This window comes from Diadema antillarum, unplaced genomic scaffold (genome assembly GCF_040938485.1).
Source record: "Diadema antillarum isolate AM-2024a unplaced genomic scaffold, OU_Dant_1.0 seq00000326_RagTag, whole genome shotgun sequence".
NCBI classification, from domain to species: domain Eukaryota; kingdom Metazoa; phylum Echinodermata; class Echinoidea; order Diadematoida; family Diadematidae; genus Diadema; species Diadema antillarum.
The window spans coordinates 605,525-749,703 of record NW_027271344.1 but is presented as its reverse complement, the minus strand read 5'-3'; the positions used below and the strand labels follow the sequence as shown (position 1 = coordinate 749,703).

The window sequence follows — 144,179 nt, the reverse complement described above, 5'->3', positions numbered from 1 at the left end:
AGACATGTAGTAACATTGTATGAAAATTGTTTATTTCAGTGAATGTAGAATTATGTAGTTACTATAAAAAAGGAAAATATTGCAGTAGTCATTATGTACACTTCCAAAACCTCTGGCAGTCACATTGCTCATGGGTAACCTACCGTATATGTCACAAGCTATGCTTCTTTCGGTTTTCCTCCCTAATTATTCACTGTATCAATTTTGCCCGTTTAAGAAGACCTAATATGTATTGTTTATATGTTTTCATTAATGTTTTTTTTTTTGTAATGTTCTTTCATTGTTTGTTTGTGATTATTATGGAAAAATAAATCAAATAAAATCAAGTTAAATCAGAAAAACTTTATTCAGGCCTTACTTCTTTCTGTTGTTTGATTGCTGCTCTGTTCCAGTAATGTCATGTGTAGTTGATTGTTTGTATCAAAGTGCCATGAGTATTGAAGGTTGGACCTGTGCACTATACAAGCAGCCATGATTATTACTATAGAAATGATAATCATGATAATAATAATAATAATAATAATAATAATAATAATAATAATAATAATAATAATAAAATTATTATTGTTATTACTATTACTATTATTATTATTACTATTATTATTATTACTATTACTATCATTATCATAATTATTCTTCTTCTTATTATTATTATTATTATCATTATTATCATTATTCTCTACATTCATTAATTCCACATAGATATTATCGATTAAATTCCCTTTAATAAGATCTATGAATTCAATATTCACTGGTAAAATCCGTTTGTTGATTCATTATGCCCATTTTTTTTTCCTTTTGAATAAAAAGAAGAGGAAAGAGAAGGAAAGTTGTGTAATGGAAATCACCTATATCACTTTCGGTCTGTTGCCGCTATCAAAACTTTGACTATTACTGCTTCCTTCATCAAATTTTGACCTCACAGTAGCCAATGTCACTCTCTTCAAAATTTATGAAGTCTTCTTCCTGTTGCATGGCAGTACAGCAGTAAGCCTTTAATGATCTATTCACAAGCTTTTCTCGGGAGGTACATACTGTAGAAACACATGGCTCTCCTCAGAAACAGCCACGTATGCAATGCTGATAAAATGCTCAACCCAAGTCAACACTGATACTTGAGAATTCAAGTTCAATCAAGCCTTGCACATGATGTATGATGCTGTTTCTGTTGGCTGGTCTCAAACTGATAATCAGTGAGAATGAAAACACATGGTGGTCAGAGGGGGAAGCCTAACACATAGGACTGGGTCAATGGTGGTAATATACATGGGGTTATCATATCATTAAACACGTCGCCTGAGGGACAGGTGCCTATTGTCTAGGTTAATCATTTGCTATCTAAGATGCACTTTCTTATTTTCAATACATAGCACCAAGAAGTAATATTAATACTAGTTTTGTATATTTCATAGTATATTTCAGTGGTATTTATAGTAATATTAATGACATCCATCATGTGATTATTATCATCATTATTATCATTATCATTATTATTATCATTATCATTATTATCATTATTATTATTATCATCATCATCATCAGTATTATCATTATTATTATCATTATTATTATTATCATTATTATTATCATTATTATTATCATTATTATTATCATTATTATTATCATTATTATTATTATTATTATTATTATTATTATTATTATTATTATTATTATTATTATTATCATCATCATCTTTTTTTGGGGGGTGTGTGTGTGTGTGTGTGTGTGTGTGTGTGTGTCTTTGATGGGCAATTTCGTAAGACTCAGTTTATCCTTCCCCTGCCCTCTATCTACCTTTTGAAAAAAAAAAAGACAAAACCTGACCATTTTTTGAAGCATTTCAGTTTTAGTCAGTGACATCAATATTTGCGGCTATGCAAGAAATTGTCTTCAATAAGCAACAAACCAAATCAAAACATTGGATAGTCATTGCAAAGGTGCACTACTGGTATATCAATCACTTGAAAAATATGCACAAAGAATATCTGCATACCTGCATTCCTGCCCTGGGTTTGTGTACTGGTATGTGTGTGTGTATAGGGTGGGTGGATACAGAGTTTATGTATGTGTGGCATGAACACTGAACTCTCGTAGCATTATAAAACTGATATAGATTAAATGTAAGAAATTTTAATGCAGAAGGCATGCTAGATAGCATATGGCATCTAGGCGACTTCAGACTTTCAAATTCCAATTGGATGAATTTATGAATTAGCATATTGAAACACACAGTAGCGGATATCAATCAAATTCTGCACATGTTTCATAATATCCACGTATCAGCAACTATGTAGAAAAGACCTACCATGCACAAAGAACATGAGCAGCTGTTATCTATCTCTGGATAGGATGAATTATAGATGGCCTATTGACATGAGACATGATACTTTCAGCACATTAAAATGGTAGTTACGTGACATGCAGGCAAGAAATGCAGAGTTCTTCCATAATACACTCAAAAACATCAATTTTGAGCAATATTCCCAGCAAAATAGGTGATGCAAAAGTGCATGCAACATTCTCTAAAGTCACGAAATCATCTGCTTTAAAACATACCTTAGATACATAGTTATTGTTTTTGTCTTCTGACAACTTAAGCAATCTTTATCTACAGTACCAAAGAAAATACACAGGATGCCAATTTGACTCTCATGTAAATGCAGAATACTTTGTGGTGTGGACATTTTTGTGAAATTTCTGTTCTACTGAACTAGTGTGAATGTTAAACACGTCAATGTATGACAGAGATATTATTACTGTTATTAACAAGGGGAGTTTGCTGAAGTTTATCAAGAGCAAAATTTAATCACATGAAAGTTTCCACTTTTACAATATCCGGTCTCCTGCTCTGCAAGTCCTTGAATAGCCGGTAGCATGGAATGATGGTATGTTTATAGTTAAGATATTGTACAAACTGAAAATTCTTTGTTTCCGTTTTGCATGAGAGGTTGATTCTATTAGACTACATTTTTACTTCTATTTTTCATTCTTAAAACTTTCATTTTGCATTCAGCTTTGAGTGCAGCACACATACAAATGTAAGCATCAGACAAGGCTACAAAGGCTTCACTTTGCTTCCCTCTGTTATCATCCTGTTTTCTTGTATGTTATCAAATGTCTTCACGTCACAATTTTATAGATCTTGCTTAAAAATGATTATTTCTGACCTGATTTTCTTAACTATGATTGCTCAATGTATTTCAACTGCTCTAATGTGTTCCTACATATTTGTTTTTATGTGACACATGATTTTACCAAAAACTTGCAAAATAACTGATTTTTTTTTTACTTAAACCAAGGCGCACACGAAGAGCATGCTTCTAGCTGGGCCCTAAATGCGACTACCACTCCTGTTTTCAAACAAGACTGGATAAATAAATAAACACGTCTCAGGAATGAGAAGAGAAAGAAAAGAAGGGAAAACCCTTTTGATTTGAATAGACACAGGTGTACATACAGGCAAAGGGTGATGAATCATGCATAGTGAATATTTGCCCTCACCTGTTGTGGGTCAGGGCAAGGGGTAAAGTATGCATTGCATGATCCTGGCATTCTGGATAGAATGAATGCGTGAGGAAAAAGAGCAGGAAGCAACAGGCATACTATTTGTCAAACTACAGGTTTTTTGAAGTTATATAAAGGACATGAGATGACAACATGTTGGATTTGGGACATTAGCAAACTACTATACAAATGATGCACAGGATAGAGTGCGTTAGTGGAGGCGTATAGCGTACTTGAGGGTATTTACAATTGTGAAACATGCACGAGGCAAAGCCGAGTGCATGTTGCACTACATTGTAAATACCCGAGAGTGAGCTATGCCTCCACTAACGCCACGAAATAATCCTGTGCATCATTTGATTTATAAAATGGGTCGAAAATTCGAAAACTAACAGCATTTTTCAGCGTTTTTCACGTACCTTTGTGGGTCAAGACGTCCGAAGATGTTCGTCCCAAACATTTACGCACGTCGCACTCGGAAATCCCGCACATACAGTATAAGTATGATGGGGGGTTGGGTTTCCGGACACTTAAGTTCCCGCATGAAAACTTACTTATTTTACATAGAATATGCACCCTTTACCTTAAAGACTTGATATAGACTCCTCATATAGGCCTACTAGACAACATACTCTGAAAACGGCGTGAGAATTAACCTGCTAAATCGTTGGATTTGCCCTTCAAAGTGACTCCATGTACGCGTCCGGTCCCACAACGCTTGGTCTACTGTACTGTATGTATTAAGAGTATACGTACGCCACACTACGTTATGCACAAGGGAAGAAAGGCCGGCCGGCCGGCAGCGCAGCCCGAACTAGAAGTTGTTTACAGGATTGACAGCGCGTATGCATACAATTCAAAGCAGCCGCCGGGCCGCGTGCACAGACGATCGGCAATAGGATTTAACACGCAGTGCAATGGGACTAGAATAACCAAAGCACACGTGACTCATTTCAGCGCTTCCTATTGGCTACATTCTTGAACCCATTTTATAACAGGCAATATTACTTCTTGCAACTGGAAAGTGAAGGGGATAGGGAGAGATAAAAAATCTTGGCATGCCAAAACTTTCACTGTCGAGTAATAATGCACCAGTATTTCTTAATACTAGTAGATGCTGTTACAGTCTTCACATCCAAATTTATTCAAATGGTATGGACCTCACACACGGGTCTAATTGTTTGAAATGACAAGTGTCATGTTGATTTTGTTTGAAATGACATCACTTGCGTACAAGGTCATGCCTCCACCTTAATAGATAATTGGGTATACCATTACTACAAATGCTATCACACTGTGACTTTTATCATAACACAGTTATCCAGTCACCATTCAAGGTGTAAAGAGGTAAGACAGAAGTACACGGCGTGTAGCACTTTCTCCATTACTGTATGCAGGTTCTCACCTACTGATAAAAAGCCTGATATTTTGTGAGGCACACTAAAAGCCTCATAATCAGGATCTATGGAAGTCATGATTCATTAACTCAAATCATAGGAGCTGGCTCAAGACAACAGTTCACTAGTCTGGTGGATAGAGTGACTGCCTATACTAATCATGAGATCGTTTGATAAAATCCAACTCGAGTATGTACATGCCCATGATATTTGTTATCATAGCTACAACTGCTAAAACACTAAATAATTGTTGCTTATCTAGGTTGATGAAGGGCAATTTGTTAATCAACAGCCTGCTGTTCATTATGCCAGCAAATTGGGCACATATCGGACTCTTGATATAGTGATAGGGATCGTATGCACATTGAAAATCAATCATTCTATTTCACACAGCAGCCCATGACTGCTTTGTGCAAAACACCTACCACAAGCAAATGCTCTTCTCTGATCAGAAACAGCAACATTCAGCAGTTTGTTGTTGCTTTTTTTTTCTTTCAAGAAACAAGAACAGTGAAAAGCATACCCAAGATCGAACGTTCCCTCCTTTAATTCCCCTACACTAAAAAAGACACCCCAAAACAAACACATACCATCAACAAACACTATCTGGCAATTGGGGGCATCACTCCTGATACTGCAGTTTATCAAACCAGTTGCAATGTGCATGGAAATTCAAATATCACATTACAAGTTTTGATGTCACAATATTTTGCACTTGAGAATGGGCCTGTGATGTATTCTCTCCTTCCAGATAACAACATTCCATACCCTGTTTTGAAACCATATTTGCTAGTCAGATACTGGAAGAGGTATTACAAATGACATAGGACTGTGCCAAACAAGGATCATTGAGGGATTCAACCTAAAATTCACAGAAGTTCTTCAAAGATAACATGCCACTGGTGTCTGACAACTGGAGTCACTGATGGAAAAAAAAAGAAGAAGAAAAGATTGAGAGAATGAAGCTATCAAAACATTGACATAACAATGCAGTCTGGCATGCCACCATGTATCAGGCTGTTTACCCAAATGATATGGGCAACAGATGTTGGCTTTAGGCTTGGAATGAGTTTCTCTTGCATAGGATCAATTTCCAATTGCCATCCTCTGGGTTTGGGTTTATGTTTGGGTTTGATTTTTTGTTTTTGTTTTTGTTTTCGGGAGGGGGGGATGGGTGTATACGTGTGTGTCCTCTAACATTCTATAAGAAAAAAGCAAATGCACATTGATGATGATGTGATGATGTTGCAATATTCACTGATATATTTTAATGCAGCCATTAACTGTTTACCCTTTACTCTTGTTTGACTAAATTTCTCAAATAACAATTAGGAATTTTTGCAGGAATATGCTATCATAAATGTTGAATTTTAAAAGAAAAAAAAAAATAACAAAACAGATTCTCTGAAGGACTTGCCATACACATCATACTCTGGCTAAGCCCTCTTCGACTGAATTTGATTATAATTTCTTCAGGTGTCAACCACATTTTAGTATTTGAGACTTCTGACCTTGTCTTCTGACCTTGTCTTCTGACTTTCACCATCCATTCACAATGATATACCACTGACTACTGTAATAGTGGAAATTTTCGCGGTGTTGAAAGTTTCGCGCATTTCGCGCAACCAGAAACTAGCGCAAAAATAAAGCACGCAAATATTTTTGCTTGCCATACATTCCTGCGCGTGATGTCTTGATTCCGCAGAATTAAAAACACACGAAACTCTTCTGACCCGGCCAAGCGCGAAAAATTAGTCGCACGAAAATATCCATTTTTACAGTATTCTTTCACAATGATATAGGCCTACCACTGACTTGCCCTGTTAACCAAAGATCTGTGACCAGTTTAATGACACTTCTTCAAATGGGTTTAAGTGTTTAGCAAATAACTGTAAAAATGCAACCACCTGTGTCCATAATCCTACCTAATGAAAATTATGTGAGCTTATTAAAAGTCCTCCCAACAATGCACAAATCAGGCCTGATTTTCAGACAGCACTTTTCTAATGATTGTCAGGAAAGTTAAATTTTGGCCAGTATCCTCACCCCATAAATTTTTATTTCAGGCTTAAAATCTCAATACCCATTTGAGAATCTGTCATAACGATTTTCATTTTCATAACTGATCGTCCTTCAGATTATAGTCCTCAGACTGAGTCAAGAAGGCCAGAAAGATTTTCCTCTGTATAAAATTTACCTGCATGCTGTACAAACACAGAATATGCTAGGTCATTCACACACACATTATGAGATGCTTATAAATTCCATGAATGTCGTATATCCTGTCAGCTATGATCTGGCTAGTTTCAAATCAAAACAAGCAAAAAACAAACACAAAACCAAAATCAGAACCGAAAGCAGAAAACACCAGACAAGATTTCTAGATTGATTTTTGCATGTTTGTGCAATAAAGATGATAGCATCACCACAGGGATGCTTGTTTGCTGCGGATAATCACCCCTTGTAGCAAGTAGTGCCACCAAACAAACTCGCAACAAATTTGAAAACATGGCCTTTGTAACTCTCAGGATGGCTGGAATGTCGTGGATATGGGCTTTGATGTAGGTTGTGCGGAAGAGCATTTTACATTATTATATATACGAACAAGTGTCGTTTGTTACTGTGGGATGATGCTTGTTTATGGCAGGTCTGACGTTAACATGCTAACTGTTGCTTGCGATGTAGGTTGGGTCAGCCAAGGTCTGGCTTATAAGCTCCTGTTATTATGGCAGGGATTTTCCCCAAGCATGCACCATCTGTGTCTTTATTAAAGGGAAATTTACTTAAAACATATATGTGAATTCACATGAATGCAGAAAAGGTAGGCCCACAACACAACTTTCAAAACAGATTATTCAACCTTTCTCAAACTTCATGAATGTAATCTCTTAATATTTCTGAATTCACAATTACACAAGCCTCTGCATTAGTCATGTGACTGCGTTATGACCACTCATCGACTAGAATTTATTCAGATCATTTTATACATAATTCATACAGTCTATAGTTTGTACTGGTCTCGTGGCATTGGTTTTTACGGAAGGTAACGTAAAAGTGTGGTATGTTTCTGCAGTTTGAAGTTAACCTTTAGCTGAGAGGCTTGTTGTCTGGGGAAATACAAGTATTCAAATTACACTGTCATTTTTTCCTTTCAATTGTACAACTATGAGGAAGCACATGGCAAATGTAAACCTTTAATAACTATTTACCAACAGGAAAATGTCCGTGTATAACAATTCTCACCTTGAAAAAATGAAGGTGTAAGGAAAAAAATTGGACGTAGAAAATGAGGTCTGTCATTAATCATACATAGGAAATGAAACCATTCGCCAAACATTCTCGAAATATAACACAAGGTACAATACAGTGCCAGACATTATACCCACAAAATGATCCACAGAAAACACCAATCTTTCTGATGGGCCTTAAATTTGATCCAAAAGTCACTATGATCTGTACAATCCCGAACATAAATGACTGCAATACAAACATCAGGTTATTTGATGAAATGGTCATTATCAGATTTGCAGCTCTTTTGCACACACATCCTGTTTCACTGCTATCTAAACATATGGACATGTAATTTCATCAGGTTTTGAAGAGGTAACACTCGTAGATCTGCCGTGACGGCTGTCACTGAATACAGTAATGTCAGACACACAGGGCTCTCACTAATATCTTCTGAAATATACTACTCCTGATCATTCAATTTTCAAGACACCAGGATTTCTTTTATCATCATGCTTGATCATGTGCTTCGTGTGTAATCTTTACTGGTCCAGTTACGACTTACTATTTTAGCTGACCTTAAAGGGACTGTACAGTACTGGTTGAGGTAGGGATTCATGTTTTGAACATTCCTAAGTGAGATAATGAAAAGCCTCTTATGAAATATGAAAGAGCATGTAATTTTAAGAAGGATTCAACGTTTATTTGATGAAAATTGGTTTTCAAATGGCTGAGATATCCAAAAAAGTGCTAATAATAAAAGGCGACATGCCACAACTTTATTAGGATCTCTTTGTTCCACGTTGTTTTTGGATATCTCAGCCATTTCAAAACCGATTTTCATCGAATAAACTTTTGATACCCCTTAGAACTGCATTCCCCCTTGCATCTCATAGAGTGGTTTCTGAATATCTCGCAAAATGTTAAAAGCTAAATCTACACCTCGACCAGAACTGTACACACCCTTTAATGGGAGAAAGTAGTGCAGGATTTTCAGTCAGATACCAGAGAACAAAAAAACAAAAACAAAAACAAACAAAAACAAAAGAAGATGAAAAAAAGAGAACATTTGACGGGGTCTTGATAGGATCTATCCAAATCTTGGTTGACTGGACATGGATTGACCAAAATGTGAAGTGTTCATCTTGTCATTTCTGCAACCAAAGGGCAGCACAACACTTATGGCACACCCAATTTTTGTGCTGAGATGTTACCGAGCAACAGGTTGTTGGGTCCGTATATTATGAGGTGTGACAAGCCATCTCTTTGCAACATGCATTAACATCTTCACTGAACCACATCCACAGTACCCCCTAATAATGATCCACTAGCTCAGGAGTGAGCAGGGGAGGAGGGGAAGGGAAAGGGAGGATCAACCTTCGTCATTGGGGGGAAACCACTACCACCACAGGGGGCACGGGAACCTTGACACCAACCCACTCTGACATGTAAATCCTACCTCTACTCACTAGTAAACCGCCCTCTAATCTTGACAGAAGAGAAGACGTCTCTCCCCCTCTCTCTCCCTTCATCTCTCCCTCTCTCTCCCCACTGAAAACCCTGCTTCGTTGAAGGTTTCATTAGTCACAGATAGTCTACGGGTAAGAAGCGTCTTGGAGTCTTTGGTCCAGGAATGGGTCTACCCAGAGCTAACCTGCGGAGAATGGGAAATGATCACACTGAACAGCTATGAGCGGCTTTTCTTGCTTTTTTCTGTAATTGATGCCTGAGTTTTGTGCCTAGTAGTGCTGTGAAAGCTAGTATCCCCTTATCCAACATCCTTTCCTTGATGCTGATCCACTCTAGGTGTCCATTCACACACAAGAATCAACCATTTTTGGATCACGATGCAAAAATCAATTTAATTTGTCTTCATTCACATGTGGCCAAGCAAAAACTCGTTCAGCTGCAAGCAAGGCGTTTTAAATCTGCCAACTGTGCATGTATAAACAATGACTGGAGCATGACCCGAGGCATGGCCCCCTCCCCCAAGATCATGTGTGATGAGCTACATTATTAGAATAAAAACAATCTATGTTTTTTAAACATGCCATTCATGCTCACTGCGCATAGGAAATAATTTCGAGGGTTTCCTTAGGAAAAAATTAAGGCGAAATGCTTTTGCATCAAGATGTGGATCACGGTAGTTTTTTTATTTTTGTGTGTCCACACACAGGAATTGTCAAGTTTTGTATTGTTTAGGAAAAAACTGATTTTCAAAAAAAAAAAACATTTTGGGTGCGTGCAAATGGGTGTTTTTTAACAGCTCGCACATACGTACAAATGCAGTGCACTGAAGGTTGATTAGTGCACCATCAAATGCCGTCATCTCTCACAGTAAATGTGACTGAACTTCAAATCGTACGCACCGATTTGCTGATTTTCCAAAATATTCACTGACAAATCACATGATAATGGTTAAAACTATGTTAGTTTTAAGTGAGATTTGGCACTGAAAATGCATAAAAATATGCACAAAATTGTAAGCCAGCACACATTCACATGATAGAGAGATCCAAATAAGTTATAGCTGGATAACTGAGGTCAAACTGTACTACTAGTACTGGAACAACAGGCCACTGACAAGCAAACTCCAAGATGATTCAGTGGTTCAGATCACTGCTGTAGAATCCCTCTCAGAAAAGGAAGGTAAAAAGAGGTGATGATATCGAACATGACAATAATCTACTGAAATCATATTCTTTTTATTTATTTATTTTTTATTTATTTATTTATTTTTTTTTTTGGGGGGGGGGGGTAAATGACCCCTTTTACTAATCAGTAAAACTGGTGGTAGATAGAACCTTAACTTAATTGTATCAATATTGAATATTTGTCGTACTAATCACATTAGTTGTTCTGCTCTGTAACATTTCTATCAACTTCTTTCATCTTGCATAGTGGGAGATATCAACAATGACTTTGAAGTGAACTACATTCCACCCTTTGTAGCATGATAATCGCATTACACACAGCCACATATAGTGGCATGTTTGATAAGGAAAATATTCTAGAAGTGATCATTCATACTGTGATTTACATAGAGAAGGGGTCCTCGTTAACCTTTAGTGGTATCTTTAAATAGCTGAACAACTCTTCTGCTCTGCACAACGGCACAAAACATTCGGGAGTTAGGAAAGGGGGGGGGGGGGGGAGGAGAAAATATGAGGCAGCGATCCCAGCCAAAGATATGCCATAGTCTGGAGTAGGGATCATAAAAATTTGCGCCATAACGTCTTAGCGAGGACGAAAGTTGTAGTTGTAGTAGTAGTAGTAGTAGTAGTAGTAGTAGTCGTAGTAGTCCTGTGTGTTTTGGGAATGGGGTGTTAGAGAGAGCTCGTAAGGGATTGTTAGCATCCCTGCTTGGGCTCTAACTGGGTACTTCCTGTGGGAAGCCCCTCCAGGCTTGTGACTCAACCAGCCAGGGGCCCCCAGGCAGGGGTGGGGCACTTGCCACGGAAGCCTAGACGACAGACTCTCTCTCTCTCTAATGTACACAGCAAAACTCAAACCACACTGAACCACCCCTCCCTTTCACATCGCAATCACTTCTTTGAAAAGTTTGAAGAAAATCCCTCCCCCCCCCCCCCCCAGACGTCAGGATGCAGAGTAGCTTTCACTTGGCAATCCAAAACCACAAGCAGAATATTCACCATCAATCATTTTTCACTTAACATAGAATGACATCTTGCAGTTGTACATCGCACAGATCTGTACCACTAATTTGACACATTTACAAACAGTGTAGAAGTTTGTGGTTGTCTTCTGACCTCTTATCAAAATACATCGACCAGTTTAGAGAACATGCAACCTTGGAACTTGCTTCATGAGTTAATGTCATTTCAAATATGCTTTTTGTACTTAACCCCTTGAAGACGAGTCCTGAGTATACTCGGGCAGGTGTCTATGGGAAATGTGTGTTGTAGCAAAATCAGCCCCTTCTCAACGAAAACAAAATTAACTTTGCAGAGTTTGCCAAAGTCCAACAAAATCAAACACATAACATGCTCTGCTAATGACTGAGAAGCTTTGATGTCAAATTACATATGAAGATAAACTTTAGTGGATTTCATAGAGAGGGGAGCAGGTTAATGGATATGATAATCCCCCATATGCTAGCACCATATAATCTGGGGCAGAATATGGTTGGTACAGCCTACACACATGCAGCACCCCACAATGCCTCCATTCTCGTGCATGTCAAAGATGACTGGTCTATAACCGGCAAAAGGAATTTTCTGACCGAGCAGAGTAGCAGCACTGAACATTTCACACAACTTTTAAAAACAAATAACAATCACTATATTTCTCCTTTCAAAGTGAAAGTCAAATGCAGAAGAGAGTGTTCACTTGCTTTCTCATTGTTTTCTAATGACATTAACAATATCAGGTGAAGTTTTATCATTACTGTTTGTCAAGTCACCTATGCTTTAAGCCAATGTATGGATAGTTTCTAGAAAGTTCTACAACACACAGGAAACCATCACAACTGTAGACAATAATGCTGCTTTAAACTGAGAGTAGAACTTTGATGTCCAAGGACATAGGCCTATAATCATCTATAGACAGAAGAGAGGTAGACATATTGAGATTGAAAATCTCTCTGTATCCAGAAAACCTGTTAAATGCCAGATACAGGGCACTCCATGTCCAAAGTGCTGATAGTACATCCTGCTGTGCTATTACCAGCTACAGTTTGAAAATCACTCTAAAAGGAACAAATGAGCAATGAATATTAGGGGTTTCAAGGGATGAACACTATACTAAGGCTTTCTGTGGCTCAGCAGGTAGAGCATCAGTCTAGCAATCCACAGTTCTCGGTTCAAATCCTGTTGGATTTCATTCATTTCATTCATTAAAAGAAAGAAATGATGAAACTTTTGATCTTTTTGTATAAAATCCTTGAATGCAAGACCTTCCACCAAGATATAATAGCTGACTTCATTCAGTTCTAACACAAGAAGTTAAAAAGCAAACTCATATATAATTTCACATCAAAGTTGTGCTGGCTGATAGAAGCAGTTTTGTTGTTGTTGCTGCTGTTTTATTTATTTTTTCTATAAAAAGGAACAAGGGAGGAGATATTCTTAACATACATGTACATTGTAAAAAATGCATTCATATACGGTATCTTTTTCTTTTTCATAAATGTGTCAGAAAGGCATTGGAATGAGGTTAGACTGAAAAACAGCAGACACTCTGCAAAGTTAGAAAATACTTGATTTGAAAGTAACTCTCATCGTGAAAGCAAAAACTATCTTTTTTATGGACAGTGAGTCAAAACTATCAAAACAGAGACCAAGTTGAGCACTCCAACAGAAACTCCGTGTTACTTGTTTGTTCAGGGACTAGGTTAATGCCACGGAGCACCGGAAAAAAGTGGCTCCCTCTCCAGAAGATTCATATCTAAACTCCGCTCCAACTCCAATTCTGTCTGTCGGGGGACCCGGGGAAGGACTGGTCTGGGTGCCACCTGTGTTCACTGAAAGCAAGCCAAGTTGTGCTGTGGCTAGCTGGCATTAGTCCCACCACCCCACTACCCCACCCCTGTCTCACATCACGGCCTCTCGCGCAATCCTGTTGGATCAAGTTGAATGAACTCGCACAACTCTAAAAATACAATATCATTCTGTGAACTAATCAGACACTTCTATCTCGTGAATCACGCAGGGTTTTTCAATCTTGATCCATTCATGGTCAGAATAGAGAAAAAGAAAGCCCTTATGATTTCATGTGGTGTGCAATAACTTTGATCTGACATACTTCTGCTGAAGAAGAATTTAATACATTTTTGAATGTACAAAAGGGCATGCATTCAATGGGTAAGGTATTGATTTAAAGAGTTGGAAGTAATGCTACAGTTGCAAATCTGCAGTATGACTTACATATGCACAGCTGAGGTACTGACTGAGTCCATACTAAAGTTGGTGATAATGATGGAAATAATTGCACTTCAAGACATAATTCAAATTACATTTTAATGAGCATTAAATAGCGAAGAAAAAATATGTATATTCTTATATCTTTAAAGAAAGTAAATCTCAGGACTGAGATAAATGCTTCCTTGTAGAAATTTTACTATTTTCTCATGTACCTTCCGGGAGAGTTTGCATATGAGAAGGCATGCTTGACACTCAAATGTCGTAACTGCGTCTGATGTAAACATCAAAAAGGGACAGTTGACAATTATGGTTTCACAATCTTGTATAAGCTGTTATTTCCACATACAGATATCTTTGCGAATAAGGAGGCCACTGACATTTTCGCGAGATGTTGTTTTTTCGTGAATTGATACTGAGGCTAATGTAAACGCGCGATTTTCCTGGCGCATATATGGCGACGTTTTCACGTGTCGTTAAATTTGCGGTCCAACGGCAATTCACGAAATCCGCGAAAATGACCCTCGCAGAAAATAACAGCTTATACAGTAATGGGTGAAGGGAGCTCATGGTGGAAAGATGAGACTGATAAGTAGGCGATGGTCTGTGAAACAAAGTGCAGGTAGAGATGAGGGAATTGATACAGTAAAGGATCAGGTGGCAAAAGAATGAAGTGTAATACCACATCATGTTCAAGTTGTCTTTAATGTGCGAAATGAAACAAACAGAACAGTTTAGGTTTTATCAAAATTAGACATAACAACATGAAATTTATGGATTAAAAAAAGTTCACATGCTTTCATAAAATGGTGATATTAGCTGCAACTACATATCCCAATTAGATCAAATAAAGATGTCATAACTTCACAATTCTCCTACTGACCTATCCCAAACCTTCACTGATTTCTTTACATACATGAAATCAAAAAGACAACTCTGTCTTTGAAAATGTGTGTGTGTGTGTGTGTGTGTTGCTATGACCTGAGCAATGATGACACTCATAGGGAAAGAAAAATAAAAGAAATGAAGTAGGTTATAGTTGCCAATCATCCACCATAAGCATGGCTGTTGTGATATATATGTGTGCAAAGTAGTGGAAGAGATTTGGGCTGATGATTTTTTTTTTTTTTCACCTTTTCTACTTTGCATTTGTGGTTGTGTCACCAATATAACCCATTCAGCATTGTGAGGTCTCAATTAGAATCTGGTTCACTGCAATTAATAGGATTCCAGGCAAGCCATGTTTGATTCTTGGTTACAAGGTTCCATGCTCTTCAAACATGTGAAGCTGCTACAAGGTAACTGAGAGGTACCTTTAATTAGTTGGTAAAAACAGGGTAAACTTTGAGGTACATCTGCATTTAGGCATTGTTTGCATGGTCTGGTTAAAGTTACACTAAGCATTTTTCTTCACCTGTGTCAACTGGTTTGACAGAAAGCAGGTACTGATGTGCAGATGTCATACACAATGATGTGTCTACCAGACATACAGAATTTCAAGTTCAATCATAACTAAAACACTCCCTTATTTCATATGCAGCAACCATTTCGTGTTTTTTTTTTTAAATTCAAGGAAGCAACATTCTAGCCTAAGAATCCTATGCTTCAGTAAACTGTTGATTGACATATATTGCAGAGTACTATATTTCATTTTTCCAAGGGATAGCATGTGGTAACAAATGCAGAAGATGTCACAGCTGATAACTATCTAAAATTGTCTCTTCATCCGACCATGAACAAATAATTTATTTCTTTGTTTTTCTTGAAAGTGTTACTGCAGGTAAATGACAAGGCTGCCAATATGCTGTTGTCATAGATTTGATTTTCAAGCATTTAACAGACACAATATACTAACATACAACTTAGTTAGGTTAGTTATAGGTCTCCACATCTTAGTTTCTTTGTTTTTCCACTTTTTATGTATATCAGTCTATCAATCACATAATTTGATGTATTACATGTGGGGGGAATGCACCTTACAAGCACTGCTTTTTAGCATTCCTCCCCATTTCCAGCATTTCCGTATACTTACAATATTTTGTAAAATTATCCTTTATTACGTATTATGACGAAATTTATGTATTCAATTTCTGTAAAATATTTATATGTTTCTGTTGGAAACGGAAGAATGAATGAACGAACGAACGAACGAACGAACGAACGAACGAACGAACGAACGAACGAACGAACGAACGAACGAATGAACTTAGGAAATTTCTCCAGCAGGAAAGATCAAGTAAAAGGAAAACATAGCAGCTGAAAAGAAAGAAAAAAATGCCATCTCATATTCAGTGTGTGGGTGGTGGTACAAATCAACAACTTGCCTACAACCTACAGATTGCAAGTTGTTTGATAATCCTATGAAGCTTGTTAAGCATTTACAGTATTCTCTGAAATGATTACGTGTCAACCAAGGTTGTCTCTCTATACTTTCGCACAAAGAATGCATGAGACCTTTGCACTGGTAGAAGCTGGTCATCACCTCTAATTAGATCTTTCTTAAGTCCTTATCTCATTGTCTTTTCCTTTCCTTGATATGAGAAGATCACTCAAATTGCACCCAAAGGTCTGGATGAGTTGTTTTTCTTCCTCACTCTGTGTTTGCTAAGGTGGTTAGCGTAGGTGCATTTCGTCATTCATTTAGGGGTAATTACCAGAGCTTGGTGCCAAAACTGATTACGTCACCTACTATGTTTCCTCTGTAGTTCTCACAGCATGACTCTTTCCTGCCTGTCGCTCTCTCCCTTAGCCCCTCTCCCTCCCCTCCCCTCCCCTCCCCTTCCCTTCCCAAACTCTCCACTCCATCCTTCACAAACAAAACTGGAGCGGGCCATCAACAGCCATTGCACTTTTTCTCCACCACCTCAATTCGTGAGTCATCTTCCCTTTAAAATGCCGAGCGCTGGGATAAAATGCTGCACCTCTTGTTCCTCACCGACTTCCTGATTCATTGTGATGCCCCCACCTTAGCAGGGAAACAAATGTGGCATATTTTGTCTGCGGGAGCAGCTGCTACGCTTTTGTTGCCACAACGTTGGCAAATGTTCTCCAGTTATCAGCAGTGATGGTGGAATGCTCGCTCTCTCTATTTCAATCTTCTCTTGCCCTATTTGTTTATCTAATATAATTTTCGGGGGGCAAATCCCGATTTGCGCATGAATTCTCACCACACCTGTCTGGAACAAGTGCCTGCTCACCGTTGATATATGACCCGAAGTTGAAGATGCACGCTGGCAGTCAGTGTCTTGTCATCACGGGGGATGAGCAATTGTTTGCGACGGGTAACAGGTACTTCCTCCGCACCCAAACTCTGCTCCTCAACCAAGTCAAGCAGATCATGGAGGGCTTTTTAAACTTATTTTTAGTCATGTCTTCATGAAGGCCTGGAGAGGAAGACCAATTACACACACTTTTTCCTCTTGATTTCAACATGAACTCTGGGTTAAGGAGGGTTAGGTCTCCCCTTGTTTGCACCTTGTCTGAAGTAGAAACAGAATTGGCAAATGAACCTCTACTCAAAGATCTTCCAGTCAAAATCAATACAAGTCAATGTTACTACATGTCCCTTTGACCTTTAGGACAAATTGTGTCACAGTCTTTTTATCTTCTTTGACAAACAAGCAACACTTTCAGCTGCTTCCAACCTTCCGTCAAGTCTTACCACTGATCTGAGGAGTATTACACAAGTCCTGATGAAGGCGCTATCACAACACTTTCTCACTTCATTTTGCTCTCTTCTTTGACTAAGGAACAAACTTCACTTGACCATTTTATTCAACTACCAGTGAACACAAACATCTAATCCACAATTCTCCAAGATCATCATGCATGATAAAAGGACCATGAAAGAATCTTCTTTGCTGTTTTATGAATGGAGAGATGATGATTGCATGAGACGTTCACCGTCAGGAGAGCAGACCCATCAGTCTAGGCTACTATGAGGCAGCATATGGGTAGATTGGAGCTGCATATCTTTACCTGAAAAAAAAAAAAACATGCATGGCTTCCAAGTGCTTGGATTACAGAGGAGAAAAATTTCAATAAACATAACATTCAGAATTTATCGGAACTTGAATCACAGAAAAGTCAAAGTTTAATCACACAACATTGATGGTTTCCACATACTTGTTGACAAAAAAAAAGTTTAATTTCAATTCTCATGCAGCGAACTTTAGTTTTAATGTTCACTCAAGGAGTGATTTATGATACATGTCACCAGAGTTGAGACTTGAATCAAGTATTCATTAAAAAAAAAAAAAAAACAGCCATAGCTCTATAATCAAATTCTGAGCAAATACAGGAATACTTCCTCATCTCGCTTTTTCTTTGCTGTGAATGAACTTAACTTGCAAATCAAACTACAACAGGTTATCCTGTGGAATTACCAATTTTGAAAGACTTAAAAAGATTGTTTAGACCAGCACACAAGCAAACATCATCAATTTCTTGGACCACAAAGAAACAACAAATTACATCCCGAATAATGGATCTAATTGATCAAATGAGAGCAGGCAAGACTATCTACTGATCAGATGTTATCAATGGCTTTTAACTCGATTGTGATTTTGAACCTGCATTATGTCACTAGGACTGTTGCTCGATGACAAAATCATCTACATCATTGAGAACAATGTGTTGACGACACTGCACCGCCCTCGAAACGAACAACTTTTGTTACAAACAGCATTTTCGTTGACATGGCGGCAGTACCACGGTGCACCTCCGGGGTCAGTGTCATGGAGAACAATGAACACTACACATGCTCCACTTTACTAATCGACAATTTCATCTCCTCAAGGCTACGGGAGAATACGTCATCTATTAGGGTCACCTTTAACGACTGGCACGCAGACAGCAGGAAAGAAGAAACAAAAAAAAAAAAAATTGAAGAGAGTCGGAGAGGGTGAAATGGGGCACAGGTGTTTGATTTATGACAGATGCCTTTTTTGATATGACACCGCAGAGAGGGAGAAGGTAATGAGACTAAAGACAATCACCTAACCCTCGCAACCTTTCAGCAAAGGTGACGTGGAGTTCAGCGGGAGAAAAGTTTACTCTACTGATATTGTGTCTTTACACAGAGAAGCAGCCAAAAAAAAAATCTCCATAGATACTAGAACTCCATGAAGTTCCAGGTCAAACATGCATTCAAAGTCTCTGCATATCGAGATATGAATATGCAACTCAGCTCTGCACAGATCCACTTGAAATAAAGCTCTATCATTTTCAGCCTTGTCAAAGTACTTTTGCGATTTGTCTAAAAAATCACTTATGTGATTTTTTTTTGGTCTTTCCTTCAGATGCTGAAATAAAGTATAACATTTAACTGCATTTCCGTTTTCATTATGTGATTGAACTTCTCGAGTAAATGAGGCATCTAAACCTACTTTTTTTCTCTCTTTTGGGAGGCCTACAAAATGCAGAATAAGAAATAGCAATCAGCATAAGAGATAAATCTATATGCAGTGAGTACATAGATCATCCACTAAGGCAAGTATTCATTTTATGATGTAAAATCCCATTTGTGCTGGCAACAGCAAATTGTTAAATATTTGAACTCTAATGTTTTTGACTCATTGAAATGCCTGATGATGAGCCTACTCCAATTACATGTTTGTTGTAATCATGCTTTGTCTGGGTGAAATCCACCATGCACATATCTAGTGTCACTAATGGTAGGCAGATGAAGATAAACCCTGGGCAAAATTTGAGCCCTAAATAGATGGCAACCGTAAAATGTTCATGTGAACTATAAATACAGCTTGACACCAGTTTACCAGCTTCACATCATCAACGTACTGCAACATCGTCTTGACTGTCATTCATTAGCTAAGTTGTCACTCAAGAATTCCATCTTTGTCTCTGATTGCTGCTTAACAAAATCACAGCGAAAGAAATTCATACATTATCCACAATTGTATATGATACATGCCTGTTTTTATTGTACCTGGAGGACTTTGTGTTCTCTGCAAATTTGACTTTTCTTACCCTGCCTTTCACACAATGTATGGCAGAGCCATTTTGTATGTAAAAGATGTATCTATCTGCATTTGATATTTCAACCAAAACAAACAAAATAATCACTACATCCTCTGGCACTAGATCGAGACTACACTGTCACAGTTGTGTACAACATGACATATTCTTTGAAATTCTTCCACTATCACTACGTGAGCAGGTTAACTCAGCTCTTCATAAGTGAAGATAGATCCTACCCTGTACAACCCTGTCAGTGCTGTCCTTCACTAGTCAGCTAAGGTTATGACAACATGTTAGTGTGAAGGAGAAAATTTCTTGCCACACATTATGTCCTTAAGTACTTTGAAGACAAAGATTGCTTTAGAAACATTGTTTTTTAAACACACATAATTATAAAGACAGCAGCACATAAAAGTATCTCCTATATTCTGTTTTAAATGCTCAGTGCAGTGATGCTAAAATCTGTGTCTTTTCAAAAACTTGGGGATAAAAAAAGGAAGTTTGACCATAGAAACATGCTGCAAATGTTCAAACACAGCATAAGACCATCTGCATCTGATTATATCATACATCCATCTGATGTTGCGTGCGTCATGGTGCTCGTTACAGTTTGGGGTATGATGATAGCAGGCAAGCAGCCAACGTAGACAGACTGAAATATGCAGAGTTTCTGGGAAGACTCTCCCCCGTGGATGAATCACTTGGTGGCCACTGTGAACAGGTGGCCTGTGGAGACTTGACGGGAGTCCCAAACTACAATGCGTCAAGGTTGACAGTTCAAACAGAAATATACCAATCACACATAAGACTGACGAAACTCAGTAAGCAAGCCGTATCAGACTTTGACTTTCTTGCAGGTGAGAAATACTCATGAAAAAGTGACACTAGAAGGCCTGTTGGACTTCCTACACATTCTTTTAATACCAATGAGACCAATATTCTTTCATCCTAACATTGGATGACTACTTGATCGCAGTTTTGAGAAATGTGATGACACCAGAATATATATGGAGATAAAAAACTCTAGGAATCTGTGAAACTTAGAAAAAGGAAGAATGAGGGAACGATGGTTCTGATATTTGTGTCATCCACAGGTTTCCAAACAAGATAATTTGAGTGTACTTTTAGATGCATATAAAGTGTGACCTCGAAACGCTAGCGCACTTCAAACATGAGGGCCCCCAAAAGCCACCGCTGCAACTAGCTTGTCTCACAGGTAGATTGATTGTACTGCTGTCACATTGTCAGTGTCAACAGACACATGAAAGCAAGTGAAAAAGATATGATACCACATCTCTCTGCAGAAAGGGTTCAGGGAAAGTTCATAATACATTACAACTGCAAATAAAGAGGAGGTGGGGGTTAGGGGGGAGAAAAAGCGTGGGGGTACGGGGGTGGAGGAGTGGAAAAGCACAAGAAACGCTTTGTTGTAACTATTCATCAATCCATGCTTTATGTAGTAATGACTGAAAGAAAAAAAAAATGCACATGGTGTGTAATTTTCCATGATATAAAATAGCATTCATAATAAAGTGCTTTCACCTGGCTAACATTTCTTCAAAATGTTTGAGAAAGCCTTGGAAGTAGTGGTTCTAGACTCTAATCTTTGTCCCAAAATGTAGTACCTCACTCCTAAGTCCTCTCCGTTTTTGGCAAAGTATGTCTGAAGATTTGACCTTATAAACACCTCTGCAGCAAATCTAAGGCAAAGCATTGTGCACACAACAGGTGGAATTACAGTGTCTGCGTTTGGCTATGCATCATGCATAGCAGTCCTGTGAAAGGACTGTTAGTACTCTTTCTTGGTCGAGTTCTGAGAAGAACCAAGCAAAACACTTTGGTTGGGCAACACTATGATCCGATTTTTATTTTCAGGTCTACTGCCACTCCTACCATGGACTGTCAACCTGTTCAAAAAGTGTTGTTGACTACAACATCCATTGGTTGTTCCTCTTTGATGCAATTTTACTAGTCATTCGCACGGCAGGCAGGGTTTAGCCAACACTGCCTGCCAGGAATAAAATGATAGAACCAGAAAATGAAAACAACTACCAGAACAGTCATAAAATCCTTAGTGAGTATTGAGTGTTTCCAAATGACTACCAACAACAGAAAAAAAAATACCCTGTCTAAGTTAATTTGTGGGAGTGAAAGTAGGCTAAGATCACTCCGGGGGTCAGCATATGACACTCTCAGTGGTGGTTCAGGCATGGTTTCATTGTCAAACTGACGTGCTAGAGTTCTCCCACATCTCCACTTGTCATCGAATTTCCTTCGATTTCAACCTTCTTGCATGACAGGCAATCCTGTTTGACATTTGGCTTCTTTCCGAGACATCTCCTACTGTCCCGCAAACACCTACACCAAACTTAGACTCACCCAACTATCAAAGCTCTCTGGTGCTGCACTTCCCGCCAATTTACCTCCTGCTACTTTGCTTCTTTGAGCAGACAGCTGACGAAATGTGACTGAATGAAACAGGATGCCTAGATGTAAAACCACAATTGAAGAGTCCAACAGATTGACGGCAACACGACAGTCTGTTAATGTTTATCATTGGCACTGGATGGAAGATTGGCCATTGAGGTACCTTGGCCACTGAGGTACCTTGATGCTCCAGTTCCCTGTCTACACCAACGTGGATCTGAAAATGTTGCAGTGATTTCCTCTGAGCCTTAACATCAGACTGAATACCTGACCATGCACTGTGAAGACTCCCTATACACATCATTTTGCAATACTTTTGAGCTCTTTAAATCAATTCCTTACATATTAAGTGCACGCCCTTTACGGAAAAATCACGAGCAGATGCTTTAAATCTCAAAGTGAATGTCCACAACTCGATTCATATGAATGGAGTGAAATCATTTCACAGTATTTTGTTTGCATGACATAGTCAAAGCAATGCTGGTCAAACAGATGTACATGGCAGTTACATGAAGGGACAATGTCACAGCCTGACACATTGACCTGCACATTAGTCTTTTCTCTGCTTCCTTTTTGAAACAAATCCAAAAAGAAGAAATGATATCCTTGCATCAAATCATTCTACAGTTGTAATGATTTAGCAGTAACAGCCTTAAGGAAGGAGTCTCCATAGGTACCTCACAATTCACAAGATTTTCAAGAACAGACCAATAGGAGAGTTGTAGTCTGATGACATCATGACCTAATCTAATTTGCATACATGACTATGACCAATATGACTGTTTCATGAAAAAACAAAAAAGATTATTGGAAGGAGACTTTCATCTCTTCTGTTGATTCTTATTTAATTTCTTTATCAAGGTCACCTTGAAAATGGCATAGAATTTACCTTAAAATGCTCAAATATGCTCTTGGGTCCAGAGGGAGTCAGCAGAAATTATATTCATTGCGGCCAGCAAGTGATTGGGTTGGAAGAAAACTCCTTCTATCAATGCATGTTTAAAACTCAGACACTTAAATTGGCAATCCAGTGCTCCAAGGTCACTTTGTCACCTTACTTGGTGGTCTCTCACTGGATCAACAAATGTGTGTGTGTGTGTGTGTGTGCGTGTGTGTGTGTGTGTGTGTGTGTGTGTGTGTATTGTACCTGAGGGTGCTTGCTTCTCTCTTCATTTGTAGAGCTGCAGATTGAACATAACCATCTGTCCACATGAGTGCTATCACATCATATCCTACTCAAACACACACACACACACACACACACACACACACACACACACACACACACACACACACACACACACACACACACACACACACATACACACACACAAACATCCAAACCGCACAAAGCAGACATCATGACATACAGCCTACCCACAGGCATTCGAAAGTGCACATTTAAGACAAGAAATGCCCGGTATGCAGGAGGTTACTAAAACTCTATCAGAGAGAGTGTGTGGCATAAACTTGGTAAAGTTACCACTCAGTCATGCTGCCAGTATGCTTGAGCTTTACTGCACAGGGGAATACTATAAAACAGCACAATATAAGATGACACATGATGTGAGAGTAGGACTTAAAAGTGAGTATATTGAGGGCTTGATCACACAAAGCAGCTATAGTAGTGATACACAAGGTAGAGTATCAGAGTACAACACATACAATTTACCTGATACTGCCAATCAACTATATCTGAAAATTCCTTGTAAAAGTTTGCTGTTCTGTATGAATTCTTCCTTCTTATTATACATATCAAAGAAAAGAAAAAAGAGCACTTATAACAAAGACCAAAAATATTAACCCGTTGAAGACGGTTTGATTTTGCTACAACCGCATTTCCCATAGACACCTGCCCGAGTATACTCGGGACTCATCCTCAACGGGTTAAAGCAATCCCTTCAGTTACAAGTTCATTGAGGTACAAGTTCTCAGTTTAAGGTGTGATGATGTACATTAAGTCGAACCATTTTTTGTTCACCTTGTTGTTGTTGTTTGTTGTTTGTTGTTTGTGTTTCCACTTGATGAAAAAAAATGATTTTGCAGAAGGTAATTGACAAACAAATTAAGCACTTGCATTCATCTGTTCCTCCTCCTTGCCCGTCATCTCATGTGGAGCAGAAGACTCGTCCTTCTCCACACCTTCCATTGCCCATCGGTGAAGCAGCTTGATGCGGTCAACAATGGTATCCACGGGGGAGAGTAGGGTGAGTAGATATGGAGCCACATAGAGCAAGAGGCAGGGGTGTAAATCCCATGCCAGAAGGTCTGATACCAGCACAGAATGTAGAGGAAAGAGGAGGAGGGGGGGGGGAGATCAATACATATCAAGAGAAAGGGGAGTGAGAGAAGAGATGATAATGCAAGCATATATGATATGTCAGGATAGTTAACCCACTGAGGATGGGCTAATTTTGCTATAACACACCTTTCCCAAAGACACCTGCCTGAGTATTCTCAGGGCTCGTCTTCAGCGGGTTAAGTTACTAACTCATCAAGTGCAGCATTCCAATGTTGATGATTTGAAACATTGACAACACTTGCATTTTACACACTTGACGAACCATACGTGATCACATGTTCTATGATATGGTCATTGAATTGCTTCTCAGCACTCAAATCTACAACATATTTGATATACTACTATCAAATACTAAGTTTCTTAGATATTTATCAAGGTGAAATCTTGGAGAGTGACATTTATGTTGCAAACGACAAGTCAAGTCTGTGAAATTTCATTGCAACGCGAGTTCAGGCGAGTCTGTGCATTAATGGTTACTGTACACATGAACAGTCTATTGTCTAATGAATCCCAAAGAAAGCAGCTTCATTTGTCTGATTTTTTTTTAATGAACTCAACCAAATGAATGCAGCTCTTGATTTGCTCATTTGTGAGCAAGAGACCATAAATGCAGCAGTGTGTGTGACATATGAAAGCAACATGTTTTTAAAGACCCTTGCCCTTAGAAATTGTCACTGTAAAATCTTCAGCACAGAGAAGATGTTCTCACAGCTCAAACAGAACAATACATACTATCTCTAAATGTGCAAGCCTTTACTGCTGTCTCCTTACCTGGCAGACTACCATGCTCCCAGCGTAGCATGATCCGGAAGACGGCTTCAAAAGGCTCCAGAAGGGCCTTGGTGGTTACCATGACAACACTGCTCTCCTGTAGACCCAGTAGTACAGGCCAGTCACATGACAGCTGCTCCATAGTGCTCTGGTGAGTGCACAGCCAAAGTGAAAGTCAGCCCACAGAAGTGATGCAAAATTGGTAAACATGATACAAATTTCATTGGGAAAGCAACGAAAAAACAAACAAACAAACCCTGACACACACAAAAAATAGTGCTGTAGTAAACTGGATGATCCGCAAAATCTACTTTTGATAATCAGACCTACGTTTCTTGTCTGGCAGGAATTGTCTCCAGTATGCACATACAGACAGACAGACAGACAGACAGACACACACACACACACATGAAATATTTGCATATTTCCATCTCTTTTGTGTCTTTTTGTTGTAGAGGGTTGAATAATGCCATTAGAGACTTGCTAGATGACAAGACCTATCCCCCACCTGATGACAAAAGCTAAGATTCATTAAAAAGTAAGTTTGACCACAAGGATGGGACATTGACGTGGCCCTAAGAATGAATGACCTTTGACTGATTGCCACACCATGGACATCCACCTACTTTCCACAAACTTTAACCCATTGAGGACGGGCTGATTTTGCAACAACACGCATTTCCCACAGACACTTGCCCGAGTATACTCGGGACTCGTCCTCAACGGGTTAGAGAAAGTGAAAACTATGAATGCATGACTTAAAAAGTTGCAGGCCTTTCACCATACATACAGTCCTACATGGTTGAGGGAGGGCATGGGGGTAAAATAAGCTACTAGTATCAAATATATAAGACCATCAGTTCCCTAAATGGAAACACTCTTCAAACCAACTTTTTATCTTTTAAAAATCCCAAAGAACCTGCAGACCAGATTAAAGGTTATCTGTAGTGTCACATAAACATGAAAATCACAGGTTCTGGTGAGAAGCAAAGAGTTCCAAGTCCTTCACCTATTGAGTTTTTTTTTTCTTTTTTCTTTTTTTTTTAAAGAAAAAAAAAACACACCAACCAGCTAGGTGCAGTTAAGTCAGACATAAGTCAGGCATAATTTACCATTTGCAGATAAAACAAAAACCCAGCATTAGTGCTTTAAAATAGTTCTAAAATGTGAGTCAGGGATAGAAACAACCACTGTAAAAATTTGAATCCGTATAATCGATGTTAAGTGTTGTTAAATGCACAAAATGTGAACAATAGTTATAATAAGAATACTTCCGGATTAAACCGTCTACAGTTACGATTTATGAGAAAAACACTGATATCTCCTTATATTTTAGGTTTTATTGTGAAAATCTTATATGGTAGGATGTTTTGTGACACAGCAGACCGACACATATGCATCAAATGTGATATCTTGAACATTTTTGAAATCACTGCTCCCAAAGGTAAACAGGACCTTTAACCGACTGGGATGGATCGTTGTTGCTTTTCAATCATTGCATGCCTCAATACTCCAAACATATGTACTTGTATGATCATGTGCAACTTCCATGGAGAAGACTTGCACTATATATGAAGATATTACAACATTTAGAGCCATGAAAGCAGAGTGGGATCAATGCCAGACCAATACACTCTGCACTGTGAAGATGAAATTTGTCAATGGCCTTTTCCTTCCTGTTTCCTGCAAAAACACCAAGAATTCAACCTTGACAATGTAAACATGAGCAGTCGCATAGCATTAGATTATTTGATTTGATTCCAAATGTTTGGAAAAGTATTCATTAAAATACAGAAAGGAGAACCGCGCACATACTGATTTTTTTACTGATAGCCAGGCCTGTAAAAATGCTTTATTCAATTTTACATTACATATAGCAGGGCTCGACATTAGCAGGGGACTGATGGCCCTGAGCCACTAAAAATTGATGTCAGGCACCAAAATTCCCCCAACAGGATATCTTTTGATGGCCCAATCAGGCAACTAAGATTAAAAATGGATCATTATGTTTCATTTTATTTCAGGCTGACACAATTGCTTTTCAGGCCACCAAAATGTCAAATTCAAGATTTTTATTTAGTAGTCGGAAGTGGCCACTAAAGAAAAAAGTTAGCATTGATCCCTGCATATACAGTCCAATACGATGTCCACGACTGTACAGCAGAAATGAATAATGATGAATATCAAGCGACAGTCAACTGAAACAGTGGCTCTATTCATACCTCATCTATGTGATCACTTGTGGCTATGTCCAGCATGACATGATCCAGCAAACTTTCAACGTTCTCCACCTCTCCTAAGCCTTGGAAAAGTTCTGAGAGGAGATACAAAGGATCACACATAATCTTACAAAAGCTCATTATTTATATATGTACAAGCCCTCACAAACATATGTGCATACATACATCCAGGAAAGCACAAAAATTTGTTTCATTATTTCATCTATTTTCACTCTTTCAATTGCCAAGTAGGATAGCCAAATCACCGATGAGCAGTATTTCATTGTCTCCAGATATTACAAAAATGCTGCAAAAATTGCAATGCCAGACACAGAAAAATAAAGTATGAATACTGTAATTCATATACACAATTGACACAGATCGATAGAGACATTCAACTTGTGGATGCCCAGTCTATCACACGAAAATATCAAGTTAGTGTGAATGTGGTACTTTATACTTCCTCATCACCTATCTAGGGCCAATCTGAATTGACTTTGCATGCCCAATCAAAAGAAGGAAAGGATGAAAATAGTCCATCAACGGGTTCATGCTGCTTTTAGTTTGTAAACTGTGACTGTGATATTACTGGGTTTTGATAGGTTCACTTGGTGCAGCTTCAGGCACTGCCACACTTGCATGGTGCGAAAGTGTCTTCAGTGGTTAAAGAGAAAGCATAGTTCACATCTGCCTGCATAACTGTCAATCTTGGTTCTAAAATTTACACATATGCATAAGAAATGTGAGAAGTGATGCTATAATAAGACAAATTCAGTGGGATTATGATGAAAATGTGAAATATTACCCATAAAGGTTTGCCAGAAGTACTACAGTCTCAGAGCAATGGTTGCTGCATAATTTATTTCTAACTTTTTTATTCATATATATTTTTTTTTTAAATAACCAATTATCGACAGTCAACAAACTGGGCCACAGCAGAATCCACAATCTTCAGCGCTACAGTGAAACGAATGCAGCTTGTTAAAGATACAATGGCTAGGGCATGGTCAATCATCATGTAACATTCTACCTGCGAACTACTGAATGGGGAGGGCGCTTCAGGAATAAAAGTTATGAGCATATGATCAAAATTATTGGACACTTTTGATCTCGCAATACTCCAAAATAACTCTTATCCTGGCAAATCCTGTCATCCAGACAAGTTTCTTGGTAGACCCTTTCAATGTATTGCAAGCAAATTCCAAATGGTGGATGATTAATTTTGAGCCCTTCTGAGAACTATGTTTTGGTTTGAACTTAAACCAGACATTGCATATGAAAGGAGGAAGGAGCAGGTCTGGAGTGTGCAGTCAGCAGGGCTGCCTATAGCTGAATGCTTCACGGGTAATTACCAAAAGTCTGTGGAAAAGACATGGCTGCCTTTATGATGAGGTGCAGATGCAGGCAGAATCATAGTTTGGAAGCACCAGTGGGCTGTTGGTTTGTTTCCAGGCAATACGTTATGTTTGGTAGTTGCACCTTGTTTTTGGAGCAAGAAAGGTCAAGACAGCCCTTCCCCCTTCTTCCCCCCCCCCCCTCTCATTTTCACTGAGGGTATCATCACTTTCAATAATGGCACTACAAATGCTGCCCTCACACTATTGACTGTCAAAGCAATCACCAAACCAGACCTGATCTCAAGGACATCACTTCCCCTTTGGAATTGGCATTTTGGTGTATGCAAAAGTCTGATAACTTGCTTTGTGCAGATTTAACAAACAGGATTTCTATGTATTTGACAAAGGAAGTCACCTGTTTCATCAATATCTATATTTATCTCAGTTACTGGTATCTGCCATAAATTTCATTCAAGTTCTACACATTACAGTGATGGGCAGACCTCAAGCCAGGTGATAAAGATTGATTTTGTTCTTTTGAGTGTAAAGCAGGGTGTGAAGAGTCATTCACTGTGTGATCACTACCAGTAATTTTCCACAGCACAGTCAAGATCCAACCACACAAGTGACATAATTCAAAAAGGGAAAATACAATCATTGATGTACACAGACTGCATGAAAGGAGAAACAATACACAGATTCAAATTCATGAAATTCTTCCGTCGTGATGTGTTTATTGCAACTGATTGTGCAGATTTAACAAACAGGATTTCTATGTATTTGACAAAGGAAGTCACCTGTTTCATCAATATCTATATTTATCTCAGTTACTGGTATCTGCCATAAATTTCATTCAAGTTCTACACATTACAGTGATGGGCAGACCTCAAGCCAGGTGATAAAGATTGATTTTGTTCTTTTGAGTGTAAAGCAGGGTGTGAAGAGTCATTCACTGTGTGATCACTACCAGTAATTTTCCACAGCACAGTCAAGAATCCAACCACACAAGTGACATAATTCAAAATGGGCGTACATACTCGAGCAGGATTCGAACCTACGACCTCCTGATCACCGGACAGGCGTCATCTCCACTAGACCACCGAGCTTTCGCCGGACAGCAAGTGTTGGTTCTAATCCTTATAGCATGCAGCGGGTTCTGCTTTGTTATTCAAATTCATGAAATTCTTCCGTCGTGATGTGTTTATTGCAACTGATTGACAAATTGCCCTACATCGACGTAAATAAGCACTGAATTGATCAGTGTTTTAGTAGAGTAGTAGCCACGATAAAAAATCATGGGCGTACATACTCGAGCAGGATTCGAACCTACGACCTCCTGTCAATCAGTTGCAATAAACACATCACGACGGAAGAATTTCATGAATTTGAATAACAAAGCAGAACCCGCTGCATGCTATAAGGATTAGAACCAACACTTGCTGTCGGGCGAAAGCTCAGTGGTCTAGTGGAGATGACGCCTGTCCGGTGATCAGGAGGTCGTAGGTTCGAATCCTGCTCGAGTATGTACGCCCATGATTTTTTATCATGGCTACTACTAAAACACTGATCAATTCAGTGCTTATTTACGTCGATGTAGGGCAATTTGTCAATCAGTTGCAATAAACACATCACGACGGAAGAATTTCATGAATTTGAATAACAAAGCAGTACCCGCTGCATGCTATAAGGATTAGAACCAACACTTGCTGTCGGGCGAAAGCTCGGTGGTCTAGTGGAGATGACGCCTGTCCGGTGATCAGGAGGTCGTAGGTTCGAATCCTGCTCAAGTATGTACGCCCATGATTTTTTATTGTGGCTACTACTAAAACACTGATCAATTCAGTGCTTATTTACGTCGATGTAGGGCAATTTGTCAATCAGTTGCAATACACAGATTACCTTCCTGTTACATTTTATTTACAAATAAATGAATGAATATTATATATGGTCACCCACCCAAAGACTTCTTGGCAAGACTTCTGTATTAATCAAACTTCTGTTTCTAAGACTTAGCTCACTCACCCTGTTTGCTGTTTGCCCTGAGCTTAGTGTAGACTTCTGCTGATACTCTAGACAGACACTGGACAACTGCCCCCTGAACTCTGAGGTCATCATCTTGGAGAAGGTGTACGAGGACACCTATGAGAGAGCAGCGCATGGAACCTGTGGAAGAACTGGATCTCTTCAGTCTTTTTATTTGCATACGTGAGCACTGCTAATGGCATATTTTTCTTTAAACATAACATTTCCTTCTCCAAATCAGTTTCACTTCCCCTAAGAATATCCCATTCATTTCCAAGAGAAAGTTTCTGCGATACTCTACAGCCTACATTACCAGACAAGTCACATGACTGCCGTGGTCAAATGAGTTAAGAGCTCTGCTGTCAGTACCATTGTAACACGCTGTGATTACGAACTTTCATTTACCAGAAAGAATCCAACTCTATCTATTCTTACAAAAAAACTAAATGATAATAATAATAAACATACAGAGCATATATTGGTCCTTTGAGTCAGCTTAACTTCAATAATATAGATCGATCATTTCAATCTGTGACATATGCCAAGACAGATTACAGTCTATGTTTGTGCCATGCTACACATTTGAAGATGTACAACACCCTATAATATCCTCTTTTTTTTCACCTGCCACACGAATTCAAGTCCTACTTTGCTAATACACAGAATGATGTAAGTAAGCCATGTCAATGAAATCAGGGAGGGGAGAATTACCCCATGGAGTCATGAGGTATTTTTGCAGCAGAGATATTATCTTGTTCTCATTAACTTAGCACCTCTGAATAGCACTGTGTATCGTATATTGGAGAAGGATTACACAGAACTGGTAAAATTTATCAAATCTGCACAAAGAAAAAAATTTACAAAAAATCACCAATGTGAGACAGATATAGGATCTTCAATCTTCTAAAAAGTGTTGCCAATTAAGAAATCAGATATATTTAGGACTGATGTGCTGTTTGAGAATTCTACAAATGTAACAATTAGGGAATGAACATGTATGGGCACCAACAAAAGATACTGTTCAAAACTAGAAGTTTTCACATGCATGAAACTTTCATGAATTTTGCAAGGAGCCACGATACAAGAAAGTGAAATGCACACAAACATGTTAGTCTACACAGTGCATTGAATGCCAGTGGTGAATTGTGAAAGTTTCAAGCCCCAAATGTTTCTGGTTTTACAGTAGTTTTTAGTCTACCTCATGAAATATCAAAATATCATAGTAAATATTGTAACAAAAAAAAAATGCAGCACCAACTAGATAATGTATCAGGACAATTACCCCCTGGCTAAATACTGGTTAATGATAGGGTTGGAGTAAAGATAAGGGCAAGGGAGAGGTTTAGGGATAGAATATGGGATAGGGTTCAGATTAGTTTCAGGATATGGTTCAGGATTAGGATTAGGGTTAGGGTCAGGGGAAGGGTCTAAGGGAACTGTCCAGGGGGTAATTGTCCAGCGAGTAATTGTCCAGGGCCATAAGATAAATGTGGTCTCTAGATCTCAACAGTGTAAATAAATTGACATCATACCTCTGTGCAGGACTGGTCCCTCCACCAGGAGAGGCAGTGCCAGGTCAGCCAGGAGCTGTGCCACACTAAGTCTGAGCTGTGAGCTTCTCTCTGTGTCACTACAGGACATCATGAGTTGTGTCCACTCCAACAAGACAGTTTGCTCTTCATCACTGCCAGCCTGTCATCCAAATAATCAATCAAAATCTGCACTAAACATTTGCTTACTTTTCTTCTCTTAAAGGGGACTTGAATAAACAAACTTCCCTTTGCATCAAATCATTTAAATATTGCACTGATTATATGCTACAATGATTTGCTTTAAAAGGGGAAGGAAAGTCATTTAAATCATTGATTAAAAATGGTACTTATCATCCTCTCTAAGCCGTTGAGGACGGACTGATTTTGCTACAACACGCATTTTCCATAGATCCCTCCCCGAGTATACTGGGGACTCGTCCTCAATGGGCTAATGTACAAATCAATTGAAGGAAGTGGTAATGACATTATCATCCCATGCAACTTTATACTTGAGCTTTCGTGCCTGACATGAGACTTTTCTGCAACATAGTCATGTGAAACCTAGGATTTTCTTAACATTATCACTGTACATGTGTAGGTCAAATATCAATACACCTGTTCAACTCTGCTCATTTTTATAACAGTTTTAACTTCATTCATTTCTACATCCACATTAAGGTGAACAAAGACAGGACTTTCCCTTGAATGCTTATCAATTTCTATTCTCAGAGTCTTATAATCTGTAAATGTTCAACATACATACATCATCCACTCAGTACTTGACTGAAGGTGGAAGTGTAAAAACCTTGCTGCAGAATGTATCCACTAGACATACAAACTTACCTGACCGCTGGCAGCTAGCACTGAAGGCAGGAATGCTCCAGTCAGGGATACAACAGCAGACACAATCTCTTCCCTTGAAACCAACAAAACATAGAAGCCATTAAAGGTAGGGAATCCCATTTGCATGCCTTAAATGAAGAGTTGTATAAATACAGTGGTATGTTGAAGAGAGTATCATTTTAGAAACTCCCATAAAGTATTGAAAGTGGAAGGTAACATTTAGTACACTTTTTTGACCGTTAGATTTTGAATTGAATTTTTTTCGGGGCTCACCGTAAATTCCAGTACATTACTAGGCTACCTTTGCAGACCCATGCATTGCATGTGTGTCCATCATGTATATTTTGTGAAGAAAGTTCATCAAAACTTACAAACATTTCTATATACATTCTTGCCACACACTCTATATGTTATTACATCAGCTCTTATACTTTTAGATTTGTGTTTATAGATAAAAAATACAGAAGACTGCAACAAAAAGGCTTAAGTGTGGCTGACACACAGAACTACTGAGTAGTTGAGTTTTGTGCATTATTCAAATTGTAGATAACTGTTGACTTCCATATTTCTCAGCAGTGGCCTAAACAAGTCCCCTGAGGTTCATATTTAATGTTTTGCTGCATTTTGGGAGGTCTGTAAAAGGTATCCCCTACCTTTAAATTGAGCTCTATGGGGTCTTCATGTACATCTTGGCTTTAGATAAATTTGACCTTGATTCAACCTTCTTGCTGTGCCCCTCAAAGGTAACAGATTACACTAAATTGTATATGTGCCTCTTAGATCCAGGCCCCCTCGATAGTCAAAGTTCTCTATCATTACAGGTATCTACATAAAACACATTTTACCTGTACAGCTGAATAGAGAGGGGAAGAAGAATTGATGTTTGACATTCAGTGTTCTGGCACTCTGCATTCACCATCCCATGATATGAATCCTGCTAAATATGATCATGCATATTGAAGACTAGAAATGTCGCTACGGCGACTGATGCCTCCGCCATAATGCATGACTCTCCCAATAGGTGTATAGTACAATGTCTTCACAATGTGTGATGACAGTTTCACATAACTGGCAAAATATCGAAATAACAGGTTTATCAGAAATATCTTGAATGTTCACTTTCCACGAACTGGGTTTGCTATAATTGTCTATTAAAGAGTGCAGGTACACATATTTGGGGAATTGGAAATTTTTACTTGACTTCTGACCGACCTTATTATAAGTTTATGCATTGAGTATAATTTTCAAAATATGAAGAAAGAGTGTAATTACCAGTACAAAATATATATATTTTTTTCATTTAAACCTAACCTTTGACCTTTGACCTTCTGGCTGGAAATTTCCAAGAGAATCTCCATTAAGTAATACATGTACATATATTAAATTTTAAAACTAATAATGCAATCATTGCATATACTAGTACAGGCGTATATGAGGGAAATAGTAACATTTTGAGAAGTTGACCTTGACCTTTGACCCCTGAATATTGACCCATGATCCCTAAATTCCCTAGATAATCCCTGCCAGTCAGTACATGCATGTACCAAGTTCAATGAAGATACATTGAACCATTTGTGAGAAAAGTGATAATGCAACATTTTCACCTAACCTTTGACCTTTTGACCTTTGACCTTATGACATGAAACTCTCTCTGGAGAATCTTTATGCAGTAGTACATGTCTACACTAAGTTTCAAGAAAATAACTGCAGGCATTGCATAGATATGGGGGAAATAGCAACATTTTTAGCATTTGACCTTGACCTTTTGACCTTTGACCTCTTGTCAATGTCACTAAAATCTACTCAACTAATTGTCCCATCATACATCATCCTTGGACCAAGTTTGGTGAAAGCTGCTTCATCCAGTTTTGAGTTATCACGTAAACAGATAAATTTTAGGATTTGACCTTGATCTTTGACCTTTGACCTCTGTCCGATTTCACTGAAAAACTAATCAAATAATTGTCCCATCATACATCATCCTCCAACAAAGTTTGGTGAAATTTGCTCCATACAGTCTTGAGTTATCGCGTAAACGGATAAATTTCATGATTTGACCTTGACCTTTGACCTTTGACCTTTAGCCAATTTCACCTAAAATCTAATCAAATCATTGCCCCATCATACTTCATACTTGGACCAAGTTTGGTAAAATTCCAGTAAATATTACTCAAGTTATCGCGTAAACGAAAGCGGACGGACGTACGGACGTACGTCCGTACGGACGGACAACCCGAAAACATAATGCCTCCGGCACCACTACGTGGCGGAGGCATAAAAAGTAATTTGAGGATTGAATCTTCTCTGACAGCCTAGGGTGACCCACATCTACAAACACAGTACAACTATGATGTCCAACTTGATCTGGAGAAAATGCTTACATTATCACCATTTTTGCTGTTTGGGGCATGGTTTTGGGACCTTGCTTCTTGACCGTGATGTGGAATACAAACAATTTACCTTGGACACCCCGCCCCCTCCCCACCCAACAAGAAACTCCCACTGTAAGTTCAATTAAGCCACTTCAATCATTGTCACAAACAAATCATATTCTTTATCTCTACAAAAATCTTGATACAGGAATATCCCCCCTAACTGGTTCAAGAAAATGAGATATGTTAAATTCAGAGTTGCTGCCCACAAGAACTCTACTCCTGGGCCTTGAACAACTACACCATTTGAACAAAGTTGTGTCCTATGCCCCTTAGAATGATGGCTTCAGACTTCATAGAAATATAATCGGACATTTCATGGGAGGATAAACCATGGTAATTTCAAACATTGGACCACATCAAAACTTATATGTCCTATCAGGTTACCACTGCCATTGTCATTAATAACTAGTGCCAAAGGTATTTCGTACCTCTACAAGTACCTAAATGTAACAAGACCTGGCTGTACTTTTTTTAGAACTGGAAAAGATCGTGTTTACTAGTTATAAGTTTGGGTTTTTGGAGCTTTTTCCTTGGAGCCCAAATAGGGAACACCTCTACCACTTCAGCAATTTTGTATCCTATGTTCATCATAATGATTTCTGATGAGCGTGGTTGAATTTTAAATGGAAGCATCTACACAGGCAATTTTATGGTTACATAATCAAATCATTTATTTCAAGGTTCCTAAAAAACACATAAGCTATTTTTCTGAAAATCAAACTGTTTAGTTTCGCATTTGATTTTGGTTGGACTTTCCACTGTTCTACCACATGCAACTTTCTCTTTTAGGTGAATTCCTCTTTAAACTGAAAGCTTGACATGGTCAAGGTACCTTGTGGCATGGTTCTGGGCAAGGTGTAGGCATAGACGAATACAGCTGACAGGTTTCATCAACGTGGGACCAGAGGATGAGGAGAAAGATGTGAATGGTTGATGGTGCATCATTGGGATGAGGGAGCATAGTGCTTGACATGTCTTCAGCACAAGATATGAGAGATAAAAACAACAGTTGCTCTGTATCAAACTAGGTGAAAAAAAGAGACAGTCATATATATAACAAAATTGAGAAATACTGTATAAAATCTTCATCATCGTCTTCCTTCTCTAACTTTCATACTTCATTTCCTCCTTCTCCTCACCACCGTCATGACCATTATTGTTAATCTCATCATTATCATTTATGAATAGTATACCTGGTATGAACTTTAGCATCTGTTGTCCACTATGGATTTAGCTCAAGTAAAGAATTCTTAGTGAATTATTAATGTGGCCATGCTGGCTACTGCAACAGAACTAGTACAATTACTGTCAGTCTAGTACAAAAAAAAAAAAAAAAAAAAATCATGACATGATAATGGATACATATCTGAGACCTAACTCACTTTGGACAGGCAATCAGGCTCATGTTCTTCCATCAACATATCCATGAGTCTGTGGTATAATAGCAAAGCATTTTGCACACCCCTGTGGTGATGTTGCAAGTGGCCAGGTCTTCCATTGCTATCTATACAGCTGGAGTGTTCCATTTCCTGAATGAGGTGGGTCAATGTGACAAGTTTGACTTCCAGGAAAGGTGAGCTGAGGAAAAATAAATAGGGGCTTCCACTAGCACTAGTACTGTGTGATGAGTTGGGAGCAGGAGGCAGCCCTGTAATTGCATCTTGTGGTTGCTTTTGTGGAGCTAGTGTGTTGTCTGGTGGACAACTTTGTGGTTGGTGCTGCTGCTGGCATGGACTCGTTATAGAGTGTGTAGCATCACCAGCTTTCCAAATGTCATCATAATCCTCTCGCTGTAGGGATGTTGCTGAAGCAAGGGTGGTGTGGACCATCAAACAAAGTGATGCAAATGTTGCTTGCCACAGGAGAAAACCAGGGTGGCTGCAAGACAGCTGAGAATGGAACTCTCCACCAAGAATCTCTGCTTTTATCAACTCCACCACTGCTCCAAGGAATGACCCAGGGCCGATGTCTCTCTCTAAGTACTGCTGAGATGCAGGCAAAAGCCTCTGCAGCCACTGACAGTCCAGGCAAGAGTCCTTGATGATGGCTGTGTAAGCTGCTCTAGTGACGAAGCAGGTATTCTGGCTGCAATATGGAGAAAAAGGCTGGCATGTTCAAATCACTATATAACAGAGATGATCAACATCATCACAATGATCACTGTATTTGGAATCACAGTTGTCTGACTAGGGTGTTAACCCGTTGAGGACTAGTCCAGAGTATACCCCAGCAGGGGTCTATGGGAAATGAGTATTGTAGCAAAATAAGCCCATCCTCAGTGGGTTAATGTTGACTCACTGAGTGAGCAAAATGAATTTAAATGTCATCTACTTGCATTGAGTGGTATTTTGTTTGTTGTTTTTTATCATTTTATGTACACGATTAAAAACACAACATGTCCACAGTAAGTTTCTGGGACTCCAGAGGATCAGATCTTTTAGTCTGAGAGCTGGCTGCTGGTCAATTTACCCCATCAAGCCCATAAGGTTTGACCCCTCAGAGTTGCTGGGGCCACCCTCCTCATTAAAAAAATGCCCGTCAGCCTGGTCCCTGAGGGCGGGTTCGGCCCCCAGGGACCCCCCGAAAAGGCCCTCCGGCGGGTGTAATTTACCCCATGGAGCCCATGGACCAAACTTGGCCTATATGAATGTCCTATGGGTGTACATAATCAAAATATAAAAACTGACAAAATATCTGGTCGGGAAAGGGGTTGCCAGACCGCTTGTTTGCAGGCATAAAACCTTGTTTTTGTTCAAGGAGTCTGCGCCAAGACTACACTGTCCCATAGGCCCTGTACTGTAGCGTCTCCCAACAGCCTGACGGACAGTGCCAGTTAGTGCATGTAGTAGTCTTGGCGCAGACTCCTTTACGCCCAACAAGGGTTTGTGCCTGCAAACTACCCATTATACCCTGGGACCCAGGGTAGTTTGCATGCATAAATTGACCACACACACACCCACCCCCCCCCCTCACACACACACATACACACACACACACACACACACACACGCACACACACACATACACACACAATTATGTTTACACATGACTCTATGTACAACTGTATATACCATAACACTAAACATGTTACAATTAATAGGTTTCTCATTAATGCAGCCATAATACCTTGCACATAATAAATGTCAAACCTATAAGATGTTCATACCTTTTGAATGTTTTACATGGATACTATCAATACACCTTTAAGGAACACTGAAGAAATTTGAAATTTGTGTGAAGTTGTATTAGGTTTTATTGGCCACACAGCCTACTCTTTCTGTATGATGTATTCACCTTATGAGACTCAAATAGAGCTTTTCAGAAAATGCTGAAAAACCTTTGTTGTGAGTAAACTTCAGTTTAAGACCAACCACAACAGCGCTAAAGGCCAGTTGTATAACACATTTAAGTAAACATTTTCATCAACTGTGCATTAAACATAACTCTAATAAAGTTTATGTCAACAAGTGGGATGTAGCTTGGATTACTTCTTTTTCTCCTGCTTGATATCCTCTTTTAGATACAAATAACAAGTCTCAATCCTAATATAAGATTCCTTTGAAAACCTCAAACTAATAACTTTTTGTGTTTTTGGCTGATAAAAACCACCCTTTGATGTATAAAATTGGCAAGGATTACAGCATCCATGCCAACATTTCCTTTATTTGACTCTAATAAATTCCAAATCAGAATAAACTGCATAACATAAGGAAGGAGCTTAATGGTTTTGGAAATGATATTGATCAATTTTCATACTCAGTAGTGCATGTCACCTCATAGTTTTGGGCAAATATCTGCATATCTATAATACTAATGAACATGTAATTACGGTGTTCTATATACATGTATTTCTTCCTTGGAACCTCAAATAACAAGCTTCACAATAGAATGCTAACTTTCTGTAATGGAAATAAACAGGCCAAGAGCATTTGTGTTCTCTTCATCTCTTCAGCGCTTTTTTTTTTTGGTCATCTTCTTATTTCTGGAGATATATTTTATTTATAATAGTTCGCAGCCCCACACAAATGGTGTCACATACTGCAAACACTGCCTATGACCGTGACCAGTACACACCAAGTTGAAACATAATAGCTCTCTTTTTATATAGCATATAGGCTGAAAGTATTAACTTGGTCTTGTGGTCTCTTTATATCAGCAGTTTTGTCAACTCCTTATTTCTGGAGATACACTGTACTTCATCTTCAGTTCCCCAGCCCCACACAAACAAAACTCAACCTACGGTGTCACACACTGCAAAGAGCGCATCATAGTATATGATTGCCGTTAACCCGGGACATATACACACAACGTGAAACATAAAATTACCAGCTAAATGAAATGTTAGCTTAATTTCTTTTCTTTAACAATAGCATGCACGTTGAGAGCATTTACATGTTGTGTTTTCTTTTATATTAGAATTTTTGTCAACTCCTCATTGAGATACTTTGTCTACCCCCCTCCCCCCCCCCCAAAAAAAAAAGATAATACTTCCAGGGTGTCACATACCATATACAGTTACAATGCAGGTCCTAGTTCATATTTATGATTTAGTTGCCATTCAAAACCATGGCAATTACACATCAAACCATGCATCACACTCTATGGAAGACTAAAGCTTACATAAATTACGTATAATGTAGGCCTATGATAAGCATTGCACATGTTTCAGTTGCAGTCTTATGATTCCTGAACTGACCAGTATTTGGCATGAATTTATTTCATATAATATAAAACATAATTTCACATTTTAGTCTATCATACAGTATAATGCATGATTTGAGAAACTGAAGTCTACTCACAACAAAGGGTTTATTTCAGCATTTTCCAAATATATATATATGTATATATATATATTTGTCTTATATGGTGGATACATAATAAAGGGTAAGCAGGTTGTGTGGCCAGTAAAACAGAATACAATTTCACACAAATTTCAAAATCTCTTCAGTGTTCCTGCTTGAAGGTTCACTGATAGTATCAATGTAAAACATTCAAAAGTTATGAACATAATAATTATAGGTATGTGCAAGGTATCATAGCTGTATGGAGAAACCACTGGTCATGTTTTGTGTTACGGTATTCTTAGTATACATAGAGTCATGCGTGAATGTGTGTGTGTGTGTGTGTGTGTGTGTGTGTGCATGTGTGTGTGGGTGTGTGTGTGTGTGTGTGTGTGTGCGTGTGTGTGTGGGTGTGTGTGTGGGTGTGGGTGTGTGTGTGGTCAATTTATGCATGCAAACTACCCTGGGTCCCAGGGTATAACGGGTAGTTTGCAGGCACAAACCCTTGTTGGGCGTAAAGGAGTCTGCGCCAAGACTACTACATGCACTAACTGGCACTGTCCGTCAGCCTGTTGGGAGACACTACAGTACAGGGCCTATGGGACAGTGTAGTCTTGGCGCAGACTCCTTGACCAAAAACAAGGTTTTATGCCTGCAAACAAGCGGTCTGGCAACCCCTTTCCCGACCAGATATTTTGTCAGTTTTTATATTTTGATTATGTACACCCATAGGACATTCATATAGGCCAAGTTTGGTCCATGGGCTCCATGGGGTAAATTACACCCGCCGGAGGGCCTTTTCGGGGGGTCCCTGGGGACCAAACCCGCCCTCAGGGACCAGGCTGACGGGCATTTTTTTAATGAGGAGGGTGGCCCCAGCAACTCTCAGGGGTCAAACCTTATGGGCTTGATGGGGTAAATTGACCAGCAGCCAGCTCTCAGACTATTTGTAGTCAGATCTAGTTTCTTAAAGATATATCTGGTACGTGGACAATAGCTTATTGCAAAACAGTATAACAATTCAACACTTATATTCTTTACCAGCTGAGGACAAGTCCTGAGTATGCTCGGGCAGGTGTCTATGGGAAATGTGTATTGTAGCAAAATCAGTCTGTCCTCGACGGGTCAAGGATAGGAAATCACATTCAAAAGCATGCAATCATCTCTCCCTAGACACATAGTATGTAGAAGAGGATAACTTGAATATCACTGGCAATCAAAGTAGACAGAAAAAAACAAACAAACAAGCATCAAAGACAGACTGCTGTGTCTACATGATCAGATACAACAGCGCAAAAGGCAAATAGAGTGAGCCGAGTATTGAAATACTGCAGCTTTTTGACATACTGCAGGCAAGTCAGATTGTACATCATCACAATACCACAAACGCTCGAAGAAACTGCAATTAGGACTATGGACCATGGAAGAATATATCAGTCCTTCAAATCTACAATGTATTATGTTTTCTTGGAGTCTATATTACACTTACCTTGATGCAAGCCAGATGAGCTGTTGAATTCTAGGTAGCACAGTTCTTACGATGTCCTCGGCAATGTCACTGGGAATGATAGCATCACTGCTGTGCCTTGCCAGCAGGCCGTGGATCTGTGTTTGTTTGAAATGATCATTGTCAAAAAAGGGAGAAATTAAACTTTAGCTGAATGTAGTTCCTGTATTGATAAATTACAAATTAGCATGTTGATATCTACATGGTTTTGGCATATTTTGGTACTGTATTGATGGTGGGTAACAAGCTGAATACTTTTGCCTACTCTCCCTCCCCCCCCCAAAAAAAAAAGAGAAGAAAACAAACAAACAAACACATGTAAATCAATGGTATGTACACAAATTACATAGTGAACTATACCATATATGTCATCACAGTTCAGCACATTTTTCTCCATCAACACTCTATTTTCAACATTGACATCATTGCAATGTTATGTTTGCTCACACGATGCTATGTTGACCAATCAACGAACAGAATTTCATTAATGAGGGATATACAGTATGTCAAAAAAAAAATTACAATCGGATTTTCGCATTGATAACACCCAATATGATTAAACCATCTAAATGCTACTTCAGTGTCTTAAAATATTACATCTCAGCTCTATTATGCAGAAACTCCATTCAATTTGTTAAGCGGTCACAGAGAAATGTGGATTGTTGTAAAGCATGTCATGAGTCTGATTCTTCCAAGTTTAGCAATTGGATGCTCCTGGAACTGCATATTAATGTGTGAACACAATAGACAGAACTTGGAGGGAAGAAATTCCTGACATGCTCTACAAAATTCCTCATTTCTCTTTGACCACTGAAGCAAATCGGATTGGGTTTTCTGTAAGATGTGGGCAATGAGTTATAGATTCATACCCTGAAATTGTATATGGACTGACTCACTATTTTCAAAGATATCGTTGAGGAGGGTACCGTTGTAATCTTTTTTTTTGACATACGGTATAATAATATGATATGGACTGACCTTGAGGGAGATATGACATATATTGCCTGAACTAGAATTGTATTGCCCGAGTCTTCTACTCGGGCAATACAATTCTAGTGAGGGCAATTAATGTCATATCCCCCGAAAGAAGCTAGTCCATATCATTATTATTACCCATTCCGGGTATCATGAGGAGTAAAAGAAATTATTATAATGTAAACTTTTTACAACTTCCCAATAACAATTTATACTTGGCGCCAACTCTAGCCCTACACCAATGTGCTGCCTCCATACCATGCACACACATACGCACAGCTCAGGCAAGCAGCACGTGTTACAGCCAGTGCGCACAGTCACACACATGCTCACACATAGAAGGCAGCTGCTGCAATCACCTTCTATTTTTTATGTGTTAACATTTTGGAATTTGCCTTTTGTCGCGAAACTCTCATCAAGAGCAAATTTTCATCACTGGATGCTCAAGTGCCCGGACGGTATGTTCCCCTGATTTTTAACATGTGAATTCCATAGGCATTTGTAAAAGAGGGGAATATCATATATACCCTTTGTATATCTTATATATCTTTTCCCTGCAGCCACTTAAAACGAGGGGAATACAACTTTGTAGAACCACAGCTCAGATACAAAATATCCCCTTCCTTAACATTATCTTGTTGTATTCCTCCTATTCTAACATTGTATCATTGCTTGCCTGCATTAAGACACCATGGATGGCATTCTGAGACAGTTGTTCCTTTGCTGATCCTGGAAGCATGTCCAGCAAGCGGTTGAGTGTGGGCACAAGTTGATCCAGCGGCACCAGCGGAACCAGGGCGGTGGCAGCAATGCTACGAGTCTTATACACCGCACTACTCCCAGCACTGATGTGAGAAGAGAATGACAGAGTATTGGTTGTGTTTCTAGAATAAAACATGGCAAATAATGTCTATGTCTGCTTCCAATAATAACTAATTAAGCATGATATACAAATTGAACAAAACTAACTTTTTTTCTTGTCTGTGAATCTGTAAAGTAAAACTTGTATGGTAAACCACTGAACAATTTGATCTTCATGAAAAGTTGTCTTGAGCTTAACCTGTTGAGGATGAATCCCGAGGATACTCAAGCAGGTGTCAATGGGAAATGCGTGCTATAGCATAATCAGTCTGTCCTCAACAGGTTATGGTAACTTGCACACCAATCTGCCCGAGGACTGTCAAAATAAAAACTCTGAACTGTATAACACACACATGAGCACTGGAGGAAACTTGCAGGCTTCATTAAAAAGACAGAGAGAGTTAGCAAGATGGTCTCACCGAATGATGTATGGCAGAAATGGAGCCATGCTCATATTAGCGTCGTTACTATCATTAGATGAAGGGTAGAGCTTGGAGAGCAGCAACAGACATGGGAACAGACTTGGGTGCAGGACTGTGACATCTTGCCTGCAGAAATCAAACAAAATTTGCATTTGAAGCAAAAAAGAATTTAGAACAATGATCAATCACATTTTCATTTTACTATTCATTCATTGATTCATTCATTGATTCATTCATTCATTCATTCATTCATTCATTCATTCATTCATTCATTCATTCATTCATTCATTCATTCATTCATTCATTCATTCATTCATTCATTCATTCATTCATTCATTCATTCATTCATTCATTCATTCATTCATTCATTCATTCATTCATTCATTCATTCAGTCATTCATTCATTCATTCATTCATTCATTCATTCATTCATTCATTCATTTGCAACAGTTGGACATAATACCAGGACGAGATTAAGACGCTCTCATAGAGGACAAGAGATATTAAAGTGGATATGAAACTGAATATAATCATGCTCATTTCAATGGCAGCCATTTATCCCAAAGTTATATGCATGCATGAAAAGATTTCAGAGAAATCTCAAAGTCACTGTGTCATTATAGGCTCTCTTTGTTATTGTTAATATAAAAAGATGGCAATATACAACTACATATTGTATATTATTCAAAATAAGAAGTGGGTTTCTTGTTTGTTTGTTTGTTTGTTTGTTTTTTTCTGCAGGAGCTTGTGTACAAGCTTCACTATAGAGGTACAATTGACTCCTGTTATAACGAAGTCCTCAGGACCAGCACTTCTCTTTCGCTATATCGAAATTTCATTATAACTGAACTAATAAACAATAAAAAAACATAGAGCCGATAATGTTGCAGCCTGAATTTTTACTTTGTTGTAACCAGAATTTTGTTATAACCGTGTTCATTATAACAGGAGTGCACTGTACCTGCACTACACGAGCCTACTCATTTTCATGACATTTCACAACTCCTCTAAAGTGTAGGTTACCCTCTGAAGTACAGTTGATTAAATGTGGACATTGGAAAATGTTAATTTTGAGTTGAATAATGAGCAGAAGACTATTTGACCAGAATGATACATAAGGGGGGGGGGAATGTTGCTTACCTGTCTTCTGTAATGATTGTGTTTATACCATTTGCTAACTAATGCTTGTCTCCAAAGGCAAACTGAAAGGGGTCGGCATTATTCCCCCGTCATTTAGGCATGGGTTGGGGGGGGGGGGGGTTAGGGGACTACTTCACTGGGTTTGCATCCTAGTTTTTACATGATAGTGAACTGGAAACTTTTATGGTTACAAGACATGACTCTCTCACACAAGGGACTCCCATTTTTAAGCCTTATTTGAGAAACTGAGTGTTATTTCTTCTTTATACTGCAGGGGACAGTATGTTTCAACACAACATTGCTCAGCTAGCATCACTGGAGCTTGAACCCAAGCCATTAATCACATGGCAGGCATACTGCCAACTTCACCTTACCATCTCACCACCCTGGAAAGTTGAGACAATTAACTGACCTGGACTCCTTCTCCACCCGTTCTGCCTGCCTGAACTGGTCCAGCAGAAAACCATGCAGAGATGGGAACCGAGTGAAGAACTCTGTACCTGTCATGCTGTTTGAAGAAAATTGAAGAGGCAAGCATCTCATAATGGTAGCCAATGGGGTAATGACCACAATGGTTTCTATGATTTTAGAAGCATCATTGGCAATCGTGATGTAGCTAATGATATGGTGAATTACTTGATAACTATTTTCTTTCACTACACTGTTTATATAAGGAACATGTTACTTGCATTCTTTACAGCAAAAATTAGAAATGTCGCTACAGCGACTGGTTATACCCCCGCCAAACAACATTTCATAAACTTTGGTCAAAAAACTGAGGAAGTAGTTAAATTCGCAAGATCTTTCCTCGATCTTCTGCCATTAATATGCCGTTACCATGGCAACGTACTTTCGGGTACTGTCGAAAAATGCGTCTTGCACATCTACAACCAAAGGCACACATCTGTACCAAATTTCATGGAAATTGGGCAAAAACTGAGGAAGTAGTTTGCAACACAAAATTTTCCATCATTTTGGCTCATAATACAGTGTATGTGAGCTGTTACCATGGCAACATACTTTTTGTAACTGTCAAGAAATGTGTCATGCTGACCTATATCCTAAGACAAACATTCAATATGAATTCCATGAGAATTGGAAGAACACTGATGAAGCAGTTTTGCCATGAAGCATTTTGCCCTATATTTTACCAATAACATGCCGTTACCATGGCAACGCACTTTTTGCCACTGCGGAAATATGTGTCTTGCACATTAACATATTCAGATGAACATCTGTACCTAATTTCATAAAAATTGATCAAAAACTGTGGGAGGAGTTTGCGACGCAAGATTTGTACCCATTTTTGCCCATAATATGCCGTTACCATGGCAACATACTTTTGGGTACTGTCAAAAAATACGTCTTGCACATCTACAACCCAAGGCACACATCTGTGCCAAGTTTTATGGGAATCGGTTGAAAACTGAGGAAGTAGTTCGCGATGCAAGATTTGCAACGGACCGACCGCCCAACCGCCCGACCGACCGCCCGACCGCCCGACCGACCGCCCGACCGCCCGACCGACCGCCCGACCGACCGTCCGCTGATTCCTATATACCCCCTTCAAACTCCGTTTGGCGGGGGTATAAAAAGTTATAACAGGTAATTTGTCTAATAAAAATTGATAGAATTTTAAATTTGAAGACTTGTTTATCTTTTTATCATAGTGTAAAACAACAACAAACTATGAAATGTTGAAAAAAAGAATCATATTCACCAGTTTTTCCTGGCCAGCTCATCTCTAGCCCGTTTGACACCAAATATCCTGGATATAAGAGCACTGAAAAGCATTGTTGCAGAGTTCCTGACCTGGATAAAAACAACAACAACAACAACAGAGGAAAAGCTCAAAATCAATTTCAAACTACAAAGACAGAAATGTAGTCAGATAGATGTAAATAAAAGGTAGGAAAATATAGGTATATGCAGGAAAGTATTGATTCCACAATAAACAAAACTTAATATATGGGGAAAAAAGAGTTCACATTCCCCTTTGACAAGCATTACCTCTTGCCATTTTGCAAACATCTTGCAAAAAAAAAATATATATGCAACTAATAATCTAATAATTTGTGGCTTGCAGATCAATGAAGACAACCTTGATATTCTCCATGCTTCCCTGAAATAACAACTACCATCAAGCTAAACATTCGATGCTGGAAGGGCAATTCATTCAAATGTTAAAGGAGGCACAAAGCAATTCAATATACACGAGGCAGAAAGGACGACCACACTCACAGCCCAGAGCTTGGCGGCGAATCCCAAGATGGCGACTTTCATCCCATCAGCCACGTAGGGGAGCACTTCCTGTCCCAATCGGGTGTCTCTGAACAAGGCTCGGAGGATGTTGAGGGCATGGACCTAGACTCAGATGAGAGCACAAAAGCACATTGACAATATGGGTATTTCAAAGCCTTAATCAAGACTCACATTTTTTTTTTCCGCCGCACATTCAACTGCTAACTCTCTTGGCGGAGTCTGCGCCTTTCAATGTTTTCTAGAACACATATATGGGACTGTTCAAATGCTGTGATTCACCACCATCTTGATAGAGATAGATGAAATCAAAATGAATTCAAAGACTCAATACAAGTGTGGAGTCACACTAAGCAAAAGATCAAACAAAAATACTTGACTGGATAAAAGATTTGGCCTCAGAATACATTGTAGATTTTGACTAGATTACAATAGTATATTCCCTTTTGTCTGAATGAAAAGCATGTGTTTCTAATTGCACAGATCTCATCCATTCGTTCATTTTGGAAGTGAAGTAAAAAGAGGTCAAGAGGGCAAGTAATTCTATCAGGAGCCCAATGTGAATGTGACCCAGGGTTTGTTATCATTAACAGCAGAGAAAGTTAACTGGACTTTTTTTTGTTACAGCCCCACACCTTATGGCCATGCTGTTTGGTGCAAAGGTAAAGGAGTATAAATAAGCATGAAGACTCTTTTAACTGACTCCTTTTCTCTACACATCTAGTGTCTCTCTCTCTCTACTAGACCTACATCACACAGATTGTTCCAAAGTAAACAGTTTCAGTGGTGATGAGGCTTTATTTTAAAGGGAAGAAGGTGCTAAGCTTTTCTCCAGCTAATATCCTTTATATATAGAAGATATATTGTTCAGTGTGCATTTATCAAAGTACCAACAGGTATGTGATTTCAAGTGCGGTAAACTCTGACTTGGCAATGAAAATCATACATCGTAGACATTATAAAAAAAATCTGCTACACAAAAAAACAACATTCTGTGGAATACATGCAATACAATGAATACAGGCAGAGCACAACATATGCCACATTTAGTAATCATTTTGTCAAGAAAGGCTTACAAAGCAAAACAAAAAAGAGAAAGACCTGGCATTGGGACAAATTACAACTTGTACAAACACAATTAAAGAAGTACAAAATTACCCAAGTACAGAACTGCACATCAAACAGGATAAACTCGGTCCTACAGAAGATAGTGACACCCCTGCCAAAATAGTGCCCTGCCTTGATATGTACTTGAGGATTCTTTAGAGAAAGATGTCCACAACAGAGAGAAAAGCAAAATAAAGAAAAGAATTTTACTTGTATGCTCAAATGATTGTCACTTCTTATGAAGCCTACCCTTGCTGTGTCATCCTGTTGCTGTGATGGCTCTGCTAGGGAGAGAAGCTGCTTCATTGACTGGTTGAAGCAGGGCTTTCCCAGCTCCTTGGGCTCTGGTCCTACAAGGGCCTTGAAGAAACACAAGAAACACACAGTGGGGATTAACCAATTAACCTGTTGAGGATGGGTCCCAAGTATACTCGGGCAGGTGTCTATGGGAAATGCGTGTTATAGCAAATCAGCCTGTCTTAAATGGGTTAACTATCAAAATGCCATTTGGACAGTTTATCACTTGACCCTTCATTAAGGATACACACCAACACCTTCATATTGCAATATCAAATATACACATCTTTCAGTCTGACTTGATTTTGGCTAGCATTTTCTCATATTTCATTCAATTGTCTATCATCAACATTTGAGAGGAAATTGTTGCTTCAAAATTAAGGCGTCATTTTTTTTGAAATAGTTGAAACAACAATTGGCAATATATAGTGGTGGAGGCATTAGGCAAACAGTGGTGAGTAATAACACTTCTCTGTATTCATCAGAAATGACAACAAATGTGTATCAGTCCATTTACCTGAATAGCAAAGGGAATTCCAGCACTCCTACGAGTTGCACACAACATGGATTGGTTGCTGGTGATCTCTTGCAACAGTCCAGACAACCAGTACCACAGTAGTTGATGGAGACAGCCTTCCTCACTGGTTGGGGGGGGGGGGGGGGGAGGAAATGAGATACATGATATACTAGCATCAATATTTCCATTTATTCAAACTACTGTAAGGGCTTGCCTTTTACCTGTGGACACCACACTTCTCACCCTAATAACTACTGAAGAAATTAACATTACTTTTTAACTACAACATAACATGCACAGTGAAGTACACAATGTAAAGATTAGGATTAAAGACAGACAAGAGGGGGGGGGGATGCAAACATTAGGGATGTTGTAATTCCAATCCAATACACGAGATAAAGAGCCAGGCAAGTTATTTAAGAAATATCTTTTTAATCATTTCCATTACACACGACAATGGCATTCAGAAGTTGCAGCCGGATTTCATCATTACAAGTAACATGGCACAGCAGCAGGGCAGTAACTGTTTTGTTTTGTTTTTTACATTCTTTCACAAACAATCTTTCCATTAGACTGAAAACGCAACTATTTTGTTGCAATCGGACTCAATCAGTAAAAGGGTGTTGCAAGTCGCTACCTCCAAAGCCTTGTGGTGAGTTTGATGAAGCCAGCGTACGCAAGTTCAAATGCTCCGCTGTGCTTAGACTCTTTCAGCAGTTTCATGAAGAATGCACCAATAGATTCCATCTGTGACAGAATACAAGGGGAAAACTGATGAAATATTGCCACCATTCAGTCAGCAAATCCCAATCAAGAGTTTTACATGAATACTCAATGCACTCATTTTGTTCAGAAATTTCACTATTGTTGGATAAATTTGTTAAATTTCTTTCTACAGGGCCTAATCCTTTCTATCTTTCTTCTGTGATTCTGCACACATTAATCTTGTAAACTAAAAAGCTTCACTACATCTGGAAGTACCAGTATAAAAGTTGGTGACCATACAAAGGTTATGGAGTTTCTCACAGAGTTGAGGTTTAAGAGGGTCTTTTTCAATTTAAGCTAGCCAAACTTGGCATAATTACAAATTAGATTAACATGACAAGATTATTGGTAATGGACAGACTTCTTATGTGAGACTAAACAGGCATAGCAAGTTTTATCAGCTGCATTGCCGACATATACATGAAATAAAGAACAACATTTATCGAAGACATTTTGAATTTCAGTGAATCCCAGATTCTAAGATCAGCTCACTGACAATAACTAAACTCGTTCTCTCAGCCTGTGTTTGTCTACTCTAGCAGCAACTGGCATCATACCTATGCAGTACCATAAAAAGGATACAATTTGGGGTGAATTCCACAAGGACCATACCTGACTGTTGGAGATGATGCCTTCAGAGGAGCCCTCGGCGCCAGTCTCCGGTGTAAGCGGCGCCCTCAGGGACAGCTCTCCAAGGAGTAGTGACACCTCCTTCATACTCCGCCAGCAGCACACCAGGATCATCTGTGGCGTCACGTGGAACGTCTCCAGCTGCAAGGTGCTCGTCAGTGCGGCAGCTGTCACTAATGTGGGTGGCTGTCTTTCGTGTTGGTTGTTCTCTACACCTGCATTCATTGAGGGTGAATAATTTTCAAAGAAGTCCCGAATATGCCATGTATATTTTTAGTCGCTTTCAAGCAATTTTGATATATGACATGACAAAATAATCATTATCCCCTACAAACAAAAACTGGAGAAGCATCTCTCTTTTCCGTAAAAATTATATGTCACAACCCATATCCCAAATTGTATGCTCATAACTGTAGTCAAATTATGAATATTGGCAGGGAAATATAACATTATCATGTGCTTTCCCACAGAAACAGATAAGAGAGAGAAACTCATCAAAATCAAATTTACATAAATCATCCTCTCAAAGCTGCGATTTCACAAGTGGCAACTACAATGTAAGTATCCACTTTCTACAGTGCATGCAGGCATTTTAAACTAATTTTTGTATGACATCAGTCATGATATTGTGCTGCAATGGGCCAAGCAGCTCTCAAAGTTACATAAATGACACTGCTAACATAAATTTTGCATCAAAATGCTTGGTAGTCAGAGAAAACACTCAATGAATTATAACCTGGCTTCTCTTCCGACGGTATAAAGCCCTCAGGTGATGAGTTGCATACCACAGTTGCTGCAACGTCTGCAACACGCAAGGCTAGTCTGATAATCTTTCCAATGGTTTCTCGCCAAGACTCCACTGCCCGTAGACATCTGAAAACCAATATGGATAAGTCATTTTCTTTCCTCTCAAAAAAATATATCCAACCATTGTCAGACATACTCACTTTTTTACCTAATAATGAACAAATTTAAGCAGGCTTTTGTTGATGTTATTGTTGAACTAATATCACTGTCTCAGCGGGACCTTGTTTAAAATCTTGCTCTGGTACTCAAGAAATAAGAACTTTGTAGTACAACTGCCCTAGCTGCTGTATCAAATCATCTGGCTTTGCCTCCTGCAGATATATATATATATATATATATTTTTTTTTTTTTGGACTGTGTTGCTAAATGACAACACATACCAGAATCTGAAAAATTGGTTTCCAAAATTTCTGTTCAAAAGAGATATATTGAAAAAAATTTTCCACAATGTGCACACTGTAAGTATGAAATATAATATCAGTTCTAGTGTGGCTAAGACTTTAATTACTGCATGCTGAGTTTTACATGAAGTAAGCCTGAGCACCCTGCTGATTTTGTGGGGCATTGCTATAGTTCAGGTTTGAGCATTGCTGAGCAATGTTGCGTTCATCACGCTGTCCCCTCTTTAACAAATGGCAAAACACTCTGTCCCCTGGATAGGACATCAAGCGAAGGTTCTGCGTGTAAGAGTCAAAACTCAGACATGTAACCACATTTTACTTCTCCAAGTGGAGGAAGGTGCTAAAATAGCCTCTTAAAGTAGCTCATCCCATAGACCTCCTTGAAAGGTCGTGAATTACATCCCACCCCTTCCCAGTGAAATGGGTGTTAACATGGCAAAGTGTGCCATGTGAAAGAATCAATTAATGCAAAATAATGATTTGTATATTTCTACTACAAAAATCCCATTATTCACAATAACAAGATACAAATCACTTTTCATTTGTATAATTTTTCTATCAAAGTAGTTTTTGTTTGTTTGATTTTTTTTCTCATGTCCATCACCTACCTCAAATCTGTGACTCCAAGGAGGATGCGTAGGCAGTGAAGGAGGCCATACATTGGACCTTGGACTGATGCCTCCAGCAGACTCCGCCTAGCTACCTCCACCTGTTCCTCAAGCCGTGAGCTGAGGTCTCCCATCATCCACAGTGTGTTTGTCTCCACTGTGCAGGAGGGTTGACTCGGCAGCCCTGGAGCCGTCTGTTGGGCCAGGAGTAGAAGGGCGTAGGCTGCTGTCTCACAGTTGTAGGGCTTGCTACTGGTGGCCAGGTCCACTGCTGCTGTGTAGAGTGATTGCATCGATGCCTGATTCTGCATTTCATGTAATCAAAGTAAAATGAGGTTGCAACATAAAGACGCAATTGCAGTGTGATCTATTACAATAAAATGGCATTCAGATACATTCCTTTTTACTTAAAGGGACTGTACAGTACTGGTTGAGGTAGGGATTCATGTTTTGAACATTCCTAAGTGAGATAATGAAAAGCCTCTTATGAAATATGAAAGAGCATGTAATTTTAAGAAGGATTCAACGTTTATTTGATGAAAATTGGTTTTCAAATGGCTGAGATATCCAAAAGAGTGCTAAAATAAAAGGCGACATGCCCCAACTTTAATAGTATCTCTTTGTTTCACCTTGATTTTGGATATCTCAGCCATTTCAAAACCGATTTTCATCGAATAAACATATGATACCCCTTAGAACTGCATGCTCTTTGACATCTCACAGAGTGGTTTCTGAATATCTCACAAAACGTTAAAAGCTAAATCTTCACCTCGACCAGAACTGTACACACTCATTAAATATTGTACCCTAGGAATAACACAATACTAGTAAAGCACATGCACAGTGTAACCCAGTACATTGCAGAAAATCACTGGGATGAAAGAACGGGTTTCAACAACCAATGCAGACAATGTGACTCCCTTCAGACCGGTTTACATGCAGTTTGACCCTTGTGTAAAGTCCACCTATATGTGAAAAATATTTTTCCTACTTCATTTGTATTATCTTTCACAGATTCGTTTGAAAGGGGTAAATTTTTTTTTTGCATTGGTATATGCCAATGCATTCAATCTAAACTTTACTCAAATGTTTTGACAGTCCAATCTTTGTATTGGATACATCAGCTGAAGGACAGTATTCACTGCATCCATCTCAATATCATTTTCAATATCAATATCTCTTGAATGGCAACAGTTCTTTCTCTCGAGTCCTGTCAGTTTCCATCAGACTTTACCCTACCTGGTGTGGGGTATCGTGACAGTACATGTGTGAATACTCATATATAAAACACAATTTTTTCATTTTATCACAAAACTATACTGCCCCAACTTTTCCTCTTTTTTAAAAAAGTTTCAATGAATTTTTACCTTTTTTTTTTCAAACAGAATTTTGCTAATTGAAGACTTAGTTATTTGTCAGGTGCGGTCAGGTTCACTCTAACCTTCAAAAAAAGATATGTTTGGGACAGACTGCTAACACCAAGACATTTGGTTTACCTTCAATCCCAAGACATCTTGTGGTAGACCACAAAGCATCTTAAAGGCCATGTCTCTGTTGCTCTCATAGTTGTCTCTCAGCATTGCAAACATCAGCGCTACCCGTTCCTTGCTCCATATGGAAGAGATCTCAAAGATCCCTGTGGATATAATCATAGAGACATAAAACAGCCAGAGTATCAGCTTGCTGCTTTCTTCTACACAACAGCCTACATATATGTATGTTTGTAGAGAGGCATACATACATATAGACACAGTGTATTTATATTTTGTGAATGTTTTTGAAATTTTGAGAAATTTACAGCATTTATGCAATGAGAAACCTTTTGAAAGATAACAAAAACCTTGACAATATGTAATTACCATTAAACTATATGAATACATTGCTTTCACATGAGACTTTCCAACATATATTTGAGTGATTTAAGCGATTATGACATGATATTGTACACAAATTTTGTAAAAATTTAAAAATTTAGTGATAGTACTCATACCTGATAATTCATTACTTTAATCAGGCACAAAAGCAACAATTTCATTATTATCAAGGTGGGCATTCTATTTAATAATCCTTTCTTCCATCAAATAAAGAGATCATATAATTGAATGGCCTCTCATCAGCAGAGACACTTAACTATGTCATAATGCATCAAATACAGTAATCAAACTGTATTCTGCATTTAAAAAAATGCTTCCAAGATAATATGAACAAATGATGAAAGTATATTGTAATGTCACATTTCATTCAAATCAAATTCATACTCCTTTGCTGTCTACGGTAGCAATCCTTCTTTGAAAGCCTTCCAAGTTTCCATCAAAAGTTGTGAGAAGTCGACATTGTCAGAATGACGCAAGCAAACCTTCACCTCATATTGTCAATGTCAATTAACTATGATAAACCAAAATACTGTTTGAATCTCCTATCAAAATGTCTTCATGGTGGACATCTCCTGGCTACCTTGAGATACGACTGGCAAAAGATCGAGAAGTTCAAGATCGCGAAGTCCCTAGTTGATGTGGGAAGTTTTGCGAGAAGTTTGGGGGTAAGTTTCGCGGGAAGTTTGCGGTCACACTGGCAAAACTTCGAGATCTTAAAGATCGCGATCTTAAACTTCTCGATCTTTTGCCAGTCTGACCGCGCCTACAGATGAGGTGACTATCTCGTTACACCATGAGGTGACTCTATGGTGTCTACCAAAGGAGCCATTCATTTCAACTGCAGTCAGCTTATTTCTGTTTGAGACCCCTGAGGAGGTTCTACTAGGTGTTTCAAAAAACATTTCCCACTTTTGATTCTTAATAATTTCTTAAAGTCTATATCAGATAACACTGTCATTGATATGAGTGATAGCTGAATACTGTACAATTTGGTTGAAGGTGATTTAAATATGAATGCATAAATCAGTTTCATGAAATCCATGATTAATTTCACGGTTAGGTTCCAGATTTTGCTCTATTTTCAACCCTCTGTACAAATTTCACTTTGCACAGGGGTCAATGGGTGTGTATGGGAGTGTGTGGTTAACACCCTGACAATGATCCTGAACAATGGCCAGGGTTTGAATGCTTCATTATTTATTCATGAGAAGTTCCACTATCACAACTAGTCTTTATTCAGCCTCTGGCAGTATCTGTGTAATGTCAAACACCTGCTGATACTGTCTTTGAGTCGCGACAGTGCTCTCCCTACTTCTGAAAAATGAAATTACAATGAATACCTTCTATTCTATCGTAAACATGGACCCCGTTTACAGTGCGAGGCTCGACCGCGGCTCGGCCGCGGCCGTGCCCAGCCCCGCTTCAGTGTAAACGCGCAAAAGGCCAAATGCAAGGCCCAAATTGGCCTCGCATTTGGCCTCGCTCTGGAGGTGGTCTCGGCCGCGGCCGAGCCCGGCCTTTTCTTGGTGTAAACGCAAACTGGGCCAAATGCGCAGCCAATTGCGCGGCCAATTTTAGTCTGACTTCCAAACCCTCTGCCTGTATCTTTCGCTATTCAGGATATTAACCCCCTCAACGTCGAAAACTAGTATAGTTTAAGGTGGTTTTGTCTTGCAAAGGATTCTTTCCTTCGGCAAAGGCCTTTGCCCGAACGACGGAATTCATTTGGCAAAGGGTCTGAAAACCAGACAATACCAAATTGCATTTGTTTTCAAGCAGAGCGCCACTACGACAAAATAATAAAAGGTTTGAATCAAAAGTGCGGCTGAGCCCAGCAGTGTAAACGGAAAAAATTGCGAGGCTCGGCCGCAGCTCGGCCGCGGCCAAGCCCGGCCCCGCACTGTAAACGGGGTCATGGTGACAGGAAGCAAAGAAAATCAATTACAGTATACACTTGTGTATATGGAGCCTTAAACAAATCTACTGTGAAACAAATCGCCCCAATGATAAATGCTGCTGAACTCTTTACCAAAAAGATCTCTTTTTATCGAAAAAGCGAAAAATTTTGTCAGACTATTTTATTAGTGCCCAGATTGTACACACGCATGCTCAGGATAGCCCGTAATGTGTCATGGAGTGGACAGTTGTATTGAAATGAGGAACTTTAGATCATTCACGCTTATTTGTATCCCAAATTTAGTGATATGTGAAGCAAAATTTGAAAATGATTGCCAGCTGGAATGAAATGTGGTGTTTGCAAGCACATGGAAACATGTGCTTACTTTTTCCATGTGCATGCATTTTACCCTTTACCGTGCATGAATCCAGACTACCAGTGCCCAGGGCAATCCACATGAATTATTGATTAAGCATTCATGAGCCAGGGAGGGCAAGACTGACGCCTAGTCAACAGGTGGTTCAGGCATGTCCATTGTTCAGGGCCATTGTCAGCACACACTCACATACACATCATTGGTTTCTGTGTAAAGTTCATTTTTGTACAGAGGGTTAAAATTTGACCAAAATCTGAAACATTACTTCAAAATCAATCTTAGATTTAATGAAACTGATTTATGCGTTCACATTCAAATTACCTCCAACAAAATTGTACACTATTCAGCTATCACTCATATCTACGACAGTTTTATCGGATGAACAGTTTCAGAATTATTAATGATCAAAAGTGAGAAATGTTTTTTGAAATACCTAGTACCAATCAGGGCTAATAATTGCAAGACACTGAGTTTGCAAATGCCAATCACTTTGTAACCCACAAAGCTCTCATGTCACTTCATGATTTTTCCAATGTTATCCTGTTCTCTATGTTAACTCAAGAGATAACATGAAGGTTATCAACGCACTCACCTTTAGTTGAATCAGAGAATGTGTTTGTCACTGCCGTAAGAAAATGTAAAGAAGTTGCCCGCCGGGCATACCCAAATCCAGGAGCAAGTCCATGGAAGGCGATGCTGCACAGCCACTGAAGAAAATTCTGTGGAGAAAGACAAAGAGGAATGCTTGTTTCACGTATGCCCACATTTCCATTTACTGACATTGAAGACAACATGATTTTGGATGGAATTTCTTCACACCAGCTTTTGGAGGCCATTTGACATTTGAATTATACTGCAGCTTCTTAACATGGCATGAATATGCACTACTGAAATGGAAGAACATAATTTGATATTTACATTACTATGCATATATCATGTAAAATTTTGCACAGCCACTGAAGAAAATTCTGTGCAGAAAGACAAAGAGGAATGCTTGTTTCCTGTATGCCCACATTTCCATTTACTGACATTGAAGACAACATGATTTTGGATGGAATTTCTTCACACCAGCTTTTGGAGGCCATTTGACATTTGAATTATACTGCAGCTTCTTAACATGGTATGAATATGCACTACTGAAAAGGAAAAACATAATTTGATATTCACATTACTACGCATATATCATGTAAAATTTCATTAGCCTTTGCTTTTATATCTCTTCAATCTCCAAAACACCTGATTGATTTTTCAAGATGAATGGTGCACATCATTATCTACAGTAACACACACCTTGACGACAAAATAACTGTACTGCAAAACTTGCATGATGAACAGAAACTCATTTGTCAAAGAATGGTTCTGCCCCAAGCATTTATTTTGACACACTTCACAGTCTATACTTTACCTGATATTGAACCTTCATGTCTGTCGAGTTGCTCTTGTCAGACAAGCTTGATTTTGCCTTACTGCTGTTCTTCAAAAGTATTCTTCCGCTCTCCCTGAGGCGTAAAAGAAGCTGAAAACAAAGCAAAAAACAACTTTTGACATTCCCGTAAGAGAAAACCAATACAAATGTGAGAAAAGGTGGATACCAACAAGTCTATGAGTATATTTGATTTTAGTTGAGTTTCAAGACTTTATTATGCAACATTCAGATCACAGATGCTTGTAAAATTGACTGAGGTGGAATTTCCTTCTCATCTCAAAATTATGCTCTTGATAAACTTGACAAAGACATATTTTTTTTAAAATCCAGTAGTTGCCACGTCCCTAGGAAGTCCTGATAGTATCATTTCGTACAACAGCATGACATGACAGATTAAACCTGCTGCACATCAGTTAGATGTAAGGACTCTTTATACAGTGTGATATATTTATTACACAGAGCTTACTTCAAATCAAATTGAAGTTAAGCTGACCTTGTTAGAAAACCCCTAGGATCCTATGTGAACATAACTCAATTAGCTAGAAGTTATAAGCAAAGCTCCTAACTACAAAAAAAATATTAGGTTTATAGGTCATGAATAACTGCACTCCTCACAAAGCAGCAGTGAGCAGGCCTAAGTGAATGTAGGTATCAACAAGCTTGTGGTGAAGTTTGACCCTCTGAGCACTAAATCACTTCCAGTATAAGAACACATCAAATTATTTGCACACCATTTCCACAGATGTTTTACGCAAACACTCACTATTCATTAAACGGGGTCAAAGCATGTGATGCACTCTACTCGCAGATTTTACCACTGAGTGCAGCTTGTTGTTCGATAATTATGAGTCCTACACGTATCATCCATGATAAGCACCATGTGAAGGTAACCTGTAGCTGGCACCAATTCTACCTTTCATAGATGACATGTTGCCAGTTTGAACATGGCCATACTTCATTCTACAGAGAAATACAAAGCGAAACAAACTGTCCATATGACATGCATGGGGAGCTTGGGCGATTTTAATTGAAATTCAACAAGTTTTATCTACCTTCTTGATGTGAGTGACAAGCTGCTGTCTGAAGGATGGAGACGGGTTGCTGAGATTAAAGGGAATGCTGATGGTGAGGAGGTCAAGCTCCGTTGGTATCACGCCCTCTGTGGTTTTGTTGGAGTCACATAGCAGACCAATGGCATCCAAGCGGATCTACATTACGACATGAGTGTGGAATGAAGCATGAATTTATTTTGACTTCATGAAGAAATTTGTTTGTTTGTTTGTTTTTACTTTTCCACGTGGATATGATGTGGCAGGGTTCAACATTGCTATTAAAAAAAATTGAAAAACGGTGGAACGTCACACAACTAAGAAAAAAAAAAATAGCACTGCAGGTATCTGAGATGTACCTGATAGACTTCATGGAGTCCAGTCATGATTGAGGGAAGTCACAGTGACAATTTGACAGTATAACAATATGTAGACTGTCTCAGCAGAGTTACTACTGTTTGTGGTATGAATTTAGTGATCCCATCTAGCTTCTATAGAATTTGACATCATTTGCACATCTCACTGACCTTTGACCCCAAAGGCTGGAATTCATGAAACATGATTTGGCCTGCATGTCTAAAACTGACTCTGAGACAAGAAATTGCACATGAATGCCTTGCTTATGTGTCAGACAGCAAGTGGTTTATTCACATATCAGGTTGGTTCTGATAAAGCACTTGTACACAAGGTCTATTCGTCAGATGAACTTGGAAAGAAAATGACTTTGGGGACCACAAGGATTGAGATGTTGGTAGCGGTGTTTGGTACTGTACTGTGGTGATAAATCATGATAGGTGATTATAATAATGCTTTGGGAATAGAAGTAACAGAAGGCAAACAGAGTGGGCACATATCTGCTGTGGTGGCAATGTGGTGTTGAGTTAAATCTTGCAATGCACAATTCTACAAGTTAGCATACGAGTATCAAACTATGCAAATACAATAGTATACCTGGTTAACCGAGTGGCAGATAGCTCGCTGGAGGAGCGACACCGGCACCAGACCCTTCCATAGCATCTCTCCTCCTGACACTCCTCCCTCCCCGAGCCTGCAGTCGCTGGTAGCAATCCTCACATTACTGCTGCTAGGAAGAAGCCCCAATACCCTGGCCGTCTTGAGGCAGGAGAGGAGTGCCCCAAGCTTCCCCGCATCCGGGACCTTGGAGTTCGTTCTACGTTCTTCCCCTGGAGCAGTCCCACTTTCCACATTTATGTTGTTTGTGCTTGGGAAAGCGTGACCGCTTAAGTGCTTGATAATGAATACCAGGCTCTCGGGGCTACTTTTTAATAGTTTGGGAATGAGATACTAGAGGAGAAGAAATAAGGGGAGATGAGGAAGGGGAAAGAGAGAGTGAGAGAGATAAGATGATATTTTCCTTGACAAATCAAAAAATGCATCATTCTCTCTTTCATTCAAACAAGTGGCCACAAACTCTTAATAACAAGAATTAATACAAATTAAGCAACATTTATCAATAAAGACAGAATGCAATTAAATACATATCAAATTACAAGTGCTTACATAAAGAAAGAAATCATTAAGTTAGTAAAGACCATGTAACTATGATTTTGATATGCTGGGATATGAATCATATATCTGAAGCAGATACAGCCTGATGTTTGTCTAAGCAAGTAGTTAGAAAAAAATGCTACCTGGGCTCTTTCCTATTCACAAAATATTCCTTCTTGAACAGCACTTTATCTTTTCTCTGTAATACACATACTATGACATCCAGGCATCACAGGATGTATACCCATTTTTGACGGTGTTTCAAATTTCACTGGGAATATCTAAACCAACTGTCAAGTCAAGTCCTGCTTCCTCCTTTAGAAACTGCATTACTATTATCATTTTTCTTTGTATTTTTGTATTTCGTGTGTGTAAACTTATACCTACAAGCATGCTATATTCAATACATTGTACAGACACACACAGCCAGAAGGCACAAGTAAGTTCTGTGCCATTTCAGATGGCCTGCAGGATATTAGCACACTCACATCAATGATAAAACCCTTCTGTTTGTCTGGTTTGGTTTGGTCACTTAACTCCTGCAGAATAGGAACCACCCAAGTTGTCTGCCACTCCAGAAGAGAGTCACCATCACCCCTTTGTAGTGTTCTCTTGTGTTGGGTAAAGAGTTTCTCAATGACTTCACAAGCCTTAAAAGCAAGCAGATGAAAATGAGAAAGAATACAACATTATACTTATGTTACAGAATATGCAAAATTAAGACAAGTTAAAAGTTCAGTCTCCCTGTCTTGATACAAGGTATGAGGTCATAAACCTATTAATCATGTTTTGAGTTCAGAATTGCTGACACAAATCTAAAACATGGGGAAGGCCAAGTTAGAATTCAGAGAACAACATTCTTTACTTTACATTTGCTTTCCACAGAGTTTGTTGGTCCTGTTGGTAGTTCTGTTTGTGTGTTTTTTTTCTTTAATAGATAAAGGACACAGACCTCATAACAAATAAAAAATTTCAAGCAGAACTCAATCAATGGAAGCATTTTTTGTGTCATGAATGAAGAGGAGATCCAACATGGCAATATTAATTTGACATGTTACTCTCTTTTTTTTTTTCTCCCCCTCCAAACGTGTGTCTCCTGTTTAAGGTGTATTTGCTCCAGCTTAAATTTAGCTTTCTCCCACCAAACTTTTTTTTTTGGTCATATGTGTTCAAAAATAAGGCTGGAGATGGCAACAGAGAATATCTTTAACCGTAGAGCTGGACGCCAGAGGCAAGGAACGCCATGCTTCACTCTAGTGATGTGCGCATAGCGTACATGATATTGTGTAAAGTTTTGTGTGATTAGAGTCTCCAGTTTGCTTGGGTCCAGGCAGGCAAATCTCCTGTTTAAGAGAAGCTAGGGGCTGGAGTCTCTGTTATGTTCAAAATATGACTGATGGTGTAGTAACATTTTTATTAGGTGACTCTTTTTCCCCACTTGTTTTAGTGAATTGCACACCAGAAAATTATTTATCATGCTGATACTATGCTAGGTTTGACTCACATGTGTGGCCATGGTGTGTTCTCCCATCACATCCAAGAGCTGGGCCAGTAATCCTGGGTACAGGGCTGCCACATGTTGTGCTCCCACAGCCTCCGCCAGACATCCAAGAGGGGCGTACTTGCCCCTAGTGTGCCGATCAGTGGCCACAAGCCGTGCAAGGGTGTTCAAGAGGAAGGGGTCCAGATGGGGTGCTGCTGTTAACGTAGGGGATAAAGATCATAATGTCACAAACAACAAGCTTCAGTATCTCAGTATCTCAATATCTTGTTAAAAGAAAGAAAGAAAATTAATTGCAACATGAGCTTCAAGAGTTTGCTGACATTTCCCAATTTAACCCACTGGAGACGAGCTGATTTTGCTAAAACACACATTTCTCATGGACACCAGCCCCGAGTATACCCGGGACTGGTCTTCAACTGATTAATAGCTGACAGAGAAGAATACATTGTTTTTTTAAAGGCGTATTGCATGACTCTATCAATGCCTAAAGAGGCAACCTTCTTCTGCCCCATCAGTTTTGCATTGGTAAATATTGAGTGCTTCCTACAAGAATTTTGCGAAGAATTTCTGTGAAAGTAACACAACTCTACCAGCTGCAACCGATATGTTAAAATCCATTTCAATCCCAAAATAATGACAAACCAGTTTTTAAAATACATTTCCACACATTATTGTGATTTAGATGGAGTAGAATATGAGGCAATGATTGCATAAAATAATTCCCATACACATAGTTTGGCTAAGGGCAACGTAGAAGTGCATTTGGCAATCAAAGGAATGTGTTGTCTCAATGCATACAATGAATGGAGCAGAACTGAGTTCCATGGAACACAGAAAATTCAACTAGGAATTACAATCTATCAAGATATCAAATCTAAAAGTATTTTATGATCATGTTTCATTGTGTTGATTTTTTCTTTCATGATTCAATATCAAAGTTTTGTGTAACTCTTTAAGCTCAGCTGAAGTAAACAGTATCCCCATCTGTTGTTAAATAGAGAAAATGCGATTGTTTGTAATATCTGTTCGTATTTGCATCCACATTGATCAGATTAACAAGTGGAACAAATTATTGTTAGGATATTGAGGAGATGAAATCAAAGCTGTAATTGAATACAATGCAAAGATTGTACCAAGCCATGTGTGAGTACAGCTGTGTAGATTCATTCATGTGATTCTGTCAGCTCATTTCAGACTTACCTCCGTGTAAAGTTGAAATGTGCAGTTTCACCAAACCTTCAAAGATAGCCTTGGTCTGGTGTCTCAGGCCCTGAGATTGCAGCGAGATAAAGATGATTAAACATTTATATTCAGGCAAAGAAATTCATGATACTGTATACGCTATATATTTCGCGGGGGTTTTATTTTTGCGAATTTCGCGAGTCGGGAGCTATTCGCGAATTTAACAACACACGAAAATATTACCTTCCAAAATGAATCCCTTGCCTTGATGATACGAAAATTTCAGTACTAGTAGTAAACTGTACCATGTCATGGCTTACCGAACAGACCATATACTAGTACTGTACTGGCTAAGCTTGTTTACGTACATATAGCACGTCCACGTCTACTTACGAATACTGTAGAGAGCCAGTCCATTATCGCAAGGGGACCACTCATCAGAAATCTAGCGCGATGGACTTAACCACTTCAAAAATGTTGAATTCTAACTTACTAGTTAGCAGAGTTTGGTAAGTTTTTTTTCATGCAGTGTATAACTAGTATCATTCTTATTTGCTAGTAAGTTGAAAATTCACACTTTCTTTGCCACTTCATATTTTCTCTGGTCCCCCAATCGCGAATTTAACCACTAGCGAAAATGTGTGACAGCGGCAATTCGCGAAAATTTATGTACGCGAAAATTATAGCGTATACAGTACTTGATGAATAGGTGCACATGAAAATTGAAGATTGCATTGCAATACTAAATTCATTTATTTGGGTACAAACATGCATGAAACAAAAAAACAAACGAACAAACAGCTATATATCTTCGAGTAACTGATGGTTTTCAACAAGTAATGAGAGTCAGCATTGATAGGAGAGTGGCATATTGTTTGTGTGTTGATATGTCTACAATATCAACTAGGGACTAACCCTGTCCAAAAAGTATGCAGACTAATCCCTTAAAATGCCTTTCAATATATCCTAAACTTACCAGCAGTGGGGAGAACATAATAATGGTTATATTTTTCTTGAAACAAGCGAGTCTTTGCTTTTCTCCGAGCAATTGTTTTTCTTTTAAAGATTTGAATTACTGAATTACAATAATTGATCTTCTCAATGTTCTTCACTGCTACAGGTGTAGAATTCTGGAACTTACATCAACAGGGTGGTCCCAGTTGGTCGTGACATAGTCAAGTAGCTTTTGGGATATTGGAGAGTGGCCAGAGAGGGCCTGCTTTAGATGGGAGGACACATCATTGGCTGTAAGTGCCTCTACTGCCACAGTCACCCACTGGGACAGAGTTCTTGCAGCTGGGAGGGACCCACTGTCAGAGAGAAACATTGATTTGAGTTGGTTGAAGAGATTTGTGTTGCAATATATGATAATGAAGGACTACTACAAAACTGTAAAAGGGGATATTGTCACGTGACTAATTTTTCGCGCTTGCCCGGGTAAGAAGAGTTTCACATGTTTTTAATTCCACGGAGTCAAGACATCATGCACAGGAACATGTGGCGAGCAAAAATATTTGCGTGCTTTTATTTTCGCGTTAGTTTCTGGTTGCGCGAAATGCACGAAAATTTCAACACCGCGAAAATTTCCACTTTTACAGTAACCGAGGACTGACAACATGCATTTCAAGGGTCTACTGCATGAACAAGAAGAAAAAGACAAGGGAGTTAACTATTGACCCTGAACTCATTAGAGTTTGCCTCACAACTGATACGTAGATTGTGCTGATACCTGCTGATACGTAGATGTTAAGATATAGACTCACTGCAAAGATCAGGAAATTTCAGACCTTGACATATGTTCACAGAAAGAAAAAGAAGACACTTCTCTCAGTTCCTGGTGATGCATGCTTACTAGTATGCTACCCGAAAAACAAATGTTACTATCATACTGCTTGCATATGCACAACATATAGGTGTGCATGTGCACATATAGTAGGCTAGGCACTTGTGTGCATCTGCTACCTGCCCATGCTGCATGTGCACACACCGCTGTCACAATTTGTACTCAGGTAACCAGAGGGAGATATTTTAGCTGGTTGCATCATTTCCAACTTTCTTTTTACCCACACACACACACACACACACACACACACACACACACACACACACACGCACACACACACATAATCATAAAATACTTAGCATCTGCAGTAGTTATCTCTGTCTGATCTGAATCAGTTATTTTGACAACTATCACACTCACCCATGACTAAGAGTATAAATCTCTGGGAAGAGAACATCAAGCAGCAAAGTTCTCCCATCTGTCCCAAGATCTTGCAGGAGATCCCCTGGATCTAGCATGACCAGGAAGCCATGGCAGATGTAGAGACGGGACAGAGCAGGAGAGCTGGCATAGACATCTACGGATGACAGGAGCCCCTGGAGTCTTACGAAACGATCGGATGCGTTGGTGGAAATGTGTTCTATGTGGTGTGGGTACAAGCTGGATGAAATCTAGCAAATCATGTAAAGGAGGGGTGAAAAGAAGGAGATTGTAAATAATTTCACATTGGCATAACAAGAGTAGGAAGCTTTGTTCACTACAAAATGTCCAAATAAAATTGTTATGTCGCAGGTAGCTATCAGAGCAAAAAACAAGTTTTCCAAAATTATCTCTCCGTCATTCTGTCTAGTCTGAATACTCATTGATGAGCTATCCACTAGTTAACCTGCCTCTATCAACTAAGTATCTTTGATTAGAATTCCTCAAGCATTCATTTTGTTAAGGTGGGAAGCGAATGGAAAATCAAACTCAAGATTTTGAAATAGAATGAGTGAGATGCATCGAGTTTGACCTACTTCACTATTAAATCAGGTTCATTTGGGACTAATTGAATGATGGTGCTATTGGAGTATTGATGCTAAAAACCAACTTTCTAACATACTCAGGTTATATATTAGTTAATCAATATACTTGAAAATATTAGTAGAATCAACCTACCTGCATCATCTGTGTTATCAATAAGCATATAAGACAGGTTTAATAAAAGCCATTAAAAAGTAAAGGCATGGTGGCATGAAAAGAACAGTCAAACTCTAAAGCCAACGGAGCCATATAGTTGCCTCAGAACACCTCAGTAAAGCATTCTTTTGTGCATTATAAAATCTTTCAACAGCTGGATACTCTAGCATATGATAGGTGGCTCTCTGTGTATGTGTAAATGGTTGATTGTCCTTGAATACCGCACTGTAATGACCTAAATGAGTGGCCCACTGCAGGAAATAGTGACTTATGAGCATAGCACAGCACTCTGAGAAAGTGCTGGTTGTTGTTTTGTTTTTGTTTTTGTTTTCCTCTCTCCCTACAGACACAATCATTTACAATGAATATCATCCAGATTACGCTTTATCAGCTAGATGGATGACATCCAACTTCTCACATCATGTGCAAGCAGGAATCAATTCCTTTGAACTACATCCACTGGAAAAAAAAAATTATTTAGTCTCTTGACATTACACATCCTGATGGCCAAATTCCTGGTGGGATGCACTTGGATTGATATATAACCCATTGCCCACAGTAAAACCAGGCTGGTCCTGTATGAGTCTACTGGACATTTCAGAATCTTTCAGGGGGAACAAGTCAACTCACCAACTCTACTCTCTCCAGTGGACGGCTCAACACCTTGACTATGAGAGCAAAGAGCATGCCAGCAGCAGCTTGGCAGTCAGCCAGAAATGTGTCTGCAGATCAGCATACCACACAGGAAACAAACACAAATTTTTCAAACACATCACTCAAACAGGTCCAGAAAATATGTTTCCTTGACACTTTGGTTTTATAGTATAGTTCGAAACAATAAAATAAAGGTTTATTATTGGAGAAAGATGACTTCACAGCTCATAGGTATTATGAGAATTGCTATCATGAATCAATCCATCCAGTAGTTATAATATTCTGCATCATCATCATCAATAAAGACACTGGTTAATGCATAACATGTATTTGTGACTATGAGTTCCAACAAAACAGAAATCCTTGCTCAACTCACCAGTCTTCAAGATAGCAGTCAGCAACCTCAGGATCTGTTCCAGGGGTGCAGTGACTGAGTCTGACTGCAAGCCCATCCTTTCCTGCAGGACCCCATAAGATTTCTGGATGACAGTCATACTAGTTTTCACCAAGGACAAACACTGGTTCATGGCTTGTGTCTGGCCTACCGCACTGCCCTGTGATCTATTCCCAACAGATTTCCAGACAAATGATAAATAAAACATAGCTCAGCACTGGTGACAGTAAACTGATAACAATCAAAATAACCACAATGAAACCACTCTTCTCGCTAGGTAAAATCATATTTGCAATCATAACAGCAACTACAACATTTCAGATTGTATAAGAAATGATAAAGACAAAATAATTTTTTTTTTTGGACTGATAAGTCCATTTGTTCTGTTTTTCTGTATTAGTCTGTTACATCTGAAAGATATAAATTGCTCATATTTCTTTTTAAATATGACAGAAAAATACAGAAAATGGAACAATGAATCATGGAAACAATAAATTCTTACCTAGTATGCTGCAAGAGGGTACTCAAGGACTCCTCTGTGAATGACAGAACTGAAGGAAAAAGAGTTTTTGACAAATCTTATTTTGTATACACATAACATACTTGAATTAAGTTGATTTGAAGAGAGAGATCAGCACATGATAAGCACACACTTAGTAAATAATAGAAAACTACATGGTAGATTGAATATCAGTAAATCCTCTAGTGTGATGAAATGTCAACATTATACTTGTCATCTTGGCCACATGACTGAAGAAGACATTACTTCACTATCACTCCTACTTTCATTTACTTTTTCATTTTTGAGTGTACAAAATATCAAACAAAGAGTACTAGAGGGCTTGAAGATTGATTTAACTTGGAAACAACAATCCTCTTGTGCCCCTCAATGATAAATCATTCCTCAATGATAAATCATTGCCTAAACCATAATCTATCATTCCACAGACTGTAACATTATTTTCCATTGCTGGTTTAAAGGTACCTTAATAGGTTGATACCATTAAAGGACAGGTTCACCTTAATAGACATGTAGATTGAGTGACTACAACAATATTAGTAGAACACATCAGTGAGAGTTTGAAGAAAATCGGACAATGCGTTCAAAAGTTATGAATTTTTGAAGTTTCTGCTCAGTCAAGGCTGGATGAGAAGACTACTATAGCTTGTGATGTCACATGTGTACAACGATATAAAGAAAGAATAAAGAAAATTCAACATATTCTGACTTTTCTCGCATAACAAAAGAACACTTAACTTCTCTCTTTCAGAAGGCAGGGGAATAATATTACCCTTATCATATGTCAGTAACAAGTCGAAGAAATGTACCCTTTATTCAAAAAGTGAAGATTTGTGAAATTCTCTTTTTATTTTCTTTACATCTTTGTACGCATATGACATCACAAGCTATAGTAGTCTTCTCATCCAGCCTTGACTGAGCAGAAACTTCAAAAATTCATAACTTTTGAACGGATTGTCCGATTTTCCCCAAACTTTCACTAATGTGTTCTACTAATATTGTTGCATTCAGTCAGTCCACATGTCTATGAAGGTGAACTTGTCCTTTAACCTTTATCACCTGAGAGAGAAATGATCCTTGAAACTCACAGTGCACTGGCTCTGGGGAGCAACTGACATTTTTTCCCCCTCCAAAAGCATTTTCATACAATGTGACTGGGATGTACAACTTCTGCATTGGGTATAAATGGCCTGTATCTATGGAAGTGTACGTTGATCCTGAATGCTGCTAAATCGTAAGTACATTTGTTTATACCACAAACAAATTCTATGAATATTGGGGACTACTAGAGTCTCTTTTAACTCTTCAACCAAGATTCAAACACTTACTTGATGTGACATGTATTTTCACACACTCCTCCCCAAGAGGAAAGTTTTCCAGGTGAGATGCCACCACAGCAATGACATGCTGCATCGCCGCTCGGTCTGAGGTGGATGCTGTGGACATGACACAGTCTCCGAAAAGAGAAGCCAACTTTTTCAGGACATCATAAGAGAAAGTTTGTGGAATGCCTTGGATGATACTGTAACAACAAAACATTTTTTAATGAAAATTTCAACAAAATATGCAAAATATCTTGTTGGTAAATGTGACAGTAGGTTAGTATCATTCAAGCTGTTTCAATCTTTTCATTTTCTTGTAATTCTTTGAAAATGAGTTATTTCATCTGTAAGAGAACTTTTGAATGTGGTAGAATTCACCCCTGAGTAATGCAAAGTTGCATTGAACACATTATTTTTTAGACTATGACCTATACGCACACATGAATAAATCCATTAAAGTATGCTTGAATGAATAGAAGAAATCGAATACATTCAGAATGAAAAGATAGATGACTTCGGTAGTCGGTTGTAATTGTTTGAGCGATGATAAATCTTTCCAGACTGCATTGTAATTCATTCATCTTTATCACACACACACACACACAAAAAAAAAACTATATTTCTGCTTTTCCAAGTTTGACATAAATACCATGAGACACATAAAAGAATTCATGCCACCAAACAAACTGGCTAAAAAGGCTTACCTGGCAATGGCTCTGCAAGCCATTCCCTTGGGATCAACAACCATGTGTAGTCTTGTGAGGAAGTCAAACAGTAATTCCCTCTCTTCCGTACTAACTGCCTTCCATTCCAGTTTCCTGACTTGCACTCCAAACTAAAACAGAAATGGTAGGGAAGGAGGGAGAAAGTAAAGACAGAGAGAGAAAAAGAGCAGGACGGAAAGGACAGGAGACAGGAAAAAGATCCAATGAAAAAAAAAAGAAGAAACAGTTATATGTGTTTCCTCTACCACTATTTATAAGATTCTGACAATACAGGGTAATTTCTTCATTCATTTTCACCTCATCATGGGCTCTTTTATTATACATTATACTCATCAGGGTTCGACCCTAGCTTCTTGGTCTGGTGACTCATTTGGGCTGCTAAAATCTTTAGATCTGAATTTCTGGCCGCCTGAAAAGAGATATGTAGTGCCCGCCCCCCAAAACAACAACAACAACAACAACAACAACAACAACAACAACAACAACAACAACAACAACAACAACAACAACAACAACAACAACAACAACAACAACAACAACAACAACAACAACAACAACAACAAACAACAACAACAGCAGCAGCAACAACAACAACAACAACAACAACAACAACAACAACAACAACAAGCAGCAAAAGTAACAATCCATTTTCAATCTTTGATAGTTGACTGATGGGCCACCAAAAGATAAATTTGGTACCTATTACGTTATGTATGTCGAGCCCTGCTAACACACAAAAGTGCTGCTTGAACAGAATATATGGGTAAGTATGTGTAACTACTGTGAAAGAGCAAGTCACTGCAAGTACCCATCATGAGTAATATCTTCAGTCTGTAGCCTACATTTCATGCCTGTATACTACGTGCCGTGGATAGATCTTAACTATATGAATGCACTGATGTATTGACTAACAATACTCTTGCTAACTCTAAGACCCTCAAAATAGGTGGTTCAGTATATACACATTAGTACAGAGTAACTGCAACTTTTGTGTCCACAAAAACAGTCTGATTCCACACGAGTTCCTCATTTGTATTCTTCAGTAAAGCAGAAGATCACGTTACAGGGTTCGGGATGTTTCTATATTTTAGAGTCTTAGAATAACAGGTCACTTTTAGTTCCAACTGAGTCCCAAGCACTGTGTGGTCCAACTGCTCACAACTGTAATAACCAGAACTCAGCTTGCACTGAACTATCTCAACATATGATGACACAGAGACCATCATTTTATATCAAATTGATGGGGTCATGGGTACCCATATATTTTGCCTTGTTTTTGCTTGTTTTTCTATAATAAACTCGCTAGAACTCAGGGGTGCTGTCACTGCAAAGTTTCTGACATCTATTACTGAGCACAGCATGGTATCACAAGAACAGGATGAGTGACTGATGACACTTAATACCATGCATCCTGCCATATGAAGTGAATACTGATAATTTCAATTCATAATTTTCAGGGTCGGCTGCCACTGTGTCCATTCCAAAATTGATTAAACAGACAGCAATCCTTCATTTTTTTTTAAATGATCCCCCGAAATGAGAAACACTATTAAACTAACTGAATTCAATCATTGTCATTGCCATCACATGAAAGCACATCATATTTCTAGCAATCCACAAACAAGTAACTGAGGGCACTATAGTCATAACTATAAGAGTGCAGTAACACTTGCACGAATAAAGGATCCTCAAAGGATCAAAGGATCAAAGGATCAAAGGATCCTCCCCCTACTCGAGTTCAAGTTAACATTTTGTGGTATAAGAAAGCAGACAATACAAATCAAAGCATTTTTTCATTTCTTCCATCAGGCAGCACCATTGTAATTTTCCCTGTTAACAGTTGGATATTCAGGTGTATAGGTAGATTTGTTCTCCACTTGTTTTATTATCCTATCAAGCACTAAATATATTCTACAAAACTCACCACTTTTATTTTTGAAACTTGCTGGCTGCTATGGCACTGCTCCAATTCATCCAGAAATGTTGCCCATTGTAATATGAAATCTACATCATCGTCATTACTTTGAAAATCTGGTGGGACATAAAGAAAAAAATTTGGTTATTTCAGAAGATACACATGTATACTGAAAGGTAATGCTTTTCACTTAATGTTCAAGTATGCATCTAAGCAAAGCAAATCACTGATGGAATTTATGCAGAATCATAATTACTCTTCTCATCTGAACAGAGGTAATGTGATTTTGCATAAGTCACCAAATGGGCAGGTGGCATTTAACAAGTGTAGCAATATCACATGTGATGAAAGTGATAAGACAAAAGTGTGGTTTACCACAAATCATATTCTTGGAATGCAATAATCTGGTCTTACTTACACTTGCACACTCCTTTCAGTATGAGCTTTATCATTCCTTCAAGTAGATTGCTGCATCTATACACTAAATACAGCTCACAAGAGTCATGCCACGAATGGAAATTTATGATTATTATCTGCTTCTTCATGTTACTCAGAATCCACTTGATCTATTCTGGGTCTAGGGCAACTACCCCCTGGGCGATTACCCCAGACCCTTCCCCTGATCCTAACCCTAATCCTAATCCTGAACCTAATCCTCACCCTAACCCAAACTCTGACCCTAAACCTAACCCTATCCCTAATCTTTACTCTAACCTTATCACTCACCAGTATTTGGGCGGGGGAGGGGGTAATTTCCCTGATATGTCTATTCTTTTTCGATTATATGCAAATTACACCACAATATGTTCACTGTCCCTTTGCCCTTCTCACACGAATGGCGGCAATGGAAGTCCATAAAAATCCCCTGGTATTTACAAAGTACACTTGTGGTTGCCAAGGGTAAATTCCTCTGTGCAATACAGCCCCAGAATTCTTCAGTAATATTAAATTTTCATATCCTTACAGCTAAAATACTCCTAACCTTTCCAGTAAATGTAAAGAAACATTTCATCAGAAATCAAGTTTTGGTCAGAGTTCTTTGACAATGTATTCTAACCATTGTTCTTAAAGGCATAATTTACCATTTGCAGATGAAACAAAATCCCCGCATTAGTGCTTCAAAATAGTTCTAAAATGTGAGTTAGGGATAGAAACAACCAATGTAAAAATTTGAATCAGTATAATCGACGTCAAGTATTGTTAAATATACAAAATGTGAACAATAGTTATAATAAAAATGTTTCCAGACTAAACCGTCTACAGTTATGATTTATTGAGAAAAAAATAGTGGTGTATATCTCCTTATATTTTAGGTTTTATTGCGAAAATGTTATACGGTAGGATTTTTGTGATACAACTGACCTACACTATGCATCAAATGAGATATCTTGAACATTTTTAAAATCACTGTTCCAAAAGGTAAACAGCTTTAAGCTTGTACAAAGATTCAGTAAAGCTGAATTTTGCAACAATGCTTTTCAGTGTCTGGCCCATAACACAGCAGATGGAAGCAGACTGTGTCTATAAATTATGATTTTTGTAGTACAACTGAATCATGATTTTTGTATTAGTGTAAATATTATGATCTGTTTTCACAGCCACTACACAGGAAGCAATGAATGATTGTAAGCAGGCAACAATGGAACTGATGGCTTTCAACTCCAACTGATTAGGCAATGATGGTAAAGTGTCTTGCCTAGGGTACAACCACTGACACCAGGGCACTCAAACCAGGGACCTTATGAATTATAGTCCATGGTCTTACCCACCGAGTCCCCCCCCCCCCCCCCCCCCCCCCCAAGCTTAAGCATCTTTCAGCTTTAAATCATGCGATCTGGTGCATACTAACTGTAATATGCTGTTACACTGTTGTCAAGAGGTTCAGTTAGCATGTACTGCCCTTCTACAAGCATCAATAAAATAACAAGACTCAAAGTGTATCAAGACTCAAATGGTTAATAAATTATATCTTCACTTATTTTTGTAATTACTGGTACCAGTTTCTAGGGGATATGCTAAGTTTACATATATGCAAAGCATCTGACAAGTTTCAAGAGAGACATATAAGATCCAGCTAGTTAACCCGTTAAGGACAGGCTGATTTTACTACAACACACATTTCCTATAGACACTTGCCCAAGTATACTTGGGACTCTTCCTCAACAGGTTAAGATATAAATGTCTTTTTTTTTTAGCTGCAAACAGCTCTTCATAGACCTTTTTTTAAGGCAGCAAATACAGCCACATATCTTTTCCATCAAGCCACACGTGTGTGGTTATAAAGTATCCATGGCCAGAGTTGCTGGACACAGCCATGTATGTGACTGTAGATGTATCAATAGCCCAAGAGGCCAGCTGGATAGAGCCACATTAACCCGTTCCTTATAGGAACCTGGTATACCAGGTTCCCAAAATGTAGACAAGAGTGGCTTAAATTCATGTTTATTTGTGCTATGCTAGCCAGAAAATTGGCTTTGATAGAAAGGTTAGAGTTTCTTTTATCAATATATCCCTTTTCTTTCAGGATGAAAGCTACATATAGGCAGTATTACTTGCCCTTTTCCAATATAGTTTGTGCTTATTTTGCTGTAAAACTTGTATGAAGATGACATGTACTTGTACATGTACATAGCAATCAAGGCCGAGCTCAGTAGATTTTCGCTGACCCCATTCGGGTGCCTCTTTTGTGTTGAATGAGAGTTTGTGAGCCCATCAGCTCACGCTCTATTCATACCTTGTGCCTGATTGATATTTTGCATTGTTTGATGGCACATGTTGAAAGGGGGAAACATGCAGTGATGTACCACTTGACTGCTTTTGTGAAGGTGGATTACCATCCTGTTAGTTCTAAGTCAATTTGCAAAAATGAATCTCGTTTGGAGGCATTGGAGGCTCTCAGAGAATTGTGGGAGGAGCGGGTTGTTATTAGCACACAATGCACTGTAGTCTACATCATATAAAAATTCTGACATTCTATAAATTTCTGGACAACTTGGTTTTCTTAAGATGGTTTCCACTTCATTTTCATTGTCTTTTCTCCTCGCTTTTGTAGGTCTTGTCACAAATGTTCCATCTGCTTAACTGCAAGTTTTCTCATTATCAAAGAAGAGCTTAGATCTACTTTCTAATCCTAACCCAAGGTCCCTGGTTTGGTCCATTCCAATTTCACAATTCCATCATCAGGGCATTACCACTGATCCTACTCAATCGATATTCCCCTAATCAATTAAAGAATAGAATTTTGATATTAATTCAATTCTAGTACCGGTACCTTTTGGTACATCCATCTCATAGGTATAATTTAAACAAACAATGAGAATGAAGAATGAGGGAAAAACATACAAAAATTAAGCTGTTTAGGTGTAGAATTAAATTATGAAAAAATGGACTTGTTTTCTTTGCTTTGCCATTCATGCAAGGTGGCATGTCATGATTTGACTGAAAGATCGGTCTGTATCTTGTCAGGGATATGTTCCATGGAGACTGCGTTTGGCTTCACGGGCTTCGAGCTATGGACAGACGACCGACGCGACGGATATCGGATTTTTCCGTCTAGTATGATGGGGGGTTGTGTTTCCGGACACTTAAGTTCGCGCGTGAAAACTTACCTATTTTACATAGAATATGCACCCTTCTTTACCTCAAAAAGACTTGATATAGACTCCTCATATACTCAGTTCGGGAAACCCACTCACAAGCGGGGCCCCTCCTTATAAGTAACCCGTCCCCCTTATAAGTAACCCCGTCCCCCTTATAAGTAACCCCCGGGGCACTCCTTATAAGGAGTCTCCACGCTTTTTTGCAATGCAACGCGAAAATGAAAGGACTGCGGCAATTCGCTTGATTATGTCCATAAAGCTTCACAAGTTTCCTAGTTACTCACGAAATTTGAGCAAAATCGGTTCGAGGCATCATATCTAAAATCATGGATTTAAATGCGATGTCAAACGACCCATGCGAATGCTGAAATGCGAGCGATTACTGGCGTGAGTGTCGCCAGGCGCGGCGGCTCCGTACTCAGTCGCCACGTCTGCACTCAAGCATTGCCGCGCCGCCGCGCCTGGCGACACTCACGCCAGTAATCGCTCGCATTTCAGCATTCGCATGGGTCGTTTGACATCGCATTTAAATCCATGATTTTAGATATGATGCCTCGAACCGATTTTGCTCAAATTTCGTGAGTAACTAGGAAACTTGTGAAGCTTTATGGACATAATCAAGCGAATTGCCGCAGTCCTTTCATTTTCGCGTTGCATTGCAAAAAAGCGTGGAGACTCCTTATAAGGGGTGCCCCAGGGGTTACTTATAAGGGGGACGTGGTTACTTATAAGGGGGACGGGTTACTTATAAGGAGGGGCCCCCCTTGTGAGTGGGTTTCCCGAACTGTACTACTACTAGACAGGATACTCTGAAAACGGCGTGAGAATTAACCTGCTAAATCGTTGGATTTTCCCCTTCAAAGTGACTCCATGTACGAATGTATCAAAGAGAGAGTTGTGCATGCGTTGATTTTGTACGGGAAATATATGGGGAGCGAGCGTGCACGGTGTTTACATTCTCGCCGTACGATCGACGCTATCGAACATTCAATCGAACTGGCCTAATGACATATGTGTGTATAAATAACTCGTAACACCTTGTGAGACTTTCACTACGTCATTTTCATTACAGACGCACTTACACGCACTTACAATACGCGTCCGGTCTCACAACCTGTCCGGTTCCACAACGCTTGGTGATAGCAGTAAATTTATGTGGTGTAAAGTTAAATTAGGTACATTTTTTGTCGATGTGGTGAAGGCCACGCCACATCCAGCCTCTCCTCCATCCATGTATGGATATAGTCTGGTCACACGCGTGAAGTGTGTTGTGGAATATCCAGCCATTCGGGCCATACAACCACCACACGTGCACGTGCGTGGCGTCTGGTCGGACTAGCTTCTCAGTTCGGCCTCGGCCTAGGTTCTACATGGGGAAGACCCAACCTCATTCATTACATATGGGACTGCGCCGAATACGCCTCGGTGAAAGACACTCAAAACAATGAGCCAGATCATTCCTAGAATCGTGAATCGTGTTTCTTATTCTTACCTCTACATCTCTGCTTGAAGTAGCTTAGTAGCAACTTGAGAGAATCCATGTTCTTTTAAAAAAAAAAGTAAGCTACCAATACAACGTTTACAGCGATCAGTGAGACACAGCTGTGGTTTGCCGACCTGAATATATGGTACGCCACTTGATACAAAGTGGAAACAAAGGAAAAAGCAAGTTGAAAAGAGCGAGAATACGGAAATTTCTGTACCGGTACGTCGGTAAATACATGTAAAGAGATGTGTGTGATGGGAGAAAGTGCATAGATATCCCAAAGATTTTGATGAATTCTTTGTGTCTATTGTGTCACCACTGTGGACAGGGACTTCAAATAATTTATGATATCACGCCGGAATGAAATTATACTGAGGAGCTTTAAGAATTTCACAAAATTTCTTTCTTTTTCTTTTAAATGAAAAAGGAAACATTTCTTCCACTTGTTTGACACTGAATTAGCAGAAGTTTTATCAGTATCATTACAATTCCCTCTAAAAGAGGATGGTCAAGCTTTTTTTTCATATTGATGTCACTAAGATGGCGATTTTTTTAAAGAAAGCTTTCATTTGTATATGATGTTCTGATGGACTGACATCGTAAATTTGTCACACTCCGTTTTCATCTGGATGGGGTGTTGATGCCTGCGACATCTGGGCTGCGACATGGGGGTAACTTATGACAAAAACAAGAAAAGAAAAAATAAAGTAATTTCTGAATAGATTAACTTTCCACAAACTTTCACTGACGTAATAATTTCATTTTCGGCATATATTTGTGTTTCACTCTTCTTTGTATGTGTGCTTATTTAGGCCTACTTTGAAAAATAATGTTGACTTTAATCCGTAGGGAATTAAAGAAAGATAACGTTTGACATTCACACAAATCTGACTCTCATATAGACTTCTTTTGTTAATGATCTTTTTCGTCTACACAGATTTTACTAATTTAGTGTGAAGTTTAAAGAAATAGCTCTTTAAGGCCCACAAAAGAGCTCAAGAAGATTTCATTTGGACCTACCAGGCCTACACTTTTAATAGTTATTCCTGCATGTTCTTTTCTTTGACTCAGTGCATCGTTTCTTTTACTTTGTGTAATCTTTCATGAAATTTCTATTTCACAACGCATTGGATACCTGAACGTGTCACATATGGGAAATTGTACCCGGTAATGTAATTGTACTCTGTAAAAAAAAAAATCGAGTGAAAATATTCACTCTTAAAGGAGTGCATACAAAAAAGAGTGAATTTAGAGTGAAATTGGAGTGAATTTTGAGTGAAAATGTTCATTTTTCACTCATTTTGGAGTGACCTCAGGGATCACTCGAAGATTTTGGAGTGATCCCTGAGGTCACTCTAAAACGAGTGGAAATGAACATTTTCACTCCAAATTCACTCTAAATTCTCTCTTTTTTGTATTCACTCCTTTAAAGGTATTAGCCCACATTTGCAAACCCACGAAAATCAAAACTGCATAAAACAGGTCCAATATGACTTCAAGTACAAGTTATAACAGTAACATACCTCACCTGTTGCTATTTGTCTATACCATTCGATAAAAGAGAGAAAATCGTTTTAAAATCAATTTTCAAACCGGGTCAACCCGACCCAAAATCGAATTACGAGCGCGGGCCAGCTACGTACATGTAACTTACACATGTATCGCATGCATGTAGTACGTACGTACACTGGACCGGAGCTAGCGAGCGTTATACGCATGCATACGGTGCATTTTCATTTATTTTTATGAAAGTAATGGACTAATTGGAACGAAATTTGCACAGGTGTTACTGCAATCATACCCAAACTCCATGCTAACTATGAGACCAATTGCTGCAGGTTTACAAATGTGGGCTAATACCTTTAAAGAGTGAATATTTTCACTCGATTTTTTTTAGAGAGATATATGATTGTGATGTTTCTTTCATTTCTTTTTGTCAGGGCCAGCGCAACTGTTGGGGGGGGGGGGGGGGGAGGGGGTTCCACTGGGGGCTCTGGGCCCCGTCTTATAAAGCCTACAATTATCAATCACAAGTCCCCAAATCAATCGCAACTTGCATTGCAGCTCTCAAAAAACTTGTGATTGATTTCTATCACAAGTCTTTATAAGACAGGCCCCTGGCCCCCTCTTGTTATCATAATACATAGGAATACGTAGGGCCTAACCACCGTTTGCCCCCCCCCCCCCCCACACACACACACTAATAAAAGTGAGTAAGACTTAATTCTTCCTTTTTTTTCTTTTTTTTTTTTTTTGCTTATCAGCCGATTAACTCAGGAACAGCTGATGAGACCCGGAAGTGGCCCCAAAAATATAACTGCCCCTCTCCCCCCCCCCCCCCCCCGTTAAAAACGCGGCGCCGATCTCTCGAGAGATATACTAAGGTGAACTTCACAAATCTGTCATTCCAGCAAACAAAAACAAACTACAACTGAGAGTGTAAAAACAGCGGATCAATGTTTTCTCCTTTTTCATTTTTTTTTTTGCTTAATTATTCGTTTGTTGTAATTAAAGATGCTTTATTTGTTTGAATTTGTTTTGATTAATTTTGCTGGCAGGAGAACACAGCAGGATCGGAGGTGACTCGTGTACAGGAATGGCTTCACAGAACTCAATCACAGCACGTCATTCTGCTTGCAACTGAGGGCGTTCCATAGTTGGGCATGGACAACACACCGATCGTCCTGGCCTGCGCCTAGCTGCTAGCTGCTCGCGGAGTGGGAGGCAACGCCAGAGCCGAAACCCTGGCGGAGTTACGTGGAGTGGACTAGGTGTCTGCGAGTGAAACCTTGTACTGTCCGTACGTGCCGCGTTAACGCGGAGCACGCGATACGATTTGCACATAGCGGAACGCGCCACGACCGCAGTACGGACGGACAGTGTCGACCGTGTGGGTAGGTACTGTACTCTCACGGCCCATCCCGGGGGTGTAAACCGAAGCGTGTAACTTTGTTAGAGCTAGGAGTAGGTGACCACATCGCTTACAGTACCGTACCGTACATACGCGATACGCGGTGCGTGGATCATAGGAGTGCAAGTGGGTGACGATTGTCGATACACAGACGAGGCAATTCTATGAGCTACCAAAACCTGTATGAGGAGGTGCCGAATTGACGACGCGAGAAAGGGAAGATTTTTGCATTTATTTATGGCAGTTTGTCTTGCGTCTCTGAGTCTGAGTTTGGTTCGGGCATCAAGCCGTTTTCAGTAAGTAACTTTACGGGCCTACTAACGTTAGTACATTTTGTATCTTACTCAGTCAGTTGAGTTGAGTTGGATGGGTCGATCACCTCAGTCACATATTGAAAGGGTCGGTGATGTGCAGCTTCGTAATTCCATGCGCATGCAGCGGAGTGTTGTGTCACTGCCAGATCTTTCCCATCCTCTCACGATCCTAGTCAGCTGCCTAAATAAGGGATCTAGCTGTTAGTGTTAGCTGCTACAAGCAAGAGTAAGGAATAAATCAGTTCGGCCCATCAATTATGTACGCGTAACATTAATTAGCTGAATGAATAAGTGCATGCTATGCATTGATCTGCTGCCTTTCTTTGGAGATAAACTTCATTTACTTTCTTTGGTAAAATAGAAATGCACAACTACTCCGTAGTCTGTACTCTTTGCTGTTTGTCAGTAAATTAGGACCTACATTTTGTGCAGCTGTTGGAGTAGACAGAAAAATCACATTGTTTTTATGTGGGTAGGTGGGCAGGTTTCCACTTTACCAGGTTAGCACCCAGCTCTTTGCGATGAATGAATGAAGCGGGATCAATTACAAAGGTTGTATGTGCATGAGTTGTGACTCTCACATATATGGGACCTCCATTTTGATGTCCTAATCTAGGGACAGACTGTTTTTACCTTTTACGAGGGGACATGATGATTACACACAACATTGCTCTGTAAGACTCTCTGAGTCAAACCCGGGTCCTTTGGATCTGGAGGCAGACGCTCCAGATTGAGTCATCTCCTATCACCTTGTGGACCCGTGGAATACGTGACCTTGTGAAATACATGTACATTTCACCGTTGCAAGCTGACGTATCTGTTCTGAATGTCAAACGAGGGAAATGGTCAAATTTTATTCTTCTCTGTATTTTTACCCACGCCGATGAAAATCGGCAGGGGGTTATGTAAAGGGTTCCGTATGTTTGTTTGTTTGTTTGTTTGTTTTTTGTTTGTGTGTTTGTTTGTTTGTGTACAAAATAACAAGAGAACGGGTAAACGGATTTACACGAAATGTTCAGGGGATGTTTGGATAATGACAGGAAAGAATCGATTAGATTTTGATGATAATCGGTTGATCCTTGCAAATTCTGTGTGACCTTGAAGTTTTGACCCCATGGTATAGTGACCACTCCGAAAATTTCCCGTTTCTCACTTTGCGATTTTCCGCTACCATACGAAAACATAAAACTCCCAAACGATCCGACTTCGCTGCTCAAATGTTCGTAAGAATTCCAAAATTTACGTTTAGGCCTATGTGAGGGACTATGTCCTTCTGGATTTATGAAAGTTTGTTCTCCGTCGTCACAAACTGGCCCATATTTTGATGATTTTTCAAATTAATATTGATTGTTTTTTTCGTTGGAGGAGCATTTGCTCGGTCGCAGTCACACTGCACGATATGCGCGCTCAATGTCAATGCGTGTGCAAGGCCGCTGAAAATGCATCGCGCTTTACCCTGTTGGTGCAAAATAGCATCGGGGACGTTGCGGCGCTCATTGGTGACCGAATACTGGTGCAGTAGACATTTGCATTCAACCCTTGCATTGAATAATTCCCGTAGACACTAATCATACGGGTAATTGCCTAGGGGGTACTTAAATTTTGTTTTTCTTTTGCGCTTTTGTGGATACCATCAAAGATCGTACAGTCATACGACCTTTGATATCACACTCTCGGCTTACTATAAGCAAAATATCCCGCAAGAAAACGGCGTATTTCTCGATTTTTAGCGCTTTTTCGGCGACCCATTGCGTAGACAATACTCTTAAAACTGGACTTAATTCGCACGCGCTTGGAAAAGTTCCGAATCTGCACTTTTGACGGTGGAATTTGGGATTTTCGATGGATTTTTGGAGGAGACTAAAGGACTTTCCTGTGGTGAATGAGTGTTACTGTATGTGAAATGATGTGATTTGCGTGTGATGTGACTGTAGAACCAAAGATCGTACTCTGAAGTGTACGATCTTTGGTAGAACGCACTGGCTGGTGATAAAGGACACTGGCAATTAAGTGACCGAATTCTGGTAGATGACCGAATGCACAGTTTGTTTACCTCGACTTTGTACAAGGCGTGGGTCTGCCGCCTTTGACGGCCCCTCTCTAGTTATTGTTGCTATCATTATAATCACTATAAAGAAAAATTTATAAATGAGATTATTAATACCAGAATTGAGACATCATTTGTGTCAAGTATTGATTTTATCATGACAGAAGTTGTTTTTACATATTTATCATTAAGCATACACCTACATGCTCCATTTCTAAACATAATTCATTATCAAATATGCGGTTCCATTATATCTACAACATGTATTATAACTAAGCATTTACCATTGTTACCTCCACCAAGGAAGGAAGTGATTTTGAGGTCTATGGCATTGGTTTGTGTGTTTGCAAATTAACTCAAGAAGTTGTGAACGAATTTGAATGAAACTTACAAGAAAAGTTGCCAATGACACAAGGAACAGATGATTCAATTTAGGTAGTGATCCAGGAATTTTTATGGATTTTTGAAGGATTTTTTAATCTTTTTGCCGATAGGGTCAATGAACTTAGGAGTTCAAGCTGGACGTATTTGAGGTTTGCATACGCGCTCTAAAATGCGTCCTGCTCTGGCGAGGTGCCACATAGCTGGAAGCTGATGATGTAAACAAAAGGTTTCTACTTTTAAAGTGGATATTTTTGCGCAAGTAATTTTTCGTGCTCTGTCGACTACCTGTTCACATCTAATATTTATCATGCTTTGATTCAAATCGGAATGAAATGTTACATGTAACCTTAATGGCCTTAGTCTGATTTTGCACAGAGGGGACATAATCTTTGCATAAAATTCTCTGTAGACTGGATTGACATGTACTGGCTTTGTAGTTTCTGCTACTTAAAAAGACTGCCCAACCAGCTGAGATGAATGTGTGAAATGCATTGTATGAAGACCCTACAGATTTCTTTTTGTTTGCTGCAGCACTGAAAAGGATAATTGTAAAGACAAATCCTTTAGTAGAGTTTTTGTTTCATGTGTGCTCCAATTATGCTGAATGAGTTATAAGTGAGATTTAGAACTAAATCTTTCACAGTCAAAGCACACTGATCTTTTACTCGAACTGTCATTGTCTAATCATATCTTTTCACCTTTAGTTGTAGACCACATTTTATGGGAATGTCCTGTAGAAATCTAGGACTAGGAGGAAGAATACTGTTACACAATCCCATGCATTCATTGTTTTTGTCTTTCATACAAGCCTGTAAGGTTGTGAGACATCTTAAGATACGATATGTTTTGATACATAATATTTGAAATTATTGATCGCACAATCAATGATTGTGGTAAAATGATATATTAGTGATACATACATGTACACTGTACATGTACTTTCAAAAACAAATTTGTTGAAGGATCTGTTTTTAAAGTTTAATGATGCGAGTATTTTGGTATGTTTTATTGCATGGACCAGCAAATTTGTTGTTTGGAAAAACACAATCTGACTGAGTCCAACAGGTCAAATTTAATATGTACTTTCCTGATGTTAAATATTAAATTCAGGTTTACTTGCAAATAGCTTTTATGATGTCTCTTGTACATGTGATCTTTGAAAGAAAATGGAAGTTTCCATTTTCAGTATCTTTTTTAAAAAATCAGATCGTGTAATGATTATACAAATTGTGCACACCTTGTAACTGCTTTCCACACTTTTTTATCTTTGCAGTGGCACAAATTCTCGGCTAGCAAGACTGATCTCGATGTGAATGAAAGGAAGGAGGAAAGCATCAATTGTGGGTGTTTGTTTGTGTGTAGTGTGTGTGTGTAGTTGTGTGTGTGTGTATGTAAAAGGGAGTAGGAGTTTATAGGGGTGAACGCAGCAATAAGTTTTGACCAGCGTGACCATCATGAGAACTCACTACAAAGTTGGCCTGGCCCTCGGAGCCATTTGGCTGGTCAGCCTGGTGTACCTCACCTCCTCCTTCTTTCCTGCCATGGAGTCCAGCCAGAGTCGAGGCATCAAGTCCCTTGAGCTGGAGACCCTGGCCAGGGAGTTGAACAGTGTGAGACAGCAAAATGAAGAACTGAAGAAGCATGCTCAGGAATTAAGGTGAGTGGCACTAATCTTAGTTATTTGTCAAAAATGCATTCTGAGGGATCATATAGGTTATACAAATTTTTATAAACTGTTATGTGAACTGATTCATAATCCAGAAAAAAAAAAAAAATGTGCTTGCCAACCTGCAGTGGAAACGCTGTACAGTCCACTAGACAAAAAAAAAATAATAAAAAACTTTTTTAAAAAAATGATTAATTGATTAATTAATTAAATTTAAATAGATTAGAAAATAAAAAAATAGAAAGGAATATCTAGAGGAGTGAGGAAGTCATGGAAATGTCAAAAAGGTACTTTCTCCAAGTTTGCTCTTGCTATTTGCTTTGAATTTTCTTCTGAACATTAAATACCATCATTCTCTAATACAACACTTTTTTCTTACTCTTTTGTTTTGCAAATCAAAATAAGAATACTGGTATGTAGCTATATGTCTAACCCTGGAAAGAAAACACATACTCTATCATTTGATGAAGGACTTGATTTCTCTTTTTTTTATTTGTAACAGAGATCTAGTTTTGAGTTCTACGAATGGTGCTAACGGCGGGATCGACGCAAGATTTGCCAAGGAGAAAGCGGAGGGTATAATTGCCAAGATGGGAGAAAATGCAAAGCAGCCAGAGTCGGGTAAATAGCCTGCCACCAGGAAGTTTTGCAGAATGTTAGTGAACTACACACAAGATACAAGGCACATTCTTGAGTCATGTCAGTGACCTCTAGATATGACGGCATATTAACTCTTTTTGTGCCACAGTGTATACCTCCATGTGCCACATTATTCTGAGACAGCAACGTATGATCGCTTTTGGAAAGCATAAAAAACAAAAACATTTGTTTTTTCAAAGCCATGTAACCCTGTCGTAATGAAGTCAACAGGACTGTTGATTTTACCTTGATATAATCAATACCTCGTAAATGTACTGAAAAAGAGACCAGCTATTTTTAAACAGCAATGGGAAATCGGACCTCACTTTGTTAAATGTGGCATCTCAAGAGCGATCTTGTTATAACAGGGTTACCCTTTACACAAATTCACTGTCTGCTTGAGTGCATGATGTCATTGTGTGTGAACTGATAATCATAGATCATGCAACGACTGCTGCAATGAAAGCATGTTTCATGCATAGTGTGTGATATCCATGTGTCATTCTGTTGCACACATGACAGTTATCATCAAACTGATATGTGCTTGTGGATAAAATCAAGCTGACATACAAGTAACAAGCTGTTAGTGTTGTGCTCCTGACAAACATTTACAGTGATGTACCTTTTGGAAGCTTTTTTTTTCACCATAAACGTGATGTACTTCATCAATTGTGTAGTAACACTTTTGATTCAATTAACAACAAGCTACATTTGTAGTGATTTGTGCATATTCCTTGCCCTGTTTTGCATAGTATTTGAACCCTTCAAATGATACAAGTAAATAGATGTCAAAACACAGCATAAGATCATTCTCCTTTATACAAAGCCACTGAATTAGCAGGATGTAAACTTTAAATGCCTTTTATAATGTTATAACAATCATAAAATAAACATATCAGCAAAAGAAATTAAGACTACTGCATATGAGATGCCACAAAGCCAAGGAGGGCTTTTTTGTAGTGCCTGTAGTCAACTTATCTGTGGTATAATATATTTTTTCTTTGACATTTAAATGACATTCACTTTATCAATATTTTGTGCCTTCAATCAGATTATTATCATTACCTGCTGCTGTACTACTTTGCCACTTTAGGGGAATTTTTCCAAAGGGTAGATTATTCTTTCATTAGAAGCATTATTGCATAGCACCACTCTTTGAAATCGCAATGTGCATTGAGCCGATATTTCCTGTATTGATCCAGCATTATGAAGGAGAATTCTTACAGAGATAGCTCTCCAGGACTGTAGTTGGTGCCCCCTGATGCAATATAAGGCTGTGACGCATGCTGTTCATGTTAGTATACAGACCAGAGTAGGATTCACAATCGATGCTTGCCTGCTTGCAATGATGCGAGGGGAGAAATTTCCTGAAGCTAATGATTATTGAATTCTGCATTTATTTTGTTATAGTCTTGATCTTTAGTTGCATGTTGAAAATTAATGGACCAGCATTCCCTATATTGTTCATTTGGCCAATTCACACTGAAGTTGTCAAGGAATACACATAAAGGAGATGGTGGAACAGAAATATTACAAGGTTTGTACTTTTGTGACTTGCTTGCAGTTGATGATCGCACAGCACCTGGAAAGAACTCTAAATAACAAAGTAGAAGTGATATGAAATATGACGCTTATTAGGTGATACGCTATCAGCGTATCACCTATTGTGATTGCCAAAATTTCTCTTTTTTTTTATTCTTCTTTCTTTCTGCCACATTTTGTGTCGTCAATATCTCAACAATGACATTACGGAATAACATGACATTTTCAGTCAACATGTCTCATAACAATATCTAGCCACAATAAGGTTTTCATGACAGTAACATATCTATGACGTCATCTAGGCGCCATTTTGTGATTTTCGGACCTTGTCACATGATCGATCATAACTTCATAACTAGATATCATTTCTGTATCATTTTCGGTGGACATAAAGTTCAGGTCAGGCTCTATCTTACGTTTTAACGCTAGTTACCAAGGTCATCATTACGCGCGCGTTTGCGCGCGTCAAAATTTTAAAAGGCTCAAAACGACTTCCCAATGGGAAATCTCGAAGTTTCAGACAATTCTAAGCGTTTCAAACATTTTCTCGCGTGCGCGTCCGTCCGCGCAATTTCGCGCGCAGAGGGCGTAACCAACATGAAAATGCAATTTTTTTGACTGATTTGGATTTCTGATACTTTGAGTAACAATATCCATTGATTTCCGATCGATTTTGACCTATAACAAAGGAATGCACTGGCGTCAAAGTTGAAATTCCGCGCGCGCGTCTTTCTGCAAATATAGTGAAAAAACATGTTTTTGTTTATGTCGCCATAGCTCTTTAAATCGTCCATTGACCCTATATTTCTATTGCATATTACAAAAGCATATGAATTGGAAATAACGTTTCAAGTACCAATATTGCCAGGAAAACTCATGACGTCATCATATCATCATCTGAAATCAAAAAAGTGGAATTAATTTTTTTGAGGTACTCTTTCTGACATTCATTTACTCGTATCTCTATTGTTTAAGCTTAATATCACCCCAAATTCAGATATGTTTTACTTTGAACATTTGCCTTTCAAGTCCATGTCATGGTTTTGAAATTTGATGACGTCATCATACTTTAAATTGTGATTAAAGGTAAAGACGCAAAATTGGACAAGTTTACGTGTTATGTCTATGGGAGGTGATTTTTTTTTAAACCATACATTGACTTGACGACGTTTAAGCACCTTTATCTCAGATGATTTTGCTTCATTTCCTCTGAAAATTAAGTATGTTGTAGCTGTGACAATAAGCTGCAGTAATCATGCATTTTATTCTTTGAAATCTCCTCATCAGGTTGACAATTTTGCAATTTAAAACTGAAAATGAGAATGGAATGCGGACGAAACGATTCCTGATTCATCTTTCACGTACATAAGTTTACGTTCCTCTAATTTTCTCGTCGAGACGTATGGCCGAGTGGTTAGAGGTGTCGTCACAGAAACGTGAGGTTGCACACGTACGGGTTCGAACCTCACAAGAGCACGAAAGAAAATAATAATTTTTTTTTACTTTTTTTCTTCAATGGAGTACTACACCTTCGTCAATGTAGAAGTCACGTTCGCATGTAAACACACCTATACGCACACACTCACACAGTATCCCTTTGTTTATCGTTGGAGACTGCATTGCTTCGACTGCTGCAAAATATTGCAGGCTGGGCTTTTCAAGCTGATCATGGTATAATGTAACAAAATGAAATTTGTTCATATCAATTCAGTAACACAATGTAGTCGTGGTTACTTTGTGCTGATTTTATACATGTAAGAAGCTATACATTGTAAAAAAAGGTATTTGAATTGTTCCTTTAAGTCAGTCTTCTGTATTGATGATTATTTGTCAATTAGTGGTTTTTGTGGAGTTTCAGATAATGATAAAAAGTATGTATGATAAGTGCAGCGATACTTTCTACAGTTAGTTCAAAGTTGTGTTACAGAGGTTTGATACATACATTTAGCATTGTGTTTGTGTGTCCACGTGTGTATACAGGTTGGCCATATGGCACATTCTAGACAATAAATCTTAATTAATTAGCAAACGCGATCAGCTATGGAACTGAATATGGTACTAATGTATGATGTTCATGATTCTCATTAAACTGTGACGAGTTTAAAGAGATAGCTTAACTGTGTGTAAAAATAAAGCAATAATAAGGAAATTTTAAGGGAATTTGATAACCATGCCTATAATAATTTCATACAGGTACTAATAGCTGCCTCATATTCGTGTGATTAATCGTCATGTCAATAGCAAACTGACAACGTACGATTAATATATTATACATTAAACAACTGTCTTTCAAATCCATATCGATGTTTTCTAGTTTGATGACGTCATCATACTTTAAATTGTGATAAAAGTAAAGACACAAAATCGGACAAGTTTACATGTTATGTCTATGGGAGGTGATTTTTTTTTAAACCATGCATTGACTTGACAACGTTTAAGCACCTCTATCTCAGCTGATTTTGCTTCATTTCCTCTGAAATTTTAGTATGTTGTAGCTGAGACAATAAGCTGCAGTAATCATGCATTTTATTCTTTGAAATCTCCTCATCAGATTGACAATTTTGCAGTTTAAAACTGAAAATGAAAATGGAATGTGGACAAAACGATTCCTCATGTATCTTTCACATACATAAGTTTACGTTCCCCATATTTTCTCGTCGAGACGTATGGCCGAGTGGCTAAAGGCGACGTCTCAGAGACGTAAGGTTGCGGGTTGGAACCCCACAAGATCACGAAACAAAATACTTAGCTATTTTACTTTTTTTTCTTCAATTTTGTATTACATATTCGTCCATGTAGAAATCACGTACGTATATAAACGCACCTATACACACACACAGACACACACACACACGCCATATCCCTCTTTTTTGTGTGTTGGAGACCACATTGCTTCGACTGCAGCACAATTTTGCAGGTTGACTTTGTCAAACCGATCATAGTATGTAATGACGACGACTGAGGTGTTGTACTTTGAACAATTGTCTTTCAAGACGATGTCATTGTTTTGTAATTTGATGACGTCATTACACTGAAAATTGTGATTAAAGGCAAGGTATCAAAACCAGCCGATTATAGGTTTTATGTCTGCGGGACGTATTTTTCCCAAGTTGCCAGAAATGGCATAGCGACCTCAGTCGTTACAAGGCCGCTTTTCCGTCTAGCAATGCAATAGATGTTCACACGGCCACGTTGGTTGAGTGGGCATTGACTTTCCCCCTGTTATATCTATACATTGTTTTTTTTTTTGTCTTACCATTTCCGTGGATGACCCGTGGCCGAGTGGTTACAGAAACGGTTTCGCATGTACGCTCAATATAACTTCAAGGTGCCTATATCACATTCTTTTCTTTGTCGATCACAGATGACCGTCATCTGATGACCACAAGCGTATCACCTAACTCGTCCTCAATGTGACGAGTTTTCATGTCTCGTTCAGAAATTGATGTTTGATGTAATTCAAACTGACATTGTAGATTCTTTATGAATTGAGATAGAAGGAACTAATGGTAACAGTTAACTTCACACTTTTGTGGTTGAACGTGTTTGCTGTTCATCAATTCCACTTGCACTCTCTAACTTAATGTTTTTGACGTAACTGTGTGCAAGCTCCTGTCTGTTCTTACAGGCCATGTTCTCCATGAAGTTAAAGCTTGATCTGTGAAAAACATAAGTGGCAACAGGCATTTCAACTTTTTTTTTCCTCACAGGTGCTGCTGTTTTCTTAAAGAAAAGAGAAACATTGAAGATCCATTGTTCCGCCCCAATACATTAGACATGAAAACAAATGTGTCAATGTTTTGTCAATGGCACAATGGATGAAAACAAAGCAGCCAGGAAATCATTACAATGTTTCTTTTTATTTAATTATAGTCTCAACAGAATATAGCTTCTAACCGAGTGCCCTGAGACACAAACTTTCATTGTTGTAGTTTTTAGTTATATACAGGTATTCACTCTATGACAAATTGATGAGTTGTGGTTGCTTTTGGTGGGGCTGTAAAAGCCTTGTTTATGTCCTCCAACATTAGTTATGGCATATACCTATATGTCATTCCTCGTTTAGTTTGTTTTGTATGTTTTGTGTTTTTCCTAGCACACTAGAGTCAAGGACTTGGTGAACTCAATCACTTAATGTCTGTTATTCATGTACCATTCTTCATCATCCATTAGCTTATTGCACTTTCATCATCTTTTCCAAAACCAGTGATCAGATTTTTTACCAAGCTTGCAAGAGTTATGCTTGCATGCAGGGGAAGAGGGGACAAAGTTATTAAAATGGTCCAAATGGTCCCCATGGGGCCCAGGATGTGCTATCAAGGCCCAAGACTACATAAATTTCAAGAGATCTTTGGACCCAGTAGTAGTACAGGATGTTTTGTATGTAGATATTCTTAGAGGTTGTTCATGACAGTGGCAATGGGAATCTGATTGGGCATTTAAAGTTTCATCAAGTTTGGCTTGGGTACACTGGTTGACATAAACATTTTCAAACTTTTTTTGTCTCCTTTGAAAATGCATGATTTAGGAATCATTCTCAGGAGCAGGGGATGAAAAGTTGTCCAAAATGTAGAAATGATTCTCCCACCCACCCAGCCAAAAACTGAATGAAATATGGCATCTTCTTGTCATCCAGGAACAGTACAGCCATAACATAGAGACCTGTTCAGTTTGGGGTGTTTTACCGGTATATGTTAATGCTTGTTAATGCTTTCTGTGTATGCCTATTTCAGCCACAACTGGGAGGTTTCTATATATCTAGCAGTTGTTAATGTCTACACTGACATAGCAATGCATCTGACTCATTGCATAACCCATTGAATCATCTTTTCTTCTCATTTTGGAAGTCCCCCCCCCCCCCAATGGCTGACATTTCAATGATGCTTTAAAACCCAATAGGGTCTACAGACAACTGCACAAGTGAATGACGTAAGTTGTTTATAACAGTGGCAGTGGTGGCCCAAGCAGGGCCCCTGAGAGGGTAACATGTTTTGGAAGGGGCAAATTCTTGATGGTGTTTGTTACTAAGGGTTTACAGAGGGTGCTTCTTTGCACTACCCACTGAATTTGATGCGACAGTGCCATGACAAGTATGTCTCGGCTGAAATGTTCTGGCAAACCTACTGCAGTCATCATGTAAGTTCTTTGCCATTGTGTGATGCACTATGCACAAAGTTATGTCAGACCAAGGGCAGTGCTCCCATGATGGGTTTATGCACTAGAGCAAGAGGAGAAGAATGTCAAAATGATGTCCTTCTAAAATGTCTGTTAGAAACTTACTGCTGCTTTAGCAAATGTTTGTATATACATTCATAGTCTGTCAGGCTCACATGCAAAATAACTTTGAAAGAAACAGGTGATTTGCACAGGTATGTGTTATATGTAACAACAGGAACATGAATAGTTCTCTCTGTGTGATGGGCCAGTTTTAAACTTAACATTCTTTCAATTTTAAACATGCATAATACTGTTAATCGATGGTCAGAAAAAATCACCCTAAGTGGTAAGGGACACAAAATCACTCAAATTATCCATGTATCTGACGAAATGACTTATAACGAAACGACGTATAGCGAAACGACGGTCAGAGCATCATTTCGAACTAGAACTCGATAACGAATCAGCATTCCGTGTGCTTCTAAACGTATGGCGACCATAGAACGGTATAACTGGGCGGGGCTTTATGGGAGCGCGCACGAAAGGTGACCCCACAGCTGTCACTCATGACTATAACAGCATGCGCAGTGGGAAACTGCACATCTATACGACGTTTCCCAGAACGGTCGAAATTAGTGTCTGAACGGTCTGTCGGCTATACGATGATTCTTTATACGTCGTTTCGTTATCAAGTTTTGGTATAAAATGGCATGCGTCTAAATAGGGGGTGGTACTGAGATCATCCATACAGGAGCCTTGGGACAAGGCTAGAGGGTAAATCTCAATCATCATTTGTTTGTTCAATTTTATAAGTGAATTGAATTGTGTGGGTAGATGCCAATGTTGTAAGTATGGAGTAATGACTGTTGAGGGGCTGGCAGAGAGGTTTTTGCAATCAGTTAATGACACCACATCAAGAGGCACAACAGAGGTTGCAACATTTATTATCAAGCACAGTTGAGTCAAGCCCCTCCATGCTCTTGTCTTGTAAAGTACAGTTGTATACTAGACTGCAAAGCCCAACTATCCATGCCTAAATATCTGTTGCTACAACTTGATAAGTTCAGTGCTATTGTGGTGTTAACTGGAAAGTGGTGAATATATTACACAAGTGAAAAAAAAAGTTGGACTCCACTCATTAGCACACAGGATGATGAGAAACCTCTTATGAAATATAAAAGAGCATATAATTTTAAGAAGGAGTCAACGTTTATTTGATGAAAATTGGTTTTGGACATTGGATCACTGACTTCCAAGATTCTGTCATATGTTGAAATTCATTTCAATTTGGCAAATGAATCATAAACCTTTCATTTCTTGATGTATTTAGGTGATCAAAATATTTAAAAAAGAGATAATTGTGTGGTTATTGATGGCAACTTTTGTGAAAAAAAGCATGTATAGAATTTGAACCATTACCAAAAGAGTGTAATGAATCATGAATCTTTGCATCTTTGCATCTTTGCATCTTTGCATTTTTGCATGCACTGCAATGACAGCACCTATAAGATTTCATGCTACCTGTGACCCTGAGCTGGAAAAGCAGGCTGCTATTAATTGTAGATCTATACCAGTATGTTGTATATTAGTGCATATTATGATCTCGCCTTGGTCTGAGAGTTGATATTTGCTATAAAAAGAATGAGACCATTTTCTTGACTGAGGCTGCACAAATGTTAGGGGACTTGTAATGCTAGAGAAAGATGATGTAACGAAGTTTTCCAAGGAGATAGAGCGTAGAAAATCTAGAGGAGATACAGGATTTTGTGTACCAGCATTCATGCAAATTTCATCTATTAAATCATAATATCACCTAATCATGATAGGTTCACTACATAGTTGGTTTTGTTTACCTCCCATGCTTAGTGAGTGATTGGGATATTAGTCTTTGAATTCGATATTGATTCAACATATGCTGCAAGCTATCAGTATTCGTAAGCCAATTAATATCACCATCAAAGCAGCTGAATATATTGCACACATGGTACAAGCCTAGTTGATATTGATTTGTTGTCATAAGGAAATCATTATTTGCAGTATGAACTCTTATCTAGTATGCTTTTACTTCACTTCAGGCCTGTGCCAAAAGACGGTGGAGGCATTGTGTTTCCATGTTGTCTACCACCTCATCCAGGTTTTACATATACAGAATTTTATGACTATTTCTCTTCCCCTACACCCCCCCCCCCCAAAAAAAAAAAAAAAAAAGAAGCCATTGTGTTTTTTGGTTGTCTGTCTCCAAGTTTGTCTATTCATTTACCCCAGATCTTTTATGCTCTTTGATGCATGTAGTTGCTGTTTGTAGTTATGTTACATACATGAAGTGAAGATGCATGGATTAGATTTCAGGCAAAAATACCTAAAGATCAATGGTGAAAAGTTCCTGTACCAGCTATTATTTTTGGGGTAATATAGTTTGGTTTAAGAAAAATAGAATAAATAAAACAAAACAAAAGATAGATGTGATAAGATGTATTTTCAAGGAACTCTTCACTTGGATGAATGCTTAAAGGTCACTGATCATTGGCTTAAATATGTCATCTATGCAAGTTCAGTGGAAGTGTAATTTCCTAACAGAGTATAGAAATAAGTGGATTGATATTTTCATCATGTAAAAGGGGATTAAAGATCATTCTGGAAGGTCAAAGGTCAAGATAATTCATTCTTTATGTAAATGCAGGGTACATATGTGTGATCAATGCTATGTTAGTACTGCTGGTATGAGAAGTGCGAATGTATCCTTTAGTTGACTGCACACTGCTGTTGCATTGCTTTAATTCATTTATTATACACTATAATTGTAGAGGCCTTGATCAATATTTCATATATATATGAAGGTTGCATGTATCAGATTGTACATTTTTTGTTAATGCATCCTATTATGGTAAAGGTCAACGATGAAAGTCAAGTCATCATCCACTCAAATATTTAAAGGACAAGTTCACCTTCATAAACATAAGGATTGAGAAAATGCAACAATATTAGTAGAACACATCAGTGAAAGTTTGAGGAAAATTGGACAATCGATGCAAAAGTTATGAATTTTTTAAATTTTTGTGTTGGAACCGCTGGATGAGGAGACTACTACAGCTTGTGAGTCATATGCGTACAACAGTATAAAGAAAATGTAAAAGAAAATTCAACATATTTTCACTTTTTTCGCATAATAATAGAGCACTTGACTTGCCTCTTTCTAAAGGCAGGGGGAATAATATTATCCATAACATTTGTCGGTAACGAGTCAGGGGACTGTGTACTTTTTTCAAAAGATGGAATTTTGTGAAATTCTCTTTATATTTTCCTTATATTGTTGTACGCATGTGACATCTAAGTTATTCATACACTGCAGTAGTCTTCTCATCCAGCGGGTACTGCACAAAAACTTCAAAAATTCATAACTTTTGAACGGATTGTCTGATTTTCCTCAAACTTTCAATGATGTGTTCTACTAATATTGTTACATTCTCTCAATCCTTATGTTTATGAAGGTGAACTTGTCCTTTAATGTAAGCCTGATTGAGCCATTTATATACATGGATATCACATGATTTAGAGCCAATGGGGGTTGGAGGATCTGGGAGCAGGAAGGTATTACGGTAGGGGTGTATGAGGATTTTGAGGAGGGTTAGGAAGGAAGGCCTATATAATAGAAGGAGCAAGAAATTTTTGAAACATAAGGGGGGATAATCTTTTTTTTTTAATTACATCAATTTTAATATAGATGACTGCTTATAATTCTTTTTGAAAGAACATTTCATTCATCTGCTTATTGGAACCAATGAAATCATGCAACAATACTTTTGATTGGAAGGTGATCAAAAAGAACATGGTAGTATGTACTGTATACACATGTAGCTGCCAGCTATAATAGTAAAATTTAGTAATTAGTAATTTCAGCATGTGATCACTTCTTTTGCCTCTTAGAATTCTGCTTTATTAGTATTTTTTATGATGTACTGGGTGGTTCTGTGCAAACAATCTGCTATTAGTAGTTTGCATGAGAATGATTAGTAAATCATGCAAAGATATGTTGGCAGCTATGACTACTGTACATATATATATATGGTGCATCATTATGTTACCCACATAAAGTCAGTGGTCATAAAAGGAAGACAAATGCGAGTAAAGCCTACTTTATGGTAATGGACAATATACTCTACAGTTTTCAAACTTCTAAATCTGTTTTTGTATATTTTCCTTGTAATGAAGTAGGACAAATTACATATCTTTTTGAAGCTTAGCATCTAACAAATTTATTCAATTCAAATTCATTTCAATTCAGATGATTTGATTTTCTTTGTAGGTAAGACAAGGTAATTTACATAATGCTTACATGAGTAAATAATTTCATATACCCACAAAAATTTCAGTAGTACATAGTACAGTCATAGTAATTTTGTCTTTATATTTCAATAAGTGAACAAGTAAGCAAAAAGAATATTTTTTAACTATATATGGAAAAGAGAAATCCACTTTAAGTAAAGCATAGCTTGTAAATTTTCTGAATTACTCTGGAAAAGTAATATTTGCCAAGAACAAAAATATATATTCCCGACATCATACAACTTTTGTGACGTGGCATCACATACATAGATTTAGGCATGGGGTTGGGAAGTCATAATCAATGTGTTAAACAATTTCATTTCATTTTGACCATTGTGCTCTTTGATGTGAGACATTATGTTTTTGATATTTGTTTTGTACTTAAATATTTTAAGTGGAATGTACAATTGTATATTGATAAATGGAATGGAAATAAGCAAAATTAAAAAATGAAAAGAAGGATGAGAATTGAAAGGGGAGCACCCACTGTAATGAATATGAATGGTCGTATGTCATTATATCATGTAAGTAAGTATGGTTGGGCTTATGTGTCACTGTACGGTAATGACAGTGACATATTCCCGGGTGTTATGTAAGAAGATTAAAAAGAACAGATGATATTTGATTCTGCATGTAATAACATGGGGTACTGTCATACTCCAGATTATGGCATTGTTTAGCACCACTTTATTTTTACATATTATGCACTGCCGTTTTGGCAGCAGGATATTAGCGATTCCAATGCCAATTTGTTATCTTTTTTGAAATGTTATTATTGTAGACAGTAATTCAGAGAGAGACTATTCTAGTCCCCGCACTAGAAATAGATTACTTAAATCTTAATACTAAAATGATAACTTATTTTCACATGTTGACTGATAAGTATTTTCACATGTTGACTGATAAGTATTTTCACATGTTGACTGATAAGGCATAGTGCATTGGTACTGACCAGTGCTGCTGCTACTGCACAATGCAAGCACTGCCTACACTACCACTGCAGCAGCGGGGCATTAGCATTAATACCCAGTACCGGTACCTAAATTACGGGATTTATTTGATGTAGTAGCATTCATTTATCGTTGTGTTAGGATTACTAGCGCAACAAATCTTCTAGCATAAAGCACTTGACCTATTGAGGATGGGCTGATATTGCTACAACACATATTTTCCATAGACACCTGCCCAAGTATACTCTGTACTCTTCTTCAACGGGTTGAAATTACTCACACTCATTGTTTGGTAGCCAGGGGTAATGCATTAAAAACTAGAGAAGCACTCTAAGAGTGCAGACCTCCGCCAAGCATGCAGCTCATTTCCACCTCTTATCTTGTTCTTCCATCGAGATTTCAGTGATTTCTACACATACGTACTCAAAGCATTGTGTGCTGAAAGTCCCCCAATTTCCCAATATAGAAGCCTTTTACCCAAGGCATCATCATGAAACTGGTACCCGGTACATACACATGTTCTACCTGACAGTGATTCTCTCGGGAATTTAGGGTCATAGGGTCAAAGGTCCCTATGATACTGAAATTACACTTTTTTTCTCCATACCTTGTAAGTTACTTAATGCATAGACTTATAAAAGTGTCAAAAGTCAAGTAAAGATCCTCAAACCCCCAAATACCTGTGCTCTTAGGCAGTATAGCCATCCATCCAATTAAACCTTGTTCAAGGAAAGTGAACATTCAACACATTTGTGACAAACCGGTCATTCTCATATCTTGCCAATTATGTGAAACTGTCATCACACATTGTCAAGATGTTGTACTATAGACCTATTAGGAGAACCATTCATTATGGCGGAGGCATACCAGTCGCCATAGCGACATTTCTAGTCTCATTTAAATCACAATAGACAACCAATTTTTTTTCAGCATTGTGGTACCTGCACGGTTTGCTCAAGTAAGTCACTGAGTTACTTTAAAAAGAGTAAACATTTTTCATGCTCACTTAAGTGACAGAAATTTGGCATGAGTTGATTTTTACACTCTGCCAACTGCTGAAAATAGAGGTGGGGATTGTTGCCCTTTGACCCAATAATTAGCACTACCGCAAGTATCCCCCACCCCCTCCAACCTCTACTCACACACTCTTTAAAAAATAGTAATGATAAATAAAACCTACACAGGCCCCTGTAGCATACCAGTGTAAGCTGGATCCTGCACTGGATATCTGTTATTGCAGGCAGTGGAGTGCTTAAAGGACAAGTCCACCTTGATATACACCTGTACATGTGGATTGATGAGTGAATGCAGGAATATTAGTAGAACACATCAGTGAAAGTTTTTGGGAAATTGGATAATCCGTTCAAAAGTTATGAATTTTTTAAATATCTGCATGGTTACTGCTGGATGAGAAGACTACTACAGTGTATGATGTCACATGCGTACAATGCCATAAAGAAAATATAAAGACAGGCCTCGAATTAACCGACGGCCACTGATGACCATGGCCGTCGGTGCCCCTCTCGTTGGCCGCAATGCCTTTCTTTCCTTGATCAAAGTTACGGCCAAAAAAAAATGTGCCCTTTTTCTTGTGGCAGTGGTGCCCCTTTTAGAATGAAAGTTATTATTTATGACGTACAGTATGATATGCCCTTTCTCAAAGTCTACTCAAATATCATACCTTCAGCTCACTCGCGTCCCAATATATCTGATTCAAACTCAAAGTATCTTTCCGAGATACGAGATGACGTGTACGTACATGTGTCTACACCCGACCGGCTTTTACCGTCCCGATCCCGACTGCCTCCGCAGCGCAGCGGCCATAGAGTTACTAGCTAGGCAGCGGCGAACCGGAGCAGGTAGTCGCAAGCCATGCTAAAGAATGCCAGGCCTGTCCAACGGCTGCGAGCATTGCCATCTCTCTCGCTCTGCATTCATGCCTGTCCGCCCGCCCGACCCGCGCCGCATGCTCAAAGCAAAATGGCGCCTGAAGTGCTCCAAAGTGAGCGCGGCGTGTGCGTTGAGAACGTACTGTATTACAGAACCTACATCGTATTGCGTATGGCCGACTGCCTAATGTCGTCTGCTGCGGAGAGATCTTATGCGTGCGTGCGCTGCTAGAGTGTAGCAGCACGGTCGATAGTATACAGCTCTATGGGGCATTCACATCACGTATAAACACCCAATATGCCCTTTCGAATGTGGCCTTGGTGCCCCTCTGACTGACCCAAGTGCCCTGGCCTCTTGGAAAAAGTGCCCTTTTCTAAATGGCCTTGCCCCTCCAAAATCCTATTTCGAGGCCTGTAAAGAGAATTTCACAAAATTTTAGTTATTGGAAAAAAGTGCACATTTCCTTGACTCATCACTTAACGTACATGTTAAAGGTGATATTATTCCCCCTTGCCTTCTGAAAGAGAGAAGTCAAGTTTTCTTTTATTATGCGAGAAGAGTGAAAATAATATTTAAGTTGAATATTCTCTGTATTATTTTCATTATATTGTTCTGTGCGTGTGACATCACAAGCTGTAGTAGTTTTGTCATCCAGCAATGGTGGCATTGAAACTTCAAAAATCCGTAAAATTTGAACAGAATGTCTGAATTTCCTCTAACAATCACTGATATGTTTAATTATTTTGCTGCATTCTCCCAATCCTTAGGTAAATGGAGGTGAACTTGTCCTTCAGTGACTGTAGGGAGTTGTCATCTGGAATGACTCTTCTTGCCATTTCATATTAAATCTCAGTGTAATGACTGAACTAAATTTAGCAGAAATCACTGATTATAATTGAAAGCAACTTAATTGAATTAATTTTTCAAGTTTTTTTTTTTCATATGTGTCAGTTGTTACAGAATCATGATGTTAGATTAAAACATTTTCTATTCTTATGCATAGATGGTATCTTCCAACTTTTGAGCATTTTGGTGGGGGGAAAAAGACCTCATACACAAAAACATACATTATCCTGTATGTGACGCATGTGTGCTTGGATTCAAGAGGCCTTTTGGTTAATACCACAAACTGTGCCTTGCCTCTCAGTAGAGAGGTTTTCATAACATGTCACATTTATGTAATTTCTAAATTAGATTGAAATTAAATTAATGCTCCTCATATACCAAGCTTTGCACTTGTTGCTTTGTGTACTGTATATTGTCTACACCAAGTATTGTAGTTGCTTTTTTTTAATCTAGTGTTTATCATATTGGTCCACGTCATCAGTAAATGATATTTGTGAAATCTAGCCATTTTGTGTTGATGATTTTGGAAACAATTGTAGTACAGGGCATACCAAGATTATAGTACAATGCAGAACAAAATATATACTGTGTAAATACTGTAATTCCTACTTTCCCCAATTGGTATTTAGGCAAGTGTACTATGAATAAGAAGCAAGGAGATGCCCATTCACTTTTTTTTTTCGCCCAGCAGTTAGAATCAGTTTCCCTAACATGCAGGTAGGAATATGGGTGAATAGCTCCCTGCGGTGTACTGTAGTCATGTCTGAAGAGGTCTTGCAGGAGAGCTCTCTCACTCTGGCAGGTGGCTTTGTTGTGATCATGGTCCTACAACGAATGTAGGTCCATGTTGTGACCCAGCATTTACTCACACTTTAAAGGGACTGTACAATGCTGGTTGAGGTGAGGATTCAGGTTTCTAACATTTTTTGGTGAGATAATGAGAAACCTCTTTTCTGGGAAAGAGCATGTAATTTCAAGAAGGATTCAATGTTTATTTGATGAAGATTGGCCTTGAAATGGCTGAGATATTAAAAAAAAGTGATCCTGATAAGATTGACATTCCACGACTTTTATTAGGATCTCTTTGTTTTACCTTGTGTTTAGATATCTTGGTAATTTCAAAACCAATTTTCATCAAAATAAACTTTTGATTCCTCTTAGAAATGTATGCTCTTTAAAATTTCACAGAGTGGTTTCTAAATATCTCTCAAAATGTTACAAACTGAATCTTAACCTCAACCAGTACTGTCCAGTCCCTTTAATTCACTGGAAGCCCCTAGGTGGAATAAGGCAGGGACCATGCCAATGGCAAATGTACGTTTACGGTGGCATTCAGTGTGTGAATGTCATGTTTATCCTATGTCAACACTTCCCCCACCCCAGTCACGTCCAGTTGACGCCATAATGATTAATCAATCCATAATTACTGCACTGAAGTTGACACAGGTTGATGAAAATATTCACCAAATATTCCTGTCATACACATGTTCTATTCCTGTCCTACATTATATGCTGTGTGTGTGCATAGCAGGAGCTGTACCGAGAGATAATTTGAGAGCTTTGCCTTCTTTTCCCCCTTTTTGTATTTGAGACATTTTCCTGCTTATGTTGTGTAGGAAGAGTGATGTTTTTTATTTTCACGGATGTCCAATTTTGTTAGTCAAGAAAATAGTGAAAAGTAACATGGCTTTGAGATCTGTGGTAGCAGCATATTTTTATGTTGCCTGTGATAGAATTCACAAACAATGACATTCTCAACATTTCAACATACTACCTTCAGTATGTGCTGCAGCTTGCAAATTTCAGAGTTATCCACCTTTAGGTGGCTTCAGCAAATAGGGAGTTGGGGATCTTCACACCTTTCAGCTAACACTTTCAGAATGGTGAATGCATTTACACCTTGTGGAATGTGAACAAATTTCCCAGATGATGATGCGCTAGACAAAGTTAATATGTTTGATGCAATATACTTTGTATAGATACCATTAGGCATTTTCACATCAGCCCAATAAAAATCCAAGCTCGAGATATTTTTCGCGATCACAAATTAGCGCACTTTTTCATTTCCTATTCACATCAGCCCGAAGAGAATTAGCCCGAAATTTTTTCGAGCTAATTTGACAACTGAGCATGGGCAAACAGTGTCGGGTATACCAATAGAGCGTGCGCTTTAGCGGGTCACACACGCTAGGCATGATGGGATGCGTCACGCTAATTTCTTGAGGCGATTTCAAATTGTCAAATAGCGCGCTAGTTTGCGAATTATCCCACTATTTCGGAAATTTCCCGAGTTAGACTCGAGAAATTTTCTCAATCAGAGCGATGAAATTAACGTGCTAATTTGTGTTCACATTATCAAATAGCGAAAATAGCGCGCTCTTTCATAACATCGGGCTGATGTAAAAACGCCTATCGAGACAAAAAGGTAATTCTGTATTCGCGTGCTAATTTGTGTTCACATTATCAAATAACGCACTATTTCGTGATCGGGTTAATTTCCCAAGTCAGAAAATAGCGCGTTATTTCGTAACATCGGGCTGATGTAAAAACGCCTATTGAGACAAAAAGGTAATTCTGTATTCTTTACTGTGGTTATCTGATGGCTTGTGCAATTATATTCCATTCTGTAATTATGGTATCTTCATTGATATTACATAAGAGCTGAATATTATGTCAAAAAAGAGGTCAATGATGAATGCTTTAAAACAGCTTTGTATTTATATATGCTCTGTATTTGTATGTATATGATTACTTTTCTTGTTCCTCAGAAAGGATTTTCATACATTCACAAAAGAAATGTGTTCCCTTGGCCTTGTGAATTTTATATGAAATGCAAACTATTTTGGATGCAATCAAATGTGTACAACGAGAATGAATTATGACTGAGCCAGTCACTGAAATGCTAGCAAATATGGATCTTTTTGGCCAGAATTGCGGGTCAAATACACAATTTGTAGTTCGACATTACAGATGATACAAATGTACCAACTTATCCCAGAAGTACTGCAAGAAATATGGTCAGATTGTGCAGTACTGACACCAAAATAAATTAGCCAGATTTGATGTACCATACCTTTCCAGAGGTCTGATACTCCAGGCTGGGGTGAAATATGTGACGGATGTCACCAGCTAAATGGAAACAAAACTGAGCTGAAATACAGATTAAACGGTGATCAAGTGAGTTGCTGGTGATAGGGAAAAACAAATAGGGTAGCTGAGATTTGCTTAGATTATCTAAATTCTCCCTTATCTTGTATTGGTGGTACACTTCTACTGTTTTCTTTCATTTGACAAAGAATATGTTATAGGCCTACTAACATCAGTATATTCTCCATGTATCAGTGTTAGTGATGTAATCTTGCAGGTACACATTCAGTAGAGCGTTCCACTGAATTTCTAACTGTAGCAGGATCATGCTATGTTTGATTTAACATGTAAATACAGAGTATATAGATTCATGTGGTTTCCTTATAAATGCAATATCTTTCCTTTTGTGTGTCTACAGACCTAATACCAAATTCGCAGTACTGTGGGTCGGAACCGAGCCACAGCTATGAGAAGGTGCGGAGGAAAGTGGATAACGGAGTGACAGAATTCTGGTATTACCTGCGATCGCAGCTAACGCAGCTGAAAAAATCTGTTGGGGACCAGAAGACACAAATTAAGATCGACCAGATACTTGAAGATGGAGGAGAGCAGCAGAGGTGAGAATGTTTTAGACTACATTTGGGTCCCACTTCATTTAAAAACAAAAACAAAACTAATAGCAACTCTTGCTAAAATTGCAACTTCTCATAGCAACAGCCAATCAGGAAGCTAGATTCTTGTCATTACCGTGACATTTGCCATCCCAGTAAGAGTTGCACTGTCATAGCAACTTTTCTTGAAATGGGGGCACTGGTATGGCACATACAGGAAACATTGTTACTACAATTATGTTATCACTATGTAAACACATTCACACAATGCAAGTCTCCATGTCAACAACATTACTTCAAGTCAATCTAAAAGCGGTATGTTGTGTGCCAAACAGTCAATAGGATTAGATGTCTCAAGTCATTTTAACACACACACAAAAAAAAATGTAGGTATGAGATAATTCAGTAGGTAGTCATTTTTTTTTTTTTTTTTTGAGGGGGGAAGGGATGTATTAGCTATGACTATTTAAAGCTTACAGGTGTTCAGCACCTTTCTTGTTTATCTAGTTTTGCATCTTTGTGCATGCAAATGTCAATGTCAATTTGCTCTTCATTGTTGCAGATGCATCTTTCAGAAAACTACTCACCTTATTAATCCTTTAGCTTTACCAGCTTTCCCTGACATCATGTGAATGCTCCCCTAAGACAACTTAAACCTGTAACTATCTCATCCAATCCTCCCCCCCCCCCCCCACACACACACACATTTCTGTGGTTTCACGCTCTATGTTCTGCTTACAATTTGTAAAAAAAAAATAGCTGTATTGTTTTAAGCATTTTGATAGGTCAAAACACGTCACATGACATGCAACTTTGTTGTGCAGTTTTCACGGGAGTGCAGAAGGTGTGCAATGAAAAGCGATATTGCAGGCTACATTGTAGGCAAGCTTGAGTGACCATGTTGTGCATCATGTTTGAACGCAATGCAAAGGAGATTTCTAAACATTGGTGCCGCTTCTGTGTACAAGCCTCTAAAGAAATTTGGGCGAGTGCACACTGCGCCCCATCTAATCTTATGACCGACTAGCACTAACAGAACTTTCAATGACTCCAGTGTTATAGACTTTTGTTTGTTTTTATTTTCATGTGTCGCTTTTATATGAAACAAAGCACTTGACCCTATTGTGTGTCAGTGTAAATGCAGTGAATGCTCCACAACTAAATGGTTCATACTGCACTCACTACAAGCAGCTCATACACACCAGTCTAAAGAAACCCAGCATACACTGCAAACAGGCAACTGAGTTGAACAGATTAAAGTTCCTATTTCTTTCTCATATTAGGAAATGTTTGCAAATTCTTTTCAGATTGTGTGCAGTTTTGATAGATTTACCCTGATCTATCAAATCTATCTCCAGTACAAGATATACAGTGACATTCAGAGGTGCCAGTTTAGAAATGACCAGATGATGATTTCTGTAGCAAAATCCTCCAGGACTTAATGGCTGAAAGCCTCACCCGGCCTGTACCATTGTGAATCTGACCGTGCATAGGGTGAGATGGAGGAGGGGTAGTTTGTGTGTATGTTTAGATTTAAGCAAGGTATGATGCTGATTGCAAAGAAGGCATTATAGGGAGGGCAAACCAACCATAGTGAGTCAGGCCCATGTAGCTTGTAGTGGATGTGGTGAGTCACAGGCAGGTTGGATAGAGAAATTTCATGAGGATCATGCAAGGCACAGGCCATGTGGAGTGCCTAGCAAAGGAATGAGTAGTATTATGCATGTCTGGTTTCGTCAGGCCATGACTGCTAGAGCATGAAATAAGCAACTCCTACCGTGAACGGTCAGCCCAGTGATTGATGGTAAATACCATGCTGTGCTGACAGTGAAGGGTTGGATAGTGTTTGCAGTTTTCATCAGTCCAGACCTTCATATTCAAAATGCAGAGAGGTTGACTGCCACTATCATAGTGTGTATATTTTCAGCTTGTGCCAAAGTATTAATCCTGCAGTGCCAGATTAAATTACAACCTCGATTAGCTCAAGTACTGTATAAAGTACCATTGTTGAAGTGTTATGCCATAGCCATTCATCGCCATGGAAACTGATTCTTAACAACCTCACCTGGCCTAAATATCTGTGAACACTATTGTTGCTAACCATTTTCACACCAGGTCCCAACCCGAGCTTTGATAAAAGACTCTGACATCATCACTTTGGTATTCTATTTACCATTGTCTTAACCATACTTCCGATCTGGCCAATTTAAAAAAAAAAAAAGATAAATGAATAAATAATGGAAAAGAAAATGTGTTGGTGCTCTTACACCTTCAGTTCTATCCATTTTATTTTCGTGCATATTTGGAGGTTCCTCATAAATGTGTATCGTAGGAAATAATGGTACTTCGTATTTCAATTTTTGTGGTTTTAGCTTTAAATGTAGCTTTAACGTAGCTTTTTATGTAGCACACAAACAGGTCAAAAGCACTCAAGATGGTATGAACATTCATGCTCACATGTAGGTTCTAAGTTTGTAAACCCTTTATTGACATCTGTGTACAGTCCAAAGTCTGCAGAGAGTAGCATATTGTGAGTGAGCTTTCTGTAAAGTATACTTAATGTTCCATGGAACTGTGGTTCAAGTGCAGTTTGGTGTTGTGGTCTTTCTCCATCACTAGTGCGATCAAACTGTTGTATCATCATTACTCTGTTGGTTAATGTATCCAGAAAAGTAAGGCCAACAGGATAAAACTGCATGGAATTTTGCTCAGAAATCATGTACAAGGTGTTCTATTTATCTCTTTCTGCCACTGAAGTATTCAGAATGTGGTTCTAACCTAGAACAAAAGGGCTCAAGTACTCATACCCAGTTGGTGGGTTTAATCAGCATTGCTGCTATCTACACAGTCCCATTTCCATCATATTTACACGTTGAATTTGAATGCTAGTGTTTTGGGAGTGAGCAGTGCTCACAAGCTTGGCAGAAATTCAAAGTGAATTTACCACTCTATTAACCCTCTAAAATTTAGAAAATGTGATTTGCTGTATCATTAGACACGCTGCAAATCACAAGCTTTCATATTTCTGTGAGTTAAATATTGTCTTTAGGGATGATTTCTTTACAGCAATGGTTTTTATTTGTGTGTTTTGTTTGTGTTTGTTGTTGTTTTTTTTTTTTCTTTTTTGGGGGGATGGGGGTTGCACTCAAAATTTGCAGCAGCTTTGCATATTATACACCTCCAAGTTTGTTGGTCTTCTCATTAGTGACAAACTAATGGTTGACAAACTTGAATGTAGGAGAGTTGGCAAAAGCAAGGGATTTCTTTCGGGCAAAGAATGGAAACTGGTGCTGGAGAAGTATAAAAAGAATGGAATTGGCCATTCATACAATACAGTCCACCACGATTAATAGGCATGGATAGCTATGGACTACAAATTATACATGCCAATTGAAAAAAGAAAATGCACGTTTTATGTAAACAGGGTCTCCATTGGAGTTGAGTAAATACGATAATGGCACGTTCAGGGTCAAAATTGATTTTCACAGCATGTGGGTAATCCATGGTCTATCTCAAAATCCTGCATCTCTGAACTGATTGAGCTAGAGTGGCTCTTCATGTTAGATGGGCAGAAAGATTGTTAACTGGACAATGGTGTTCATCTTCTCAGTGTATCATTTCCATGGACATCTCTGTGAAACAAGCATGTGCATATGATCTTTTTATTGACGTATATATTTTCTATCCTGCTCAGTTGAGTATAGAATATTCTTAACTTACTGAAAAAACAATACTTTGTTGTGTCATGAAAATAACAGAACCTTGGTATGTAAAAAATATTTTTGTGTTTTTGTATTATTTTGGATTAAATCTTAATTTTCCGGTAAACTGTGCGCTTGCAAACATCCATATTTAAGCGCCTAATAAATGTATCATGATATTATTATTATTGTTGTTATTATCATTATTATTATTGTAATTATTATTATTGTTGTTATTATTATTATTATTATCATTATTATTATTATTATTATTATTATTATTATTATTATTATAATTATTATTACTATTACTATTATTATTATTATTATTATTATTATTATTATTATTATTATTATTATTATTATTATAATGCTGCAATTTATACATCTGTGTTAATAGCCATATGGGAGCTTTGGGAGTAATGGATTCTCTAAGAAGATCCATGGTGACCAATGATTTGTGTATCTGGCGCTAAGGCTAGAACTCTCTTTATGAGTTTATCATTTTCCCATCGCAAAGTATGTTTCTCTCACCTACCCCGCAACTGTAAGACACTATCATCCTGTCTTGTATACTAGATGTTGATAGCATACTCATGAAGCGGTAAATTGAAACCGAGCATGTACAATGTATCATGATGTCCTTTATGTGTACATGGTGTATATTATCACCTCACATTACTTGATCTCTGTAGATGGATATGATTTTCAGAGAATATTCAGGGAAGCCGAGGAAAATTCAAAAACATTTCCACCATTAATCATTGTGACTACGGAGCTAGTAGAAGCAAACTTGTGTATGAATTGTAATTCTGTGATGATTTTGATGACATGGTAAAAAGAAACATTTTTCTTATGTATATACCGTTTTTTTAATCTACATGTATATTTCATGTGCTTTATTTTACTGACTTATCCTTTACTTGGCAGATCAATCATAACAGACATCTACAACCTCAGCAGAGTGGATGGTTATGCGGAATGGAGAAGAAAGGAAGCAAAAGAACTGTCAGATCTGGTCCAGAAACGACTACGGTATCTACAAGTAAGTGCAAAAGGCATTTTGTCTCCAAATTCTCTCTCTTTTCCTCATATTTTTCTCTTGCATGCTTCTTCACTCTTCTTTAGGTTATTTCCTTGAGAATTGTTCAAGTTCAATTCTTCTTCCTTTTTTTCTTTTTTTTTAGGGGGATGGGCACTTGTTTATTATTGTAAAGTTATTTGTGGTACTAAGAATAGTACTTATAGTAGTTATCTGAGTATCAGTAGCAGAAGCAGTCAGGTGGCAATAGTAGCAATGATGATTACAGTATGAGATTTCTGTAACAAAATCGTATTTTGTCAGTGATATTGATCTGTGACAAATTTGACTGTGCAAGTATGTATTAATATCTTTATGTATTAGTGCTCTTTTTTATTCATTTAAAAAAAATCTTTGAAGGAATAAATTTCTGTCATGGATGATGTGAAGTGCCTTTCTCTATTTGATATGATTTGCACAGGATGAATGAGATAATCAAAAACTAAAAACAGATGTCCTGTTCTCCATACAAACAAACAAGGAATATTGAGATTAAAATTGTGTAGTTTAATTGTGGCACCAATAACAAAGTGTTCAGTAGCTCCATGGTTTAATGAAAACACAGCAACATGACAAGGTGACCATTTCAAAATGTGTGTTGTGACTTGCCAACCTATAAATGGTCACTGTATCAAAATACCCAAATGTTTACTCAAAGTTTCACAGATCCATTACTTTTTTTTTTTTTTACTTTTGCTCTCAGAATGCATTTAAACATCTTGTGGGTTACATGTTCCTTTACTTGTTTGAGGCACTACTGGTTGAAATTTTGTCAGACTTTGCTTTGAAATATCAATGGAAGGTTACACCCTTTATATTTTCAATGAAATACTACAAAAGCAAAAGTGTGGTTAAATTTTGATACTGGATTTTATTTTTCCATGCAATAATGCAGGAAATATCTGATGATTAAATTTTATTGAATTTGGAATGTTATTTAGTGCGCATTAATTTTGCCTGAGACACAGCCAAACAGCAGGTACAAGATTTTGATGCAAAATCTCATTTGGCAACTCAGATTAGCCTATGTCAGGGATCAGATTAAGTTATTATGCTGTACCAACTGTGGTAGAAAAAATGTTTTGGGAATTTAGGAGGATTGTCAACTAGAGTTTCATTTTAATGCAGTGTAATGCATTAAGTACAGAAGGGTGAATAGAGGTATTGCAATCAACTGTTCAGTGTTTAATTTTCACCCTTGAAAGTAAAAGCACAAATGGATTGAGTTGTGCTGACTTTCAAACACTTTGCTTACTGTACCAGTATTATACAGTACTCTTTGCATAATCGGGTAGGCTCGGGCAGGTAGGTGAATATTTGAAGCCATGTATGTCTACACTTAAGTATTTCTTTAATTTTACATAGAAACTGACAAAATTTGGAAGAAAAATAAATCATGGGTACACATAAGAACTGTGGGGAGTCTATAAATGCAAGGTGTTTTACATGCTGTTTAGACTTTAGTAGTGAATGTGGCATGATGTACTGTGGTTTTATTTCAATTTAATGCTGATATTTGAACATGATGTATTGATTAGTCAACATTACCATCTGCCAGTGGACATACAAGCCGTGACTTCTGCCGAGCGCAGTGTCATCAGAAAACATTTGAACATTTGAACAAAGAGAAGGGCCGATTAATGTTTTCTTGTGATCAATATATTTGCTAGGGCACCAAGCCTGGTGACAGGCATCCTCCTAAATTTGACGTAGCTGCATGAAAGTTTAATATTTGTGGCTCTCAGCCACATTGGATATGCATGTCAATATGATAGCCAGACACAAATATGTCACTGCTGATACATACATGTTGTATGTACAAGCTTGTGGCTTTCGTTAGTGTCGGCCGTGTGGGTGTGACATTCTGTGTGACTTAATTAATTGCAGGAGTACGATAGAAAATCTAAAATGGACCCCTCAAAAAAAGAAAAAAAGTTTGATGTTTGATATAGAGAAAATGTGCTTGAAATTGTAATAAGTCAGATAGAAAACGTTTTCGCGCTTTGCATCCAGTGGAAAAGGGGCTCTATAAATGTCTACTATTATTTTCACCTCTGTTCTTTTCTTTATGTTCGTAATTCATGTAGATTAGAAAGTGCCTTGAACAGGTATTTGTCTAGGCCTATATGGTAGAGTTGAAATACCCAATGGTTTCTGCAGTGAGTAGATGACAATGAGGATTCTGTTTGTAAGCATACTCAGGCCAAGCATGAAGTTCTTCAAAAAAAAAAAAAAAAAAAAAAAAACGAAGAGAAAAAAAAAAAAAACAGCTTTTTGGCCACCGGGTAGAATTTACTGCTGAGATTTTCCTTGCAAGCTTTCAAACAGATAAGGTGTGCTTCAAGGATGTTCTCTGAATTCTGCCCAAGACTTACCCCAGATTAGTGAGGATAGTAAACAGTCCTGTCAAGTTTCACCATGGTTTGTGCAAGTTCTGTAGATACCAAGAAACTGCCCGGTGATCATATTGTGCCATCTGTCTTATCAGACAGTTTTGACTTTAGGAGACTATGGAGCGGCCTCTGATGCATTTATCTTGTGACAAATGACTTAATAGTTATGAATGCATCTTAAGGTGTTAAGGCCCTGTCACAACTTTCCGGGGAAGCCTTGTGTGCGACTTGCGAAGAACAATTTTTGCTACCTGGAGGTCCCCGCAGATGACCGCACGTGACAATACGTATCACCTCGCAGGCAACTCCCACACAGGTACTTCGCTGCTGTAACGCAGGTACTTCGCAGTCCCCGTATGTCGCTCGTAACTGAAAACGGATCGGTTTCAAAGCTCTCAAGCAGATCACACGGAATACACGCAAGTAGCAGATAAGTAGCACATGTCTAGCAGGTAAGACGTGAGTCCGAAACTCACCAACGTCCTTGTCTGCCCGCAGAAAATTCTCCTGCGTGCTGGAAAATCACTACTTGCAACAAGCCCGTGTAGCTTGCCCGGAAAGGTGTGTCAGGGCTCTCAAGGTTTTTTTGTAGGGAGAGGGAGATGTCTGTAGTAATTACAGTAGGCTGCATTAACAGCTGATGGATGTGTGAAATTTAAAGTAATGTGAACAGAAGGATATATGTCTATACATAACACACTTCAATTTGCATACGATGAGTTCGCCTCCCATGCCAAGATAATCCTGGCAGTATTGAAAGAGAAACCTTGGCATTTGTTGTTCCAGTGAGAATGATAAGAGACAAAACACGATGAAGGGTAAAAAGTAGTTTGTGTTATAAAGGAAACTGGTAGGGAATAATCAGAAGCTGTAACCATATCTTTATCACTGCACACAATAAGCTGAGCTCAGTTCAGTTCAGCTTAGTTTGAATTCTATTATTCCACTTCACAGCCAAGGCTGAATTACATGATGATTTACACTTCAGAGCACACAAGTACAAACAAAACATTCCTGATACATTGATAGGTAAAAAGAAAAAATAGGAATATTCATAGCAACTTAAAGGTTTACAAGTGATCATAATCTTCATGTCCTTGTGCAAGTTGATTAGGATTTTAAAAGTGACGGTGATATCTTCAAATTTCATGCACACACCCTCAGTTATTCTTCAAAATCAAAACTTTCCTGATACATTAAAGTTTGGTGAAAAGAAAAAAAAAAGAACATTTATAACAACTTAAAGGTTGACAAGTGATCATAATCATTGTGTCCTTCTTCATGTCCTTGTTCAAGTTGATCATCTTATAAAAGTGATAATGATATCTTCAAATTTCATGCACATACCCTCAGTTATTCTTCAAAATCAAAACTTTCCTGATACATTAAAATTAGGTGAAAAGAAAAAAAACACAGCAACTTCAAGGTTGATTAATGATCATAATCATCATGTACTTCATGTCTTTATGCAAGTTGATTAAGATTATAAAAGTGATGGTGATATCTTCAAATTTCATGCACACACCCTCAGTTATTCTTCAAAATCCTAACATGGAGCTATGTTATTCCATTCATGTCTGTAAATCTTTAAAGGAAACAAACAAACAGAAATTGTCATTTACAAAATTGTATTTAAAGCACATGAGAACATGCAGACATACTAAAAAATTGTATTTAAAGCACATGAGAACATGCAGACATACTAATTGTGTTTTTTATTTAAATTCAGAAAAATGATGAAAGTTGTGATTGGAATATAGTCTACCACTTTTTTTTTTCTTCGTTTTTGATAATCAATTGCCAAATTCGGGATGCAGCTTGCACAAAGCTGTGGCTTTATTACCGGCAAGTGCAGTACCTTTTGTTAATCAGATTGGAATGGAAAAAGGTACTGCTACCATTCACATGGCACAAATTGATTAGAATCAAATGTAGTTGAAAATCCTGACAATCCTGCAATGACACAACATTTCCAATAGAATCATTTTACTAAATATCAATTTCCTAACATTTTATCTGATTACCCAAATAAATCAATAGTGGGGTATCATGTTTTATGTTTCATGGTGATATGTTATTGGATGGCATGGAATGGATAACCAGAAAATAATGCAGTAGCCAGGACCACATATTGCACTAGACATGTGAAATTTTGTCCAGCAGCATCGACTGTATTTGTGGTAATCCATTTGAGAAGGCCATCCGATATGATTTTTATCATTTAACAGATCCAGTAGATTATAATGTAATTGTCTCCTCTGTCACAATTTCATCTTTTTTCAGCGATCGATGCTAATCATTAATTGGTGGATGTGTGCAATAATTGTATCAAAGTACACACTGTATTTTGTGGCTGGCATCGTAACTTGGGCTGCTATTGCTCAAGTCATGCAGTCAGTACATGCACATTTTACACCTAACAGGCCTAACAGGTGTTGTGCAATGTTATGTAGCAGCAGCTGAGAAATGTTCATCTGGTTGAGATGGTTACTTCTACATGTATTTCCATTCTGTCAATGTAGCACGAGATTATAAATGAAAGCACTTGCAAAATTGTGTGACAAGTCCATACTGGTGAAATGTACTTGAGGAATACATGACGGACAGACAGTATCTCATACACTAGCTGCAGATAGTTATTGCACAACAAGATTTTATCATTTTTTTTTTTTCATTTGTGCTAGTACCTTGTATTTATTACCAAGTCCATCAAAATGTTCTGTGTATTCATGACATTACAATAGCAAGCATTTGATAATTCAAGCCAAAAAAAACCTGCAAAGTCAGCATTATGTTTTACATTTGAAAACTAGTGTTTACACTATCGTTTTATTCATGACAGAGTATTTTAACAAAGTGTGTGTATGGTATCTATAGAGTTTGTACTGTGTTGTAACTTATATACGATTGTATACGACAAACCATTTTTATGTTGTTTTTTTTTTCTAAACAAGAAACACAGAATCACACACCATGAGCTAATGCAAGTGATGTATCAGGGTCGTCTATTGTAATCATGTCAATGGTTTTGCACTGCTCCCCTGTATATCTGGGCTCTGATCTGAGTAAGACCGTAGTAATTGGTGGTGTAAACAAGTCCAGGAGACTGCTATTGACTCTCGTTGATTAAAATTACTCGATGGCATGGGCAAGGACAGGATGGGACACTGTGGTTGTCCATCAATGTCACCGATATTATCAATATCGTGCCGTCAAGATTTGCCTGCTGCCGCTGGGTGCCAATCACCAACTGCCAGAGATCATGCTATTTTATTACCTTGATAGGATTTTTATGAGCATCCACCGAAATGTCTCTGAGATGGCAATCTACAGGCTTGAATCCACAAGCTTCAATCGGAGCATGGAATAAACGCTGAATAGTTGGCTGACATTCACATTTGTAGGTAGTTATCTTCCCTATCACTTGTATCAGCTTTAGTTTAGATTGAGAAAATCTACAACACCACACACTTCATAATAAAGTGGTTGGGACTGAGGGTCACAACCACTTTCAAGTCATAAGTAATACTAGTAACGAAATAAGTAATGTTACTGAAACATTACATCGATGTGTTCAGCCACAAAACAGTAAATGTCTAGGCTTGCTTTGTCTCCAATCTAAAGGGTGTGTACAGTTCTGGTCGAGGTGAGGATTTAGCTTTTAACGTTTTGCGAGATATTCAGAAACCACGCTATGAGATGTCAAAGAGCATGCAATTCTAAGGGGTATCAAAAGTTTACTTGATGAAAATCGCTTTTGAAATGGCTAAGATATCCAAAAACAAGGTGATACAAAGAGATCCTAATAAAAGGTGGGGCCTGTAGTCTTTTATTATTATCACTTTTTTGGATATCTCTGCCATTTGAAAACCAATTTTCATCAAACAAACGTTGAATCCTTCTTAAAAATACATGCTCTTTTATATTTCATAAGAGGTGTCTCAGTATCTCACTTAGGTATGTTCAAAACATGAATCTCCACCTAAACCAGTACTGTACAGTCCCTTTAAGACAGAGAATCAGTGATTATGCAGGTGTGTTTTCATTATGCATAGCAGAGCTTGACACTAATCTTTTGTCTGATGACCCATTCGATTCACTGAAATCTTTAAATCTGAAATTTTGATGGCACAAAAAAAGATATGTAGTGGCCCAAAATGAAAACAAAAGTAACAACCTATTTCGAATCTTAGTTGCCCAATTGGGCCACTGGAAGATAAATATGGTGACCTGACACCCATTTTTAGTGGGCGCGGGCCTCCAAATATTTATATTGTGAAGTGTTTGGGGGTTCCATATCATTCAAGTTCAAGTTTCAAGTTTCTTTATTTCACCAAAGCAAGGAACATATTAAAAACAATTACATATATCAATATTCGGATATGATTACAAACATTTCAGTAAGACAGTGAAAAGGAACAAAAACACATAAATAGATTGACAATTACATGTACATAGGTTAACAAATATGCTATGGTAGGTAGCAGCCAGAATGGAGATGTCCCTTATTTATAGCTGACCTAGAATAATTCATTCAATTTCAATTATATATAATGTGTTCCAATGAAAGTAAAAATGTTAGAACAGGACAAGTCAAGACAAGCAAAACATAAAATGACAATAATACAGGATGTCTCAAAACATAGGGGATAAAAAACATACTCCTTACCTTAATAAATTTGGCTGTAATTATTGAGAAGAGCTTTTTTGTAGCCAGATTTAAACGTATTCAAAGAGTTAGCGTTACGAATTGCACAGGGGAGAGAATTCCACAGGGTAGGACCAATGTAAATGATAGATCTTTGATAAAAAGAAGTACGAGATAGAGGTAGGTGAAAATCATTGGCGGATCGCGTGCTATAATTATGAATTTGATCATTAAAAGTGAACAAATCTAAGAGAGTCTTTGGTAACAAATGATTTTTACACAAATACATAAAAATTCCAGCTTGATATTTGTACATATCATTCAACCGCAATATCTTCAGGGATAGGAACAGTGGTTGGGTGTGGGCAAGAAAAGAGGCATGGGAAATGATTCGTATTGCACGTTTTTGAAGCACTGAAAGTCTTTGAATATAACATTCGTGAGCATTGCCCCAAACAGTTATTCCATAGTACAAATGAGGTGGAATTATGGCATTATAAATTGATTTTAAAACAGACTTTGGAAGAAAACTTAGTTTATACATTACACCAATATTTTTTGATAATTTATTACAAACAAAATTAATATGATTCGACCAATTCAATTTATTATCTACATGCACTCCAAGGAATTTCAGTGAAGATGTCTGCAAAATTTGAGAACCACGCATGTTAATGAATACAGTGTCGGTGTTACATTTTTTCTTTGTAAATATCATAAAGTTGGTTTTTGATATGTTCATTGATAATTTGTTAGCTCGCAGCCAATTTGTAACATTTTGCAATTCCTTATTAAAAACCTCTTGCAGAGAATCAATATTATCATGAGACAAGAATATACTTGTATCGTCTGCAAATAAAATACATTGTAAAATATTAGAAACATTGGGTAAATCATTTATTTATATACAAAAGAAATAAAATAGGCCCGAGGATCGATCCCTGGGGCACTCCACATCTTATGTTTTTGTAATCTGATAAATTCTTATCAATGGATACGAACTGCTTTTGATTGCTCAAATATTTTTCAAAAGTTTGAAAGTGACACCACGAAATCCATATAGACTTAATTTAGCTAAAAGAATATTATGATCAAGTGTGTCAAATGCTTTGCTGAGGTCTAAAAATAAGCCAAGTAAAATTTTTCCGCTATCTATTGCACAGATCACCTTATGAATAAAATCAATCAAAGCAGAAGATGTGGAGTGCCCCGTTCTAAATCCATACTGATTTTTCTTAATGATATTGCACTTCGTAAGAAATTCAACAAGCCTAGTAGAAATACATTTTTCAAAAACTTTGGAAAAAACAGATAAAACTGATATTGGACGATAATTTGTCATTACATCAGAGGAACCATTCTTCAAAACTGGTACAACTCTGGCTATCTTCAATTTATCTGGAAATATACCAGATTCCATACACTGATTAAATATTGCACATAGGGGATTACATAACAAATGAATAGCTCTTTTAACAATTCGAACATCAATATTATCATATCCAGCACTTACATCATTCTTAAAATTGTTTACAATATCAATTATTTCTTTACAAGTAATTGGTTTGAAAAATGCTGTTGTCTCAACTTTTGTAACATATTGAAGATAATCATACTCATGTGAATCATCAAAAGAAGAATTAATATCATTACCAATATTGACAAAAATGTATTCAACAAATTACAAATTTCTTTACTATTTACTACTGTTTCATTATTACACTTAATAGATTTGATAATTGTTTTCGTATTGCACTTTTTCCCCAAGGCAGTATTTATCACATCCCATGTCTTTTTACTATTTCCACTACTGTCAGCTAGCTTTTTCTCATAATATTTCGTTTTAGCTAATTTTACCATATTAGTTACTTTATTTCGATATGTCTTATAAACAGCTTTACGATAATCATTCTGATTCTTCTTATACAATTTATACATTTTACATTTCTTCCTTATCAGTTTACGAATATATTTTGTACACCATACATTATCATTTTTCCTGTGTTTAAAACAAGTTGAAATTAATGGAAAGGATTCATTGTATTTGTCAGTGACTACATCAAAAAAATTGTTATAACTAATGTTACCATCATCTCTATCACATACCCATGATATAGATTCCAGTGATCTTAAAAAACATATAATATTATTTTCATTTAAGTCCCTCTTTACTTGTCTTTGCTCACTTTTTGAAAATGAAATTACATTTTTACAAATGCAATAAACAGGAAAATGATCTGATATATCAGTAAGAATAACTCCGGACTGGATTTGGCAAGAATCATTGGTAAAAATACTATCAACATTTTATTATTTTATTAAAATATTATTCAACATCCTCTAACAACTCAGCAAAGTTCTAGAATTTCCAAAAATGTGCCACTATGGGTGCGTTCGAGTGCTCTCCTAAAGCGAACTGTACCGTACCGTACCCGCGCCAGAGGAGCGCTCGAACGCTCCTAAAGTGTACTGTACCGTACTGTACCGAGCCAAAAGTGGACCACTTCCCGATGTGCTCCAAAAGCATACCAAAGCGTACCAAAAGTTCGTTGTAAAGCATGCGCGTATCATGCGCATACGTCACAGTGCAAAGACATCATTCTCTTTGTTCGGGACAGCTGTAAGTAGGTCAAGCGCAAGGTGAATGACATTCTTGCTGTAAACAAGCGTGACCTTTTCTAAAAATAGCTCGTGAGGTACGCTTTCTCAACAGAGCGCTCGAACCCTCCAAAACTGGCACAGTTCGGTACGGTACGCTTTAGTTCAGTTCGCTTTGGTTCGCTTTAGAGCGTTCGAACGCACCCTATGTGTAACAGTGTCCTTAAGTTTCAATGTTGATATCAATACAATTTGAGCGATGAAGTCAAGTTTACAGTACATTTGATACCAAGTGAAGACTTTTGGCTCATATGCAAATACAACACATAAAGAGTGATTTCTTCTTTTGTAGCGTGAACCCTCATTGAAGCAAAACATGATCATTACTAATAATACAAAGCTTCCTGCTCTTTCATTAAAAGTGAATGTACAGGACTGGGCAGGACTGGGCTGGCTGGGGCTTGAGTCGGCTATTTTGTCGCATACTAATCTGCTGTGACAAAGCATGATAGCTTACCATCATTTATGTATGTACCCGTGTCTTTTGGTACACCTGCCATTTTGTGTAATGCGTTAATCACTCAAAAGCAGATTCAATGTGCTGCAACTTTGCCCAGTGCATTTATGTAATGGGGATGAGGACATGTCACAAATGTACTACGTAGGTCCTACTGCTCATTACTCATATTTAATGTCCACATTAAAGTACATTTGACCTTACAATGCTTTTCATATTTTAATGTACAAAGAATCATAGTGACATTAATACATATACCACAGGTCACAGTAAAAGGCCAAGATTTTCTCTTTAAAGGGTGTGTACAGTTCTGGTCGAGGTGAAGATTTAGCTTTTAATATTTTGTGAGATATTCAGAAACCACTCTATGAGATGTCAAAGAGCATGCAGTTCTAAGGGGTATCAAAAGTTTATTCAATGAAAATCGGTTTTGAAATGGCTGAGATATCCAAAAACAAGGTGAAACAAAGAGATACTGATAAAGTTGGGGCATGTCGCCTTTTATTATTATCACTTTTTTGGATATATATATCTCAGCCATTTGAAAACCAATTTTCATTAAATGTTGAATCCGTCTTAAAATTACATGCTCTTTCATATTTCATAAGAGGCTTTTCATTATCTCACTTAGGAATGTTCAAAACATGAATCCTTACCTCAACCAGTACTGTGCAGTCCCTTTAAACTGTCATGCAAGATATTTGATACAATGTTATTATATTTTCGGAAACAGGATTAGCTGCAATGTACTGTGTTTTGCTGTGTGTCTGCTTGTTTCTAAATGTAAAGTTCAAAATAATCCCATATAATACATAATAAAGCAATTCAGTGATAGGATTGTCTGATATTATCCAGTTAATGGAAGGGCAAAGATGTAAGAGTGTAATGTCTTCCATTATTTCTAGAAATGTTCTATTTCATATTACAGGCCTTTGCAGGCATCAGGTAAGAACCGAGTAGTATTGAGTTGAGCATATTGTGATGGTTACTATTGTAGGGATGTACACATGTATACAGGGTTGATGGAATTGACATAGCATAGTATGAGGACCCATGTCAGTTGGCACCAAATTGTCGACTTTCCAATGTCTGCATTATTATTGGTCGAGTGGGCCATATAATTTACAAGTAATAAACATTGAACATAAAATATTGATCATTAGAATGCGCACGCAGAGTAACGTCATGTTTGACAAATTAATATCCCCATTAAAGTCTGCAGAAGCCATTGATTATTTCTTAATTTTGATTGGTACACTGGACTGTATAATTTACAAGTAATAAGCATTGAACATAAATATGTCATTAGAATGGGCACACAGATGAAAGTCGTGTATAAAAAATTAATATCCCAATTGAAGTCTGTAGAAGCCATTAATTATTTCTTAATTTTCTATTTGCAGAATGCACTGATGTACCAGTGTCAAAACTGCTTGCTGAGTGGCAAGATTAAGATTAAAAATGATAGAGAGTTGCTCAGGGTCTAGCTAATGACTGTTGAAATAATGACATACAGCTACTGTACTGTGGGAATAAACAATATTTTGTACTGAGCACATTATTTCTTCTATTAGCTTCAGCAATTCAAATAGTTTTAATTATTAGAATTATTTAACAACAACAAAAAAAAAAAGACTTGGAAGAGAGAATGTCAAGCTTACAAGAAAAGTGTTGGTGATGTGAATGTAACTGATGGACAAACTGCCCTTTGTCGACATAAATAACCACCGATTCAGTAGTTCAGTAAAAACAGCTCCACTCAAAAATAAATTTATTTCAACATGAATGTACTCCTAGCATTTAGTACCCCTCTATTTAGCATCTGGAGAGATTATAATTGTGAAACCTACTGTGTGGAGAAGATATTTCATTGCCAAGAATCCTGTACAGCATGCTATTGCCATTATGGCTCTTTATATACCCCTATTCTATCCTAGACAGCAATAGTGCACTTGTGACATAAGATGAGGTAGTTGTATGTGCTGTAGCAGTATCCCCATCCCTGCAGCTGACACAGGATAGAGGCCAAGGAGGATACATGTTATATCCAGACTCAGGCACCCAGATCATTAGCTGGCTCCTTGAAATCAATACTGGCAATTGACTCTCAGACCTGCACCACTCCGGCAGCTAAGTGAAACCGTGTTGAAGGGTGGCAGGTGGAGCCAGGTCAGCTAGAAAATGCACTCCTATTACTCCTTCACCTCGATAAACAGTGCTGTAGTGTCCAATTTCAATTCATTCTCTCTCTTCAGATGCTTGTATCTTATCGAGTCAAACCCTTGTGATTGCAAGCTTTGATTGTGTAGCCATAGATTTTAAAACTTTGTATAGGCTGATCGCGTGGCAACTTAATCTTTCATTTTCAGGGGCTGCTGAAACCAGTGAACCCCAGATTTCCACCATGGGGTCTGTTGGAGGACAGCTGCACAAAAATTGTTTTGTTTTGTTTTTTTCTTTAAGAAATTTTGAGAAGTGTTCAACCCAGAAGTCTATGATCCTTGATTTTGATCACGTTATATCTATCATTAGAGAGCAGATGGCTGACATTTGATGAGACTATGGACTTGAACCTGTGCCATATGGTGGTGGAGGTTATTTGCATAATCCTAATCTACAAAGATCTCTTGATTAACAGATGGGTTGTATTTCAGCAAGCTGTGTGAACACTGTCTATTGACACACAAGAGTTATAATTGGTTTTTGGATCACAATGCGAAAATTGATTTTTTTTTTTTTTTTTTTGGTTCCTGTGTTCACACATTGGCCAAAACATGACCAGGCTGTAAGAGAAACACTGAATATCTGAATAACCCAGGCTTAGTATGATGAGTTAGGGTTGGGGGGGAGGGGTGATTTCGTTTCATATGTACCGTCCACAAACACTGTGCAGAGCGAATTGTGGCAGAGGCTTCCTGACTTCCATAGATAAATATAACGATGATGACGCCTGCTTGGTATTCCTGACAACTATGACATTGATTATGTAGCAATGATTTTTAGTAATCATAATCCTTTATCTTAATTTTTTTTTTCCAAGCCTCATACTATCCTTCATAGTCCAGAACCTTCCTTGGTCTATTTTCTCACTTGTATTCTCACACCCGTGCTATATGAGAAACAGGCTAGAGAGAAAAAAAAAAATCATAGTGTTCTCACTCGCAAATCCTTAGCCGTATGCTACTGTATGTGGAGCATACAAATGTAATATATCTATGAGACAAAAGTATTCTACACAGCAGAGACAATATAGGATTTGTGTGGGATGTTTTTAACCTCACTTTTTACTCACCTGGTCAGATGAGAAAGGGAAATAACCGTTAACCCTGAATTTATGTTTTCCTGTTCCAATTGGCATGCTTAGCCTGCTCATCTATGTATGGTTATGAACTGCATATTGTGATGCTAACCCTACCATATTGCAGTACTACATATAGTAAGTCCTGGACGATCAGATTGGATAAGCCCACAAAAAAGCCAGTGAACACAATGGGAAGCTAAACTTAACCCCAGGTTTCACGTGAAGTAGTACAGAAAACATAAAAACTATCCATCCATTCTTACTCAAAAAAAAAAGGATAAGCAATCAATTGTCATTTACATTTGGAGTGAAATCAAGTAATTTTCAGATTTCAGTTTTATGTATTGCAATGTGTCTTCATTAACAAACTTGTACAGAATTCATGGTTCAGCCATAGAAGTAGCAAATGCAGCAGTATTCAGATTTTGCTTATCCATTCCTTTCAAAAGAAGCCAATGGAAGAAGTTTTTGAGGGCCAGCAAAGCAAGTGCGTAGACATGTATTACACACTAACACTAGACTATAGACATTCATATGTATACAATTTACTACCGTGCACTTTACCATGGAAGTCTTGCTAAAGAATGTCGCCCTGTGTTGATACAGGGAGGTGAGAAACACCTTCCTGGTTTATATGAGATGAGTGTGTGGGAGGAACAAGGGATAAACAGAGGATGACTGTGATGTAAACAGGTCTTAAGACTGAACATTAATCAAACTACTGCACACCTGTGTATAATTATGGATATCGGTAGCTTCTCAAAGTGGTGAAGTGTGTGTGTGTGTAAGAGATACGTATGCTGTTTCTAACCTGAAGCAACACAAAAGTGAAGTCATTTATAGTCCGCTTGATATTTTGAGTTAAGTCATTGGGATCATCTTCTCCTTCCATTCATACAGTTGCATCCATTTTGAAACAATCTCTACATTTCCCTTCCAGTACCACTTCCACCATGTTGATGATAGTTTAGATGGTAGAGATATTGTCCTGATCATATTAAGGCCATGGTATTGATTTCTTAGATGTGTGATGGTACATGGAGTGACTGTTTTAGGGTGTAGGGGGTTTACCCGTGGAGGGCTAAAAATCAATATACCATGTGTGAATATATCCTTCTCCCCCATCCAGCTGGTAGAGTGTGTATATGCAAATGAGGCACAGTGATGTTTATTGGAATCATAACAGATTTTTAATGAGTCTTGTTCATTCGCAGTTATTAGCTTGGTATACAGCAAATACATGACTTGTTTGCAGGGAGGGGGGGGGGGGGGGGGGGGTAGGGATCACCACATATCCCCTTACACTTGGCTCAGAAATGCAGTATACTTCGGCACAAGGCAAAGTCCTTAAAGACCAGAAAAAGCACTTCAAGTTAAGTGATGTGTGACCTGCACTATTAGGATTTAGGTTTTCGTTCAGATGCTTTGGCTTTATCCATGAACATCACTCGTTCACATCATGGCACACCAATGCACAACTCACAAAAACTGCTTTGGTTTTGTATTTAGTAGGTTTGATTGGTCACTTTGCATGCAGAACCTGTCATATGTGTATACACAAAACAAAGAGAGTACATCGGAGTTATGTGGCGGTCCATGTAGTCCTGATAAAAGTTTGCATCATTATGATAATTTGCGGAAAGATTCATAAAGTGAAGATCTCATATATTTCAAGTGAAGAGGACAAGTTTTTCCCTTTAAATATCTGATATTTGACTATGTAACTTTATCTCATCAGAGTCTTTTGCATACATGAATGCATGGAGAAATATATGAACTTTTTTTTTTTTATTGGAAGGCTTTGATTGAGTCAATTTTTGGTTCATCGCACTTGTTCTCATGAGGAGTATAGTGGGGAGGGGGGGGGGGATATTTGAACCCTGTCCTCCATATTCCCATGGCTATCCCTCTTCAGGACTGGGGCAAACGGAGGAAAGCAGCCTATAATTGGCAGCCTAATGTCTCTTGGTGAGTGCCTCTTCGCTGAGTTTAATCCGTTTCTGATGCTGAGTCTGGCTGTCTGGGTGAGAGACTGAGTGACAACCACTTCAATTGGCTTTACACTTGGGCCAGGCAGGACGAAGGAGAAAGGGGAGAGAAACAAAGAAACTAATCACTGCCGAGTGATGCTGCTTGCGTCAGACGGGGAATATTCCGCATAGAAAATTGATGATGCTTTTTCATGCGGAAAGACCACATCAGGGGGAGATATGAAAGTATTAAGAAGGGGACACAGAATGGCGTGATGTGAATTTCCATGAGGTGTTAAAGGGCAGTCAGCAGACAAGTTCGACCAAAGAGGTGTCATTACAGGTGTTCTTGTCAAGCTGTATGAAAAATGAAGGAGATAATGCTGACATGTTTTGAAAATTATGCATCATACAGCTGTGAGGCCAGAGAGAAAACTTGTCTGAATGTTTTGAATGTGAAAGGAATGTGAATATAGATATAACATGATACCTAAACATGTCCAAAAGTTTGTTGGATTGCATTGAACCAAGATAGCTTTGGACTTCAGAATCATGTATAATAATGCTCCTTGAGGACTCTACAGTGTGGATGTGGTACAGTACTAGTTACATTGTATATTATTTTTGTCCCCGCCGAACGAGTTCGAGCAGGGGACTATGAAACAGGCTCCGTACGTGTGTGTGTCCGTGTGTCCGTCCGTGTGTCCGTCCGTCCGTCCGTCCGTCCGTCCGTCCGTCCGTCCGTCCGTCCGTGTGTCCGTGTGTGCGTCCGTGTGTGATCAAAATCTTCAATTTGCTACTTCTCTGTCATTTATGAGCCAATTTTGATTCTGTTTGCTTTATATGATAGCACTACATGGGAGCTTTGAAACTTCTACACAGAATTTCAGTTGTGACCTTTGACCTTGACCTTTGACCTATATTGTACATTTTGCTACAAAATGCTACTCCTTCGCCATTTCTAACCCGATTTCGATTCCGTTTGCTTTATGTGATGGCACTAGGTGAGGGCTTCAAAACTTCTACACAGAATTTTGACCTTTGACTTCTTTGACCTTTGACCTTGATTTTTGACCCATATTGTACATTTTGCTACGAAATGCTACTCCTTCGCCATTTTTAACCCGATTTCGATTCCGTTTGCTTTATATGATGGCACTAGTTGAGGGCTTCAAAACTTCTACACAGAATTTTGACCTTTGATCTCTTTGACCTTTGACCTTGATTTTTGACCCATATTGTACATTTTGCTACGAAATGCTACTCCTTCGCCATTTTTAACCCGATTTCGATTCCATTTGCTTTATATGATGGCACTAGTTGAGGGCTTCAAAACTTCTACACAGAATTTTGACCTTTGACCTCTTTGACCTTTGACCTTGATTTTCGACCTATATTGCACATTTTGCTACAGAATGCTACTCCTTCGCCATTTCTAACCCGATTTCGATTCCGTTTGCTTTATGTGATAGCACTAGGTGAGGGCTTCAAAACTTCTGCGCAGAATTTTGACCTTTGTCTTCTTTGACCTTTGACCTTGATTTTTGACCTATATTGTACATTGGCTACAAAATGCTACTCCTTCGCCATTTCTAACCCAATTTCGATTCCATTTGCTTTATGTGATGGCACTAGGTGAGGGCTTCAAAACTTCTACACAGAATTTTGACCTTTGACTTCTTTGACCTTTGACCTTGATTTTTTACCTATATTGCACATTTTGTTACAAAATGCTACTTCCGGCGGGGACATATGTTACGCACCGCGTAATTTCTACTTTTCCTTGTTATCACTTGTCATATCAACAAGCACACATGCACACAGAAAGATGTTCACATGGACCAGTCATACTGATTCTTTCATTGTTTAATAGTGAAAAAATAAAAATAACATTCACTGAAATCTTGTAATGCACATGCTTTTGAAAATTTGCCCTATTTATATATCAACAGGTTGATCCTGTTTATTTTCCTTGGCGGAACTATATTTTAGAGTCAAGACCTATATTAGATGTAGGTAAACTCATATTTAATGCCACAAATTGATTTGCTCTGTCACTTCCTGATTGATTTCCGTTCAGTACATTTTATGAGACAGAGCAATGTAGGCTTCATAGGCATAGATGTTACAGAATGTTGTCATTCTCTGGTATTTATGCAACATGCAAAACTATTCACAACCAGTATAAATCATAGTTATATTCTTAGATGAGACTTGGTTTTTAGTTCAAATGATGAGTCCAGATAATATATCCAGATGTTCTGCCCAACTACGCTGAAAAATTGTTACTATTTGATTGGATTTAAATGCTTTCATGATTTAACAAAGTGTGCCTTTTTATCTTAGATAAGTAATTAAAGATTTGATTCTGTTTCACCTCTCCAATTACATAAGGTTCTCTCCAAGAATTAGTGAAATATTATGCGGCATGTGTACATGAAATTATTATGTGCCCAAGGGCATTGCACTTGTTTGTATTGCTAGTTCTCAAGATTGTGTTTCAGATATTATAATGCCATTCATTTTGTTAGGGAGCTATGAGCATACTTGATAGTGTATCATTGTATTATCACTTCTCTCTTGATTTAAAATTTATTGCATATGTTTGGAAAATTCTGTCATGTCAGCTTCTTTCTAACATTCCCTTTGACAGAGTGAAGCATGCAGTGTCAATCAGACAAGTTTACTGCTTGACTTGAAGAATCATTTCTGCCACAAGTTGACTGCTACATCTGTGCTGCTTCAATCATTTGAATTTCAAAATCACATTTTGTAAGAATGATTCCATCAGGAGATGGAAAAATGTAAAGGAGCTCTCTGTGCATCATAGATAATGGATAAATTAAGCCCTGTTACGACGGAGTGAAACTATTAGCAACCAAGCAAGGTGCTTCTCAACCGACTAATGCCTTACAGTATGCCTTCTGAGTTTTATATTTATAAGTGGATTCCTTACAGTAGAAAAGATGGTAACACCCCCTCACTCACAGCCCTCACTCCTGTTAGTGGGAGAGTTTCACAATGACAAAAGTGCGTGATAACCCACAATCTCCTGCAACAGCAGGCTCATCAGTATTTTGACATATTGCTGCAGGATGCACCCCTTGGGGAGGCAAACAAGAGTTTGCTCTCCACTTGAATGATCGCATCAGCACGTTTCCTTCCTCATCAAGGATGTGTAATTGCAGTAATGCAAACACAGACAAACAGACGGACAGGCCCACAGGCACACAGACATACAGACGAACGTGCATAGTATGTATTTCTGTACATACATGTAGCAAAAAGTGAAAATGAAACATTGTACTTCAAAATTCAGTGGGATGGGGGCTTGTAGGTTCACTTTCAGGAATCCCATTTTTCTTCCCCTTAAATGACCCTTGTTAAAGGAGACCTCAAGATGATTTCCAGACTTTTGCATTTGAACAACTATATTAAAATTAGTTGTACTGAGTACCGAGTTTCAGAATTTATAGTGATTAGAACAAGGAGGTTGAAGAGATGGAGTAACAACAGAGTTATTCCCTTTGATCTATGTTCGGAGCCGCCGCTCAAAAATATTTGAAGCATGTGCCAAACAGGATCTGCCGCGCTGATACGAAGACAATTGACTCGTGTCTCATTGCATAATCAGCTGCCACTTTCAAAGGAAGATATGTGTGTATGTCTTTGTGATGGTAATTATTTTTCACTATCCCTTCTTATAAAAGGTAGATGGTACAGACATGAGGATGCGCAAACAGAAATAGAGGAAAAAATGCTGAAATGAAGATGAAAATTGCTCAACTGGGCATACCCGGGCACTAATCTGATATATCAATCAGTAAAGAATTATACTCGAAGATTATTACATATTAGAATCATTTGGGGAAATTTGGTGGAAAAGTGATAAAACCAGCTTTCCAGGATGGTACAGTTTTAAACATTTTCACATAATACAGCTCTGATTTACACTTTTGCGCAAATTTCTGAAGGGAATTGACTTTTGTTTTACATGCTGTATTATCAAGTGAAATTTCATTTCATTTAATAATTAAATAAGCAAAATATGGCCAACATTATGATAACGTTCGAAATGAATCTTTAGATTGCTCAGCAAGACAGCGGCTAGGAACATCAATCATCAAAGGCACAAGTGCACCTGTGGAATTCTTTTGTACATCAATAGAAATCTGTCAACTGTTTGAATAATTACAGCCAGTTGGAACTCCATGTATAAAACCTCCTTGATTAGAATAAGAATGTTTTCACAGTTTATACCAAATTGCAGTGAACAGGGATGATGACATGCCTTACCATAAGAATGCATGAGTGGGCCTCAAAGAAGCAGAACTAAAGAAGATGCCATGCATACATTCTACACAGGTGAACTTGTTACGCAAGTGGTATTGTCATGGAATTACACTGAGCATTTCTGAAATATGTGGAGCTCCTATGTCATCAACCCTGTTCAGTGTAATTTGTTTAAGATATTTCAGAGTATTGGTTTCTCTGCTCACGGAACACAGTAAATTCTACAAATCTATTCATGGAGCTGTCGATTTACAGTATGTACTACACGATTTGAAATTATTAAAATCGTCATGGATGCCCCTTTAAGGTCATGTAACACTCAGCCTGATAGAGATTGTGAAATATGGCATGTAAGATACATTCACAATCATTTTTCCTGACAATGTGGGTAATTGTTCAGATTTATCTTGCCAGAAGGAGGGTCCCAAGGGTAAAAACTGCTTGAATTCAGAGCATTATTACTTTTTATCCAGAAAATGAAAGGGTAAGCTCTGTTGCGTGTACAAGCTGTACATGTAATATTTGAGAAATACATGAAGATGCCTGGTGATTGATTCTACAGCCTGTGAAGAGGCAATTACAGTTTATTTATGACATACCCTCAAGGGGCACCCATAGGGAGGTAGCATCAAGCTACAAACACGCATGACATTCACAGGAGTATAGAGTTATACCAAGGAGGTTTGCGATACCTCATTGGTTGTACCATGGCTCTTGACGTTTTTTGTTTGTTTCTTATTTCTCATCACCTGCCTTGGCAGTAGTGAAGTGTGTGCCTCACTATTACACGGAGAACTTGGTATAAAACATATATTTTCAGAAATACAATGAATGCCAATCATGGTACTTCAGTGCATCTGCAAGCAAACTAAAATCACGTTTCTCATATTACATGTACATATTAAATCACGATTGTGACATGTTGTGGCATTCGGGTATTTTAAGATGGAGTTTTGTTTGACTCTTTGTAATTCTTGTGCAATTCTGCAGACAACCCTCTTTGGGCATAGGGTACTGTATGCATACATGTGGGACATAGGCCTACATGTCTGAATCTTTTGTGATAGTTGCATATTTGATTGACAGGCAATGGAATTGTATGGAATGGTTGTTCCAGTTTGTGGTCAGTATGCAGACCCATTCTCACTTCTCACCAACCTGTAACAGTGACTATAAGAATGTTTCCACAGTGCTCAGTGTCTATACATAAAGTATGTGAGATAGTTTGCTGTCTAAAAACACATTATATCCTAGCCAAGTGTCATGAGTGTATGTTTATAATATAGGATTTCTCATTGCTCTTATCAGCTATGTTGTGGTTTATTTTTAGTCAGTTTTACAACTTCAGACTTCAGTGTCAAGCTGGTCATGATTTCCATTCTCCTTTTATGTACCTGGTTTTCCTAAACCCATCACAGTGAGGCGATGGGCCGGATGCATAAACGCTAGCAATTGCTTGTGCTAGCCTTTTACTTGAATCCGTATGCATAAAAACAAGCAATTGCTTGCGAGCAGAAGCTTTTGCTAGCAAGCACAAGCAATTGCTTGGAGACCAAGCATTTGCTTTGAAACGTATGCATAAAACACACCTTTTGCTTGTTCTTGCTAGCAATTGCTTACGATATTCCAAGCTCTGTGAAATGAGCTTGAGCTTTTGCTTAAATAGGACGTGAGCTTTTGCTTAAATAGGACGTTCCCTTCTAACTATCATTTTCATATTCATTATAGAAATGCCACACTTGTGCAGGAGTGGTATAAATCTATAAGTAGTGTAAGAAACTTTTTCGTTTCAACAACGGGAATGTCTGGTGTTTAGCATGAAAAATGTGATGAAAAACTGGTAGGATGTCTGGCGATGGTGGAGAGCAAGAAGACCTCTCTCCACGTGCGATCTGAGAGATCAAGCAGTGATAGGAATCAGTCAGTACGTGTGTGTGTGTGTTTGTGTGTGTAGATGTGTGTGTGCGTCTGTGTGTGCATTTATGAGTGTCATTTCGTAAGTCTTCTGCTATGTCAGGAAATGTTTCCACACACACAAGCCCTTTCAAATACATGCTGTCACACTCGCCTTTGTTCTTGTGTTCGCACAGGCGTGACGTCCCTTTTGTTGAAAACGCAAGCAATTGCTTGTGCGGGACAAGCAAAAGGTTATGCATATGGATTTAAGCAATTGCTTGAACTAGAGCTTTTGCTAGACGAACTTGTGCTTTTGCTTGAAGCAATTGCTTGTTTTATGCATTCGGCCCACTGCCACACTGATACACATATATATCCTGCAGTATGCAATGTAACATTTCTGTCTCGTGGCTTCTGCTGAGATTTTGTAAGGTGTGCAATGGCTGTATGCATCTGCACTCCTTGCATCAAACCAAAGAACAAGCCAATCAGATCAGTGGTGCAGTAGTTGCAATCTTCCTTAGATGTCGTGTCACCGACCTGGTAGCTTATAATAGAATCACTGTGCAGTATCGACTTCAGCTGGCTGCAGGTATGATCCTCACATGATGAGATCTATGTGGTCAGCTGTGCAATCCTTTCTGGCTAATGGAGCTAGTCTGCCAGTGGCATTTGTTAGATTGCAGCAATATCAAATTCTTATATTCTTCTTTTGTTGCTTTGCCTTGCTGTTGCATATCACACATTTCATCAATTTCTAGCATTACGGTGACTGTCCCTTGCAACATATGACTACGATAATAGTTTTTATTCATTTAAGTCATGTAGGATGTGTAATGCTGTGTAGAGTTTGTTTGCCGTCCTGTTTCATATCACACATTTCATCAATTTCCCACCACACCGTAACTGTCCCTCACAAGATATGGCTATGATAATAGCTATGGTTCATTAAAGTCATGGCAGAATATGTAATGCATTGTACCGCAGTTTTGTTGACATCATGGTGTTTTAGGTACTGATATGTTATAAGAGAGACTGAATTTCATAAAATTGAGTATGTGCTCTGATTTCAGAACCCACAGGACTGTGACACAGCCAAGAAACTGGTGTGCAACCTGAACAAGGGCTGTGGCTATGGTTGCCAGGTACATCATGTGGCCTACTGCATGATCGTGGCCTACGCTACAGAGCGCACACTGGTGTTGGAATCAAAGGGCTGGCGCTACGCAAGGGAAGGATGGGAACGGTTCTTCCTCCCTCTCAGTGAGACCTGCCTCGACCGCAAGGGAGGAAACTCAGGAAGATGGGGAGGTAAGCGTTGTCATTTCCTTTGACGGTTTTCATACATTTTGATAGAAAATGCATTGAAAAGCTTACCATTCCTGTACCATGTAGGGAATTCTGCAAACACTTTTAGCAAAGAAGAAAAGAGGTTCTATCATACACTGTCAACTCTGCATAGGCAATGTGCTCAATATAGCTGATGTGTTGTCAAAGAAAACATCTTGCCTAGGCACAGAGCCATTGGTGTGTGGGTAAGCCAACCGCTTCACATTATAGGAGTCATAAGTTGTCAACATGTCAAAGAATTTTTGGCTGAAACAACATGACAACAGACCATTTCTGTAAGGCTGCGTTCACATAGAAGTATACTATTCGGGTATTCGGGGCTTGTTTTCGAGGGCACGCGAATAGCTTGAATCGAACGATAGGATTTCCTAACACCGGTTCGCATAAGAGGGCACTATTCGAAAGTACCGAATAGCATAGAATAGTATAGCATAGTGGGAATCGCGCTTGTTCGATTTTCTTGCAACATATACCGTCTCTCGTTTATGAAATAATGACAATTTTGGTCTGGATTTGCCCTTTAGCAAAAATAAGCATGTAGACTGAAATTCTGATGCAGTTTAGAAATTGTTAATAAGATTTGCTGGGATCTAGGAGGAAGAAATCCGCACTGCATGGGATGGCGAGTTGACGGTGCGGGTGATGGTGTACTGGGTGCCCGAATAGCGAATAGCGAATACCGAATACCGAATACCGAATACCGTATATTTCTATGTGAACGCAGCCTAATGTATTACAGTTTATGGATGATTCTTTACCTACATCCTCTAATGAAGCATGTCATTCACCTGCTCCCTCCAAAGTTCCATAGGCAGGATTTCACTTAGTTGTTGCTAGGTAGGGCAAGCCTCTGTCAGGCTCAGTGGTTGCTATTGGCAACTTTTGTGAACAAAGCATGCATAAGATCTGAATACATTACAGAACTGGTCCATTGGATAGAATGTACATGGCGATTACAATTATTTCTCTTCCTTCCTTCTCTCTTTTCTCATTAAATGTCATCTGTTTATAGAAGAAGTCAAGAGAATCGTGCGATCAGTTTGTACTGACAGCATGTTCAATAGGCACAGTAAACACACTATTGCGTGTATTTGTACAATTGTAACACAGCGTATAAACACGCACTTACAAGAGATGGCTAGGTAGCCATGCATCAGAAACAATTTTCATGCATCAGTGATTACTGTTACACAGTTTGATCTATATGGCAAGCCAAAAGAAAATATATGCATTCAGTACATTTGCCATCAGGTTACATGATCAAAAAATGGATTTCGGGGGGGGGGGGGGGGGGGGGGGGAAATTGCCCATTCTATAAAACAGATGATGCACATGTCTATTCGTGCATTAGATTAGTAGGACTTGTGTGCTTGCGGTAACTGTAAAATTTAGCCTAAACCCACTCGGCTTCGCCTTGTGGCAAAGCATTCCATAGTTACCTTGCGTACACAATTTGTACTGATACACTCAGACCTGTGCATCATTTTTATCTTGTCATTCTAATGCACTTCAAGTGATGATTTGATAAATTAATTTGAAGTCAAGGGCCAATGCTCAAGGTCACATAATGCCGAAAGATATGAGATGTGTTGTTGCATTACGCTTGTCAGTGTCGCTAATCAGGATTCTGCCTGGACAGGGATTGAAAGATCATTTTGAAAGGTCAAATAATAGTCCAGTAGGATGCTCCTTGGTTGATTGGTCAGTTTTAATTTTCACTCTGTAAATTGTAATACGAGTAGTACAGTTAGGGTACCGGTTTTCGACACTTTAACACATTTCCTTGTTTACCAACAATACTGCACCGTTTTACCTCGGAATTTCGATATGAAGTTGAGCTACAAAGGCCAATAATAATATGCCTTGAGCGAATTCCAGTTTGAATGCACTCGTGATCAATTTTAGCGATTTCCATCACGCTGTCGCTGACATCAGATTTCGACACCCAGCATCATTTTTCGACACAATCACAGCGCGCATCACACATAAATCACATGGCGCGTACAGTACGCATACACTGCATTGTGGACGCAAACCAGCAAAGTACCGGCGCAAGAACTTGTTGTTTCCTCTATAACGTGTCTTAATATGGGAATGTCGAAATCTGGTGCCACATTCTCAAAGCCAACTCTTTCTACAAGTTTGCTCATTTATCACGAATTCAGCCATGAAATTACTAAAGACGATTATGAAATCAAACATCAGGATTTGGCAAATAAACTGATACTCAAGTAAGATAACCGGCATGGGTGAATTTCATTTTACGGCGATGTTTACAAAATGCGTCATATTGTTTGAACCCTAAAAATGGCTGACATCAAAATTTCTGCTGACACTGTGTTGCTTTTCTCCTAAATATTCTACTGTCGGATTATGATGACAAGTGACAAACGGTGTTTATATAAGACTAGAAATGTGATTGATAATTTGGTTGATTGTTGAAGTCAGACATTTGTATTGAGTATAAAATTTAATAAGAATTATCTGCTGGGTGTCGAAATCTGGGTCCTGTCGAAAACTGGTGCACTAACGGTATCTACATTATTGATACTGTGGTTTCATTAAGCATGGTTTTATGCACATGGCTTCAGTGGAAAACCAGTAGGGGAGAGTGAGGTAGAAATGAGTATGCCTTCTGGTCAAATTTTGAAGTTATGTACAGTGTAGGTACCGTTACTGTGCAAAGTCGACGGCACACATCGGTGATTCTTTAGATTGGGTTTAGGTAAGAAAGGACACTTTATTGATATGATGTCAGACAAATGTACAGTCGGGCTTGCAGCATGCCTGGTTTGAAAGCGATGCTCACAGTTTGCTTCTTATGAGCTGTTACTTTTGTAAATGTTGTGTCATGGACCATCTTCTTCCTGCAGAGTTATTTTAAAGATATCATGGTCCTCAAATAGATGTGGGGTAGGGCATGGCTACTCTTGGCCACTCCCTCTGTCTAATAGTACAGATAACTTATGTTGTATGTAGATGCTTTCATAGATGAATAATAATGCATTGTATTTTATTCTTTGGGTTCATTGGATAGTTATATCACAATTTCATTGATGACATACTGTGAGATGGTGGTACAGAGAGGATACAATGGAGATTAAATGTTATTTTGAAGCTCAAGTTACGGACTGTTTCTTCTCCCCCCCCACCCCCCCAAGTGTCATTACCATTTCCATGAGTGTGTCATTTAGAATAGATAAGAGGAAGTAATGACTGGTTAGGATGTCATGGGTGATGGCTGCATCAGCCCATAACACACACTTCATGAGTCAACAACATATTACAATACGTATGTCTGCTTCAGTGCATCTACACACACTTTGCGATTCCCTGTATAAAGACAGAGGAGACTAGTGGTAAATGATGCCATAAATAAATATTAGATGGTTTCCAAGTTAATAACTGCCAACTATTCTTGTTTAATAGGAGTACTTAAGATTCTTAAAGGGATGATACAGTTCAGGTTGAGTTGGGAATCCAGGTTTTATCTTTTTGCAAGATTTAAAAACCATGTATATGAAATATAAAGAGCATACAATTCTGAAAGGAATTAAAAGGAATTAAACCAATTTACATCAAATAAACTTTTCATTCCTCTTGGAATTGTATGCTATTTTACATTTTGTACAGGTTGTTTCAAATAATCTTTAAAAAAGTTTAAACCTAAACCCTCATCTCGACCAATAATATACCCATCTTAGAGAGAAAAGAAGCTTTATTCTACCTCTTAATCATATTTTTGTAAGCACTTACTGATGTGAAGGAGTTGGATGAAATTCCTAGTTTTTGCAGTATTTCTCCCATTCATACCTGTTTATTGAATTCTAGGGTTGGCAGGTATGAGTAGATAATCAGAGAAATGTTACCTTTTGTCCCTGAAAATTTACAATCCATGGAAACCCGTCAAGGGAAGGACTCAATCAAGATTTACAATTTTACCAAATCAGTGTAACAAAAGATTATTGGATGGTGTGATAAGTGTCCCTTCATTTCTATTCAAATACACGGAATGTCAGGGTAGAGTTTGTGAAGCGATTAGTGCGCTACTCTGTTCTTACCCATTGTAACAGTGTCCATTTGAATTTGCCAAGTACCTCATACATTGTACATGTAGCTAATTCCACAGTGCACCCTCTGTTCGAAAGATTGGTAGAAATGCAACAGGAATGGTTAGCGTATAATAGAGGATGTTGCTCTTCCTTGCCTGTCAAGGCTAACTAGACATAATTCAAGTGAAATCCTAACCCCTTACATGTACATCCATGGGAAACAAAGGGAACGAAGCTTGCTGTTACTCAGTTATTCGATGGTATCTTCCCCCCCGCCCCCCCCCCCGTCCCATATATATCTTAACCCTTTCCCTAAAATCCATCATAGCCCTCAGAAAATCGAGGCAAGGTGGTGTCTCTGTACGGAGCACCAGTATTTTCCTCAGAAGCCTTCAAAACCTGTCAAGTCCTCATGATTTTTCTGCAGGACTCATCACGTCATCTTCGTTGAATTGGCATCCCTGAATTTTACTGCATATTCCATAATTAGATAGAGATCAGATGAAACTGGTTAAATTAATTAGATCTGCACAAAATCAGAAAGAAATGTGCTAAAATTTGCTATTGTCAAAAAAGGAGCAGGAATTTAAGATTGTCTGAAATGTCTTGCCAATTTCAGAAGCAGATATATATTAAGCAAATTTTTAGACTTTTGATGATTTTGCAGTTGAAATAAACAACTTGATGTATCAAACTGAGATAGGGCATAAGTGAAGGATAAGTTTTTTTTTTTTGTGTTTTTTTTTTTAGTCAAATGAAATACCAGCAATGAATGATAAAAAACTACAAAATGACAAAAAATTTCACTTTCACAACATTTTTAGAAAATACAGCAGTGTTGCTGTAATGTAGAAACAGTGTTGGGATTACATCAATAATTGTAATGTCTTCAAACTCAGTCCATATTTTCACATTTCAGAGGTGAGTTAGGAGGTTTTTTTATATATAAATGTATCATATATGACATACAATGTATATCCAATGCCATTGGAGATATGAGGTCTTGTTACCCCAGGGATGATTGTACCATGTGCTTGGGAGTGTAATGTTTCATGAGTTCGGACTTGTAAGACAATTTCATGATTGGATGAATTGGCAATTGAAAACCACACAAGTTCTTATTAACTTTTCAAAATGAAAAGTTAGCTATTTCTTACCTTACAGTTGATATACTACACATTTGTGTTATAAATACCTTTTGTTTGTTCATTTTGCAAATCTTACAAGCCGAGAGATATTCTTGAAAGTGAAAACACTAAAAGTATATTGTATGTGCCTAGTATTAGGACATCATACTCACAATTACGTTAGTTACAAAAAAGCTTCAAAAACATTGTTGATTGACACATTCGTGAGAGGCCTCAAATGAGAGACTTGGTAAGAACTTTCAGTGATAGGAACCTATTTGAGTAATGTGCACAGAGAGCACCAGTTGTAGTTTTGTTGCATTGACAAGTGTTATGTACCACCTCAATAAACAATGAGCAGAATCTTTTCAGTGTCTACTGTACATTGTAGATGCATGAACGTCAAACCTGTGTGGCAGAGATCGATGAAATATGGCTAAACCTGCCTCAGCGGCCACCTGTCTATAGCAGCCACCTGCCGTATACTGCCACTAACAAACACTCACCCCCCCCCCCCCCCGCCCCCCATCCAGAAAAGGCATGTTAAAAGACCCTGTCTATAGTGGCCAGCTGTGTATATAACAGTCACATTTTCCATCTCCCTTGGGTGGCTGCTATAGACAGGTTTGACTGTATTTTAAGTGATAGAACTTGAAATGGGGGGCACTTGAATCATTCCCACCTCCCTGGTTGAATACTTCCTGAGAATTTAAATGCAGTTTTTCAGTCACACAGTTTTAATCTACATTTAGTTTGAGAGGTGCAACTCTTCCCCCGGAGGAGTGTGTGGGGAAAGGTTGATGGAAGATAGAGATTGAGAGATGTTTGTCTGAGATGGAAATGGATCTCTTGGCACTCTGCCACCAAGTACAGCTACTTTACTTAATAAGTTATAAGGGCATCATCTAGGTATCAGATGTTCAGATCCTTTCATATGTGCTGCTATATCAGTTTCATTGTTACCAGGGTGTGTGTGTGTGTGTGTGTGATCGTGTGTGAGTGTGTGTGGGCTTTTATAGGATAGTGTAAAAGCATGTGTGTGGTGCAGATGTGTCAGTTTGCATAGTATATGTTACATTTGCTTTGTATTGCCACTGTTTTTTTCTAACAAACTGTGTGTATGGCAGGATGTGTTTAATTTGGAGGTGTGTTTTGAGGAAAGAGCTGGGGAAAGAGGGGTGTGACTGGACTGCATGGGATGATATCACTGCTGCATAGAAGCATGTGAAATTGTCTAAAGTCTACAACTTTATTGTTTTGTATGTATTTGAAAGGAAACATCCACTGTTTAATCTGTTTGATATTATGCCAGCTTACTGTCAATGTGCCACATAAATTTGTTCACCATGCTGTGATATTTATATTGACTGGACTCATCTACCCTAGGCAGATTTTCAGCCAGGGTGGCTAATTAATTAAATGATGTCTCATCCTTGAATCAGCTCCAGAATGCCCTGTGAAAAGTGAAATAGAGGGTTAAAGACCCAGCATAGTCATTGTCTTGATGTCCCACTGGGTGATTTATGTTGCTTCTCACAGATTAGGAAAGACAGCTATCACTTCTATTTCTATATGTTGATAATCCACTCTGTATTTTTGTGTCCGTTTGATTTTTGTATTCAAACTTACAATCATAATGACATGGCTATATAGAATGCTGAAGAGTTTCAAGAAGTTTGTAGCATTGAACTTATTTTTGCTCTGAAATGACAAATAGTTTTGGAGGTAAAACTATCCAGAGACATTCTTCTTTCCAAATGTGGAATGAGTGCAGAGATAATGCTGATTGATGAGTTTAAAGGAAATACAGCTTGGTTGTCTCTATTGACGTCATACAAGATTATCATCTGTTGGCTACATGCCTTAACACTCAGAGTATCATCTGACTTGATATTTGGCAAGTCTTTACTGGCTCTGACAAGGATAGACAGTGGTAAGACTGTATATGTTATAAAGCATCATTACGTACAGAATTGTATGCACCATGCCAATATGTAATCGCCATATGTCACTTTTTGCTTGATTCTACAGCTCCTGGTACAATTGAGCATATCCAGGTGATCGAGCTCCCCATCGTCGATGGCCTTCACCCGAGGCCAGACTTCCTCCCCCTGGCCATTCCGGAGGACCTATCCGCCAGGCTGATGAGGCTACACAGCCATCCCATCGTTTGGTGGATGGGTCAGATCATGACGTATATCCAGCGACCCCAGCCGGCTCTGGAGGAGGATATACAGAAGATGACGGGGCTATTGGGATTTGAGAATCCCATCGTCGGGTCAGTTCTTCTTCCAGATAGAGTCAATGTCTGCTCCCTCACACATTATGTCATGTACTGCAGATTGCTACTGCTCCTACAGCATGATATACTACTTTACCTAGAACTTCTATTAAAACTGCTACTAAAGCTAATATTCTAATACAACTACGAATAGTACTGCTTCTCCAATCCATTATGATGAACAATTACTTCTGCTTTCCGGCTACCTTTACACCTTACATTGTTGTTACTTCTGCCAAGGAGTTTTGTTTTGTTTTTGTTTGTTTTTTGTTTTTTTTAGTAGCATTTGTTTTTGTTTGTTTGTTTGTCTGTTAGTAATGTTACTCAAAAACAAATGAACAGATTTTGATGGAGTATTCAAGATAGGTTTGTTTGGGTAAAGGAACAGGTGATTAGCTTTTGATGGTAGTCCAGGTCATGATCTAGTCCAAGTTGTGTTTGTTTGTTTGTTGTTGTTTTTTAAGAGCTGCATGCAGAGTTTTATGGCATTTGTGAAATAATGGCTTTTGTGGAGGCTTGCACTCTCCAAATGCTTCTAGTTTAACCTAATAGAACTACTCCCTTTCAATTTGTTGCAACTAATGTTATCCCAATCACTCTCATGACAAAGTGTACTATGTGAGCCCCCAGTGAATATTGCACAAGAAATGATGACATTGGTTCATCTTATCCAACAACACTGTTCTCATCCTCCTCGCAGACTCCATGTAAGGCGTACTGACAAGGTGGGCACGGAGGCAGCCTTCCATGGCATCGAGGAATACATGTTCCACGCCGAGGAATACTACCAGAGGCTGGAGAGGATACAGGAGGTGCCCACCAGGAGAATCTACCTTGCCACAGACGATGCCAGTCTGCTCAAGGAAGCAAAGAGGAAGTGAGTGCATCTCTCCCGATGATGGATGGATGGGGGTGGATGGATGGATGGATGGATGGATTGGATGGATGGATGGATGGATGGATGGACGGATGCTTATCATTAAATCAGAGATTCTGAGATAGCCATCCTTCCTTGTGATACCTTCTAGTGGATAAATTAGCTCATGCTTCTGTTAAACAGTGCATGCATGTCATGGTTAGATAGCCAGCTGAATATATCTCAGTATTCGCTTGAAAATAAAACAGGAACATTGGCATATTTGTCATGTTTTTATTGAAGCTTGATTTCATTCATGGTATTTTTCTCTGTTAGATAATACAATTACTATTGAAGTAGGTCAGCAGTTACAGTGTCATGTCACACTTGCACCCAATGTAGCAAAATGAGCATATCTACTACCATGGCAAGGATAATACTGTGGCTTGTGTAATTTGTCAGTGTGAAATGAACCAATTGATTTTTGATCAACTTGAATTAATCAGATGCAAATTCTGTGAATCGGATTACTTTCATGTAGGTGGCATGGATTATCATATCAAGGATGTAAATTAGTTATGAGTTGGCTTGACAGAAGTAATTCAGTTTCCAGCTATGTTTATTAGAATCCTGCATCAATTTAATAGTACCCTGAATTTTCATTTTTGGATTTTCCAACCCAAACAGATTTCCCAGTTATGTGTTTGTGAGCGACAACGACATCTCCAAATCAGCTGGCCTTTCTTCAAGATACTCGGAGGACTCTCTTCGTGGTGTGATCATTGACATCCACTTCTTGTCCAGATGTGATTTTCTCGTTTGCACGTTTTCCTCCCAGGTTTGTTGAAGAGAAGAAAGAAAACATTACCTCCACATTTCTTTCGGTCAAGAGATGTTTTGGTATTTGTTCTGTGATTATGGCAATGAGACAATTCATTATCTAAAAAATTCTGCTATTTACTCTTTTTACAACCAGTTGTCATTTGCATTTGAATAATTAACAATCACAAACAGTGTTTTTCACAATGTTCCTCGTCTTTTTTTGGGGGGGGGGGGTGGCTTGTGTGTTATTTTTTTTTTTTACCTGCTCTCTTATGTTTTGTACACACACTTTTCTTGAAGTGCTGTGAGCAGCACCAAAAGGTGAACCTGTGCACTACCTAAGTAGCCACTCTTATTATCATTATCATCATAATGTAATGGAATGGAAAGAAACCAACATGTACAGTGCATTCACTCAATTTCCCTTGGGAGCATTTCAGTCTGACTGTCTCATCACTTTTTAACTCCAACCTCATTAACATCTTCCTACTGGGTACGCATTTACACACCTAGGAAGAGAAAAGCAGCGCAGGAAAACAGGAAAAGTGTGCAAGCACTATGGCAGGGTCTCATAAAAAATGCAGTACCACTTACACATTCAGTAGACCATGACAACCCCGCGATTAAAGTACCATGAAATTGAAACGGTTCCCCATGTAATGTTTATGACGTATCAGAAATGATCGATTGGTCATTTACTAGTAGAATTGGATGCGAGGTCAGTTTTAGTGCACAAACTGTGTATGATCCCCTCAACTTTTAGGTCCAGTTTTTCTCGCTAATGCCTCTTTTTGCACAATTTTTATTTGCTTTAACATATTCCAGGTCTGTCGTGTAGCCTATGAGATGATGCAGTACTTGCACCCAAATGCTGCCTCCAACTTCCGCTCCCTTGATGACATCTACTACTTTGGTGGACAGAATGCCCACGAGCAGATAGCACTGTACCCCCACAAGCCACGCGGAGCGGACGAGATTGAGCTGCAGCCGGGTGATGTGATCGGGGTAGCGGGCAACCACTGGGATGGGTATTCAAAGGGGACCAACCACCGCATAACACCACGGCGTGCTGGACTCTACCCTTCCTACAAAGTAGAGGATAAAACTGATATTGTTAGGATGCCAGCGTACGAGGCAGCCAAGGACTTCAATTTATAACCCAGAATTGCTTGTACAGGGGAGGCAGTGTTGGGTGGGGATTGCGTGTAAATTTGAATTTGGACATTTGCATGAGTGGCCTATTTGTTGTACAATGCTACAATCATTTTGACGGAGGTGTTAGAGCTGCAAGATCCAAGTCGCCAGAGTTCTTGTCTTCTTTGCACATCTAATATTTGATGAGCAAACACAGATTGTTGGTTTGTCAGTAATTGAAGGGCACACATTAAACTCTCTTGTGTGTTTCGTGTGCCATCATGAAAATTTGCTCAGAGACTAGAACTTTTCACAGAAAACTAGTCATGTTCATCTCATTACTGGTGCACATATCTGAAAAGGTTGCACAGGAAAATTGTGTGTGTATTTAAGAGACACTGTTTAATGTGTACTGAAAAAAAAACATCTCATTCTTGGTTGTGTACAATGTCCGTGTTACTTGCCATTTTACCAACCTGTAGGTTGCATTAATCCCTTGATATGCGACAGTGTTCTCTTAACTTGTTTGAATATACATCCCATTTAATAGTATTTTGTGTGAAGGAATGGAAAACAAGAAGAAAAGAAACATTCTTTTATATTTTGCTTTATAATGATGGCAATAAAGAAGACATAGAATGTATACACACACACACACACACACACACACAACAACAACAGCAACACAAACACACTCAACAGCAGACATAAACACATACAACACACATACAAGAACTTTCCTTTATTACTGTGGAAGTCAAATGGCGTTCAGATGTGAATATTACAGGTGAAAGTATCAGTTACATCCACAAATACATCTCAAGTTTGCAAGATTTTGCAGCTGACATTGTAATGTGAGCCAGCTCATGTTTCATTTGAGTGAAAGAGGAAATATGTGCAAAGAATACAGTTTCCTTCAAAAAAAAATATATATATATAGCAGAGAGCATTGTAAAGGAAAATGATTCAGTATTATATGTATTTGTGATCATGTCTGTGTCATTGTATCAGAATTGTGCCTAATTTTCTAATTACTGTAGATAGTGGTTTGTAATGTGTAAACAGGGATGTAAAGTGATTTTTTTTATAATCAAAATGATGGAATTGTGAATACCAAAATTTTTGTACTATCTGTATCATAGAAATTATGCAGAGAGTGATTATATATAGATAAATGTACTACTATATGACCTAGATTATGATGGAAGACAATTGCTCCTTCTTTTATGCTGAATGCGTCAATCATGATTTGGTGATGAAATGTTTGTTTGAATGTGTAGCAAGGAAGATGGCAAATGTTTGAACAAAGAATATATCACTCTCTCTTCATGGAGATTCATACAGATTTTTTTTTTTTTTAATTCAAGTGTATGTCTTGTCTGATCTTGAAAGATTCACTGTGAAAGATTCACTCCTTGTCGGACTTGAAATATACTGAGATATTTTATCAGGACTGCGGACTTCATTTACTTTCCACCTTGTGAGTTTTGATATATGCATGTATATATATCAATATCAAAATATATTACACATACATTTACCACCCATTTAATCTGGATTTGGATGGATGAGAACTTCACTGTGACAGTACAAGGCATGTTATTTTCACTGCTTAAACTAGAAGAGACATCAGTAAAACAAAATGGAAACTTTGTATAAAACTCATTTTAAGAGAGGAGGAGAATTCAGTGAATGTAGGATCAAATCAAGCCATGGTGACAAGAGTCTATTCCCAGTTAGAAAAACTTGAAGGTGTATGACGAAATACTCAACCATAGCTGCATTTTTTTTTCTGGACAATGCATTGTGTAGTGTAACAGAACAATAAGCCCACATTTGCTGCACATTTGGCCTGCCATAGTGGCTTGCACTCAAAGGTAGAACAGTGAGTGTATTGTAGAACAATTGGTAGAATGATACACTCGCAGTTGTGTGTGCTGTGAACCTTCAACATGAGCGACTGACGGAGTGCATAACTCAATGCAAAAAGCTTCTTGAGGTACACTAGATGTATAAACACACACACACACACACACACTCATTCTGGCTAAATTAATTGGCCATAAATTCATAAATATGTGTCACTTTAGGGACTGCACAACAGTTGCAAGACTGTTTTTGATATGCTTTAGAGTAAATGGAAGAAGTAAGTGTACATCATGTTTTACTTATACCTTTTAGTATGATATTTGACACAAAATACATATATATGTGTATTAGAAACCTATGGGTAACTGAAATCATGTTCAAAAGGATAACCGTGTTCAAAAAAGCTGACTGTGCCAAAGCAGTATGGAGCGTTATTATGTAGTGGCAATTTACTAATACTATTTATTGAATCATGGATTACAAAGACAAAAATTGTTCTTCTTTTTTTTTTTCATTCTTAACTCTTAACCACAATATTATCCCCAATGTCCATCAGGGGTCTTTGCATCTATAATCA

General features: G+C 38.3%; 2 protein-coding genes across 2 annotated transcripts; one reads left to right on the top strand and one right to left on the bottom strand.

The window, feature by feature from the left end:
• Nucleotides 1–24,479: 24,479 nt before the first annotated feature.
• LOC139730676 (tRNA (32-2'-O)-methyltransferase regulator THADA-like) lies at nt 24,480–77,454 on the bottom strand. Its single transcript, XM_071641533.1, has 37 exons — nt 77,353–77,454; nt 72,271–72,377; nt 70,326–70,456; nt 69,654–69,821; nt 67,762–67,946; nt 67,362–67,453; nt 66,711–66,719; nt 65,973–66,223; nt 64,911–65,079; nt 63,788–63,857; nt 62,588–62,781; nt 61,572–61,733; nt 60,526–60,879; nt 59,578–59,733; nt 58,505–58,615; nt 57,692–57,818; nt 54,449–54,588; nt 52,953–53,257; nt 51,873–52,009; nt 51,119–51,351; nt 50,379–50,488; nt 49,742–49,865; nt 49,177–49,287; nt 47,803–47,925; nt 47,282–47,373; nt 45,974–46,069; nt 44,419–44,547; nt 43,815–43,983; nt 42,146–42,261; nt 37,258–37,960; nt 36,708–36,850; nt 33,441–33,513; nt 32,598–32,757; nt 31,066–31,206; nt 27,710–27,801; nt 25,488–25,635; nt 24,480–24,682 (listed from the first exon to the last, which is right to left on the bottom strand). The coding sequence occupies exons 1-37, from the start codon at nt 77,399–77,401 to the stop codon at nt 24,480–24,482; spliced, it is 5,883 nt and encodes a 1,960-aa protein (XP_071497634.1). The 5' UTR covers nt 77,402–77,454.
• A 2,772-nt stretch (nt 77,455–80,226) lies between these two features.
• On the top strand, nt 80,227–143,188 carry LOC139730685 (alpha-(1,6)-fucosyltransferase-like). Its single transcript, XM_071641542.1, has 10 exons — nt 80,227–80,553; nt 84,276–84,659; nt 85,171–85,289; nt 103,521–103,719; nt 108,345–108,459; nt 131,185–131,422; nt 138,672–138,918; nt 139,622–139,798; nt 140,465–140,615; nt 141,425–143,188. The coding sequence occupies exons 2-10, from the start codon at nt 84,457–84,459 to the stop codon at nt 141,755–141,757; spliced, it is 1,782 nt and encodes a 593-aa protein (XP_071497643.1). The 5' UTR covers nt 80,227–80,553; nt 84,276–84,456; the 3' UTR covers nt 141,758–143,188.
• The last annotated feature ends 991 nt before the right edge of the window (nt 143,189–144,179 follow it).

What these genes read in the sequence shown, in the direction of transcription:
- LOC139730685 (XM_071641542.1), top strand. Translation starts at nt 84,457, where the DNA reads ATGAGAACTCACTACAAAGTTGGCCTGGCCCTCGGAGCCATTTGGCTG. An exon ending in AAACTCAGGAAGATGGGGAG is followed by an intron (nt 131,423 to 138,671) that starts GTAAGCGTTGTC and finishes TTGATTCTACAG; the next exon opens with CTCCTGGTACAATTGAGCAT. An exon ending in TTTGCACGTTTTCCTCCCAG is followed by an intron (nt 140,616 to 141,424) that starts GTTTGTTGAAGA and finishes AACATATTCCAG; the next exon opens with GTCTGTCGTGTAGCCTATGA.
- LOC139730676 (XM_071641533.1), bottom strand. Translation starts at nt 77,401, where the DNA reads ATGGATTCTCTCAAGTTGCTACTAAGCTACTTCAAGCAGAGATGTAGA. An exon ending in ACATGAAGGTTCAATATCAG is followed by an intron (nt 57,819 to 58,504) that starts GTAAAGTATAGA and finishes CTTTCTCCACAG; the next exon opens with AATTTTCTTCAGTGGCTGTG. An exon ending in TCGCCGCCAAGCTCTGGGCT is followed by an intron (nt 47,374 to 47,802) that starts GTGAGTGTGGTC and finishes GTTTTTATCCAG; the next exon opens with GTCAGGAACTCTGCAACAAT.